The sequence below is a fragment of the Ctenopharyngodon idella genome, chromosome 22 (genome assembly GCF_019924925.1).
Source record: "Ctenopharyngodon idella isolate HZGC_01 chromosome 22, HZGC01, whole genome shotgun sequence".
NCBI classification, from domain to species: Eukaryota; Metazoa; Chordata; class Actinopteri; order Cypriniformes; family Xenocyprididae; genus Ctenopharyngodon; species Ctenopharyngodon idella.
The window spans coordinates 16,032,534-16,172,020 of NC_067241.1; the positions used below are offsets into that span (position 1 = coordinate 16,032,534).

Sequence of the window (139,487 nt, forward strand, 5' to 3'; positions counted from 1 at the left end):
TCAAGCATGGGTATGGGGCAATGCCTAAGGAGGAAGAGGTGCTTGCAGACTATCGCTCCCCTTCATATGCATCATCGTGGAGGAAACCCACCTTACCCCCAAAGCCATGCAGAGTTTCATCCAATCTACTGGATAAGGCATATGCGGCAGCAGGTCAGGCTGGAGTGTCCCTGCGTTGGATCACGTTAAGGGGTTGGGTCTCAAGGCGGTTCAAGAGCTTCACCAGGCCACAGATCTTGTCCTCAATGCGACCAAGCAGATGGCTCGTGCCATTGGTTGTTCATTGGCTGCTTTGGTCCCCACGCACCTTTTGGCCTAGCTGTGTCCCCACACACCTTTCGTCCTAGCCTTGTTGCCATGCACCCTTCGGCCTAGCTTTGTCCCCACACACCTTTCGTCCTAGCCTTGTTGCCATGCACCCTTCGGCCTAGCTTTGTCCCCACGCACTTTTCTGCCTAACTTTGTCCCCATGCACCTTTCGTCCTAGCCTTGTTGCCATGCACCCTTCGGCCTAGCTTTGTCCCCACACACCTTTCGTCCTAGCCTTGTTGCCATGCACCCTTCGGCCTAGCTTTGTCCCCACGCACTTTTCTGCCTAGCTTTGTCCCCACGCACTTTTCTGCCTAACTTTGTCCCCATGCACCTTTCGTCCTAGCCTTGTTGCCATGCACCCTTCGGCCTAGCTTTGTCCCCACACACCTTTCGTCCTAGCCTTGTTGCCATGCACCCTTCGGCCTAGCTTTGTCCCCACGCACTTTTCTGCCTAACTTTGTCCCCATGCACCTTTCGTCCTAGCCTTGTTGCCATGCACCCTTCGGCCTAGCTTTGTCCCCACACACCTTTCGTCCTAGCCTTGTTGCCATGCACCCTTCGGCCTAGCTTTGTCCCCACGCACTTTTCTGCCTAGCTTTGTCCCCATGCACCTTCACCAAGTACATGGAAGCTGCTCTGGCTCCTCTGCAACTCCAGGGCATTCGTGTACTCAACTATATTGAGGACTGGTTGATATTAGCCCAGTCAGAAGAGTCAACAGCATGACATTGAGATCACAACATTGCTCATATGAAGTGTCTGGGACTCAGGTTAAACCTCAAGAAGAGTGAGCTTTCTCCCAGTCAGAGAACCACTTTTCTAGGGTTAGTGTGGGACTCGACCACGATGCAGGCACATCTGTCTCCTGTATGTGTAGATTCGATCCTAAACACTGTGACCAAGCAGAGATTGCTAGGTCTTGTGGCGCCAGCGGCCAATGGTATTCCAATGGGCCTACTGCACATAAAACCGTTCCAGTTTTGGCTCAAGAGCAGGGGTTTTCATCCTCTGCATCATCCTTTATGGGTTATAAGGATCATGCGCTGTGGGTTATGTGCTCTTCAGCTCTGGAAGAGGCCTTGGTTCCTGAATAGGGGCATGTGTTGCCATCGCAAGTCTCTCATGACAGACACCGCTCTTAGGATTGTGATGAGGTTCTTGATGGCTAAACAGCCCGTGGACTTTGCAGGGACCCTCATCTTTCTTGGCACATAAATTTCCTTGAGATGAGGGCAGTGTTTCTGGCACACTTCTGAAACACTTCTTCCCACAGCTGAGGGGCTACCATGTGTTGGTCCACAACATTACGGTAGTCTCTTACATAAATCACCAGGGTGGCCTGCGGTTGCACCCCCTTTTTCCAGACAGATGCAGCAGAACTTTCTTTGGGCAGAAGGCAGGCTGCTTGCTTTGAGGGCAATTTAATGTAGGAGCAGAATTTTGTCAAGGCAGGGGCTGAGGTCGGGGAATGGCGACTCCACCCTCAAGTGGTGGAGTCCATGTGGCAGAGGCATGCCGGGCGGAAGTGGACTTGTTTGCCTCCAAGAAGACAACCCACTAACCCACTATTCACCCTCACTCCTCCAGCTCCCCTGGGGCTGGACTCCATGGTACAGATGTGGCTGAGTCTTCATCTGTGCGCCTTTCCTCCAAAAGCCGGGAGTTCTAGCAAGGGTTCACCTCCTTCTAGTGGTTCCACTCTAGCTAGCCCAAGTTTGGTTTGTGGACCTAGTGTCTCTCCTGGACGGCATTCCTTGGGAGTCCGGAGAGATCTTCTATTCCAAGTTCAAAAAATATATCATCCCCTGCCAGAGATCTGGAATCTTTGTGTCTGGCCCCTGAGGGGCACCAGCTCATAGATTCTGGTCTTTCGGCTGAGGTTGCTGAGTCAACCTTGATTTCTAAAGCTCCATCCACTAGGGCACTGGATGCCCTGAAATGGCAAATTTTTGTATGATGGTGTAAACAACATCACTTAAACCCAGTTAACTGCCCTGTTGTTCCAGTGCTGGAGTTTCTTCAAGAACGTCTTTCAGCAGGGTTGGCCCTTGCTACTTTAAAGGTTTATGTGGTCGCTATTTCTGCTTGTGACACACCCTTAGAAGGAGCTTCTGTTGGTGGCCTTAGCAGAAGCCCCATTTGAGCCCTTGCTAGGGGTGCACCCTTACATGATGCATGTGCTGCAGCAGGTTGGTCCTCCCTGCACACGTTCATCAGGTTTTACAGTTTGCCATTCAAGTCCAGGGTCTCAAGTCCTTCATGGTTGATCCAGGGCCCAGTCTGCGCTCAACAACTGTCTATGCAGATCACACAGCCTTGTGGGGAAGGATCTGTTCCGTTAGTGTGGTGGCACTGGAATTCAAGTTCCCATGTAATTCAAGTTCTCCAGTAAATCCATCTTGATTTAAGAATGTTTAAATATTTGTGCTGGAAAACAAGACAAAAAATACCGAGGAAGAACATCACTGTCTGCTGTGTAACACACACACACACACACACACACACACACGCACTGATCATATTTATATATGTTGCGTGTTGTGGATTGAGTTTATTCTAGTGTGATGTGAGTTTCCTTTGATCTCTGATGGTCTCTGACACTCATGAAGGGTCGGTCCAGTGAGCACTTCCTGTGGCTGATCTTCACTTCCTGTATGTGTGTCTGTGTGTGTGTGTGGTTTATTCTGTCAGTCCTCTGATCCGTCACTGCCCACATCTGGCAGGAATTTGTGCTGGAATGAAGAGATTTGAGAAAACCAGAGAGAGAGAGAGTGAGGGAGGAAAAGACAGATGAGTGAAAAATGAGACTTCTGATAGAAACCAGACAGGCATCTACCCACAACCCCCCTCTCCACCCACAATGCTCTCTGGCCAAAACCCGCTTCTGAAATTAAAACAACATCACTGGAATGAAAACACGAGCCGAGCTGAATTCTTATCTGCCGCGTATGTGTGTGAGCGTGTGTGTGTGTGCGTTTGTATGAGTGTGTGTGTGTGTGTGTGTGTGTGTGTGTCATATGAATATTGCTGTACACCAAAAAATTTTAATTAGAATCAATATTCACTCATAAATTGCTAGTAAATTCCACAAATAATTACAAAATGGCAATTAATACATTGAATAAAACATGAAATTTTGAAGTAAAAAGACTGAAATAGTATTTTCTTGTAAAACATACTCCAATAATCTTTGCTTTATGTACAACTTTGAAATGCTTTTTTTTAAGTGTGTGTTTTAGTCACCAGTTTTTCATCATTTTAAGTAGTTCCAGCAGTGTCAGTGACAAATTACATTTTTAAAAGTATAAACAAATGATGTAGTCTCTCGATTCACATGAGCTCACCACACAAGTACAGCTGTAGCAAACACACTGTAAACAATCATGTTCTTCCTCAGTGTGTCTGTCTTGTTTTCCAGCACAAATATCTAAACATTCTTCAATCAAGATACATTTACTGGAGAAGAGAAATGACTGAAGATATTGAGTCTTGTTTCAGATATTTGTACTGGAAAACAAGACAAAACTACTGAGGAAGAACTTCATTGTTTCAGTCTAGACGGAGATTAGAAACACTGAAGTATTTCATGCTGTTTTAGCTTGTTTGCCATCACAGTATCAGTCAGACCATCGTCTGTCTCATATTTACACGATCTCTCTGTCTGTTTCTGTGTGTTTGTCTCTCGCTCATCCTGCTCTGGTTCTGCTGTAATCAGAGTGTTTTTCTCCATTAATTCTCCCTCCGAGGAGTCTTTTAAGAGCAGATATGTCTCAAACATCAGAGCGTGTGTGTCCGTGGATCTTATGACCTTTGACCCATGTCGTCTGAAGAGTGTCAGCGAGGTGTTTTGATAGTCGGAGCTCATCTCCACATGCTTCATGTGATCAACAAACAGCTCACGGCGGCTTTACACTCGTTTACTGCAGTAGATCTGTGCTTTATTCTGCTCTCTACAGTCTCCATTCAGTGATTCAAGTGTGTTTTCATCACCATAATGAATGAAGGCCTGTGGCGCAGCGTTATGAGTCTGACCCCTGCTGGACAAACACCATACAATCATAAACTTTTATTGATCAAGGACACATTCAATTGATCAAAAGTGACAGTAAAGATATTTATAATGTTACAAAAGATTCTATTTCAAATAAATGCTGAACTTTTGAACTTTCTATTCATCAAAGAATCCTGAAAAATAAAATGTATGACAGTTTCCACTAAAATATGAAGCTGTTTTCAACATTGATAATAATCATAAATGTTTCTTGAGCATCAAATCATCATATCAGAATGATTTCTGAAGGATCATGTGACACTGAAGACTGGAGTAATGATGCTGAAAATTCAGCTTTGATCACAGGAATAACTTACACTTTACTATATATTCACATAGAAAACAGCTGATTTACACTGGAATAATATTTCTCTGTTTTTACTGTATTTTTGATCAAATAAACGCATCTTTTGTGAGCAGAAGAGACTCTCTCTTGCTCTGAAACTGAAGCGCTCACATGAGTCTGTTTTCTCAGCTGCCGTCTGTCAGTCTGTTGACTCACATGGACGAAAGTTTGTTTTCCCTGCAAACCAGGATTAAAAGCTTCCGCAGAGCGAGGAAGAGCGAGGAAGGTGTGTGTGTGTGTCCAAAATCTGAAACTGTAGACGTGTTTGACCTTTGACCTCCAAACAATAAACACCAGATCTGTGTCCGTCTCCCTAGTTTGAGCTTTAATCACACCGTTGTTAGTTAATAAAGTCACACACACACTGCAGATCACACGTGTAGAGCAGATGAAATGAGTCTCATCCGTCACTATCAGCACAATGACCTCAACAACAATACAGGTCACACATACAGGAAATCAACAGCAGCGGCCCAGCGACACTTCCTGTTTCCACACACACACACACACACACTGATGTTTTGTGAGTAATAATAATGCTGACAGGACAGTTCATTGAACATTCAAAATGTCCATTTAAAAAAAAAAATGTTTTAAAAACCTTTTTCTTGGTTAGACAAACGTTAATACAAACGAATTTTATCATTCTTCAAATATTACGGGGATGTTACTTTTGAATGTTGTCTGAACGTTCTGAAACAACATTTAAAAAACGTTAGATGAACGTCCAACTGAAATATTTCTGGAAAAAAAACTGTGCTAACGTTTGGAGAACATTATTAAAGACCTGATAACTTTGAACAAACGTTCTATTAACGTTACTGGAATAACGTTTGTTCATAACTTTGAGAAGAACGTTAGCTAAAGTTCTCTGTTTAGATGTTTCGCTAGCTAGCTTCGGTAAAACGCGATTCGTCTAATTTTGTTTGTTCTCTCTCGGATCCCGTATGATTTCCGCACATGCGCAGTGGGACTGTTGGCTTCAGTGTAGCATGTTGTTGAGTTTGTTCTCTGCTATTTGAATTAAAGACTATAGTATCTGGTTGTATTATATTATTATTGTTATCATAAATATCATAACGCGATATATAGAAGCGTTTACAGGAAGAAGAAGGAAGAACGACAAAGCGGAATGAATCAGTTTGACCAGTAAGTTAGCAGCTAACGGCTAATTGACCATTTCACATGAACAGCTACATTCATAGGCTCACGAGTTTATTGACATTAAAAACATCATATGAATATTAATTAATAATGTAAACAGATTTAGTTTATAAAATAATAATAGTAAAAAAGTAAGCAAATGATGAACGTGTTTTATATATACATAGATATGCTTATATATGTTTATGTATTTGTGTATATGTTTATATATATATATATATATATATATAATCATATTTACATATAATATACAAATAAATATGTTATTCATTAAAACGCATCACCAAATCATAAGTTGGAACTGGCCTATAAACATTATTTAATATTGTTGTTTATTATTATTCAACTATTATGTTAATTAATATAATTTATTACCATTATCCAATAATGATTTCAGTCATAAAATGATGAGTTTATTAACAGTAGATGTTTTATTTGTAGTTTGAAGGAGGAAGACTGTGGTGAGCAGGAGGAGATGAAGGACAGTAATGAGACGGACGGGGGATCGATAAACAACAACAACAATAACATCAGACGCAAGGTGAGACTGAGAGAATCACACACACACACACGTGGAGTGAGTGTGAGATTAACGCGGTGTGTGTGTGTGTTTAGACGGTGACTCCGGCTCCAGGCGAACACCCGCTGCAGTACAATTACACCTTCTGGTACTCGCGCCGGACGCCCAGCAGACCCGCCAACACTCAAAGCTACGAACAGAACATCCGGCAGATGGGGACCGTGGCGTCGGTCAGTCGTCACACACTTCACTGCTGATTATTATCCTGTGTGTTTGTCGTGTCCTGACCGTGTTTTGTGTTCGCTCTCGCTCGGTTCAGGTGGAGCAGTTCTGGAAGTTCTACAGCCATCTTGTGAGACCCGGAGACCTGACGGGACACAGCGACTTCCACCTGTTCAAGGAGGGGATCAAACCCATGTGGGAGGTGTGAGTGAGTGAGTGAGTGAGTGAGTGAGTGAGTGTGTGTGTGTGTGTGTGTGTGTGTGTGTGTGTGTGAGTGAGAGCGAGAGTGCGTCTGTAAGAGTCAAGTCACCTTTATTTATATAGCACTTTTTACAATGCAGATTGTGTCAAAGCAGCTTTACAGTGATAACTGGTATATAATTTTGGCTGCACAGCAGCTCTTAAAGAAAATGGTGTCATTATCTTAAGTAAATTCAGTATTGATTCATTCCAGTGTAAGAATCAATAGTTATTAATTTACTTAATTTATCTATATCAGCACTGGAGTAAACAGTGATGTCATCCAGCTCAGTTCAGTTCACATACAATGGTGTCAATCAGGCAGATCAAAACACTGTTGAATATCAAATGTCAAGAGTGTGCGTGAGTGCGCCTGCGAGAGTACGTATGCATGAGTGCTCGTGTGAGAGAGCATATGCGAGAGTGTCTGCGAGAGTGCACCTGCGAGAGTGTCTGCGAGAGTGCACCTGCGAGAGTGTCTGCGAGAGTGCACCTGCGAGAGTGTCTGCGAGAGTGTCTGCGAGAGTGCGCCTGCGAGAGTGTCTGCGAGAGTGCACCTGCGAGAGTGTCTGCGAGAGTGTCTGCGAGAGTGCGCCTGCGAGAGTGCGCCTGCGAGTGTCTGCGAGAGTGCACGTGTGAGAGTGCTCGTGTGAGAGAGCGTATGCGAGAGTGCGCCTGCGAGAGTGCACGTGTGAGAGTGCGCCTGCGAGAGTGCGCCTGCGAGAGTGCGTCTGCGAGAGTGCGTCTGCGAGAGTACGTCTGCGAGAGTACGTATGCACGAGTGCTCGTGTGAGAGAGCGTATGCGAGAATGCGCCTGCGAGAGTGTCTGCGAGAGTGCGCCTGCGAGAGTGCGCCTGCGAGAGTGCGTCTGCGAGTGTCTGCGAGAGTGCGCCTGCGAGAGTGTCTGCGAGAGTGCACGTGTGAGAGTGCGCCTGCGAGAGTGCGTCTGCGAGAGTACGTATGCACGAGTGCTCGTGTGAGAGAGCGTATGCGAGAGTGCCCCTGCGAGAGTGTCTGTGAGAGTGCACGTGTGAGAGTGCGCCTGCGAGAGTGCGTCTGCGAGAGTACGTATGCACGAGTGCTCGTGTGAGAGAGCGTATGCGAGAGTGCCCCTGCGAGAGTGTCTGTGAGAGTGCACGTGTGAGAGTGCGCCTGCGAGAGTGCGTCTGCGAGAGTACGTATGCACGAGTGCTCGTGTGAGAGAGCGTATGCGAGAGTGCGCCTGCGAGAGTGTCTGCGAGAGTGCACCTGCGAGAATGTCTGTGAGAGTGCGCCTGCGAGAGTGCGCCTGCGAGTGTCTGCGAGAGTGCGCCTGCGAGAGTGCGCCTGCGAGTGTCTGCGAGAGTGGGCCTGCGAGAGTGCACGTGCGAGAGTGCGTCTGTGAGAGTGTGTATGCACGAGTGCTCGTGTGAGAGAGCGTATGCGAGAGTGCGCCTGCGAGAGTGCTCGTGTGAGAGTGTGTGTGTGTGTGTGTGAGTGAGAGCTTTACATCAGTGCTGACTCTGTTTCTGACGTGTGTGTGTGTGAATCAGGACGAGGCCAATAAAAATGGAGGGAAGTGGATCATCCGGCTGAGGAAGGGTCTGGCGTCTCGTTTCTGGGAGAACATCATCTTGGCCATGCTGGGCGAACAGTTCATGGTGGGAGAGGAGATCTGCGGTGTGGTCGTGTCCATCCGCTTCCAGGTACTGCTGCATTCTGGGAATCGAGACTCTTGATAGCAGTCGTTCACCAGACATGACATCATTTCCTCCAAACCTGCATGACTTTGTTTCTTCAGTGAAGATATTTTGCGGTTAGAAATACCGATTTCTGTGCTGATGTTTGATTTGACATCACACCTGTACAAACTGAAGTTTGTGTTTCTCGTGTGAATGTGTGTGTGTGCAGGAGGACATTCTGTCAATCTGGAATAAAACGGCCCATGATCAGGTGACCACGTCACGGATACGAGACACACTGCGGCGCGTGCTGAACCTCCCGCCAAACACCATCATGGAGTACAAAACACACAACGACAGTCTCAAGTACGTCTCAGACACTCCGTGACACTGATCTCACCATCTACATCCATTACAGTAACGCTGTCGACTATACTGGAACCTGTGGTGCTTTATTGACAGAATTTGAAAAACTGAGACACACAATCACACACACACACACACACACACACTAAAACACTAGATTTAAATAGTCTCTGAGTCTCCTGTTCTTCTTGTTTTCTCAGGGATAACTCCAGCTTCCGGAATACGAAGATCACTTTGTGAAAACCTGGAAATAATTTTCATATGGACACTTTATCTTTTACACCACGAGCGAGCAGCGCTTCAGACGGACCGAATGAACCCTGAGCAAACTGTGTGTGTGTGTGTGTGTGTGTGTGTGTGTGTGTGTGTGTGTGTGTGTGTTAGTGATGACATTGACATTGTTCTGAATCATTCCATCAGCCTCATTGAGTCGGTTCAGTAACACGTTACATCAGATTCAGTGTGTTTGAGACGATTAAAGGCATTCTCTTCAGTTCAGTTCATGTTTCTCATGTTTCACAGTACAGATTCAGAGCAGCTTTACAGTCAAATCACTTTTCAATGAAACTGTGTCGTTTGGACCCAATGAACACTCTAGTTGAAATATAGTTTTAAATAAAGACATTTGGTGGTGAACTGTTGCAAAAAAAATGATGTTCTTCCTCAGTGTTTCTGTCTTGTTTTCCAGTACAAATATCTAAACATTCTTAAATCAAGATACATTTACTGGAGAAGCAAAATCACACCCTCATTATGTCTAACTTATTATTTATCCAAATGAATGATGTTTTAAACACGTTTTTTTTTTTTTTTTTTTGCTTTTCTTCTGCAAGGGAATATAAAAATCATATCTAAATAACAATAATTGAAATGTTTCCCCTCAGGAAGAGGAAACTATTCCTCATGTTTTCCTTTAATAAAGAGTTTTGCTCACATTTTTTGCTTCGTTAATGTTATGCGTTTTATAGCCTTGTAAACATTTGTGTCCTTTCCATAATTACTAATACAGACAGATGTCAGAATTACAATTTACTATTTGTATGATGGACAAATATCATATTCATTGGATTTAGATAAATTGACCAATAAACATGGCGTTGAATATTGTTGTTCGTCGACGAATTGCTGTTATAAGCCGCTTTGGGAAATTTTACATTAATGTGAATTTGTGTTTATTTACTTTATATTTATATTAATTGTGTAATTAAAATTTTTTGTGTGAATTCTTGTATTTTGTTGTGATGACGAAAAGAACGTAGCCGTTTGATGACGTGTTTCCGCTTTTGGCGCGATTTGAAGCGGGGGAAGCAGCGCGAGACACACGAACGGTAAACAAACTCTAATCAAACTTTCCTCAAACTCTAGAAACTGTCGAGTTCTTCAACTCCAGGAGCTTCTGCAGATGTTCAGTGTGTCGCGCAGATAAACTCTCTTCTGTCCGCGAGATCGGCGCGTTTGTTCGGGTTGATTTGCGCGTCTGTCAGTCAAATGCATTGTTTTATTCTGTCAGATCAAATTAAACATCACGATTTAATAATTTAACACGAGCAGCATATTGACAAAATACTTCATTCATGCCGTTTACTCGGTGTCAGTCATATTTCAGCATAGAAACATGATTCAAGCGCGTCTGCTGCTGTTGCCATGGAAACAGAGGATTTTATTGGTCTTTCAAATTAAATCAATTACATGAAGTAATGATAATCTTGTTCATATGTGATGTGTGTTTATGTTGGGGTATGTGTGTTCCTATTAATATATGTTATATATTTTCTTTATTTTTTTATTTATTTCGAGTTAAAGGAAATCCACTCATAAAAAGTTTTTGAAGTATAAGTTAGTATAGCAGCAGCGGTCCTAGTACTGAGCCTTGCGGTACTCCATACTGAACTCGTGATCGGTGTGATCTCTCTTCGTTTATAAGTTTTCGGTACGTGATAATGATGAATTAATGATATTAAGAAGAGGATCTATGACCTCTGGAGCTCAGTCGGTATAGGGTCTAACATACATGTTGTTGATTTTGATGATTTAACGAGTTTAGACAATTCTTCCTCTCCTAAAGCAGTGAATGAATTGAATTTTTCCTCAGGGACACTACAGTGCACTATCTGACGCGATACTGTAGTAGACGGTTGCATGGTTATAATTTTCTCTCTAATATTGTCAATCTTGAAAGTAAAGAAGTTCATAAAGTCATTACTGCTGTGCTGTTTGGAAACATCAGAAGTTGAAGCTTTATTTCTCGTTAATTTAGCCACTGTATCAAATAAATACCTAGGGTTGTGCTTATTTTCTTTTTAAGAGTTTTTAAAAATAAGCAGATCTAGCCATTATATAATATAATTTTATAATATAAATTGATAATGTGTTGTGTGTATGCCTAGTTAAAGAGATGTGATTTGAGTCTAGATTTAAACTTAAAGAGTGTGTCTGCAGACTGTTCCAAAACTCTGTGTGTGTGTGTGTGTGTGTGTGTGTGTGTGTGCAGTGAGATGTCTGTGAGCCGAGCTGCTGCTGCTGATGATGATGATGCTCCTCCTCTTCATCACTCCTCTCTTCCGGCTCTCACTCGCTCATGGCCGTCTTCTCCTCTTTCGGCGCTCTCGTCGTCTCGTCAGGTCACCGCCCGCCTCTACAGCTCATTACAGCACAGCCGAGAGCAGGAGGTCAAAGGTCACGCTGCCAGGTAGGCAATTTTTAGGCAATACTGAGATCATGAGTATTTAACTCCATTACTCACAGTCTGTCGTCTGTCTGTCTGTTCGTCCGTCCGTCTGTCTGTCCATCTGACTGTCTGTCTGTCCGTCTGTCTGTCTGTCCGTCTGTCTGTCGTCTGTCTGTCCATCCGTCTGTCTGTCCATCCGTCTGTCTGTGTCAATCTGACTGTCGTCCATCCATCTGTTCGTCTGACTGTTGTCTGTCCGTCTGTCTGTCTGTCATCTGACTGTCGTCCGTCCGTCCGTCCGTCTGTCTGTCTGTCCGTCTGTTGTCTGTCTGTCCATCTGACTGTCTGTCTGTCTGTCCATCCGTCTGTCTGTCCGTCCGTCTGTCTGTCGTCTGTCTGTCTGTCCATCCGTCTGTCTGTCCGTCTGTCCGTCCGTCTGTCTGTCGTCTGTCTGTCTGTCTGTCCATCCGTCTGTCTGTCTGTCCGTCCGTCCGTCTGTCTGTCGTCTGTCTGTCTGTCGTCTGTCTGTCATCTGACTGTCGTCCGTCCGTCTGTCTGTCCGTCTGTTGTCTGTCTGTCTGTCCATCTGACTGTCTGTCTGTCTGTCCATCCGTCTGTCTGTCCGTCCGTCTGTCTGTCGTCTGTCTGTCGTCTGTCTGTCTGTCCGTCCGTCCGTCTGTCTGTCCGTCCGTCCGTCCGTCCGTCTGTCTGTCGTCTGTCCATCTGACTGTCTGTCTGTCTGTCCGTCTGTCTGTCTGTCCGTCCGTCTGTCTGTCGTCTGTCTGTCGTCTGTCTGTCTGTCGTCTGTCTGTCTGTCCATCCGTCTGTCTGTCTGTCCGTCTGTCTGTCGTCTGTCTGTCTGTCTGTCTGTCGTCTGTCTGTCCATCTGACTGTCTGTCTGTCTGTCCGTCTGTCTGTCTGTCCATCTGACTGTCTGTCGTCTGTCTGTCTGTCCATCCGTCTGTCTGTCTGTCCGTCTGTCTGTCGTCTGTCTGTCTGTCTGTCTGTCGTCTGTCTGTCCATCTGACTGTCTGTCTGTCTGTCCGTCTGTCTGTCTGTCCATCTGACTGTCTGTCGTCTGTCTGTCTGTCCATCTGACTGTCTGTCTGTCTGTCCATCCGTCTGTCTGTCTGTCCATCTGACTGTCGTCCGTCCATCTGTTCGTCTGACTGTCGTCCGTCCGTCTGTCTGTCCGTCTGTCTGTCTGTCAGGCAGGTGTCGTTCGCTCTGTCTTCTCCTGACCTCACTGCTGTCAGGGTGACCGCAGCCACGCCCCCTCTCCTCTCTCATAGGCTGGAGGACTGCAGTCTGGACTCCGCCTCCACCCGGGATGTGATTGGCTCAGGAGAGGAGGGGGTGGAGTCAGAGGTGGATGAACTGTCTGGAGAGATGGACCTTCATCTGCAGAACAGCCTGAGCAAATCAACACAGCTGTCGGTGAGCATGTGAGATCTGCAGAACTATGACATCATCACGTCATTTCAGAGGTACATTTGAATCAGCCCTAATTTATTTTCACTTGTGTGTGTGTGTATGTGTGTGTGTGTGTGTCTAGAGCGGCAGGAGGCACATAGAGGAGATGGAGAGTGTGAGGACACACTTACAGTCCATACTGAGACCAACACAGACCGCTGCGGACAGACACGGTGAGAACACACACAATATAACTGTATTTAGTGCTGATCAGATCACCTGACCTTTCACCTTTGACCCTTTAGATTTTCTGACCCCTGCATCGCAGCACTTCCTGGATGATTCACACGAGAGTGACGCCACGTCACACCTGCTCAGGTGAAACAGCCACACAAATACAGCAGCTATACACAGCTGTGTGTGTGTGTGTGTGTGTGTGTGTGTGTGTGTGTGTGTGCGCGTCTCTAACTCTGTGTGTGTGTCAGTGCTGTCTGTCTGGGCGGTGTGGAGGAGCTGTTCCCGCGGTATTCCCGTCTTCACGTGGACTCGAGCGGCGCGGCTTCAGAGCTGCAGGTGTTGAGGGAGAGTCTGCAGAGAGAGCGAGAGCGCCGCAAGGTACAGCGTTCACTAAGACAATCTTTAATGTCTCTCTGTGGTCTCCCAACAAAGAATCTTGATGGTTTAATGTTTAAATGTTTATCAACTGTACATCCACATTTCTGTCACCTTTTTCACCCTGATGAAGTCTGTGTGTGTTTCAGGTGTGTGAGCAGCAGGTGGCGTCTCTCCACAGTAAAGTTCTTCAGTTTCAGCAGCAGTTAACGCTCGCTGTGGCCGCCGACCGCAAGAAAGACATCATGATTGAACAACTCGACAAGGTACACACACACACACACAAAACCACATAGCACCACCTAGCGTCCATCCAGTGTTAATACCAGTTTAAGCAAAATTATGAATTATGATATACCATATTGATAGTCAACAGTATAATGTATGAATATTTACAGGTGGTTTATGGGTCATATTTTATCCAGATGTTTTACTCTGGAGTTTTCATTAAGTGACTGGGATCATCCTATCTGGAAACTACTATTACTATTTGTAATTAATTGTTTTTAAAACATTTGTTAATCCATGTTAATTACTGGCAGTACAACAGCACTATACTGTCATGATGTGTAAATACTGTATCTGTCTGTCCGTCAGACGCTGGTGAAGGTGGTCGAGGGCTGGAAGAGACACGATCAGGAGCAAAACGAGGAGATGAAACGCCTGCAGGAGGAGAAGGAGATGGCAGAGAGAACACACAACAAACACAGACAGGTACACACACACACACACGTGTTCTACATGCTGTCACGTGTGATAATGCTGTTAAACACTTAGGTGTGTGTGTGTGTCTCAGGCTCTGTCTCGTGTCGAGCAGAATCTCTCTCAGGCAGAAGAAACTCTAAACGAGGAGCAGAAACACAACCAGGAGCTGCAGAAGACCAACAAACAACTGGTAACTAACGCGCACACACACACACACACACAGCAGTTATTCAACAGCTCTGTGTTCAAAACAGTGGCATGATGATGATGATGGTGATGATGATGATTGTGGTGGTGATTGTGGTGATGATGGTGGTGTGATGATGATGGTGATGAAGGTGGTGTTGGTGATGATGATAGTGATGATATTGATGATGATGATGTATGTGTTCAGGAGCAGCAGGTGTCTGATCTGCGGGTGCGTGTGGAGGATCTCCAGCAGGAGGAGCAGAAGCTGCGCAGAGATGGAGACAGAGGCAGAGAGCAGCTCCACAAACTCCAGACGGAGTCACACAACACCCGCACACAACTACAGCAACACATACAGGAACTACAGCAACAACTGCAGGAACTACAGCAGCAGCTGCACACACACACGGTGACGCACACACACACACACACACACACACACAGCTTAAATCTTAATGTTTCTAGTGCAGCAATTTTTAAACCTTGTTGAATAATAGACAAGCTTACATTTAGTTCAAATGTAAATTAAATGACTTCACACAGAAGTTGTGCTCGTCTTTTCTTCTCTATTGTGTGTCGTATATCTGAGTGAAACAGCTTCAGTAACAAGAACAAATGTAGGGCGGGGCTTGATTTTGTCTGTGGAGAATTGATTGGATGGTTGTGGTTTGCTATTGGTGGATCTCATGTGAGTGACAGGTTGCCCCGCCCTCATCATCAGAGAAGAGATGCTGCAAGAGGAAGTTATTCTGATTCAAGATATAGAGGCACATGAGATCCACCAATAGCAAACCACAACCATCCAGCCATCCAATCAATTCCCCACGGACAAAATCAAGCCCCGCCCTACATTTGTTCTTGTTCTAGAAGCGTTTCACTCAGATATACGACACAAATATGGAAGAAAAAATGATCGCAAATTCCCTTTCATGTTGACTTTAAGTGTTGCAACACAACTCAAATTAAACTTAAACATAGATCAACAAATCCTTGAGTGGCTCTGAACTTTGCTTAATTCAGTCTTTATTGGTGCAACACACACACACGCACACACAGAACGCCCACTCTATCCATGACATTTACGTTTTAACACACAGGATCAGGTGAAACAGGAAGTGGCTGCACGTGAGGAGGCTGAGAGCAGGACGCAGCAGCTACAGGAAGAGCTGGAGACGTGTAGGAGAGAGAGAGACGCACAGAGAGTGGAGCGAGCCATGGAGCAGGTCACACACACACACACACACACCTAATCTTCTGTCAGGTCAATGATCTCTTATGACCTCTGACCTCACAGAAACCTGCACATCATTAGATACACACACAAACATCAATTTATGAGCCTTTTCAACTAGTGACGACACTTCTGTTTATCGATCGTCATGATATTTCAGCACATTACACCAGTGATCGTTACAGTGTTTCATAACTGCTGTACGGTTACTGTAAAACGCTTTAATAATCATACGAAACAGCAACAACAAAACTGCAGCGCAGAACATTATTTTCTGTTGGTGTGGACGCTAGTATAGTTATTGCTAATGTTACTGTTATAGTTATTATATTTACAGTTATAGTTATTGTTATCATTGTAGTTAATGTTATAGTTATTGTTTTTATAGTTACTGTTATAGTTATACCATTATAGTTTTTAAAGTTATCATAGTTATTGTTATAGTTATCATTGCTGTTATAGTTTTTTTTAGTTATTGTTATGGTTTTATAGTTAATTACATTATAGTTTTATATAAAATCAACTGAAAGAAACAATAAAAACTAACGATTATAGTTTTTATAGTTATCATTAGTTTTAAGTTAATGTCATCTTTATAGTTTGTGTAGTTATCGTTATTGTTACGTTATAGTTTTTATAGTTATTGTTATAGTTAGTGTGTGTGTGTTGCAGACGCGGTTCGAGGCGCAGAAGTCTCAGATGGAGGCGGAGTTTCGTCTGTCGTTGGAGCAGCAGCTCACTGAGAGACTGACGGCTGTACAGGAAGAGAACGCGGCACACAACACACAACTACGACAACAACACAGGTACACACACCACTGAGAGAAAACATCATCAGCTCAGCGTAAACACTGTCACGCCTGCAGAAAGTCCTCGTAACGATCGGAGTGTGTGTGTGTGTGTGTGTGTGTGTGTGTGTGTTGCAGGAAGCAGTTGTTGGATCTGAGTGCGCGGCACGAGCGAGAGCAGGCGGCTCAGCTGGATCTCTTCAGAACACAGTTACAGGAGAGAGACGACAAACTGCAGCATCTCACACACTCTTACCAACACAAGTACGACTCTCTGCTTGTGTGTGTGTGTGTGACGTAATAATAATGTGTATGATGTCATTTATGTGTTTGTGTGTGTAGACTGACAGAGATGCAGGAGGAGCTGCTTTCCATGGCAGCATCTAAAAGGAAGCTGGAGACGCAGAGGGAGGAGCTTGTGTCCCGCCTGCAGGGAATGATGCGCTCCCATTGGGCAGAGGCGTTAAGGCTGTTGACCAATCAGGAGCAGGTACAGCAGTCATTATAGTGCCAGTCTTCACAATCCCGCCGGTCATTATAGATCATGTGACACACTGATAAATGTGTGTGTGTGTAGATGGAGAGTGTTTTGTCGCCCGTCCATCGGTGGGAAACGGCCAAATCGTCCTCTTCTCCTCCTAAGAGTGACACACGCATGTCAGGTGATCAGTCTCTCTCTTACAGACACATTTGTAGGTTTATTTATGCATCAGTCACACACAGCTCTAGTTCAGTTTTGGATTGGAAGCAGAAGGAAGGAGTTTGTTTCCAATTCTTCATAACTTGATCAAGTGTTGATCGTTTTGGTTTTGTGATGAAGCAGCTCCGCAGGCCGTGGTTCTGCATCTGTCCCGAGAGAAGGAGCGAGGGATGAGAGCCGAGGAGCCGGAGACGAGATCTCACAGAGAGACGAGCTCAAACACTGAGTTCAGCACTTCATTCTGTCCTCTGGAGCCGCAGCTGGATCACACGGATCTGACTGGTACACACACTCACACACACACATACATGTACACCACTACATATAAAATACATAATAAAATGAATTTAATTTTTATATATATATTATATATATTTGCTCTCTGTAGAATCTCCACAGAGAAACTTTAGGTCCCTCTAGTGGCAGAAATCATAAGATGCAGGTTAATGTCATTTTCTTCCACAAGAGGTCAGCAGAGACACTCAGTGACTGAACACATGATGTTTTCACTAGAATTGGACTGGAAGGAATATTTTATTTTCAAATAAAATAATAAAATTCAAGAATTTAGTGGTAAATAAAATAAAAATCACCAGCATAGTATGTATGATATATAATTAAAGTAATATATATTAAAAAAGAACCTATAAAGGGGCATTTTTTGATTAATTTTGATGGCATTTGGTTCCCCATCTCTCCTCTGTGTGTGTTTGTGTTGTAGCGCTCAGTGACTGCAGTGGATTGTGGGTCAGGCCTGTGTTCGCAGGGGATGAAACAATGAAAGACAGGAAGGAGGAGACGAGAGAAACGCAAACCAACCTGAACCTGAAGCAGATTCTGAATCACAGTCAATGTGAACCGAAGCAGAAGCTGAGCCACACCCCCACAGACACATGGACCAATCACAGCTCCGCTGCAGAGAGTGGGCTGGACAAGGGTGGAGCTTCTGGACGGTTGTACTGTACTGATGCAGAGAAGGCTCCGCCCACCAGAGATGAAGCTCCGCCCGGTAGGACTAGAGTTTCCTCTCTTAATGAAGACAGACAGAGTGAGCTGCAGTATTACGTGTCAAAGGTACAGCACACACACACACACACACGACTCTACACACACACTCTCACACACTCACACACTCTTCCTGTCTGTGGTGTCAGCTGCTGGAACGTTCCCCCGGTGACCCCGTGGACGAGCCAATCAGAGAGCAGCGGTGCGCCGAATCAGCTGACAAGCTGCGTCACATGAGCGAGCTGAGATCAAACCTGGAGCAGAAACCGGATCAGCACGACAAACAAGAGGTGCTCTGATTCGCTGAGAGATATTTAAAGCATTTGATGTTTGGAGGCTCTCTGCTGTCTGTGACATCACTAGTGAAGCTTTGAGAGCATCAGTGCTCTCATGACATCATCAGTCACATGTTTGCGGCTCAGAGCGTCCTGTGGATTGTGTCCGTCTGAGCAGATCAGTGTGTTCAGAAGTGTGTGTTTGTGTGTTTCAGGCGCGCGTCTCGTCTCGTGTCGTTCAGAGCAGAAGATCCGCCGGCCGCAGAGGAGGATCTCACAGAGTCTGGAGATGATCCATTACTCTTTTATTTATGTGCGTTATGATATCTGAAATAAAAACTCAAACGTCTTCAAGGACTGTGAGTTTTCCTTTCAAGTGTGAGTGAGAGTGTGTGTGTGAGAAAGAGAGTGTGTGTGTGTGTGTGCGTATGAGTGTGTGTGAGAGGGTTTGTGTGTGTGTGTGTGTGTGTGAGTGAGAGTGTGAGTGAGAGTGTGTGTGAGAGTGTGTGTGTGTGAGAGAGTTTGTGTGAGCGTGTATGAGTGTGTGAGAGTGTGTGTTTGTTTGAGTGTGTGTGAGAGAGTTTGTGTGTGTGCGTATGAGTGTGTGTGTGTGTGTGAGAAAGAGTGTGTGAGAGTGTGAGTGAGAGCGTGTGTGAGTGTGTGTGTGTATGAGTGTGTGTGAGAGTTTGTGTGAGCGAGTATGAGTGTGTGAGAGTGTGTGTTTGTTTGAGTGTGTGTGAGTGTGTGTGAGAGAGTTTGTGTGAGCGTGTGTGTGCGTATGAGTGTGTGTTTGTGTGTGAGAGAGAGTGTGTGTGTGTGCGTATGAGTGTGTGTGAGAGGGTTTGTGTGTGTGCGTATGAGTGTGTATGTGTGTGTGTGTGTGTATGAGTGTGTGTGAGAGAGAGTGTGTGTTTGTTTGTGTGAGCGTGTGTGTGTGTGCATATGAGTGTGTGTTTGTGTGTGAGAGAGAGAGTGTGTGTGTGCATTTGAGGGTCACGTATTTTATTTATTTTTAATACATGATCAATGTGCGTGTCATCCCGACCGAATCTCAAACGTATCAAGGCATTGAAATAAACAAAAAAATGATTTAATCCAAATATTGTATTATTTTATAAGGTTTAATCTTGATTCTGATATGCAAAACAACAACTCAAACATGTCTGCAATACAAAAAAAATCAAAATAAGTTCAAATAAACATATTAATAAATATTTAAATTATTAAAATAAAATATAAATTAGTGGTAAAGAAGAGTGTGATCAAAGGTCTTGCTGCACTTCCTCTGCAGTGTCCAGTAGGAGGCGCTGTAGAGCCGGTGGGAGCGCCAGAGTCCGGCTCCGGTCCGATCCGAGGGCCCGACGCGCGGATAAACGACTCAGAGCCTGTAGAGCAGGAGCGTCACCTGACGAACACAAAACAATGAGTATAAAAATATTCAATCAATTCATTCCTCCAATATGTCTTTGTAGTTAACACATTCAGAAATTAGTAATTATTATGTTCAGTAATTTGTGTTGGATTTGATTATCTTTTCTACATTCGATAGTTCAATCAGACTTTAAATTAGAATTTGACTAGATTCGTTCGTTTCAGAGACGCACACTGATAAAGAAACACTATTTGTATTGACGTGTGATGATGTCACACTCACGTGTCATGCCACACAGGTAGCGTATGCAAATTTCAGCTCCTCCCCACACGCAGCTCACGGCAGGGAAAAGCTCCGCTCCTTTGGGGAGGTCCTGGAAGGCCACGCCCAAATAGCAGTTGTCCACCACGTATCCCAGCGTCCCCGCGTCTGCGTCCAACACCACTAATATGCGATCCGGAACGCTCAAGACGTCCGTGGCTCCGCCCCCGGGGTACCGCCTCTTTCTCTGCCCGTCATGCCAAAGCTGATTGGTCGAGAGCTCCCAGCCCCAGGAACACGAGTCTCCGCCTATCAACACCGTGTACCCCGAGGCCTGCAGGGGGCATTTGTGTGTGGACACCCCCAGTAGGGCGTGGCTTCCTCTCTGTTGCTCCTCCCACAGCACCTCCCATATGTGAAGCCCCGCCACCACGCCGACCGCGCCACAGACCGCATCACTGCTCTGCTCCACGCAGGCGCGACGCACACGCCCACCCGACGGACACACCTGCATGTTGGGCGACAGGTGCGTCGGGCTCCACTGTGATCGGGGGTTTCCAGGGGCGACGGGGGGCGTGTCTAAAAGCACAGCGAGCCGAATGGGCGGGGTCACAGAAAACGGACAGAAAGTTGATGAGGATCTCTGGTGTTTTTTAAGATGGCCGTCCCGCAGCCAGCAGCACAGTGTGAGACCCATCCAATCAGATCACAGCAATCACAAAATAAAGATCAACTTCCTGTTCAGAGACACAAATCATCCCTCAGGTCACTATAATACAACATTATTCAAACTACAGTGAGTCCATACTGTTATAATATTATTAAAAGCCTACTATAATATTTTGTAACAATATTTTATTGGTCAAACATTATGAAGATAGCAGTAATTATATAATATTTTAATATATATATATATTGTTTTTCATAAGTAATGTTTTCCAAGGCATGAGGTCATTCCAATTTTTCATAGCACACTATAATATTAATTAATCTTAAAGAGGTAGTTCTCCCAAAATTTTAGATGGTAGAAATGAGGCTTATATATGATGACAGAATGATAATTTTTGAGTGAACTACAGTAATAAATAACCTGTGTCATTTAATGTGTTGTAATGCTCTAGTTAAAGACATTTAAATCTCAACATGTTTGAATAGTGTTTTAATTATAAATGGTTATTAATGCTGTTAATATTCATATATTGTACTTTATTTTCTGCTCTTTAAACTCACATAAACGAAATACCAATGAAATTTGCTTGTTTATAAGACAGAAACGGGCTCTTACCGTGAGTGCGCGCGGTGACTCCGCTCCGCTCGTTCATTTATCCCGCATTTAAACGTCACTTATCTTCTGTGCGCGCTCCCGCGACGTCAACACCGGCCGTCACATCAAGGCCGGTACCGATCAGTGACGCTTCCGCGGACGCGCTGACGTCTGCGCTTTCCCTGGTGACGTATTTCATTTCTATCCTCATAACATTTTTGGTGATATTATAATATCAGGGTGAACTATTCACTCCACTGAACTCACAACAAGCTTTAAATAATTCATTTCTCAGCGTATTAAACTATTAAAATATTAAACACATAATATGTATACTGTAATATTAGTATAAATACTGTATAAAATTTATTTTTCTATTTTTATAACATTTGTATGTATATTATACGCTCCATAAGTATAATACAGTGTGTGTGTGTGTGAGACACGTTTTCTACATGAATGAAGCTTTCTGAACAGATCAAGTCATTTCTCAGTTTATTGAGTTACTGTAAATACTGTATCCAGTGAGTTTGTACAGAATCATAATTCAGCAGTTTAGGGTGATGCATGTGCTATACGAAATACTGTGTGTGTGTGTGTGTGTTTGTGTGTGTGTGAGTGTGAGTGTTTGTGTGTGTGTGTTTGTGAGAGAGAGTGTGTTTGTGTGTATGACTGTGCGTATGTGTGTGTGTGTTTCAGGGGCATTTTCTCTCCACGCTCTGTTTTCCTCCCTCATCATACTCCTGCTTTGAGATCCACATCTGCTGGAAGGTTCCCTGTGGACGGACACACATGCGGTCAGTGCAGATCTACAGTCGAACTCATCAAGATTAAATCAAACATTTCTCCCTGACGCTGTTTGACAGGTCTGTCTCTGTAGATGTATGTGTGTGTATCTCAGTGCTCGAAGTGGATCTGTGATCTGTTTCCAGTGGATTTACAGACATCCATGCATGCTTTTTGAACTAATGATTTAGTTCAAATGATTTACTACCACAACAAAATGAACACACTTTTCAAAACCTTTATCTCTTCTTAGTCCTTCTTCCTCAACTCTAACAGCTGATGACTTTGCCACGTTCTTCATAAACAAAACAACAACCATCAGCGGCCCATTCTTCACAAACTGTCTGGAGTGCCTCAGGGCTCGGTGCTGGGACCGCTTCTCTTCTCCATCTACATGTCATCACTGGGATCTGTCATTCAGAAACATGTTTTTTCCCATCACTGCTGTGCTGATGACACACACTCTACCTCTCACTCCAGCCAGATGATCTGACGGTAGCTACTCGCGTCTCAGCCTGCCTGACAGACATTTCTTGCTGGATGAAGGACCATCACCTTCAACTCAACCTTGCGGAGATGGAGCTGCTTGTGGTCTCAGCCAACCCAACACTTCATCACTTCATCATGGTTCATCATCCGTAACTCCATCCAGAAACCTTGGAGTCATGATTGATGATCAGTTAAACTTCACAGATCACAGTGCTGGAACTGCCGGTCCTGCAGATTTCCTTATACATCAGGCCAACTCCTTTTCTAAGCTCTTGTTCTATCCAGACTGGACTATTGTAATGTAATGTTGATATCACAAAAATTGAGCCACTAAAAGCAGCATTTTGGTGGCAATGCGATGTCTGATTTCAAAAGTTTTCATAGGATGAATTTTGAGTGTTTACGCTTTCCAATGATGATTACTAAAATATGTGATGGGGAAAAGGCAATAAAAATCAGGACACTGAGAGTGTCTAAATCAGCCTGAATCTCCACTAACTGAGACTCCGAGTCTCACCAGCGACGCCAGAATCGATCCTCCGATCCAGGAGCTGAACCTCCTCTCGATGGAGCTGTTACAGGCCATGAGCTTCAGTCTCATGCTCTGCAAACACAGACAGCCGTGAGTTTGAGAAGATGAGATCAGACTGAGACAGACTGAGCGCAGGAACGCACCGGCGGCGCTTTCTGAGACAGTTCTCTGTTGAGTCTCTCGGTGAAGCCCTGCAGGAGCGTGTTTCCCCCCGTCACGATCACGCTGCCGTACAGACCCTAAACACACACACACACACACACACACTTTCGTATCAAACGCTTGAGAACACCAGTGCTGCTACTGTTGAACATTCAGGAACCGAAGCGTTCGCTCTCTTACCGGCCTGATGTCGATGTCGCACATGCCGATGCTGGTGGTGACGACGTGTCCGACGCCCAACATGGTGTTTCCAGACAGACCCTGAGAAGAGCAGCACACGCAGGTCAGCGTCACACACCATACCTCTGCTCCTGCTGCGACTGGCCATATATTCAGATACTTCAGTTCCTTGATTACAGACGTTCTTCAGAGTTCACACTGTTTATGAATGAATTTATTCATAAACGTTTGTGATTACAGGGTTCTTTTTTTTAATTTCTACTCTATAAAATTTATTTCATTGTTTGGTGTAATTTGAAATTTTATATTCATTGGATTTTCGAGATTTAATTAATTTCAATGATTTTTCAAGATTTTATTAATTTCAGTGATTTTTTAAAAAATTTATTAATTTCAACGACTTTTCACGATTTTATTTATTTCCATGATTTTTCAAGATTTTATTAATTTAAGTGATTTTTCAAGATATTAATTTCCATGATTTTTAAACTTTTTTTATTAATTTCAGCGACTTTTCAAGATTTTTCAAAATTTTATTAAATTCCATGATTTTTCAAGATTTTATTAATTTCAGTGATTTTTTAAAAAATTTATTAATTTCAACGACTTTTCACGATTTTATTTATTTCCATGATTTTTCAAGATTTTATTAATTTAAGTGATTTTTCAAGATATTAATTTCCATGATTTTTAAACTTTTTTTTATTAATTTCCATGATTTTTAAGGATTTTATTAATTTCCATGATTTTTAAGGATTTTATTAATTTCAATGATTTTTCAAGATGATATTAATTTCCATGATTTTCTAACATTTTTTATTAATTTCAGCGACTTTTCAAGATTTTTCAAAATTTTATTAAATTCCATGATTTTTCAAGATTTTATTAATTTCCATGATTTTTCACGATTTTATTTATTTCCATGATTTTTCAAGATTTTATTAATTTCAGTGACTTTTCAAGATTTTTCAAAATTTGATTAATTTCAATGATTTTTCAAAATTTTATTAAATTCCATGATTTTTCAAGATTTTATGAATTTTCATGATTTTTCACGATTTTCTTTATTTCCATGATTTTTCAAGATTTTATGAATTTTCATGAATTTTCAAAATATTATTAAATTCCATGATTTTTCAAGATTTTATTAATTTCCATGATTTTGATTTTTCAAGATTTTATTAATTTCCATGATTTTGATTTTTCAAAATTTGATTAATGTCAATGACTTTTTAAGATTTTATTAATTTCAATGATTTCTCAAGATTTTATGAATTTTCATGATTTTGCAAGATTTTGAGTTTCAATGACTTTTCAAGATCTTTTTCCTAGTCTAGAAATCACACTTTTGAATGTACACTTCCTCGTAGTTTTCCGAGGCTATGGGAATCTTGGATGTTAATTAAAATTACATTCGTTGAGGGAATAAATTGAAATAAGAAATATTTCAAATGAAGCTGTTTTAGCTGATTTTAATTTGAAATCAGCCCTGACTGATCTACACAGTGTTCGGTTCACCTTCACGTTGGAGGGATCAAACAGGCCCTCTGGGATCCGTAACCTCTCGGCTCCGTAATCTGTGCTGTAGCCGCTCGGCATCTCGTAGTGCAGCGTCGGCATCTGTGCGGCCACCCTGAACACACACGGACACGGAGATCAGATGTGTGTGTGAGCGTGTGTGATGTGTGTGTGTGTGCTCCACTCACTGCTCATCATACGGAGAGTCCGACACCTGCAGCACAGACGCCTGGAAATCCTGAATCACCTCCTGAAAGAGTCACATTCAGCGATCACACCGACACTCACTTCACATGCGGATTCATTCGTGTGCTCTTCCAGATTCTTACGTTACACATGTACGTGTGCCAGGACTTGGTGACCGGAGGGAGTTTGTCTTTCTTGGTCCAGAGCGGCGGAGCTCCTTCCCTCACGGGCTCCTGACGGACACACACAGGCTCAGAGGTCACGCAGAGGTCAGAGGCGTTGTGTTTAGTCACAGAAGTGTTGCCATATCCTCTTATTATAAGTGTTTTTGGAGAACGGCGGCAGGAGACACGCTACCTTTGATGCGATCATGTACGGAGGAACCGTGTCGATGTTCATCTCCTGAAACAGCTCACGGCACTGCATGGTAATGAAGTCACCGGCCAGAGGAGACTTCACGATCCCTGAACACAAGAGCACACGGCATGTCAGAACAAGTAATAGCCCTCAAGTAATAGCCAGAAAAATCGAATCCACGCTCTTCTATTTACCTTGCTGCAGGACGTACCCATCATGCACTGGGATGGCGGTGGTGTGCGTCGCTCCGCTGTCCAGCACGAGGCCGGTGGCTCGACCGTTAGCGAAGCTGCAGTCGATCAGGTTAAGGTGACGTGCGGCTACAAACATCATTAATACATGAGGCAACTCAAGCGCTCTACCACTCTGGATTCTGATTGGCTGATGTTCCTGAGCGGCGGCTGCTGATTGGATACGCGGTGAGCACGGCGGTCTTGCACAGGAAGAAGGCGGGAATGTTGTAATGCTCGAATATGAGTTCAGTGAGTTTTTCTCTCTTCGCCCGTGAGTTCCACTGTCACGAGAGAAAACATCACTTCTGTTGAACTGAAACAAGCTTTAAAAAGATTCTGCAGTTTTAAGATGGTTTACATTTCATCAGTTCATGCATTCACTGGGAATCGAACCCATGACTTTGGTGTAGGGAGCGCCATGATCTACTGAGTGCTGGTGTACTTACGGGAGCTTCGGACATCAGAACCGGGTGTAAACTGGGCTCAGATTTGATGTGTTTGCTGTAGATGTGGTCGATTATGGCTTGAAAAGCGTTCCAGTCCTCAACTATCAGGGATCAATCGAGAACACAGTAGAAACATTTTGTAGAAAATACTTTAGCAGTTCATGGTAGATCATTAAAATGTGTCATACTCATGCCGTTCTTGAGCGGAGAGATGAGCTCTACTCCGGCCCGCGGCACATGCAGGGCTGTGGTGTCGATGTAGTAACTCCGCCCAATGTTGACCTCTTGCTCCGCCCCCATGTCAGCTTGCCCCTCCTCCTCAGTGTGCACTCCTATAGTGGTGGGGAAATCTGCCTGAAATAATCAATGATAATCATGTTCTAGTTACTCCTCTCCTTCAGGATGATTCTCAAATCTTTGTGTTTTGTGGGCAGATGATGTTCAGTCAGGTCACCTGTATTTCTACAGCGCTTTATACAGTTCAGGTTTTTCAAAGCAGCTTCACAGGAATAAACAGGAAAATAACAGTGTTGCAAAAATCAATTTTCCAGCACTGTTATTTTCCTGTTTATTCCTGTGAAGCTGCTTTGAAAAACCTGAACTGTTTATGAAATTATGAAACGGCTTCAATTTCAGCTGTAAAGAAGCTCTAAACAGACAGTAGTGTCATTATTCAGATTAATTCAGTTCAACAACAGAGTTGATGTTGCAAAGTTCAGTCTTTTTAACCCCAACTGAGCAAACATGGATATATGGATGGATGCGCGGTTTGATGGTTGGATGGATGGATGGATAGATAGGTGGAAGGTTGAATGGATGGATGCATGGAAGGATGGATGGATAGATGCGTGGTTGGATGGATAGATGGATGGATGATGGATGGATGGATGATTACCTTGGGACAGTCCTCTCCAGCGTATCCTGCTCTAGTGGAGAAAGAGCCGATGTCAAACACTAAAGCTCCCACTTCATCTGACACACAGAGAGCAGAATCATCATCTCAGAATTAATATTGTGTTTTTCAAGTCAGATTATTTGAATCTCTTTTCACACACATTGATTCAAAGCAGATTTACAGAAATCCATAATGTCGATGTTTATAATATCTGAATATCTTCTGGTCACATTGATCAGTTTGGATCTGCCGGCAGGAGAGTTTACATCTGGAGACGATATAAACCATCAGCCGGATCAGATCTGATATTAATTTATAGATCTGATATTAATTTATATGTCTGATATTAATTTATAGATCTGATATTAATTTATATGTCTTTATGTCAATATATGAATGCGGCTGAAGTTGGATTTATAAAGTCACAGAATAGTTCAGCTGAAGTTAGTGATTGGGTTTGAGCTGATATTGAGGATTATGAATCTGTAAAGTTTTGGTGACAAACATAATTAATGATGCATATCTGAGTTTAATATTTCGCACAGCAGTTTAACCAGTGACGTCACTGAGAGTCGTGCATTAATACACTGAAATAAATGGTGTAGGATTTACTTTCAAACTGTTTTCACTCAGAAATTGCTAGTATGAAATGAAAAACTCTAAAATAAAAATCTACATGTTTTTGCGCATGTGCACAACAACACATGGTGAGCTTTGACGTGTCTTCGAGAGCTATTTAAGTATACAGTGATGATCACCGCAGCACTGAGGCGGGACGCTGGCGGATGCGGTTGTCATGGTGATGATGATGATGATGATGATGTGCGATCACTCATCTTACCTCCGCCGTACACGCCGCCGCTCATCGCGCGTGGATTGATCAGGATTCCGCCGCTCTTACCGGGTGTGTTCCGTTCGGTAAGGGTGATGATGGGGAAATAACGGCACCGAATATTCCAGCACGCGCACGCGCGTCCCGCCGCTGTCACCGGTCACGCGCTGCTGACGGTAACCGGAGAGTGTCCGGTAGACCCTCGTGCTGTCACGTGCTGCTATGAACGTTTATTTCGTTAATTACAAATAATAAATATGATGGAACGTTTACATTATTTCACGTTTCAAATTAATCATTTCCATTCATGCGAAAATGTAAATCAAATATCCATTTTCCAGCGATTTCATTTCATAAAGCATCTTTTTTTCATGATAAACAGGAATAGGAACTTAATTGTCTATCAGCCAAAAAAAAAAAAAAAATCACATTCTACAGTAAAACTGCTATAAATCAAACACAAATACATTCATATTCATTCACTATTGTTCATCTGTACCTGCAGTGGAAACAATGATCAGTGTCGTGAGATTATGTAAGTGTGTGTGTTTTCAGGAAACACCTGCATCCAGATTCTCCCTAAACCAACACACTCTCACACACACACACACACACACACTCACACACACACACACACTTACACACACACTTACACACACACACTCACACACACACACTCTCACACACACACTCTCTCACACACACACTCACACGGTGTGATGAAGCATGTGACTGTCACGCGCCTCTACACTAAAATCATTATCATAAACACACACTCTGTAAAACACCACAGAAATACTGTGAATTATATTCAGAGCAAAACTCAAATAAATCCGCGACATTCTGTGAATGAATCCTGTCAGTGCGCGTGCGTGCGTGCGCGCTACCGGTGATAAATTTGAATACATTTGACTGGATTTGTTTCTCTTTGATCTAAAGATCTAAAATGCGTGTGAATTTCTTTACATTTATATACACAATAACTTAACTGTTTTTCACATTTTTTTCACCTCCAATTTTTGATTTATTTTCAGAAAGTTTTGGAATATTTTTCCTCTCCCCAAATTTGTCACTACCGAAACACAATAATACATATTTTAATAAGAAGGGTCACATTGACCTATTAAGATTTTGATTACATCTACCTTGGAAATATAGTTTTTGCTGTTTAAAAAAAAAAAAAAAAAAGTTTTCACAGGTAAATCAATAACAATTACAATTTTATCAATATTTCAAGTGTAATTTATGAGATTTGTTGTATTTTGAATCCAATCTTTCTTTGTAAAAGTCATAAAGTTTATCAAACTGATTTCAAAGTGAAGGATTCATTAGTTTGAATAAACATTGAACCAAACACTATAATAACATCTTAGTTGATCATTCAATATACTTTATTTTTGACAAAACATCCCATGTTTCGGTCGTGACTGCACATTTCTGGTAGTGACAGTAATGTGTCGGTAGTGACCACATCACATGACAGGATTTTAGGTCGCATAATAAAACACTAATGATTTGCATAACTGTACTAAAATGTTGTTTATTTCCCCCAAATAAATGATCATGTGTTCCCCTTTGTCACTACCGAAACAATGATGTCACTACTGAAACAGTCACGACCGAAACATGTGGTGAAGTTTCGGTAGTGACAATTTTAGATATTTTTGAGCTGCTCAAAGATGCTAATCAGCACATGATTAGCTAGCACAGTTCTGAACAGTTTTACACACATAAACACTAAATTTTATGGAATAACACCCAAAAAAGTTTGCTTAATTGCAGAAAAAGGTGTTTGTTAGTGACGTTCCTTAAAGTTCCACACAGATTTTCAGACGTTTGAACACATTTAACTCAGAATGATGGATCTATCTACTGTGAAAGAGGCTATGAGAGGGAGGAACAGGAATATTTCCTGGTCAGAAATGTGGAAGTGTGTTTAAATCAGTCTCAGACAATGAAAAACACACACTGTTTCGGTAGTGACATCAACACGAGGGACACTTTTTTACATAAAGTTTCATGATTTAAAAATAAAATATATATATATTTTTAAACTTAAGTTTAAAAGAAAAAATCAAAAATATATTTTTAAAAACAACAATGGAAAATAAATGACAAATTATTTCAATATCATATTAAGTTGTAGTTTAGGGGTTATGATTCGGGACAGACACCTCCCAATTGAAAGTACCCAATAAATGATGATTTTATATATATTAATCTTACTGATATTTTAAATATTATTGTGGGATTCAGATAATAGAAGGATCTAAACATCTAAAATTGGAATACTTAAGTGCTTTTTAAACGTGTGTTTGGTTGTGGGACAGCAGCAGAATGGCCCGTATATTTGTGCTGATCATTCAGTATGTTGTTACATGACTGTATCTGTGTGTCTCAAAGTGTAAATATCTTTGTGTGTGTTTAAGGTTCCGCCCCGGTGTCCGGTTCGCTTTCGTGACGTCACTCGCTGGACTCTCGGCTGCGCGAGGAGAGGACAGGACGGGGTGGGGGGCGCGCGCACACTCCGCGGCCAGCGGCGACTTTTTCCTCTATATTTTTAATTTTCTTCTCCCTAAAAACATCCTCATCGGCCCCGAAACACGCCGGACGGGCGTTCCAGCGGCTGGAGAGCAGCGTCACCGACGGGATTGCGGGCGATCAGCCGCGCGCGGCCTCCGCTGGAAAGTTTCTCACCGGCGCTCGTGACAGCAGCTAAAGGACACCGGCGGGAATCTCGCGCGGCTCCGGGATTTAACGAGAGGGAGACTCGCCCGTCAGCCGCACAAAGAGTAGAGAAAAGACGTGTAAAACTGTCAAAGTTTGTGTGTAAATATAAATAGAGTGAAAGTCAGAAACTGAGAGTCGCAGCGCCCCCGCCCGCGTCCTCCGGTAAACTCACGGTGAAGCCTCTCATCCGGATCTCAACGGTTCTCGGTGAAGGTGAGTCATTTTCCCTCAAAGCTCAATACACTCATCTGTCAATCATCATGTACAGATTAACCCTGTGAAGTCTGACACATAAAATAATAGTCAAAAAAATCTAATGTTGAGTGTCATATTTGATCCATCAGTCTGTTATGGCTCATATTAATCTGATATAGTGAGAATATGGAGGAAAAAACAGCTCAGTTTAATTCAGAGGCTCAAACTGAGCAAAAATATGCAGTTTGGTGCACATGCTCATATTTATATGATGAAATTCTGATGCTTGTAATGATGTGTTTATTACAGTACAGCAGATACTGACATAAAATGCATATAAAATCAATATCTGCCAATAATGTTTTAGTAAGATGATATTTAAATGCTTAGTTTTATGATCAAAGCTTATGATGATTGAGAGATGAACACATAAACCTTCCTCAGAAGCCTGATGATCATATTCATGATTTTAAATAATAATAAATAAATAATAATGGATAATCAAGTAAAGCTGCTTCAGTCCAGTTGAAATATGACTAACAATATCAAAGTTATTCTTACGTTTACTTGATAAAACAGTCTAAACCATCAATCAGAAGGACTGCAGGAGATTGTGAGCGACGGGTTTATCAGCAAAGCTTTGATCATTTAGAGCTGTTTGTGTATCAAATATGATAAAGAAGCGTTATAGGGTATGAGTATATATGAATTAATTGAGTTTTAATGATTAAAGCATTTACTCCTGCATTTATTAAATCATCCTATAATGAGTAATCACAGTATAATTATGAGCAACAGAGAGACACAAACATGTCTGAACAGATTAGAGCTGTGTGTGTGTGTGTGTGTGTGTGTGTGTTCATTGTGACAGCTGGAGCAGCTAAACAGCAAACACACATGACATTCCTCCCTGCCCTTTAAACACCCTCTGACTGCGTGTGTGTGTGTGTGTGTGTGTGTGTGTGTGTGTGTGTGTGTGTGAGTGAGTGAGTGTGTGTGTGTGTGTGTGTGTGTGTGTGTGTGTAACAGTGAATAACTGAAGTGTTTGAGTTGATGTGAAGAATTCAAAGTCTGATTGATCCAGTGCTCTTCTATTGATCTGACAGTGTAATCTTTAAAGGATTAGTTCACTTCTGAACTAAAATTTCCTGATAATTTACTCACCCCCATGTCATCCAAGATGTTCATGTCTTTCTTTCTTCAGTGGAAAAGAAATGAAGGTTTTTTGAGGAAAACATTCCAGGATTATTCTCCATATAGTGGACTTCACTGGGGTTCAACGGGTTGAAGGTCCAAATGTCAGTTTCAGTGCAGCTTCAAAGAGCTCTACACGATCCCAGACGAGGAATAAGAGTCTTATCTAGAGAAACCATCGGACATTTTCAAAAAAAAAAAACATTATATACTTTTGAACCACAAATGCTCGTCTTGCACTGCTCTGTGATGCTCCACGCATTACGTAATCATGTTGGAAAGGTCACGCGTGACGTAGGCGGAAGTACTGCAGTAGAGCGAAAAACTTAATCTCATTTTCTCCTCCAACTTCAAAATCGTCGAACATCGTTGTTTTACCTTTTTTTTGTAAAGGCTCTTTGACTTAGTCTTTACACGTTCACTTTGTAAACACTGGATCGGTACTTCCTCCTACGTCACGCATGACCTTTCTAACATGATTACGTAATGCGTGGAGCATCACAGAGCAGTGCAAGACGAGCATTTGTGGTTCAAAAGTATATAAATTTAATTTTTTTTAGTAAATGTCCGATGGTTTCTCTAGATAAGACTCTTATTCCTCGTCTGGGATCATGTAGAGCTCTTTGAAGCTGCACTGAAACTGACATTTGGACCTTCAACCCGTTGAACCCCAGTGAAGTCCACTATATGGAGAAAAATCCTGGAATGTTTTCCTCAAAAACCTTCATTTCTTTTCCACTGAAGAAAGAAAGACATGAACATCTTGGATGACATGGAGGAGAGTAAATTATCAGGAAATTTGAATTCTGAAGTGAACTAATCCTTTAAATACTCAAAGTGTAATAAATATATATCAGGAGTCACATGACGCTAACAGAACAGATTCGGTCTGTTCTTCTGCTCATTCAGAGAGTCATGTGAGATCTGAACGAAATCTCAGGCCTGTGAACGTTTTTTTTTTAAATAATCAGTGTGTGATTTATGTGACTGACATGTACAAGAGTTTAAAACAGCACTGTTGGCATGGCAACACACACAGCTGGAATGCGTTAAAGCGCACACACACACACACACAAACAGAGGGAAGTGAGCGGAGAACACACAACTGGAAAGAGTTTCTCGCTCTCCTGTCTTTCTGTCTTTGTGGATTTATATACGTATGGATATAAAAACACGGCGTACACAATAAACAAACTGTCGGTAATGAACATTGTATTTACTGTACAGTACACTAGTCTTCCATTCTCAGAGGAACATTTCTCAACCCTGACATCTGATTGGTCTGGAGAAACTTTGTGTACTGTGTCTGATCTCTGATTGGCTGTTGTTTTGTCTTTCAGCATGGCCGCCTCAGTGAAGGTAGCAGTGAGAGTTCGTCCCTTCAGTTCCCGCGAAAACAACCGAGATGCTAAATGTGTCATACAGATGCAGGGAAACACCACCTGTGAGCACACACACACGCACACACATACCCACAATACAGTTATTATTATTTATTATTATTAATGTACAGTTGTAAGCACATATGTGTTGCTCCTCTCAGGCATCTGGAACCCCAAACAGCCCAAAGAAGCCGCCAAGAACTTCAGCTTTGACTATTCCTACTGGTCTCACAGCACGGTACGATCCTGCGCTGCGTTTGCTGCTGTCGCCTGTGCTCCGCGGCTCTGAACTCACTGTTGTGTGTGTGTGTGTGCAGGAGGATGACCCAGCGTTCGCGTCCCAGCGGCAGGTGTATCTGGACATCGGGGAGGAGATGCTTCTTCACGCCTTCGAGGGCTACAACGTCTGTATATTCGCCTACGGTCAGACCGGAGCGGGAAAATCCTACACAATGATGGGGAAACAAGAGCCTGGACAACAAGGCATCATCCCTCAGGTACACACACATTCACACACACACACACACAGACAAGTCTTCTCATACGTGTGTTTAATGATCATGTGTCCATCTCTCTGCAGATGTGTGAAGATCTGTTCAAACGCACCAGTGAGAATGCCGACCCAGAGCTGTCCTACTCTGTAGAGGTGCTGCTTTACGATATGAGTTTTTGACGGCTGATGCTGATATCTGAGAGCAGGATGGCCGATATAAAGCCAATATATTTGATATCACAATATATAGCCTGTTAACTGAATGTGATGTTGACACTGCAGTGTGTTGATGTGTGTGTTCAGGTGTCCTTTATGGAGATCTACTGTGAGCGAGTGCGAGATCTGCTGAACCCTAAGAGTAAAGGTGCGCTGCGAGTCCGAGAGCATCCCATCATGGGGCCGTACGTCGAGGACCTGTCCAAACTCGCTGTGACCTCCTACGAGGACATCAGAGACCTCATGGACTCGGGGAACAAGGCCCGGTACGTTATCCATATTAACATCCGTGTTACTCTTGTATTCTGATTAAATGTTCCTCATCGTGACTTTGATTGATTGATCAGGACGGTGGCAGCGACGAACATGAATGAGACGAGCAGTCGATCACACGCCGTCTTCACTATCGTCTTCACTCAGCGCCGCCGAGATCAGCTGACCAGCCTCGACACTGAGAAGGTGTGTGTTTGTTTCAGTAAAGTGTGTGTTGGTGCATTTAGGTCATGTCAGAAAGATCACTTTTATTATTATTATTAATACTTTGTTGACAGTACAAAATATGATATTATTGTATATTTATGATAGAAAAGATTTAGTTTACAGTGGCTTCAAGTTTCTGTATATTTAATTTAATATAATGTTCATTTTATTTCAGTTGACGAACATGTTTTTTGTGGTTTTAGTTAACTATAATAATACACCTGACGGTGTGATTGCGTGTGATTTCTGTGCGTCACGTTCTCTGGCATGTGCGCGTGATTTCTGTGCATCACGTGTTCTCTGGCGTGTAATTTCTGTGCGTCACGTGTTCTCTGGCGTGTGAGTGTGATTTCTGTGTGTCACGTGTTCTCTGGCGTGTGAGTGTGATTTCTGTGCGTCATGTGTTCTCTGGCGTGTGAGTGTGATTTCTGTGTGTCACGTGTTCTCTGGCGTGTGAGTGTGATTTCTGTGCATCACATGTTCTCTGGCGTGTGACTGATTTCTGTGCATCACGTGTTCTCTGGCGTGTAATTTCTGTGTGTCACGTGTTCTCTGCAGTGTGTGTGAGATTTCTGTGTGCCACGTGTTCTCTGGTGTGTGTGTGTAATTTCTCTGCGTCACATGTTCTCTGGCATGTGCGTGTGATTTTCTGTGTGTCACGTGTTCTCTGACGTGTGATTTCTGTGTGTCACGTGTTCTCTGGCGTGTGATTTTTGTGCGTCACGTGTTCTCTGACGTGTGATTTCTGTGCGTCATATGTTCTCTGGCGTGTGAGTGATTTCTGTGCGTCATGTGTTCTCTGGCATGTGAGTGTGATTTCTGTGTATCACATGTTCTCTGGCGTGTGAGTGATTTCTGTGCATCACGTGTTCTCTGCCATGTGTGTGAGATTTCTGTGTGTCACGTGTTCTCTGGCGTGTGAGTGATTTCTGTGTGTCACGTGTTCTCTGGCGTGTGAGTGTGATTTCTGTGCATCACGTGTTCTCTGCCGTGTGTGTGAGATTTCTGTGTCACGTGTTCTCTGGTGTGTGATTTCTGTGCGCCACGTGTTCTCTGGTGTGTGATTTCTGTGCGTCACATGTTCTCTGGCATGTGCGTGTGATTTCTGTGTGTCACGTGTTCTCTGATGTGTGATTTCTGTGTGTCACGTGTTCTCTGCCGTGTGATTTTTGTGCGTGACGTGTTCTCTGGTGTGTGATTTCTGTGTATCACGTGTTCTCTGGCGTGTGATTTCTGTGCGTCATGTGTTCTCTGGCGTGTGATTTCTGTGTGTCACGTGTTCTCTGGCATGTGATTTTTGTGCGTGACGTGTACTCTGGCGTGTGATTTCTGTGTGTCATGTGTTTTCTGCTGTGTGTGTGATTTCTGTGCACCACGTGTTCTCTGGCGTATGATTTTTGTGCGTCATGTGTTCTCTGGCGTGTGATTTCTGTGCGTCACGTGTTCTCTGGCGTGTGATTTCTGTGTGTCACGTGTTCTCTGGCATGTGATTTTTGTGCGTGACGTGTACTCTGGCGTGTGATTTCTGTGCGTAATGTGTTCTCTGGTGTGTGATTTCTGTGTATCACGTGTTCTCTGGCGTGTGATTTCTGTGTGTCATGTGTTTTCTGCTGTGTGTGTGATTTCTGTGCACCACGTGTTCTCTGGCGTGTGATTTTTTTGCGTCACGTGTTCTCTGGCGTGTGATTTCTGTGTATCACGTGTTCTCTGGCGTGTGATTTCTGTGTGTCATGTGTTTTCTGCTGTGTGTGTGATTTCTGTGCACCACGTGTTCTCTGGCGTGTGATTTTTTTGCGTCACGTGTTCTCTGGCGTGTGATTTCTGTGTGTCACGTGTTCTCTGGCGTGTGATTTCTGTGCATCACATGTTCTCTGGCGTGTGATTTCTGTGCGTCATGTGTTTTCTGCCGTGTGCAGGTCAGTAAGGTGAGTCTGGTGGATTTGGCGGGAAGCGAGCGGGCAGATTCATCCGGAGCCAAAGGCCTGAGATTAAAGGTACCGCACTGATGTTTCCATCCGTAATGAAGAGGCAGTGTCTCCTTTGCTCACTCACACAAACTCTGTCTGTCCTTCAGGAAGGCGCTAACATTAATAAATCTCTCACCACTCTGGGGAAGGTCATCTCCGCCCTGGCTGAAATGGTGAGTTGATTCATATAATGATTCATCTGTCATCATCTACTGCTGCTAACCTGTATGAATGCCTGAGAAATATAGAAGTGCTCCATCTTCAGCAAAATGTTCACGCTGCTGTTAATAAAAACAATGAAAGTACATGGGATCAAAGCACATGAAATGACTTTTTTGTTTTGTCATTCATTGTCATTGTGTGGTAAAGGGCAGCGTGAACTTCCTGCTGAACATCTCCAGAAAAAAGAAACTCATACGGGCTTGTAATGAGAAGAATGTTGTGTCATAGAGAAGCTACTGATGTATTTCTGTACCATTTGAAGTCTTAGTCTCTTAAATGACTGTGAGTGTGTGTGTGTTTATATGTGACAAACAGCAAACCAGCAAAAGAAAGAAAAGTGAGTTCATTCCATACAGAGACTCAGTGCTCACCTGGATCCTGAAGGAGAACCTGGGTAAGACACACATACACACACACACACACACACACAAACACACACACTCACCAACAAAGAAACAGTACTGGTTATGAAACGTGTGTGTGTGTGTTTCAGGTGGTAATTCTCGTACTGCTATGATCGCTGCTCTCAGTCCTGCAGATATTAACTATGAGGAAACGCTCAGCACACTCAGGTACATCAATCAATCAGCCAATCATTTAATGGATGAACCACCCATCACTGCGACTGTCACAGCTTGCGTGTGTGTGTGTGTGTGTGTGTGTGAAGATATGCTGACCGTGCAAAGCAGATCCGCTGTAATGCTGTAATTAATGAAGATCCAAACGCTCGTCTGATCCGAGAGCTAAAGGAGGAAGTGAACAGACTCAGAGACCTGCTGCTGTCACAAGGGCTGAGCCGACTGATGGCCGCTCCAGGTACACACACACTCTCACAACACACACACACACACGCACAAACATGTTTAAAATGTCTCTCTGTCTTTCAGCTGCTGAAGTCAATAATAACGGTGTTGGCGTCACACTTATGCCTGCTGATCCTGCCTCTAATGGAGCCCCGCCCACCTCTGCACCTGTCACAGGAGAAGGCCCCGCCTCTGAGAGTGACCCCGCCCCACTGGATGGCCACAGCCAATTAGAAGAGTTTCAAGGCGAGATGATTACCAATGAGGAAGCAGTGGAGAGACTGAAGGTATGAGAGGGCGGGGTTATGATGGTGGGCGGAGCATGAATTGATCACCCTGACCAGTCAGCATCCTGCGCTTACTAAACCATTAATGTGTGTGTGTGTGTGTGTGTGTGTGTGTGCAGGAAACAGAGAAGATCATCGCTGAGCTGAATGAGACATGGGAGGAGAAACTGAGGAAGACAGAGTCTATACGACTGGAAAGGTAAAGCGCACTGGTCTTACTGTGTCAGGTGAGTGTGAGCAGTGATACTGGACACACACAGTAACGTGATCATGTGATCCGTGTGTTTCCATGTGCAGGGAGTCGATTCTGGCAGAGATGGGTGTGTCCATTAAAGAGGATGGAGGAACTGTTGGAGTGTTTTCACCTAAAGGGGTCAGTACACACACACACACACACACACACAACTGTATAATACGTAAACACACAGTGTACAGATACTCACGTGTGTGTGTTTCAGACTCCTCATCTGGTGAATCTAAACGAGGATCCGCTGATGTCCGAGTGTCTGCTGTACTACATCAAAGAGGGTGTGACCAGGTGACTGAATCAAAACCATCATGATCTGGTTCAGACTGAATCAAAACCATCATGATCTGGTTCAGACTGAATCAAAACCATCATCATCTGGTTCAGACGGAGCTGTAGGAGTTTGTGAGATTGTAACAAACACCAGATCACTTTGAAAATAAATTGTGTAAAACTAAAAAATGTTTTCTAATTTAAATTCTCTGATCTGATGATTGATTGTTTATGGATCATCTGTGCTGATATATTCATCAGTGTGTGTGTGTGTGTGTGTGTGTGTGTCTTTCTAGGGTTGGTCAGAAGGACGTGGACATTAAGCTCAGTGGTCAGTTTATTAAAGAGCAGCACTGTGTGTTTTACAGCTACATCAACCACAACGGAGAAGGTAAGAGTGTGAGTGTGTGAGTGTGTGTGTGTGTGAGTGTGTGTGAGTGTGTGAGTGAGTGAGTGAGTGTGTGAGTGAGTGAGTGAGTGTGTGAGTGAGTGAGTGTGTGTGAGTGTGTGAGTGAGTGAGTGAGTGTGTGAGTGTGAGTGAGTGAGTGAGTGTGTGTGAGTGTGTGAGTGAGTGAGTGAGTGTGTGTGTGTGTGAGTGTGTGAGTGAGTGTGTATGAGTGTGTGAGTGTGTGAGTGAGTGAGTGAGTGTGTGTGAGTGTGTGTGCGTGTGTGAGTGTGTGTGTGTGTGTGAGTGAGTGAGTGAGTGTGTGTGAGTGTGTGAGTGTGTGAGTGAGTGAGTGAGTGTGTGTGAGTGTGTGTGCGTGTGTGAGTGTGTGTGTGTGTGTGTGTGGTATGTAGGGCTGCACAGTAAGCTGGTGGTATCAGCACCTGCAATAGTGACTCATCCACACCATAACAGAGGAAAGGCGATACTGTAAATTCCATTTTTATTGGATTTAATTGGATTCTGTGATTTCATCCGCGTTTTCAGCATCATGAAATCACACTGAAGGCAGAATATATAGATGTGTGTGCGCGTGTTTGTGTATTTGTGTCAGTAACACACACTCATGTACTGTGCTGGTTTTCTCTCTGACGGTGGAACAGTCGCTGGGATTTGACACAGGTATCATCTGAACGATCATCATTCATGAGCTCCTCCCATCTGTCCTTCCTCCTCATGCTCCTCCTGTTATAAATGTCACTTCTGCTCGTCTTTCACTCGTACAAACGGTCTTTCTGTGTGTCAGTCGCGTTTCTCTGTGCTGTTTATGTGCTTCATTGGCATGATGTGAAACCAAACCACTGGAGCGCTCCGACATCCACTGTGACTCATTTCAAATGATGTTATTTGCATGTGAATGAATCCTTGACCAATGAAAGCTGCTCGACCTCATTTGATCATTTCCCTTATTTTAACTCATGTTGTGTTTGGGTCATTTTGACCCAGAAAGTATGCTCTTTTTTTAGTGCTAGTAGGATAATATAATATAATATATGTTTATAAATGTTTGGTGATAATATAGCGTAATGAGAGATTTATAAGCATTTAAAAAGGCGAGTCATTTTTGACCCTGGAACATGAAATTAGGTAGTGAAAGTGTTAAACTTGATGGACACTTTGATAACAAGTGCGGCCTAACATGATCTGGGGTCTCCTTCGGTCAGCTGTGAGCCCCGCCCCTCTTAGGGAGGAGCCCCGCTCTCCTCATTAGCATACTGTATCCACCATCACACTGTGCTCATGCAGATCCCTCACTTCCTGTGTGTCTGTAGTGGACGTGACTCTGGAGCCGCTGGAGGGAGCGGAGACGTACGTGAACGGCAAGCAGATCAGCGAGTGTGTGCGGCTCAGACAGGGTGAGTGTGTTTGCTTGAACGTGAGCCCGCCGTCCTCGTGATCACATGACCCTGAGCTCAACCTCTCGTGTCGCAGGCAACCGCATCGTGATGGGCAAGAACCACGTGTTCCGATTCAACCACCCGGAGCAGGCGCGTCTGGAGCGAGAGCGCAGCAGCTGTCTGGAGCAGCAGGGGGAGCCGGCGGACTGGAACTACGCTCAGAGAGAACTGCTGGAGAAGCAGGGCATCGACATCAAACTGGAGATGGAGAGGAGGTCAGACACTTTTCTTCTCTATTGTGACGCATATCTGAGTAAAACAGCTTCCCAAACAAGAACAAATGTAGGGCGGGGCTTGATTTTGTCTGTGGGGAATTGATTGGATGGTTGTGGTTTGCTATTGGTGGATCTCATGTGAGTGACAGGTTGCCCCGCCCTCGTCATCAGAGAAGAGAAGAGATGCTGCAAGAGGGAGGAGAAGATATTCTGATTCAGGATTACCAGAAACATGAATTTAACACAATAATGATGATGTGCAGCGATAAATCATTTATGATAAACACTGCAATATTCCATAAAAATACAAGAATTTAGATCTCATGGTGACTAACAGAACACTACATTTTTACAATATTTAAAAAAACAACAACTGCATTCTGTTTATTATTATGAGATTTTTTTTTTACAATTTTCCGTTTGTTAACTTAATTATATCAGTTAACATGAATTAACAATGTGCAAAACTTCTAAAGCATTTATTAAACAACATTTAACCCTCTGCCGCTGCTCACATGGCGGTCAAAACTCTTATTTCAGTTAAATGAATCTACTATATTTTAGTTTGATCATGTTTTTTATTTAATATTTTGCTACTAAATTATATTATGGAATAATTACGATCCATTTATTACCCGTTAACTCTTTCCCCACTAGAGTATTTTTTTCAAAAGTTGCCAGCCACTGCCAGCTTTTTTGTTAATTTTCACAAAACTTCCATGGCCTCCAGAATATTTTGTTATATGAATATATGAATGTGCAATATATTAAAAGAAAGAACAGAAGAAAAAAAAACTTTTTATTCCTTCTTCATGCATTTTTTTTTTATCAGCATATGAATGTGGGTGTTTCATTGAAAAAGCAACTTTTTTGACAAAAAGCTGAGAATTTTTTTCATAGACTGCACCGTGCGTCAGCAATGCTTCTATCGCTTCTTTGTCTGTGAAGATGCGCAATAGCGCCCCCTAACGTATAACAATGAAAATGCGGAAAGCTGGAAAATTCCGTCAATGGCAGGGAAAGATTTAACCACTTTTTAAGCATAGACCTTAAACTGTCATAAATCTAAAATGTTTTGGAGCACAGGCTGAAGTTTGGTCTCTTTTTAAAGAAGACAGATTATTGTTGAAGTGAAGAAAGTTTTTTTTTTTTTTCAAGACTATAACTGAAAAAAAAGGCACAAAAATACTATTTTTCAAAACATGTTTTACTCTAAAACTGTGAAAATCAAAGCCATACATCTAAACAAGTTACACTCCAAATTTGAGGTTAATATCTCAAAAAATGAGCTTTCAGTCAGAGTTTGTTTGGGTGCAGTACCAAACGCTCCCACTAGATGAGATTCGCTTCCCATTCGTTTTCAATGCAGTTCATTTTTGATGGCGAACAATACAAGTGTGACCTTTTCGAATCATGTCCATGATTTTTTTTGTGTTCACACATCAAGTGCCAAAATCTTTACCAAGTTTCGTACCATTCTAATGAAGTTAAAAAAACAAAGCGTAAAATGTTTCAGTCAAAAATGACCGAACAGCACCAGAGGGTTAATAAAGGGTTAGGTTAGTGTTTTACTGGTTTTACTATGTCAGAAGTTAGTTCAGTAGGTGGACGTGTGCTGACTCCATCTGTGTTTGTCTCAGGCTACAGGATGTGGAGACTCAGTATCGGCGCGAGAAAGAGGAAGCAGATCTACTGCTGGAGCAACAGAGACTGGTGAGAGACACAATCACCTTTAACCCGCTGTGATGGTCAGCTACTGCTGGCTCTAAACCACCAGACACGATTCATTTGTGTGTGTGTGTGTGTGTGTGTGTGTGTTCAGTACGCAGATTCAGACAGTGGCGATGATTCTGATAAACGCTCATGTGAAGAGAGCTGGAGACTCATTTCCTCCCTGAGAGAGAAACTACCAGCTAACAAGGTATCACACACACACAAACTCATACTCACACTAACCTAAGCCTAAAATATAAAAATAAAAACTTAACGAATGTTCCTGCACAGACGTCACATGTTCATCATTCATGTTTCCTAACCGTGTGACTGTTTCAGGTTCAGTCCATCGTGAAGCGCTGTGGTTTACCCAGCAGCGGCAAACGGCGCGAGCCGCTCCGCGTCTACCAGATCCCGCAGCGCAGGAGGATCAGCAAAGACCCCGAGCAGGTGACCATGAGCGACCTGAAGCTGCAGGCGGTGAAGGAGATCTGCTACGAGGTGGCGCTCGGAGACTTCAGACACTCGCGCCGCGAGATGGAGGCGCTGGCCATCGTGAAGATGAAGGAGCTGAGCCGCATGTATGGCAAACGGGACGCGGCGGAGAAGGACGCGTGGAGGGAGGTGGCGCAGGACGTGTGGGACACGGTGGGCATCGGAGATGGGCGGCCGCAGGAGACGGACGCCTGCGCAGATGGAGAGAACGGAAGGAGCGGCGTGTACGACCTGAAAGCACACATCGACAAACTGACGGACATTTTACAAGAGGTCAAAGAGCAGAACAACATGAAGGACGAGGAGATCAAAGCCCTCAGAGACCGAATGATGAAGATGGAGAGCATCATACCAGGAGTGCAGGTACACACACACACACACACACTGACTCACACACACTCTCTCACATACACTCACACACACAAACGCTCACATACACACAAAGTGTTCAGTAATTGTGTTTGTGTTCGTGTAGGACGATGATGAATCAGAGGATCTGAGCACAGACGGCGATCAGGGGCGGGGCGATGAGGAGGATGGGCGTGGCTCTCTGGAGCTCCTCCCCAAAGAAGAGCGCGTGTCACGGCTGATGGAAGAAGACCCCGCCTTCCGGAGGGGCCGCCTTCGCTGGCTCAAACAGGAGCAGACACGCCTGCACAACCTGCAGCAGCAGCAGATCACCAAGCGGCTGCGCAGAGGGGGCGGGGCCATGGGTGGGGAGGGCGTGGTCCACCTTCCCGGAACGGGACGCTTCATTCCCCCGCAGGACTGCAAGCTGAAATTCCCCTTCAAGAGCAACCCGCAGCACCGGCTCTCCTGGGGACCGAACATGTCCGTCGTGGCAGACGAGCGCAACGAGGACCGAGGCCCCGTCCCCGGCATGCCCTTACTTCCTCTACCGTTCCAAATGCCGGTCGTCATGCGCGCGCCCTCCCCCAGTCGGCCCTGGCAACCTCGCCACTACAGCAATGGTAACTATGGAAACGGCAATCACGTTCCCCAGCAACAGCATTGGCGCTACAGGCGAAACTCGCTGGACGGCTCCACCATGCCAAGCAACCAGGGTTACTACAGCAACGGGCACCACAACAACAACGGCTCGCAGCAGACAGGTCGCGGTCGCTATCGGCAACAGTCGCCGGGCCCTTGCGTACGTGGGGAGGGGGCGTACGCGCAAACGTACGTCAATCACCAACGACCCGCTGCCCAGACCTACCAGACTCTACCGCACGCGTTCACTGATCAACAGCACGGCAAACACCAAAAACCGCAGGGCTACGTCACCCCGCCGCGCATGAGACGGCAGTACAGCGCCCCCGACCTGAAGAGTAAAGAAACGCCCGTCTGACGTCTGCGCGTTCGTTCTGTTCTTGTGATGTCATGAAATACAAGCAGTGTTGTTTTGATGGGTTAGTAGGTTAGTTAACAGTCTTATAGAACGAGTTCATTCTGCCCAAGAACCGCCCACTTCAGACAGGAAGAGAGCGTCAGGAACGCAACCGGAACCATCACTATAACGATAAAGTATTAATAAAAAAGTTTTAATCAGTTCCAATTCTTCAAGAATAGCAAAGTCCACAGCACAACTATACAAATAACAACATAAATGAACAATATCACTTTCAGAATGATTATTTCCCGATAAAACATTGACAGCCAATCAGAATCCATCCTTAAGAACTCGAGCATTTAAAGCAGCAGTCGACAAAACTTATAATCACAGAACATTATGGTGTGAACGCTGATATATATCGTTATGGTTATCGATCTAGGTATCATCAGGCCTCGAGTTTTATTCTCACTGACTCTTGATCATCCAATCAGATTAAAGCTTGTGATTTCTGGAAAGCTCTCGTGATTTTAAGTGCAATATGCATGTGTGGGCGGTCCGAGACTAGTTAACCCAAACTGACCCAAACTCTGGTAACGCACAGTCTCCACGTCACTACTCAACTGTTTTTGGTGTTGTTCAGTATCACGTACCTCTCAGAAATGACTCTGCCCCGGATTGGTTGTGCATCAGATTTGCACTAGTTTTGGGTGTTTGTATGTTTAGCCTCAATGTGCCTTAAGAGACGCCAATAACCTCAGAGATCACTGACAGAAACGCCGTGAGAGTGTGTGTGTGTGTGTGTTTGTGTGTTTGTCTGAGATCTGAGATGCAGCAGGAGGAACTTCTGATTCATGGTTCTTTTGAACCGGTTCTTGTTAATGATTCATCTGACTGATTCACACCAGAACAGCTCAAACACCTTGAAGGAACGTTCTGGCTTCATATAGATGCTGTCCATCACCAGCTTGAATCATTTTGACTCACACTACAGTTTTTCATTTATTTTATATTTTCAATTTATGTTTTTTTAAAGCCAAACTTTAGTGGAATAAACTGAGCCAGATGATAATTGTTAAACAACACAAGACTTCATCACATCACACTCATCCACCTGCAGCAGTAGATCCACCTCATTTAGACACTTTACAGCTCAAATAATGAACATTTAACCAGAAATGATTAAACTGAAAAGCAAACAAACTTCTGGGAAAATCACAGAATGACTCAAATCAAGAACCGGTTTATTGAAACGAACCAGCCTAACAAACTGATTCATTGAATTGATTCAGATTAGTGGAAAGAAATGAGAAGAGCAGCAGTGAGGAAAGCAATAGTGTGTAGGGCTGGAATGAGTTTACACTGATGATTGACAGCTGTCAATCACTGATGATGATGATGATGATGATGAGGAAAGTGATGTTTAGAGTTCAAAGGTCAATGAAATGGACATGTGGAGTGATGTAAGTTGTGTGAGTTTTTAGAGTTGATGTTTTTCAGGATTTCTGTGGATTATTTTTAAAGTTGCGAGTGAACATGCTGGTGACGGATGTTTTAAACTCAATCAGATGGCAGAAATATTTTTTGCTATTTATTTGGATTATGATTCCTGTGCCTTTGTGCCACAGACAGACGTTTGATCCGATTTGACATTATTTTGAGTGGCAAATCTGAATCGGTCCCGGCTTCAGTGGCGCATCATGCTGGATGCTCACTGGAGATTCCCACTGCAGGTTCCCACTGGAGAGTTTTACTGGAGATTCCCACTGGAGATTCTCTCTGGAGAGTGCCTCTGGAGATTCCCACTGGAGATTCTCACTAGAGATTCCCACTGGAGATTCCCTCTGGAGATTCCCACTGGAGAGTCTTACTTGAGATTCTCACTGGAGATTCCCTCTGGAGATTCTCACTAGAGATTCCCACTGGAGATTCTCTCTGGAGATTCCCTCTGGAGATTCTCTCTGGAGATTCTCTGGAGATTCCCACTGGAGAGTCTTACTTGAGGTTCCCACTAAGATTCTCTCTGGAGATTCTCTCTGGAGATTCCCTCTGGAGATTCCCACTGGAGATTCCCACTGTAGAGTCTTACTTGAGATTCCCACTGGAGATTCCCTCTGGAGATTCCCTCTGGAGATTCCCTCTGGAGATTTCCTCTGGAGATTCCCACTGTAGAGTCTTACTTGAGATTCCCACTGGAGATTCCCTCTGGAGATTCCCACTGGAGATTCTCTCTGGAGATTCCCTCTGGAGATTCCTCTGGAGATTCCCACTGGAGATTCTCACTGAAGATTCCCCCTGGAGATTCCCACAGGATATTCTTTCTGGAGATTCCCTCTGGAGATTCCCACTGGAGATTCTCTCTGGAGATTCCCACTGGAGATTCTCACTGAAGATTCCCCCTGGAGATTCCCACTGGATATTCTTATTGGAGATTCCCACTGGAGAGTCTTACTGGAGATTTCCTCTGGAGATTCCCACTGAAGATTCCCCCTGGAGATTCTCTCTGAAGATTCCCCCTGGAGATTCCCACTGGATATTCTTATTGGAGATTCCCACTGGAGAGTCTTACTGGAGATTCTCACTTTAGATTCCCTCTGGATATTTCCACTTTAGATTCCCACTGGAAATTCTCACTTGAGATTCCCACTGGAGAGTCTCACTGGAGATTCCCACTTTATATTACCACTTAAGATTTTCATTGCAGATTCCCACTGGATATTCCCACTTTAGATTACCACTGGAGATTCCTATTTGAGATACTCACTGGTGATTTCCACTCACTGGAGATTCCCACTGTATCCCGTCAGACAGAGCAAACGAGACGCGGGGGGCTGTTCTTGTTTTCGGTGATGTCATGGTAACTGCGTCGCAGGTGGGCGGGGTTATGCGAGATTACCTTTAGACATGACATCACTCAAGTAGCACAGGAGCATTTCTGACCGTGACCTTTAACACTTCAGGACAATCTTCTGACTGTGTGTGTGTTTTGATGATGATGATGATGATGATGATGTCTCTTATTTACCCTCGCAGACTGTTTCCTGCCGTAATATGATGTTTGTTTAGTTTCATCATGCCTTCTTTGGTTTGATTATGATTTAATTGATTAATGTGTGTTTGTGCCGTCACGTATGTTTATGGAGGAAATCCGCTGAGTTTATTTGCACAAACACACACATGCATTCTTCACTTGCGTGTGTTTTGTTTTTGTTTTTTTTGTTTTTTTTGAGGTTAACGTTCTGTTTCTGACATGATGAACCTCACGTGTCATTGGACACAAGCTGCCGCTTCTGTTTCTGCTCTTCTGTTGCTCTTTTATTCTGGATTTTGAGTTACTTTTTGAGTTTTAAAAATGTCTGTTTAAAAACTGCAAAATGTCATTAAAGGAAAATGTATAAAAATAACGTTGTTTCTGGTGTTCTTGTAGTTGTATCTCTTCAATGTCTGATTGAAGAAACTGCAGAATAATTCTGCTGTTGTTTATCATTATTTGGTGTTTCTTTAAGACGGGTATTTTTCTGAGCAATCTAGCTTAAAACAGTAAAAAAGATTAAACAATATCCATGACCACAGTGACATAAAGCTATCGAACAAGCACCTACAACACCAACATCATTTTGCAAAAGGTTTCACATGGGCAGCGCTCACATTTTCTTCAGAACATACAGATGCATTTTACAATAATAATAATTGCTTTAGATTTCAGTTGTTACAGAAATTAAAGTCTTTCCTAGAAAACGTGTTTTTGTACCCAAGGAAGAATAAGAGGCCAGGAGTTGATGTGGAAAAACATTGTGTACAAGTCATTGCATACATGCTCATATATGGAGAAGTGCTTGTGGTTTGTGTTTGATACTGAGGAAGAGAGATAGAGCTGTGAATCCAGCAGAACATATGATGCTCTCCATCCAGACGAGAGGAAACCGGCTTCATACGGACATCAGTGCTCAGAGGTACAGACTCAATAAACAATCATATATTCATTTATTATTTATTCTGAATCACATTTGTGTGGTGTGGTGAAGACAATACTATTGTTTGCTATCACTATTATTACTGTTTTTTACTCTTACATTTGAGTATCTTGCAAAGATGTCAATTATATTTTGCATAAAATACATGGAGCCTATTTTAGGGACCGTTAAGATATTTCTGTGTTGTGACATTATTCTCAAGAACATTCAAGTACTAATTCTAATTCTGTAGTAAATCTTCCTGTCATGATGTGTATTTAAAATTCTGCTTTACAAATGTACACTGATTCAAAAGTTTAGGGTAGGTAAGATTTTTTATGCTTTTGAAAGTTTCTTCTGCTCACCAAGACTGCATTTATTTGATCAAAAATCCAGTAAAAATTTTGAAGTATTTTTACAATGTAAATCAGCTGTTTTCTATGTGAATATATAGTAAAGTGTAATTTATTCCTGTGATCAAAGCTGAATTTTCAGCATCATTACTCCAGTCTTCAGTCACATGATCCTTCAGAAATCATTCTGATATGATGATTTGCTGCTCAAGAAACATTTATGATTATTATCAATGTTGAAAACAGTTGTGCTGCTTCATATTTTTGTAGAAACCATTATGAATAGAAAGTTCAAAAGATCTTAGAAAGATCTTTTGTAACACTATAAATGTCTTTACTGTCACTTTTTTTAAGTTATATTTATGGGCTTTTTGTGCCTTTATTTGGAGAGGACAGACAGGAAAGCATTGGGCAGGGGGGTGGGGGGCAGGATCAGCAAAGGACCTCGAGACGGGTCGCCGTGAACACATTTGTGCCATATGTCGCGCTAACCACTAGGCTATCGGTGCCGACTTTACTGTCACTTTTGATAAATTCAATGTGTCCTTGATGGATAGAAACGTTCATTTTCTTACTGACCCCAAACTTTTGAACAACAGTGTACTTCACATTAAAATAAAATAAAGATGACAATATAATCCATCTTTTTTATGTTACATTAATGAGAGTTTGGGGAGAAAATAAGGTCACTGAAAAAAATAGTGTCTTTAGTTTCTTTAAATAAAATATTTCTCTTTTGATTTTGTAGTGAAATTTACAGTGAAGTTCTTAAGCTGTTTTGTGAGATTGTCCCACAGTTCTGCTCAAAAATGCCTTGGCTTCTTCCAGTCTTCATCATGCGGCGCTTCATCTTCCTCATGATGCAGTGCGGAGTCGTCATGAGCGCCAGCTGTCCGAGAGACATGAACAAGGACCACCGGCCCCGCGTGAGCTGTGTGGGTCAGAACCTGATGGCTGTTCCTGACGGGATCCAGCCAGACACACAGGTTCTGGTTCTCACACAAAACCACTTCAGTTCTCTGTCCTGGTCCTCGTATTCTGGATTCACACAGCTGCACGAGCTGGACCTGAGCCACAATCACATCACCACGCTGGAACCGCCAGGTAAACAGAAGCACTGCAGTCATCTCACATGAGTCTCAGAGAAGATCTCAAACTCTATTTGTGTTTCTTTCAGGTCCAGTGCTTGAGAACCTGAGCGTGTTACGTTTGTCTGGTAACAGGTTAACTGGTTTGGGGGGATTGGCATTCCGCTGCGCTCCCAACCTGATGGAGATCTACTTGAACGGCAACCAGATTCGTTCCCTTCATGACGCCACCTTCGGCGAACTGCCACATCTGGAGGTCATTAATCTGTCTGAGAATAAGCTTCCCGCCCTGCCGTCTCGCCTCCTGGAGCGAGTGTCTTCCAGCGGCCTGAAGACATTCGATTTGGAGAATAACAGCGTCTCGCTGATGCCCGATGGGTTCTTCTCGTCTAAACCTGAGTTACCTTACGTTTACCTGTCCAACAACCGCTGGCTTTGCAGCTGCGCTGTAGGTTACCTCCACAGCTACCTGAATGACCAGGAACACAACGTATACAAGCATGACGGACCGAACGACATCATTCCCGCTGCCGAAACCGTTGTGTGTTCTGGACCGCCTCACCTATTCCAACGGCCCATCATTGAACTGGAGGAGAATGACTTCTGCCCTCCAGATCCACCCCTCTACCCCAGCGGAGACTGGGATTTCCAATCCCCCTCTACCAGAATCTTAGTAAAACCAAGTTCCACCCCTCAATCGCCGAATGCTCCACACGACACCACCACCATCACCCGTCTACACACTTCCACCAAAACCTGGACCTCCGCTGGGTCCTGGGTCACAGTTAAGGATGAAAAATGGTTTGATTTCTGGACCACTCCCTCGTTCAGTCTAGTCACTTTTCCAAAACTTGTAACAGATATTCCCACTCGAGACACCACCGAATCACTTGCCGACACACAACACACAACTTCTGAGTCGCCAACCACTGGACCCAGTACTGCCAGATCCCATGGTCAAAGTACTGGCCAGCTGGACCCGCACACCTCCAGGACAACGATCACGATCCACACCAAACCACCAACTGTTGGACCCGTTACTACCAGATCTCAACTTCAAAGTACCACCCGACCTGAACCACATACCTGGATCATGGTCCAAACTGAACTTCCAACCGCTGAACGGATCACTGCCCGAACAGAACCACCAACCAGCATTGGTCCGCACTGGGCAGATGCTCTTGATGCGGATGGAAGGATGCTTCCATGGTGCTGGTGGTTATTTGCTGGCTTCGTGTTGCTGTGTGTGCTGTCGGCGCTCACGTCCTGTTTTCTGTTTCTTTGGCTCCTGAGAAACTACCTTACCATCTACCGGCAGCTCAAGCGTCACGGCTTGGCTCGCGCGGCCAGCGATGGGGTCATCCTACGGGCGTACAGATGCACTGAAAACACCCAGACAAGGGAGAATGAGGGTGAGAGCGTGAGCTTTTTAGCCCTAGAACAGATCAAAGACGTCCAAGCCGTATTCCGGAGCGTTCTCTTTATCAACCAGAGGGAGGAGCAAGACGGAGCGAGTGAGACTGAAGGGAAAGATGTTTCTTCTAAAATAGAAGCGGTTTCTGTAGCAGACGAAGCGAGAGATAAGGAACAAGAGCCGATGATGAGCGGGGAAGTGTTCAGGAAGACGCTGTACAGGGTGATTAGCCGAGAAGAGGAAGCAGATGGATGGAGAGAGGAAGAGGAACGCTGGGTGCAGAGCAGAGAGGGAACGACTGCTCGCTACAGTCTGATCCTGAGGGAGGAGAGAGGACAACAGCAGTGGGTGGTTGGGGAATGGGAGCTGGCGGATGGGGGCGTGGCCTATCAGAGGTCCTGCTCTCTGATTGGCCAGCCCTCCACCGTCGCTCTGGAGTGAACCGCCATTGGACATCGTTTGGTCTCGTCCATTAACTCTAAAATATTGATTCCAAGCCAATAAATTGTCATGTTTTATTTGTGTAGAAACACATTGTTTCAGTGCAGCTACAGAAAAAAAATAAAGATTTTTGTTTTTAGCATAAAGTCACTTAATTTTGAAGCATTTTTCAGAAAGTAAGTCTTAATATCTCCAGGCATTTTGCTTCTCCAGTAAATGTATCTTGATTTAAGGATGTTTAGATATTTGTGCTGGAAAACAAGAAATCAGGCACTTTTATTAAATAGTTCATGTCCTGTAGCTTCATGTCATTGATGAATTTGCTGGAAAATTCCACAGAAATAGTTTATTATTAACGTCAGTTCAATAATTAAGCCTGTTAATGAAGCACAAACTACCCTGTTATTAATAATATCGCCTGAGCTAGTGTACGTGTATATAAATTACCTTCAAAACTCTTTATTTTTTTTAAAGAAAAATCTCATGCCTTTTTTCAGCATTCCATTGTCAAACATTCATACTGTTTTTAGGACATCTTTGGGCCAATTCCCAGTTTCATTTAGAGGTTTGGAATGAGCTCCCTCTTATATATATATAGCGCTTCAGCTGTCTCCATAAGTTTCATGCAGTAGGGAGTATTCACAGTAATAATCAATGAAGCAAACTTCATTAAATATGAGAAACTCAACTCTGCTGTAAAGCAGCTCTAAAAAGAGAATAGTGTGATTATCTATTTAACAATTTTTTTTTTTTTACCTTTTTCACTTGGTTCAGTTTCACACAGATCATTTTAAAGGTGGCATATGTATATCTGTAACAGTTTTGTAATATGATTGAAACGTATCCTGTCTGTCATTGGTCAGTCAAACATAGTCCCGCCCCCAAAACACATCTTACTAAATGAGCAAATGTAGAAGTGAAAACACTTCCACTGAAACATTTGGGATCTTTGAATAAAACAGTAACACATGAAACGCTTTGAAAGAAGTCATGTTTATTGGAACTTTGTATGACAAACATCTACAGAAACACCTTGAGGTTTTCATAACTGACAGATCGGTGAGAGATTCAGACAGTGGAGAACTGTGGTAACTGGTTCCCGAGGATGACCTGTCTCTCCACTCCCTGCTCCGTGATGACAGCCAGTCTCACCACTCCTCCGCTGGAGCCGTCTCTCTCCATGGCCAGAGCCAGCGCTGCACATGATGATAATAAGATGTTATGATAATAACATTTGTATGATTGGAATGACATGATGGTGTGTAATTAATGACAGAATTTTAATTTCTGGTTGAACTAACACTTTAACAGAGAAATTAATGGTTTTATTTATCAAGGACGCATTAAACTGATCAAAAGTGACAGTAAAGATTTATAATGTTACAAAAGATTCCGTTTCAAATAAATGCTGTTCTTTTGAACTTTCTATTCATCAAAGAATCCTGAAAAATAAAATTGATCAGATTTCACAAAATATGAACTGTTGATTCCAACACTGATAATCATAAATGTTTCTTGATCATCAAATCATCATCGTAGAATGATTTCTGAAGGATCATGTGACACTGAAGACTGGAGTAACAGAAAACTACGGAAGCCCGTTTCCACCACAGTTGAGTAAAAAATATAATTCTGTAAGTCATAATGAGAAACTTAGTATCTCATTATATTGAGAAAGTTCCTCATAATAAATGACGTATGACATATGTAATGTACGTCATAATAATGAGAAATGTTCTTGTAATTATGACTTAGTGTCTCATGAGTTATTGTGTTAAAATATTTGGGGGGAAAAAAATTTCATAATGAGAAATTCTCATTATGAGAAACTAAATCATCATTACAAGAAAGTTTCTCAATATTAAGAGAAAGTTTCTTGTTATTATGACACAGTAAGTCATTATTAGGAGACATTTTCTCAATATAATTAGATATTAAGTCATAATTATGAGAAAGTTTCTCAATATTTTGACTTAAAGAATCATTTTTTACTTCATTGTGGCAGAAAGGGCTTCCATCGAAAACAACCGTTTTACATTGGAGTAATATTTCACTGTTTTACTGTATTTTTGACCAAATAAATGCAGCCTTGATGAGCAGAAGAGACTCTTTCAGAAACATGCAAATGATTTCAAACTTATGACCGATAGCGTGTGTGTGTATGCGAGCGTGTGTGTGTGTGTGTGTGTGAGTGTGTGTCTGACCTCCTGCAGTGAATTTGAGACACTCTTCTTTGCTCATTTCGGCTTTGTAGTTTGAATCCACATATCCGTAGATGTAGCTGCTGCCGGATCCACCGACCGACACCGGCTGCCTGGTCATCATCCCGCCAACCGGCACTGTGTACACCTGAACACACACACACACACACACACACACTCAGATGAGCACATCTCCTTCTCCTCCTGCTGTTGTGAGTGCTGCTCTTGCTGAAGCCGTACCTGTCCGCCTCTCCGTTTGTCCCAGCCGGCCACGATGATCCCGGCCATCAGCTCCTCTCTGTACCTGTAGCACATGTCCCGGAACAGACTGGCCGCCGTCTGGACCAGAGGAGCTTCGTCCAGCTCGATACTGAAGCCCAAAGAGAAGATCAGAGTTAATGTCCATCAAACGTAGAGCTTCGACGGTAATGAAAACTTCGCTTCGCATGTTGAAATTTCCAGCCAAATATACTTGAATACAGATCTCTAATGTGAAACACATGACTCATATAAGGTTCTGGTCATATTACCCGTGATTACAATAGTGACCCAAATAAAGGTGATGGTCTCTGTACCTGTGGAAACCCAGCTGGTAGGTGACGGCGTCAGCGATGGCCTGCGTATCGGCCGCCGAGCCCGAGCGACAGCAGAAGATCCGATCGTGGATGGGCGTGAGTTTATCCGTCACGCGGTTGGCGATGTAAGCACTGCACAGATCACATGTCTGTTAGACACAATCATCAAACTCATAACCAACTCATAAGCAGCCTCTCTCTCTCTCTTACCCGGTGGTCGTGCGGGAGTCGGCGCCGATCACAACTCCACCATCGAACTCCACCGCCATGATGGTGGTCTGAACAAATGATCACAGTTAGATATTACTTTAAAATGAAGAACAGAAAACTGAGAATATGATTTAATATTAATTATTCAAAATGATTTAATTAAATTTTAAAAGACTTTTTTTTTAATTATTTAAAATAATTTAAATGTAACTGATTTCTTTATTTTTTGAAATTATTTAATTTTTAAAAATAATTTAAGTACACTATTAAAATGATTTAATTTAATTATTTAAAATAATTTAAATGTAAAGAAATTATTTTTTTTAAATTACTACACTATTTAAAATTATTTAATTTAACTGTTAAAAGTTATTTAAACTATTTAAAATTTAATTAAATTATGTAAAATTAATTATTTGAAATATTTTTTAAAAAACGAATTTATTTAAAATTAATTTAAATATTAATTAAAATCAAGATTATTCATTAAAATAAAATTCATCATAAATCTAGATATCACTGAAATATTTTTTTTCTGCTAAATGAATAAATAAATATTTTATAGAGATAAACATTAAATTTAATGTTTAGTTCTGTTGTTTTATCCGCTTGCACAGTTTGGATTGATCTATAAATTATAACAAAACCTATTAAGTACAATAAATGTTATTTATTATAGTAGCAGGTTACTAATTAATTACAAAAAAATATTATACAAATTACTTAAACTATAAGTCAAGTCGCATTTATTACTACATCAAAGCAGCTTCACAGTAATAAACAGGAAAATAACAGATAGAAATATGAGACAAATTCAGATTTCGGGTAAATGTTATTGTGTAATGAGACTCGTTCAGTTCTGCTGCATCATTCACCGAGTTTCATCCGTCTAAACGCGTTTCTCTACACCACAACTCGATTAATTGAGATTATTATTATAATTAAGACTACTTCTCACCCCTGTGCTGACTTCCCTCTGCGTCCAGTCAGGAAATAAGTCATTATAAGTATTAAAAGATGAAACACTAGCTGGATACCGGAGAGCTGCAGCCATCTTCTCTAAACAGCGTTACTGAAGGACCCCGCGGCAGGAGCCCGCACATATGCCTGGTTTAAACGATCACGCCTGTCTGATAGATTAGGAAACACAGCTGCGGGAATGCATTACATAATTTAAACAAAACAAGCAAACACATTTTTAAAATAATGTTCGTTTGAAGCATATTAGATTGGTATACTGTTTCAGAGGATACTTATTCAGGCAGGTGTCGGGTCAGTCTGAGGGCGGACGCCGCGCGGAAGGTAAATAATGAAATCCATCAGCGTTTACTGTAATGAATGTGAATTAAACACAACACAGATAATCAACACAGTATTTATCTTGTGTTTAATTGAATTCTTGTGTTATACTGATAATGTGTTCGTGTGTGTGACTGATATTATACGCTCATCATCTCAGTAATCTTGTGATCTGCCTCATTTCTTTCAGATGACCGTTCATAACTTATACATATTTGACCGCAATGGCTCTTGCCTTCATTACAGCGAGTGGAACCGCAAGAAACAGGCCGGAATCTCCAAAGATGAGGTACAAACACGCAGTTGTTTTGCTTTTATTTCCTGTATATTGTTTATGCTCTTTCTCTTTTGTCCTTTCTGATATCGTGTTCTTTCCTATGTTCATTTAAATCTCTGTAGAGAGAGTTGCATATATGATATACTGCTCATATTCTTCCAGTTGTAAATATCTGTTGTCATTTTGACTGACAGTAAAGTGAGAGTGAAGTCATTGTCATATTCCCTCTGTTGTCAGGAGTTTAAGCTGATGTATGGGATGCTGTTCTCCATCCGATCCTTCGTCAGCAAGATGAGTCCGCTGGACATGTATCCTTCCTCTGATGAGTGTGTGTGTGTGTGTGTGAGAGAGAGAGTGTGTGTCTTCCTTATCTAAACACTTCAGGAAAGATGGGTTTCTGGCGTTCCAGACCAGCCGTTATAAGCTGCATTATTATGAAACACCGACTGGCATCAAACTGGTGATGAACACGGACCTCGGCGTGCCGAACTGCAGAGACACACTGCAGCAGATCTACAGCACCGTAAGACCCTCACTGTACTCTAGTACTGCTCTCTGTTTTACCGCGGTAACTGTGCTTCTGTCTGACCGCAGCTGTACGTGGAGTACATCGTGAAGAACCCGCTGTGTGTGCTGGGAGAGACTCTTCAGAGCGATCTGTTCAACACCAAACTGGACTCTTTCATCAGAGCGCTGCCGTTCTTCAGCGTCCGCGCGGCCTGAGCCTGATAACACACCATCATCTGTTCATACTGAACGTCTGCTTCCTCGGTTCCTTTTGTTAAATATCATTGTAAAAAGATTTTTTCTCACAAAACTGATCAAAATAAACTATTCATTTTTGACACCTTTCCGAGAATTATGTTTGTGTGTGTGTGATGAAAACGGATGTATTTGTGTCAGTCCAAAACTGAAGAAAATGAAGAATATGAAGAAAAACAAAGCATAATCAGTATGAAGATTTTGGTCCCTCTGTCTTTAACTAGTGAAAAATAACTGTCAGTGTACAATGAGTTGACAGAATCAGAGATACAAAATACTGAATGAGCGAGTGAATGAATAATGATGTTTCTAGAATGTCACAGTTATGAACATAAACATGAGTGCAACTTTGACCCTGCTGGTGAAGCGTATAAAACCCTCCCTGACTCTCAGGTTGCAAAAATCATATTGATCCTAAAAACCTTGATGTTTTCTTCATGCAGTATCATTTTTTTGTTTTTGTTTTGATTTTGAACCACGAGTTTAACCTGGAAGCTGTATGTTTAGCCAGAAGCTAGATATTTTACTTTATAAAGTTTAAATATGGATATTTTTCTTACAAAAACCCATCGCTTCGTTTCAGAAGGCCTTTTTTAACCCCCTGGAGCCGTATGTATTATTTTTTATGATGGCTGGATGTGTTTATTTTGGGCTTCATAACAGGCCCAGGTTCACTACCATTATAAATCTATGGAGAAAAATGATATTTTTAAATATATCTCCGATTGAGTTTGTCTGAAAGAAGACAGTCATATACACCTGGGATGGATTGAAGGAGAGTAAATCGTGGGATAATTTTTGGGTGAACTATCCCTTTAATCAGCTGCACAAATGCACTTGCAGTGTTTGTGTGTGGGAACTGAAAGGATGATATATAAAGTACTTTCAAACTGAAAACATTATTGATAATAAATGATCATTTTATTAATGTTAGTAGTTTACTGTAATTTAATGGTAGGTTGAGAGGAGCAACATTGCAGACACCAAAATTAAAAATTTAAAGTTCCATGATACTTAATGTAAGTGAATTTACTTTTTTCCTTATCTCGTCAGCAGTCGTTCAGTTGAAAACCATGCTAAACATTTGCTTGCTCTACCGTAGCGGCATGAATTTATTAGATATTTGCACAACGAATATTGGTTTTGCATTCAGTGTGAATAGACTTGTGCTTTATAGATGCATGCTTTATCTTTATCTCCTCTCCTGATGTTTTTAACATCACAGGACGATGTTGTGAAGCAGTAATTTTCCTTTTTTTTTTTTTTTTTGGTATAATAATACTTGTTGGATTTGTTCTGGTCAGACAAAGTCTGAGCATTGAAACATACGCAACTAAGGTTATTCAATAAACTCATTGCTTTGTCTCCTGCTTCTGTTCTCTCCAGGCTTTTTCAGTCAAACTTTTAGGTTAATACAAGACTGTTAATAGAGTTTTGGGTGCCAGACAAGACTCGCTGTTGACGGGTTTTACTAGTTTTGGACACCAGACAAAACGCATATCTCTTGACAGGATCCAGTGTCTGGGCTCGGATCTGATATTTCTGATGTGGGGATTCCATCTGATTTAACATTTTGGTGTAGTCGGCAGGATAGCAGCACAATCTAACAAAACCCATTGGCTACACCTATTCGAACATTGCTGATCCAGACCCAGTGACTCCTAACATCTTGATGATGGTGCAGCGAGACGCCTCCCCAGACAGCAACATATCCGGCCCACATCTGGCCCGCGTGGAATCCACATGTACTAGATGTAGGCCGGATCTGGGCCAACACTATGTTGCTGTCTGGGTCATTAGAAGACTCTGAACTCCTGAGTTGTAGGAGACAGGACATACTTATTTCCGCACTACCTGCCCAATCTCAGATTAGACAGAAATGGAAGATGGAAGAAGCCGACCTGCAGGTCAGTGACAGTCATGATCGTGCTTTTTAGCCTGTAGGTTAAATTGTTCAAGTCTTACCTGGGTCACTTGCACCACGACTCACTTGAGACTTTCCTGAGGACTTGCTGACTGGATATCCTATAGTGGCTTTGTTTAAATTGTTTGATGACCCAAGCCTAAGCCTGAAAGTCTCTTTTTCTCAAAGAAAGTGATTTGGATTACAATTTGGAGACATTATTGTTCTGACCAGACAACCTCTAGCCCTCATTCAACCCGGACTAGCAAATAGAGTGAAGATTTGAAAGAACAAAAGGATTTATATGAGCAGTAACAATTATTAAATGGTGAGTTCACCCAAAAATTAAAATTGTCATTAACTACTCACCCTCATGTTGTTCCAAACCCTTAAGACTTTCATTCTTCTTCGAAACACAAATCAAGATCTTTCTGATGAAATCTGAGAGCTTTCTGTCCTTTCATTGACAGCTACGCAACTACCATTTTGACGCTTTAAACGGTTCATACAGTGAACATAAAACTAATCCATATGAATCTAGCGGTTTAGTCCAAATTTTCTGAAGAGACTCAATCACTTAATATGATGAACGGATTCAATTTAGGATTTTATTCACATATAAACATTCATCAACTCACATCAGTTATGGTAAATGAAAGCTCAAGCATGTTTGCTTGATGTGTGAGAACCAATGAGGTTCAGTCTCGTGTGTTAAGCAGCACATTTGAGATTCAGCAAGAACCAATGAGGTTTATTCTCATGTCATGGAAGCTCAAACGTGCTGCATAAGAACCAGTGAGGTTCATTCTATGTTGTATTAAATTGTGCTACAAAAATAAAGTAAAATAAATCTGTTCATCATATAAATTGATCATGTCTCTTCAGAAAATTTGGACTAAACTACTCAATTTATAGGGACTATTTTTACTAGCCATTAATGAACTTTTTGAAGCATCAAAATTGTTGTTGCTGCATAGCTATGCTCTCAGATTCCATCAAAAAGACCTTGATTTGTGTTCCAAAGATGAAGAAAGTGACTAGACAAGTGATTACATTGTTTTCCCTGGTACACATCACAGTGGAGTGTGATTTAATTCATAGAGTACAAGGAACTGTACTAAACCCGCAAGGGAAAAAAAAAAAAAAAAAAAAAAAAAAAAAAGGCACCTGTTACCCACCATGTCAAGAGAAGCATAGGATAACCAAATTGCTGTGAGTAACTCTGAAAGTAACTTTGAAAAACTGAACAGATAAAAAGTCAAAACCAGGTTTATTCAGTTACAAAGCTTTGCTGATCTTAGCAAATAAACAAGGCCTGAAACTTTCATCAGAAGTTCCGTCCTGGCTGAAGGTGGTGTTCACAGAACCGGACCCCTCAGCAACGTCCTGGCTGAAGGTGGCGTTGACAGAACCGGACCCCTCAGCAACGTCCTGGCTGAAGGTGGCGTTGACAGAACCGGACCCCTCAGCAACGTCCTGGCTGAAGGTGCCATTGACAGAACCGGACCCCTCAGCAACGTCCTGGCTGAAGGTGGCGTTGACAGAACCGGACCCCTCAGCAACGTCCTGGCTGAAGGTGGCGTTGACAGAACCGGACCCCTCAGCAACGTCCTGGCTGAAGGTGCCATTGACAGAACCGGACCCCTCAGCAACGTCCTGGCTGAAGGTGGCGTTGACAGAACCGGACCCCTCAGCAACGTCCTGGCTGAAGGTGGCGTTGACAGAACCGGACCCCTCAGCAACGTCCTGGCTGAAGGTGCCATTGACAGAACCGGACCCCTCAGCAACGTCCTGGCTGAAGGTGGCGTTGACAGAACCGGACCCCTCAGCAACGTCCTGGCTGAAGGTGGCGTTGACAGAACCGGACCCCTCAGCAACGTCCTGGCTGAAGGTGCCATTGACAGAACCGGACCCCTCAGCAACGTCCTGGCTGAAGGTGGCGTTGACAGAACCGGACCCCTCAGCATCATCCTGGCTGAAGGTGGCATTGACAGAACCGGACCCCTCAGCATCATCCTGGCTGAAGGTGGCATTGACAGAACCGGACCCCTCAGCCTCAGCATCATCCTGGCTGAAGGTGGCATTGACAGAACCGGACCCCTCAGCCTCAGCATCATCCTGGCTGAAGGTGGCATTGACAGAACCGGACCCCTCAGCCTCAGTGGCATCCTGGCTGAAGGTGGCGTTGACAGAACCGGACCCCTCAGCGGCATCCTGGCTGAAGGTGGCGTTGACAGAACCGGACCCCTCAGCAACGTCCTGGCTGAAGGTGGCGTTGACAGAACCGGACCCCTCAGCAACATCCTGGCTGAAGGTGGCGTTGACAGAACCGGACCCCTCAGCCTCAGCATCATCCTGGCTGAAGGTGGCATTGACAGAACCGGACCCCTCAGCCTCAGTGGCATCCTGGCTGAAGGTGGCGTTGACAGAACCGGACCCCTCAGCGACATCCTGGCTGAAAGTGGCATTGACAGAACCGGACCCCTCTGCGGCATCCTGGCTGAAGGTGGTATTGACAGAACCGGACCCCTCAGCGACATCCTGGCTGAAAGTGGCGTTGACAGAACCGGACCCCTCAGCGGCATCCTGGCTGAAGGTGGCGTTGACGGAACCGGATCCCTCAGCGGCATCCTGGCTGAAAGTGGCATTGACGGAACCGGACCCCTCAGCATCATCCTGGCTGAAGGTGGTGTTGACAGAACCGGATCCCTCAGCTTCTGCGGCATCCTGGCTGAAGGTGGCGTTCACAGAACCGGACCCCTCAGCGACATCCTGGCTGAAGGTGGTGTTGACAGAACCGGTTCCCTCAGCCTCTGCGGCATCCTGGCTGAAGGTGGCGTTCACCGAACCGGACCCCTCAGCATCATCCTGGCTGAAGGTGGCGTTCACAGAACCGGATCCCTCAGCATCATCCTGGCTGAAGGTGGCGTTCACAGAACCAGAGCCCTCAGCCTCTGCGGCATCCTGGCTGAAAGTGGCGTTGACAGAACCGGACCCCTCAGAGACATCCTGGCTGAAAGTGGCGTTGACAGAACCGGACCCCTCAGCGACATCCTGGCTGAAGGTGGTATTGACAGAACCGGTTCCCTCAGCCTCTGCGGCATCCTGGCTGAAGGTGGCGTTCACCGAACCGGACCCCTCAGCATCATCCTGGCTGAAGGTGGCGTTCACAGAACCGGATCCCTCAGCATCATCCTGGCTGAAGGTGGCATTGACAGAACCGGACCCCTCAGCATCAAGCTGATTGTCTACACAGAGACAGAGACAGAGAGAGAGAATAATAAATTAGTATGAACTCCTATTACTTTAATACAACATGAGTATGTTAGATTAAGAAACACAAAGAGCTCTAAAAACCTTTTTCTCCGTCTCCTTTTCCAAAATCACTCCAGGAAAAATGTAAGGATCCATCTTCAACTGGAGAGCTGAACACTGAGAAACAGACATTAAAATAAAAAAAAAAAAAAAAAAAAAAAAAAAAAAAAAGACACAAACAAGTAAGTTTACTGAAAGCAAACAAAAAGGTAAACTCACCATGCCATACCAATTGGTGATAAAGAAGCACCAAAACAGCAATTTTAATCAAACCCATTCTATCACACAAACTAAGCCACTAAGAAAGCCAACCTAACCAAGCAAACAAAAGTTCAAAACCAACCAGGTCTTTTAAAGCCAAACGGAAAACCATTTGTACCACCTGGATGACTCGTTAACTCATTACTGGGGCAAATCTTCTAATTATTGAAATCAGTAATTAATTAATCACTCAACACAGAAGCCGATGTTATATCCCATAGAACTAAAGTTTAAATGTTTATCTCTTATGATTCATTGACCTCCACTGAATGAAGACCTACAACACACAATGTTTTATTCCTAAGTCACCTAATAAAGAGGACAGAAAAATCAAAGTTGTCTCAAAAAATTAGCAAATATATATATAAAATTATAGATTTTACATGGTATGATTTCTCCAGAAACACCGTCTAAGCCTACACATCGCCAGACATACAGCTAACTTCCTACTGTAGCTACAGTTAGCTCTATATATCAGTGTAAAGAAGGGCTCAGAAACTTCAGACTGTTTCACACGCACTAAACTTGAATTAATGAACAAATGAATCACAGACTACTTATGGATCATTATCATTTAATGTGCTTTTTGGAGATTGACAGTTACAGACACATACCTCTCCTTCTGTCTTGTGCTTCATGGATGAAAACGTTAGGCTAGGATATTCATGGTGAGCAAACTAGATTAACGTTGGGCAAACTATTCCTTCATGCTGGTCCTGCAGAGCAGTAGGACCTTAATCACTCATTTGTCTTGAAATATTGCAATATCTGCGAAATATTGCAGTCACTTTCCCCATCATAGTCTTTTAACAAAATTAAACTGGGAAGAAGTTTTCCTTGCCTGTATCACCTCTAGCTTGCTTAATTGGGGACACTTGGGCCCGGTTTTACAGACAGGGCTTAGACTAAGCCAGGATTAGGCTTTAGTTCAATAAGAGAATTTAAGTATCTTTTATAAATGTACACTAGGAAAAAAAAAAAAAAAAAAATTACTGGTGTGCATCTTGAGACAAAACACTGGCACTGATATATTTTAAGATGTCAGTACAAGTTCCTTTCAGCTCAAACATGCATTTTAGTCTTGGACTAGCTTAAGCCTTGTCTGTGAAACCAGGAGCATATTCAGTGTTTTTGATCTGCATTGACACCATTGTATGAGAACTGAACGATGATGTCACAGTTTACTCCAGAGCTGCTATATAGATAAAACTAAATAACTAATGGTTTTTACAACACAATGAATCAGTACTGAGCTTAATCTGGACAGTGATACCATTTTCTTCTAGAGCTGCTGTACAGCCAAAATTATGTTCCCATTATCACTGTAAAGCTGCTTTAACAATCTGCATTGTAAAAAGCACTATATAAAATAAAAGGTGACTTGACTTTATTGAACTTCACAGCTTAAGATTTGTTGGGCAAATTCTGACCTCAAAAGACAGGTTTCATGTTACCCACATCTTAAAGTCATTACAAACTAACCCAAGTGGCTGTAAAATCTTTTAGCAAACGTAAGAGTAAGATGGAGTTAACAAAAACCAAGCAACCCATTCAAAAGGACATCATTTTATTTTGTTACGAGGAATCTTGACTTGTGTTAACAGTTAAGTGGATGGGGTCCAAAATAGAACTGGACCCCTCAGCGGCATCCTGGCTGAAGGTGGCGTTCACAGAACCGGACCCCTCAGCGGCATCCTGGCTGAAGGTGGTGTTGACAGAAACGGACCCCTCAGCCTCTGCGGCATCCTGGCTGAAGGTGGCATTGACAGAACCGGACCCCTCAGCCTCTGCGGCATCCTGGCTGAAGGTGGCGTTCACAGAACTGGACCCCTCAGCGGCATCCTGGCTGAAGGTGGCGTTGACGGAACCGGATCCCTCAGCGGCATCCTGGCTGAAGGTGGCATTGACGGAACCGGACCCCTCAGCATCATCCTGGCTGAAGGTGGCGTTCACAGAACCGGACCCCTCAGCGGCATCCTGGCTGAAGGTGGCGTTGACGGAACCGGATCCCTCAGCGGCATCCTGGCTGAAGGTGGCATTGACGGAACCGGACCCCTCAGCATCATCCTGGCTGAAGGTGGCGTTCACAGAACCGGACCCCTCAGCATCATCCTGGCTGAAGGTGGCGTTGACAGAACCGGACCCCTCAGCAACGTCCTGGCTGAAGGTGGCGTTGACAGAACCGGACCCCTCAGCAACATCCTGGCTGAAGGTGGCGTTGACAGAACCGGACCCCTCAGCCTCAGCATCATCCTGGCTGAAGGTGGCATTGACAGAACCGGACCCCTCAGCCTCAGTGGCATCCTGGCTGAAGGTGGCGTTGACAGAACCGGACCCCTCAGCGACATCCTGGCTGAAAGTGGCATTGACAGAACCGGACCCCTCTGCGGCATCCTGGCTGAAGGTGGTATTGACAGAACCGGACCCCTCAGCGACATCCTGGCTGAAAGTGGCGTTGACAGAACCGGACCCCTCAGCGGCATCCTGGCTGAAGGTGGCGTTGACGGAACCGGATCCCTCAGCGGCATCCTGGCTGAAAGTGGCATTGACGGAACCGGACCCCTCAGCATCATCCTGGCTGAAGGTGGTGTTGACAGAACCGGATCCCTCAGCTTCTGCGGCATCCTGGCTGAAGGTGGCGTTCACAGAACCGGACCCCTCAGCGACATCCTGGCTGAAGGTGGTGTTGACAGAACCGGTTCCCTCAGCCTCTGCGGCATCCTGGCTGAAGGTGGCGTTCACCGAACCGGACCCCTCAGCATCATCCTGGCTGAAGGTGGCGTTCACAGAACCGGATCCCTCAGCATCATCCTGGCTGAAGGTGGCGTTCACAGAACCAGAGCCCTCAGCCTCTGCGGCATCCTGGCTGAAAGTGGCGTTGACAGAACCGGACCCCTCAGAGACATCCTGGCTGAAAGTGGCGTTGACAGAACCGGACCCCTCAGCGACATCCTGGCTGAAGGTGGTATTGACAGAACCGGTTCCCTCAGCCTCTGCGGCATCCTGGCTGAAGGTGGCGTTCACCGAACCGGACCCCTCAGCATCATCCTGGCTGAAGGTGGCGTTCACAGAACCGGATCCCTCAGCATCATCCTGGCTGAAGGTGGCATTGACAGAACCGGACCCCTCAGCATCAAGCTGATTGTCTACACAGAGACAGAGACAGAGAGAGAGAATAATAAATTAGTATGAACTCCTATTACTTTAATACAACATGAGTATGTTAGATTAAGAAACACAAAGAGCTCTAAAAACCTTTTTCTCCGTCTCCTTTTCCAAAATCACTCCAGGAAAAATGTAAGGATCCATCTTCAACTGGAGAGCTGAACACTGAGAAACAGACATTAAAATAAAAAAAAAAAAAAAAAAAAAAAAAAAAAAAAAGACACAAACAAGTAAGTTTACTGAAAGCAAACAAAAAGGTAAACTCACCATGCCATACCAATTGGTGATAAAGAAGCACCAAAACAGCAATTTTAATCAAACCCATTCTATCACACAAACTAAGCCACTAAGAAAGCCAACCTAACCAAGCAAACAAAAGTTCAAAACCAACCAGGTCTTTTAAAGCCAAACGGAAAACCATTTGTACCACCTGGATGACTCGTTAACTCATTACTGGGGCAAATCTTCTAATTATTGAAATCAGTAATTAATTAATCACTCAACACAGAAGCCGATGTTATATCCCATAGAACTAAAGTTTAAATGTTTATCTCTTATGATTCATTGACCTCCACTGAATGAAGACCTACAACACACAATGTTTTATTCCTAAGTCACCTAATAAAGAGGACAGAAAAATCAAAGTTGTCTCAAAAAATTAGCAAATATATATATAAAATTATAGATTTTACATGGTATGATTTCTCCAGAAACACCGTCTAAGCCTACACATCGCCAGACATACAGCTAACTTCCTACTGTAGCTACAGTTAGCTCTATATATCAGTGTAAAGAAGGGCTCAGAAACTTCAGACTGTTTCACACGCACTAAACTTGAATTAATGAACAAATGAATCACAGACTACTTATGGATCATTATCATTTAATGTGCTTTTTGGAGATTGACAGTTACAGACACATACCTCTCCTTCTGTCTTGTGCTTCATGGATGAAAACGTTAGGCTAGGATATTCATGGTGAGCAAACTAGATTAACGTTGGGCAAACTATTCCTTCATGCTGGTCCTGCAGAGCAGTAGGACCTTAATCACTCATTTGTCTTGAAATATTGCAATATCTGCGAAATATTGCAGTCACTTTCCCCATCATAGTCTTTTAACAAAATTAAACTGGGAAGAAGTTTTCCTTGCCTGTATCACCTCTAGCTTGCTTAATTGGGGACACTTGGGCCCGGTTTTACAGACAGGGCTTAGACTAAGCCAGGATTAGGCTTTAGTTCAATAAGAGAATTTAAGTATCTTTTATAAATGTACACTAGGAAAAAAAAAAAAAAAAAAATTACTGGTGTGCATCTTGAGACAAAACACTGGCACTGATATATTTTAAGATGTCAGTACAAGTTCCTTTCAGCTCAAACATGCATTTTAGTCTTGGACTAGCTTAAGCCTTGTCTGTGAAACCAGGAGCATATTCAGTGTTTTTGATCTGCATTGACACCATTGTATGAGAACTGAACGATGATGTCACAGTTTACTCCAGAGCTGCTATATAGATAAAACTAAATAACTAATGGTTTTTACAACACAATGAATCAGTACTGAGCTTAATCTGGACAGTGATACCATTTTCTTCTAGAGCTGCTGTACAGCCAAAATTATGTTCCCATTATCACTGTAAAGCTGCTTTAACAATCTGCATTGTAAAAAGCACTATATAAAATAAAAGGTGACTTGACTTTATTGAACTTCACAGCTTAAGATTTGTTGGGCAAATTCTGACCTCAAAAGACAGGTTTCATGTTACCCACATCTTAAAGTCATTACAAACTAACCCAAGTGGCTGTAAAATCTTTTAGCAAACGTAAGAGTAAGATGGAGTTAACAAAAACCAAGCAACCCATTCAAAAGGACATCATTTTATTTTGTTACGAGGAATCTTGACTTGTGTTAACAGTTAAGTGGATGGGGTCCAAAATAGAACTGGACCCCTCAGCGGCATCCTGGCTGAAGGTGGCGTTCACAGAACCGGACCCCTCAGCGGCATCCTGGCTGAAGGTGGTGTTGACAGAAACGGACCCCTCAGCCTCTGCGGCATCCTGGCTGAAGGTGGCATTGACAGAACCGGACCCCTCAGCCTCTGCGGCATCCTGGCTGAAGGTGGCGTTCACAGAACTGGACCCCTCAGCGGCATCCTGGCTGAAGGTGGCGTTGACGGAACCGGATCCCTCAGCGGCATCCTGGCTGAAGGTGGCATTGACGGAACCGGACCCCTCAGCATCATCCTGGCTGAAGGTGGCGTTCACAGAACCGGACCCCTCAGCGGCATCCTGGCTGAAGGTGGCGTTGACGGAACCGGATCCCTCAGCGGCATCCTGGCTGAAGGTGGCATTGACGGAACCGGACCCCTCAGCATCATCCTGGCTGAAGGTGGCGTTCACAGAACCGGACCCCTCAGCGGCATCCTGGCTGAAGGTGGCGTTGACGGAACCGGATCCCTCAGCGGCATCCTGGCTGAAAGTGGCATTGACGGAACCGGACCCCTCAGCATCATCCTGGCTGAAGGTGGTGTTGACGGAACCGGATCCCTCAGCTTCTGCGGCATCCTGGCTGAAGGTGGCGTTCACAGAACCGGACCCCTCAGCGACATCCTGGCTGAAAGTGGCGTTGACAGAACCGGACCCCTCAGCGGCATCCTGGCTGAAGGTGGCATTGACAGAACCGGACCCCTCAGCGGCATCCTGGCTGAAGGTGGTGTTCACAGAACCGGACCCCTCAGCGGCATCCTGGCTGAAGGTGGCATTGACGGAACCGGACCCCTCAGCGGCATCCTGGCTGAAGGTAGCATTGACGGAACCGGACCCCTCAGCGGCATCCTGGCTGAAGGTGGCGTTGACGGAACCGGATCCCTCAGCGGCATCCTGGCTGAAAGTGGCATTGACGGAACCGGACCCCTCAGCATCATCCTGGCTGAAGGTGGTGTTGACGGAACCGGATCCCTCAGCTTCTGCTGCATCCTGGCTGAAGGTGGCGTTCACAGAACCGGACCCCTCAGCGACATCCTGGCTGAAAGTGGCGTTGACAGAACCGGACCCCTCAGCGGCATCCTGGCTGAAGGTGGCATTGACAGAACCGGACCCCTCAGCGGCATCCTGGCTGAAGGTGGTGTTGACAGAACCGGTTCCCTCAGCCTCTGCGGCATCCTGGCTGAAGGTGGCGTTCACCGAACCGGACCCCTCAGCATCATCCTGGCTGAAGGTGGCGTTCACAGAACCGGATCCCTCAGCATCATCCTGGCTGAAGGTGGCGTTCACAGAACCAGAGCCCTCAGCCTCTGCGGCATCCTGGCTGAAAGTGGCGTTGACAGAACCGGACCCCTCAGAGACATCCTGGCTGAAAGTGGCGTTGACAGAACCGGACCCCTCAGCGACATCCTGGCTGAAGGTGGTATTGACAGAACCGGTTCCCTCAGCCTCTGCGGCATCCTGGCTGAAGGTGGCGTTCACCGAACCGGACCCCTCAGCATCATCCTGGCTGAAGGTGGCGTTCACAGAACCGGATCCCTCAGCATCATCCTGGCTGAAGGTGGCGTTCACAGAACCGGATCCCTCAGCATCATCCTGGCTGAAGGTGGCATTGACAGAACCGGACCCCTCAGCATCAAGCTGATTGTCTACACAGAGACAGAGACAGAGAGAGAGAATAATAAATTAGTATGAACTCCTATTACTTTAATACAACATGAGTATGTTAGATTAAGAAACACAAAGAGCTCTAAAAACCTTTTTCTCCATCTCCTTTTCCAAAATCACTCCAGGAAAAATGTAAGGATCCATCTTCAACTGGAGAGCTGAACACTGAGAAACAGACATTAAAATAAAAAAAAAAAAAAAAAAAAAAAAAAAAAAAAAAAAAAATAAAAAATAAAAAAGACACAAACAAGTAAGTTTACTGAAAGCAAACAAAAAGGTAAACTCACCATGCCATACCAATTGGTGATAAAGAAGCACCAAAACAGCAATTTTAATCAAACCCATTCTATCACACAAACTAAGCCACTAAGAAAGCCAACCTAACCAAGCAAACAAAAGTTCAAAACCAACCAGGTCTTTTAAAGCCAAACGGAAAACCATTTGTACCACCTGGATGACTCGTTAACTCATTACTGGGGCAAATCTTCTAATTATTGAAATCAGTAATTAATTAATCACTCAACACAGAAGCCGATGTTATATCCCATAGAACTAAAGTTTAAATGTTTATCTCTTATGATTCATTGACCTCCACTGAATGAAGACCTACAACACACAATGTTTTATTCCTAAGTCACCTAATAAAGAGGACAGAAAAATCAAAGTTGTCTCAAAAAATTAGCAAATATATATATAAAATTATAGATTTTACATGGTATGATTTCTCCAGAAACACCGTCTAAGCCTACACATCGCCAGACATACAGCTAACTTCCTACTGTAGCTACAGTTAGCTCTATATATCAGTGTAAAGAAGGGCTCAGAAACTTCAGACTGTTTCACACGCACTAAACTTGAATTAATGAACAAATGAATCACAGACTACTTATGGATCATTATCATTTAATGTGCTTTTTGGAGATTGACAGTTACGGACACATACCTCTCCTTCTGTCTTGTGCTTCACGGATGAAAACATTAGGCTTTAAAGCCATGATATTCATGGTGAGCAAACTATAGTAGTCAACATTTGAAGTGGATCAAAACCTTTCATCAAAGTTGTCCTAAAACCTTCTTCTTAGGACAATGTAGTTCTTAGGACAACTTTGATTAACCTTTTTGATCCACTTCAAATGTTGACTACTGTAGATTAACGTTGGGCAAACTATTCCTTCATGCTGGTCCTGCAGAGCAGTAGGACCTTAATCACACATTTGTCTTGAAATATTGCAATATCTGCAAAATATTGCAGTCACTTTCCCCATCATAGTCTTCAATTAAATTAAACTGATGAGAAGTTTTCACTGAACTTCACAGCTAAAGATTTGTTGGGCAAATTCTGACCTCAAAAGACAGGCCTCCTGTTACCCACATCTTAAAGTCATTGCAAACTAACCCAAGTGGCTGTAAAATCTTATAGCATAACTAAAAGCAAGATGGAGTTAACAAAAACCAAGCAACCCATTCAAAAGGACATAAAAATGTATTTTGTTACAAAAAAAAAAACCCTGACTTGTGTTAACAATTAAATAGATGGGGCCAAAATAGAACCGGACCCCTCAGCTGCGTGTTAGAGAGAATAATAATAATAGGATAGTGTAAACTCATATTACTTTAGTACGACAAGAGTTCAATTAAGAAACACAAAAAGGTCTACAAACCTTTTTCTCCATCTCTTACAAAATCACTCCATGACAAATCTAAGAATCCAACTTCAACTGGGGAGCTGAATACTGAGAAACACAGACATTAAAAAACACAGATAAGTAAATTTACTGCAAGCAAACAAAAAGGTAAACTCACCATGCCATACCAACTGGTGATAAAGAAGCACCAAAACAGTAATTTTAATCAAACCCATTCTCTAACAAACTAAGTCACTAAGAAAGCCAACCTAACCAAGCAAACTAACATGCCAAACCAACCAGGGCCCGTATTTATCAAGTCTCTGAGAATTACTCACAAGAACACTGCTAAGAATTGACTTAAGAGTAAAAAACTTTCTTGGCTCAAAGATGCGCTTAAAAATTAGTTATCAAGCATCTCAGTTGTAATTTAAGTGAAGTGTAGGGCAAATTCTTAAGTGTTAGTCTTAAGCCCAGGATACACTGCATGATTTTAGCAATCCTATAAGATCATTACTTAATCACTCTGTGCGGCATGGATCTACTAAACTTGGGTACGACATGCATGTAGTCTGTACGATGAAGACACCTGTTGACTCGTAGGCTACGATGCAAGTTTCTATAGAAAAATAAAACGTCATCAGCATGCGCTAGTGGTAAACAAAAAGACCATGTTGAATCACACTTTGGCAGTTGTAGTTTTTATGTGTGCTGAAAAAAAAAGGAAGCGGCGAAAGAAGAAGGGAAAAGAGCTTGAGGTAAGCAGTTTTAAGTTTTAGCGCCATGTCGCGTTCATTTCATGTCGCATTTTTATTGGCTGGTCAGTAGACGTAGGTCGTAGCAGCAAACACACTGTGCGATGATCATGCTGAATTTCTGACACTGTCAGAAAATGATCGTAGGCTATCTTTGGTCACAAGACCGGGAAAACGGCCGTCTTTGAACCTCTCTCACTGTACAACATAGGACCACCGATTAAGAACCACAATCACAGAAATCGCCACGATTGTTTCGCGATGGCAATCTTTCATTTGGGATAGCTAAAAATCGTGCAGTGTATCCCGGGCTTCAGAGATGATTCCCGACACAAACAGGATTTTGGATGACAACACAGGCATGGACCAATCACTGAATAGATTTCCTTATTTAAGAATATTCTCAGATAAATTCACATTGAATTGAGGAGTTTACATTCAACACACATTTGACAATAAAGAATTTTCAAGAGAATACATTATGATATACAATGTGTAAAATGAAATGAAAGATGAACACGTTTTCCACATGTCTTAACTGCAAATTTTAAACCGATGTGCTGTTAATTGACCTGCCTATTTGTAGCTTAGATTTTATGATATAATCAGCCACCACAGATTCCAAAAGAACACTGAACTGGCAGGGAGGAAGACTTGTAAAAACCAGTGGACGCTTTTCTATTCATTGAGCATCCAGGCTTACTATTAAATTTTCAGATTTTGTTAGTTAAAGACCAACACCATCATGTCAAATGTAGTAAATTTAAGAATGTACTGTATATTTATATTACATCGGCAAAAAAATATGTAAAAACATTTTTCCAATTTATATATGAGAAATATTTTTAGGTGCATAGATTTAGTTTATGATACATGGAAAAACAGAAAAAGGAATCTGCACACCAAACAAATGCAAAGTTCAAACTACTTTACTGAAGATTAACATAGAAAGTGACAACAAAATACCAAAGTAAACTAACAAAAATGTGATTTTACACAAAAAAAGGAAAAGAGGACAAAGTGCAAATGTTTAAATCCATTTTGGACTATCTTCAGTGCTAAAAGACTCACTATAACAAGCATGGCATTTACATGCTGACACCTGATGGATTTTGTGGGGTTTACCAGGGTGCTTTAATATAACTTCCAAAACACAATGACAAATGACAAAAACAACATAAAACTACATATTCATCAATGACACCCCAAAATAGCTTGAAGGAATTGTTCAAAACAGGACCCTTCTGAATAGTCACACCCATCTGAAAAACATACACTCGTAACTTAACACTTATTTAGATTCCTTTTAATCTTGTATGTCTGTCAAAACTGTTTTTCTAAGCAGAATATCACAAGCGGTAAACAGAGTAAAGCAAAATCCATCAGCTGCATAAGTTTAAACTGGGTGTTAATGATTAAACAACATCATAATTGTTCGTTAATGGGGAGCCCAGGTGATGCAAATCTGTGCCAATGCTCGTCTTTAAAATGCCTGGTTAGACTGGCAAACTGAATGGTTGAATCTGTGGTCAAAATGGTTTCTTTTAAACTCATTATTTTGTTGTATCTGTATCATTCATGTAGTGAAGGTAGTTTAATATGTTTAACATAACATTTTAATATATAGGTATTAAAATTAGTTTCTCTTGTTAATATCAAGTTTTTTTTTTTTTTTTTTTTTCCTCAGTGTTCTGTTCCCCAGTCGAACGTGATTTGCAAGTGTCTGACCGGAGTGATGCTGGGCATGTACTACAAGAAAACAAAGGTTTGGTTGCAAATTATTTATATTAATTAGCATAAAGATGTATGCACTTGCATGATAATGTTTTTAACTACCATGTTGTATTGAAATTAAAGACAATCTACTTCCACAGTAATATGTTGCCATCTGTGTAATTTAAGACCATTCAAATGCTCTTTTTAGGACAGACTGAACATGATGACAACTCAAACCATTTTGAGAAGTCTAATTCTGAAATGGAGAAACCAAGTTTTAGGTCATCTGGGGAGTCTACCTTTAAACCTGAGAAGCTGAATGTTTTTGTGGAACCTAGTTTTTCCCTTCAATCTGAGAAGTTCAGTTCTCTATTCAGTTCTAAGACAAGTCCTCATTTTCCTGAGAAATCAAGTATTTACTTCTCAAAGACTGGTTCTAAACCTGAGAAACCTAGTGCTCCCATAGAAACCAATTTCTCTCCATCTGAGAAGTCTATCCCTCATTCTTCTGAGAAGCCAAGTTCTAAACTGGAGACCTCAAGTTCCCCTCTCCCAGTAAAATCAAGTGTTTTCTTCTCAAAGCCCAATTCTAAACCTGAGAAACCAAGTGCTCCCATGGAACCCATTTCCTCTCCATCTGAGAAATCTAGCTCTTTTCCTTTTGAGAAACTCAGTTCTAATCCTGAGAAACCTAGTGCTCCCATGGAACACGGTTCCTCTTCATATGAGCTGTCCAGTGTTAAACCTGAGACCTCAAGTTCTCTTCCAGTGAAAACAAGTATTTTCTTCTCAAAGCCTGAGAAACCTAGTGTTGCTATGGAACCCAGTTCGTCCCTCTCTTCTGAGAAACCCAGTTCTAAACCTGAGAAACCTAGTGCTCCCATGGAACCCAGTTCTAAACTGGAGAAACCAACTGCTCCCATGGAACCCAGCTCCTCTCCATCTGACAAGTCTAGCTCTAGTCCTTCAGAGAAACCCAGTTCTAAACCTGAGAAACCTAGTGCTCCCATGGAACCCAGTTCTAAACTGGAGAAACCAACTGCTCCCATGGAACCCAGCTCCTCTCCATCTGACAAGTCTAGCTCTAGTCCTTCAGAGAAACCCAGTTCTAAACCTGAGAAACCTAGTGCTCCCATGGAACCCAGTTCTAAACTGGAGAAACCAACTGCTCCCATGGAACCCAGCTCCTCTCCATCTGACAAGTCTAGCTCTAGTCCTTCAGAGAAACCCAGTTCTAAACCTGAGAAACCTAGTGCTCCCATGGAACCCAGTTCTAAACTGGAGAAACCAACTGCTCCCATGGAACCCAGCTCCTCTCCATCTGACAAGTCTAGCTCTAGTCCTTCAGAGAAACCCAGTTCTAAACCTGAGAAACCTAGTGCTCCCATGGAACCTGATTCTTTGCCATCTGAGAAGTCCAGTGTTAAACCTGGGATCTCAAGTTCTCCTCTTCCAGTAAAAACAAGTATCTTTTTGAAGCCAAGTTCTAACCCTGAGAAACCTAGTGCTCCCATGGAACCCAGCTCCTCTCGCCCATCTGAAAAGTCTAGCACTCTCTCCTCTGAGAAGTCCAGTGTTAAACCGGAGACCTCAAGTTCTCCTCTTCCAGTGAAAAGTATCTTTTCAAAGCCAAGTTCTAACTCTGAGAAACCTAGTGTTCCTATGGAACCTAGTTCGTCCCTCCCTTCTGAGAAACCCAGTTCTAACCCTGAGAAACCTAGTGTCCCCATGGAACCCAATTCCTCTCCATCTGAGAAGTCCAGTGTTAAACCTGGGACCTCAAGTTCTCTCCCAGTAAAAACAAGTGTTTTCTTCTCAAAGCCAAGTTCTAACCCTGTGAAACCTAGTGCGCCCATTGAGCCCAGCTCTTCTCTATCTGAGAGGTCTAGCTCTTATCCTTCTGAGAAACACCGTTCTAAACCTGAGAAACCTATTTCTCCCATGGAACCTAGTTCCTCTCCATCTGAGGTGTCTAGCTCGCATCCCTCTGAGAAACCTATTGTGCCCATGGAACCCAGTTTATCTCTCCCATCTGAGTCTGGCTCTCATCCTTCTGAGAAACCCAGCTCTGAACCTGAGAAACCTAGTGCTCCCATGGAACCCAGTTCTAAACCTGAGAAACCTAGTGCTCCCATGGAACCCAGTTCTAAACCTGAGAAACCTAGTGCTCCCATGGAACCTGGTTCCTTTCCATCTGAGGAGTCTAGCTCTCATCCTTCTGAGAAACCCAGCTCTGAACCTGAGAAACCTAGTGCTCCCATGGAACCCAGTTCTAAACCTGAGAAACCTAGTGCTCCCATGGAATCTGGTTCCTTTCCATCTGAGGAGTCTAGCTCTTATCCATCTGAGAAACCCAGCTCTGAACCTGAGAAACCTAGTGCTCCCATGGAACCCAGTTCTAAACCTGAGAAACCTAGTGCTCCCATGGAACCCAGTTCTAAACCTGAGAAACCTAGTGCTCCCATGGAACCTGGTTCCTTTCCATCTGAGGAGTCTAGCTCTCATCCTTCTGAGAAACCCAGCTCTGAACCTGAGAAACCTAGTGCTCCCATGGAACCCAGTTCTAAACCTGAGAAACCTAGTGCTCCCATGGAATCTGGTTCCTTTCCATCTGAGGAGTCTAGCTCTTATCCATCTGAGAAACCCAGCTCTGAACCTGAGAAACCTAGTGCTCCCATGGAACCCAGTTCTAAACCTGAGAAACCTAGTGCTCCCATGGAACCTGGTTCCTTTCCATCTGAGGTGTATAGCTCTCATTCCTCTGAGAAACCTATTGTGCCCGTGGAACCCAGCTCCTCTCCATCTGACAAGTCTAGCTCTAAACCTGAGAAACCTAGTGCTCCCATGGAACCCAGTTCCTCTCCATCGGAAAAGTCCAGTGTTAAACCTGGGACCTCAAGTTCTCCTCTCCCAGTCAAAACAAGTGTTTTATTCTCAAAGCCAAGTTCTAAACCTGAGAAACCTAGTGTTCCCATTGAACCTGATTCCTCTCCATCTGAGAAGTCCAGTGTTAAACCTGGGATCTCAAGTTCTCCTCTTCCAGTAAAAAGTATATTCTTGAAGCCAAGTTCTAACCCTGAGAAACCTAGTGCTCTAATGGAACCCAGCTCCTCTCGCCCATCGGAAAAGTCTAGCACTCTCTCCTCTGAGAAGTCCAGTGTTAAACCGGAGACCTCAAGTTCTCCTCCAGTAAAAAGTATCTTCTTGAAGCCAAGTTCTAACTCTGAGAAACCTAGTGTTCCCATGGAACCCAGTTCCTCTCCATCAGAGAAGTCCAGTGTTAAACCTGGGACCTCGAGTTCTCTCCCAGTAAAAACAAGTGTTTTATTCTCAAAACCAAATTCTAACCCTGTGAAACCTAGTGTGCCCATTGAGCCCAGCTCCTCTCTATCTGAGAGGTCTAGCTCTCATCCTTCTGAGAAACCAGGTTCTAAACCTGAGAAACCAACTGCTCCCATGGAACTCAGCTCCTCTCCATCTGACAAGTCTAGCTCTTATCCATCTGAGAAACCCAGCTCTGAACCTGAGAAACCTAGTGCTCCCATGGAACCTGGTTCCTCTCCATCTGAGGAGTCTAGCTCTCATCCTTCTGAGAAACCAGGTTCTAAACCTGAGAAACCTAGTGCTCCCATGGAACCCAGTTCTAAACCTGAGAAACCTAGTGCTCCCATGGAACCAGGTTCTAAACCTGAGAAACCTAGTGTCCCCATGGAACCCAGTTCTAAACCTGAGAAACCGAGTGCTCCCATGGAACCCAGTTCTAAACCTGAGAAACCGAGTGCTCCCATGGAACCCAGTTCTAAACCTGAGAAACCTAGTGTCCCCATGGAACCCAGTTCTAAACCTGAGAAACCGAGTGCTCCCATGGAACCCAGTTCTAAACCTGAGAAACCGAGTGCTCCCATGGAACCCAGTTCTAAACCTGAGAAACCTAGTGTCCCCATGGAACCCAGTTCTAAACCTGAGAAACCAACTGCTCCCATGGAACTCAGCTCCTCTCCATCTGACAAGTCTAGCTCTTATCCATCTGAGAAACCCAGCTCTGAACCTGAGAAACCTAGTGCTCCCATGGAGCCCAGTTCTAAACCTGAGAAACCTAGTGCTCCCATGGAACCAGGTTCTAAACCTGAGAAACCTAGTGTCCCCATGGAACCCAGTTCTAAACCTGAGAAACCGAGTGCTCCCATGGAACCAGGTTCTAAACCTGAGAAACCTAGTGTCCCCATGGAACCCAGTTCTAAACCTGAGAAACCTAGTGTCCCCATGGAACCCAGTTCTAAACCTGAGAAACCGAGTGCTCCCATGGAACCCAGTTCTAAACCTGAGAAACCGAGTGCTCCCATGGAACCCGGTTCTAAACCTGAGAAACCTAGTGCTCCCATGGAACCCGGTTCTAAATCTGAGAAACCGAGTGCTCCCATGGAACCCGGTTCTAAATCTGAGAAACCTAGTGTCCCCATGGAACCCAGTTCTAAACCTGAGAAACCGAGTGCTCCCATGGAACCCAGTTCTAAACCTGAGAAACCGAGTGCTCCCATGGAACCCAGTTCTAAACCTGAGAAACCTAGTGTCCCCATGGAACCCAGTTCTAAACCTGAGAAACCTAGTGTCCCCATGGAACCCAGTTCTAAACCTGAGAAACCAACTGCTCCCATGGAACTCAGCTCCTCTCCATCTGACAAGTCTAGCTCTTATCCATCTGAGAAACCCAGCTCTGAACCTGAGAAACCGAGTGCTCCCATGGAGCCCAGTTCTAAACCTGAGAAACCGAGTGCTCCCATGGAACCCAGTTCTAAACCTGAGAAACCGAGTGCTCCCATGGAACCCAGTTCTAAACCTGAGAAACCTAGTGTCCCCATGGAACCCAGTTCTAAACCTGAGAAACCTAGTGTCCCCATGGAACCCAGTTCTAAACCTGAGAAACCAACTGCTCCCATGGAACTCCGCTCCTCTCCATCTGACAAGTCTAGCTCTTATCCATCTGAGAAACCCAGCTCTGAACCTGAGAAACCTAGTGTCCCCATGGAACCCAGTTCTAAACCTGAGAAACCGAGTGCTCCCATGGAACCTGGTTCCTCTCCATCTAAGGAGTCTAGTGCTCATCCTTCTGAGAAACCAGGTTCTAAACCTGAGAAACCTAGCGCTCCCATGGAACCTAGTTCCTCACCATCTGAGGTGTCTAGTTCTCATTCCTCTGAGAAACCTAGTGCTCCCATGGAACCCAGCTCTAAACCTGAAAAACCAGGTGCTGCTATGAAACTCAGTTCTTCCCTCCCATCTGACAAATCTAGTTCTCTACCCTCTAAGAAACTGACTTCTAAGTTGGAGATACCCAAGTCTATTGCCACAGTGAAATCCAGTGTTCTTGATAAACGCAACACTTCTGTGAATGCCAGGTCTTTCTTTCCCTCTGAGAAGTCTAGGTCTCTTCCAAAAAGTTCAGTGAACTTCAGTTGTAAACATAAGAAACCGTCTGGGCTAATGGAATGCAACTCTTCCATCCTCTCTAAAAAGCCAAGCTTAAAACATGAGAAACCTAGTGCTTCTCCTTGTGAGAAGTCCTATCTTGAACCTGAGTTGTCATCTGTGAAATCCAACTTTAAACCTGAGAAACCCTCTGGTAAACTTGTTTTTAGATCAAGGCCCTCTGAGGAGTTCAGTTCGAGCAGGAAATCTTTTTTACCCTCTGAGAATCCTAGGTTGTATTTTGAATCCAGTTCTCTCTTCTCCAAAATCTCAAGTTCTGTTCTCTCTGGGGAAGTCAGATCTTCCAAGTTACCTGGATCTTTGCCCTCTAAAAGTGCTTTACTACTGGAGGAATCCAATTCTCTTATCTCTAAGGTACATGGCACTCTCTTTCGTGAAGAAACCAAATCTCCTTGTGGTTCAAGACCATCTGCAAAATCCAGTTCTCCCTGTTGACCCAAGTGATTCTGGAAGAGCAAACCACTCATCTGTTGGTCATCAAATCTGACTTTGCCCAATTTTTAAATGCCACCATAAATAAAACTGGTTTTTGGAAAGCTGCATTGTGATCCTTTTGTGTTCAAGACAGGGCTGGAAAATTTATAGTTTTATAATTAAAAAAAAAAAAAAAAAAATGTAGCAGAGTATTCTATGGTCTGTTGCACAATTGTCTTGATTGGCCATAATATCTGCAGGTTGCTGCCAATGAAGTGTGCATCCTTAAACTGATCATCAGAGCATACCACTTCAGGTAAATTAAGTAGGATGAACTGATTTTGGCTGAAAATCTGAACAGAAACCACTATTTAAAAGATGTGAATCTTTCTAAAATTATCCGGGATATTTTTTGAATTCATGTAACCTGAAAAAAGACTGCATTTCCATTAAGACAAATATATCCTATTGTAGAGCTGCATGAATAATCATTAAAAGATTGTGATCTCAATTCAAAATGAAAGCATTTTACTGAAATTTACTCAAAGATCATTTAATTGCTTACTGCTCTCAGTTCCGAAACTTGCCTGAAAACAAAAGAGGATTGTGCATTTTTGGTTGCTGGCCCAAAACTGGAATACCCTTCCACCTGACATCAGATCTGCACCCTCAGTTGATGTTTTTAAATCTCATGTGAAAACATACTTGTTTTCTATGGCTTTTAACTGTTGACTTTTGGATGCTGTATATTGTTTTAAATGTTTTTCTGTTATTTTTGTTGTGTTGCTGTACAGTCCTTTGGTCTACTTTGTAGTGGAAAGGGCTATATAAATGAAGTAGATTTGAGACTTGAAATGAAAGCAATTTGTCTGTCTAGTAAATTTGGATTGCATTGGCGCTTCACAAATATTCCAAAGTACTGGGGGAAAAAGTTCATAGCTCAGATCAAAATAGAGTAAATCACCTTTTGAAAGTAACTTGATCCTTCAAATAAAGAATTACATCTTTACCCCAGAAGGTGGCAATCAGTGACTGCTAAAAATGTATGTCATTGAATAATTCATTCAAGAAATTCATTCAAAATCACTGATTCATCCAGTAATGAAACAAGTGAAGTCTTTAGTCATTGAATCATTTATTCAAACTGATTTTTTTTTTAAAAATTCATTCAAATTAAATAATTTTTAAATAGACTGCAGCAACATCTTGTCAGAACCTTTAGTAAATTACATATACGTTTTTGTTTATCATGAATCGTGGGAAGATTGTGATTTCTGTATAAAAAAAAAATATATATATATATATATATATATGTGTGTTTTGTTTTGTTTTTGCGCACAAAAAGTATTCTCGTCTCTTCATAACATTAAGGTTGAACCACTGCAGTCACATGACTGTTTTAACGATGTCTGTAGTTCCTTTCTGGACCTTGAAAGTGTTGATTATATTGCTGTCTATGGACGAGTCATACACCTATCAGATTTCATCAAAAATATCTTAATTTGTGTTCTGAAGATGAACGAAGGTCTTTCAGGTGTGGAACGACATGAGGGGGAGTAATTAATGACAGAAGACCCGTAAGACCTTTGTTCATCTTCAAAACACAAATGAAGATATTTTAATGAAATCTGAGAGATTTCTGTCCCTCCATTGACAATCAAAACTTTCATTGTAAAACTAATCCATACAAATGAAGCGGTTTAGTTCAAATTTTTTGAAGAGACAAGATCACTTCATATAATGAACAGATTGAATTTAGGCTTTTATTCATATATAAACATTCCTCAACACACACATCAGATAAGGTAAATGGAAGCTCAAGCATGAGAACCACTGAGGTTCATTCTCGTGTTGCGCAGCACGCTTGAGCTTCTGGAAGAGGTTTGTTCTCACGCTTCAAGCAGGTTCAGCTGAGCTTCTGTTTCTGTTTGCTGATCAAAGTTTATATGTGAATAAAAGCCTAAATTCAATCAGTTCATCATATAAAGTGATTGTGTTTCTTCAGAAAATTTGGACTAAACCACTCAATTTATATGGATTAGATTTACGATCTCTTTATGAACTTTTTGAAGCGACAAAGTGGATGGACTGTCAATGGAGGGACAGAAATCTCTGTCAAGTCACCTTTATTTATATAGCGCTTTATACAATGCAGATAGTTTCAACGCAGCTTTATAGTGATAACAGGAAAATGATGCATTTCAGCTGATTCAGTTCTGTAGTAAAGATCATCAATTATTAAATTAGTTTAATCTATAAGCAGTAGGCTTATAGGCTTGAAGTGTTTTTTTCTTTTCTTTTTTCTTTCAAGTTTCCAAGCATTCGGTTAAACACATTTGCATTGGCAAGAAAATGACAGAATCCAGTTTTTGCAAATCAAAACATCTATATGTAGTTTCAAATTTGATTTGGAAATTCACCTCAGAAATGCAACAAAACATTTAGTTTCTCAAAAACGCACCAAACTACAAAACACATGGAAACAAAGAGACAGGACTGAGATTTTAAATCACCTGATAAATGTGTAATCAGCATTTTAATAGCAACAACAAACAAGTTCAGAAGCACATATAGTAACATCAATCGGCAAATGTTAACCAGTTCATTTTACTGGTTATATTTGGTTACAGCCGCCCAGCCTGTGTGGAAGCGGATCCAGTCGAAATAATGTGCCACTTTAGTGTAGACGCCAGGATAATTGGCTTGGCCACATTTATCACCCCAGCTCACTATTCCCCACACATACGACACGCCAGACGCGTCCTTACACACCAGCGGCCCTCCGGAGTCACCCTGACACGAGTCCACCTTCCCCTCCAGGTCACCTGACACGAAACACAGCCAATGAGAGCACAGGAATGGGTGAAAGAAGAGTCACTAAGTACATGCTACAAGGTTTAAACATTAATTACAGAAATACAGGCCAGCAGTACAGGCTGTATGTTATATCTTTACGAAATGCTTTGCTACTTATCTGCTCATTACTTTGCAACATTTTCATTCAGAAATTGCTAGCAAATTTGACATAAAATTACAAAGAAATGGCAAGTAACACATCGAATTGAATGTGAAATTTTGAAGTAGAAAGAAGTTTGTCAAGTTTCCTGATGAGGAAACTTGTATTTTCATGATGATTCTGATAGTATGTGAAGGCAGAATTATATGTTGCGTATGATCACACATTTTAGACGCACACACACACACACACACACATACCTGCACACTCCATTCCAGGGAGGAAACGGTCCTTGTAATAATTCTTGCAGTCACCAATAATCGTCACATTTGCCCATTTTAGAGTTGCCTGTGACATCCCCTCTTCAAACAAACAGACATAGAGACAATAAAACCCCAACCGTAACCCCACTGGAGTAAAAGAACTCAATCTAAAAGCCTGTTCACACCAATAACGATAAATATATAGGCATCAACATGAGCAGACGACACCATTCTGTTTATTCTAAGCATGGTGCAGTTTTGTCGTCTGCTGCTTTAAATGCCCAAGCTCTTTAAAGCAGAATGGATTCTGATTGGCCGTCAGTGTTTTTATCAGCCATAAGCTGGAAATAATCGTTATTGTTGTAGTAGTGGTGTGGACTCTGCTATGCTTTTATATTTAGAACGATTTTTAGAACTATTATCATTATTGTCCTTGGTGTGAACAGGCCTTAAAGTCACCATGAAATCAAAACTATTCTTATTTTTTTATGAAACACAGCAGTGCTTGCAAAAAACGTGACTTGCATATGAAATCAACATTTTTTCTCTCTCTCTCTTTGATCAGATATGTGTGAGTATAGGAATGTGAATCAGGTGCTGGAAAGAAACAAAATCATTTTATTAAAACTAAATCTATAAAATGATCCCGTGATGGAACCCATTAAGGGTTTTATACACTGCTCAAAAAAATTAAAGGAACACTTTGAAAACACATCAGCTCTCAGTCGGGAAAAATATCATGCTGGTTATCTATACTGATATGGACAGGGTAATGTGTTAGGAATGAAAGGATGCCACGTCGTTTGATGGAAATGAAAATGATCAACCTACAGAGGACTGAATTCAAAGACAACCTGAAAATCAAAGTGAAAAAATTATGCAGCAGGCTAGTCCATTTTGCTGAAATTTCATTGCAGCAACTCAAAATGGTACTCAGTAGTTTGTATGGCCCCCACGTGCTTGCCTGACATCGGGGCTCCTAATGAGACGACAGATGGTGTCCTGGAGTATCTGGACCAGGGCATCACTGAGCTCCTGGACAGTCTGAGGTGCAACCTGGCGGCGTCGGATGGACTGAAACATAATGTCCCAGAGGTGTTCTATCGGATTTAGGTCAGGCGAGTGTGGGGGCCATTCAATCAATTTCTTCATCCTCCAGAAACTGCCTGCATACTCTCGCCACATGAGGCCGGGCATTGTCGTGCACCAGGAGGAACCCAGGACCCACTGCACCAGCGTAGGGTCTGACAATGGGTCCAAGAATTTCATCCCGATACCTAATGGCAGTCTGTAGAGGTCTGTGCCTCCCTCCATGGATATGCCTCCCCAGACCATCACTGACCCACCATCAAACCGGTCATGCTGAATGACGTTACAGGCAGCATAATGTTCTCCATGGCTTCTCCAGACCCTTTCACCTCTGTCACATGTGCTCAGGGTGAACCTACTCTCATCTGAAAAGCACAGGGCACCAGTGGCGGACCTGCCCATTCTGGTGTTCAATGGCAAATGCCAATCGAGCTCCACGGTGCCGGGCAGTGAGCACAGGGCCCACTAGAGGATGTCAGGCCCTCAGGCCATCCTCATGAAGTCTGTTTCTGATTGTTTGGTCAGAGACATTCACACCAGTGGCCTGCTGGAGGTCATTTTGTAGGGCTCTGGCAGTGTTCCTCCTGTTCCTCCTTGCACAAAGGAGCAGACACCGGTCCTGCTGATGGGTTAAGGGAGACACAACAAACCTTTGGGCAATGGCACGTATTGATGTGCCATCCTGGAGGAGTTGGACTGCATGTGCAACCTCTGTAGGGTCCAGGTATCGCCTCATGCTCCCAGTAGTGACACTGACCCTAGCCAAATGCAAAACTAGTGAAAAAAGATGAGAACTAGTCAGAAAAGATGAGTAGGGGCCTCCACCTGTGAAACCATTCCTGTTTTGGGGGTTGTCTCATTGTTGCCCACCTAGTGCACCTGTTGTTAATTTCATTAACACCAAAGCAGCTGAAACTGATTAATAACCCCCTCTGCTACTGAACTGACCAGATCAACATCCCAGGAGTTTAACTGACTTGATGCTATTTTCTGATTAAAAAGTGTTCCTTTAATTTTTTTGAGCAGTGTATATGAAGCACCTGATGGAGCCCTATAAGGTAGGGATGCACTGATGTATCAGCCAATAAAAGCAATTTTTTTCACTATTAGCCACTATAGCCGATTTTCCTGTCAATCAAAAGGTGGAAAAATGCGTCAGACTGCGACTCATACTGTGTGTGAAGAAAATCTCTTGTGTGTTGAATTTAGGGCTGTCAAAGTTAATTATATATAGAGTAGAGTAATAATAGAGTAATTGGCTATTGGAGAAATGTAGTATCGGTGCATCTCTAACTTTAAGGTACCGTATAGAAGCTTAGAGCCAAACCTCTGTTGCGGCCCCAGCCGGAGATGGTGCAGGTGTCGTTGGGCTGGAACTGTTGGGTGGACCAGGGCACGCAGACGGCTCGGACCGCGGGGTTGTCCTGCATGCACTTGTCCGAAAGATTCAGCTCCTCTAGCTGCACCAAAGCAATGTCGTTGGCGTAGGTTTGTGCGTCATATTCATGATGGATGATGATGTTCTTCACTGGGATGCTGTCTGTCGTCGACTGCTTGCGATGCTTCTTCCAGAGGGAGATCTTGATTCGGTAGGACTTTGGTTTGGGCCTACAGACATGCATATTCACAACTGTTTCTCAGTAGCTGTTCTGTACAGGTTTATCCAAATGTGTGCTGATTGGTTGTACCTGACGCAGTGGGCGGCGGTCAAAACCCAGCAGCCACCCAGATACGCCCCTCCACAGTGGATCGAGCCTTCGTCCTGTATGGCCACCTGCCACTGTATCTGAGTCTGCAGGGGCAAAGGTCACACACAGAGGTCAAACCAAAACAAAGAGGCATTTTACATTTCATTATGTGCTGCCTAGTGAAATTTTGTCAGTTTACTACATTGTTGACATTGTACCAGCTAGCAGGGGACATTCTCAGAGCGTTCTGACAAACATTCTCCTAGAATTTGTTTAAAGATCAGGCATAACATTATGACCACCTTCCTAATATTGCGTTAGTCCGCCTTTTGCTACCAAAACAGCCCTGACCCGTTGAGGCATGGACTCCACTAGACCCCTGAAGGTGTGCTGTGGTATCTGACACCAAGATGTTAGCAGCAGATCCTTTAAGTCCTGTAAGTTGTGAGGTGGAGCCTCCATGGATCGGACTTGTTTGTTCAGAACATCCCACAGATGCTCGATTGGATTGAGATCTGGGGAATTTGGAGGCCAAGTCAACACCTCAAACTCATTGTTGTGCTCCTCAAACCATTCCTGAACCATTTTTGCTTTGTGGCAGGAGCATTATCCTGCTGAAAGAAGCCACAGCCACCAGGGAATACCGTTTCCATGAAAGGGTGTACATGGTCTCAACAATGCTTAGGTAGGTGGTACGTGTCAAAGTAACATCCACATGGATGGCAGGACCCAAGGTTTCCCAGCAGAACATTGCCCAAAGCATCACACTGCCTCCGCTGGCTTGCCTTCTTCCCATAGTGCATCCTGGTGCCATGTGTTCCCCAGGTAAGAGACGCACACGCACCCGGCCATCCACGTGAAAACGTGATTCATCAGACCAGGCCACCTTCTTCCATTGCTCCGTGGTCCAGTTCTGATGCTCACGTGTCCACTGTTGGCTCTTTCGGTGGTGGACAGGGGTCAGCATGGGCACCCTGACTGGTCTGCAGCTATGCAGCTCCATACGCAACAAACTGATGCACTGTGTATTCTGACACCTTTCTATCAGAACCAGCATTAACTTCTGGAGCAATTTGAGCTACAGTAGCTCGTCTGTAGGATCGGACCACACGGGCCAGCCTTCGCTCCCCACGTGCATCAATGAGTCTTGGCCGCCCATGACCCTGTCGCCGGTTCACCACTGTTCCTTCCTTGGAGCACTTTTGATAGATACTGACCACTGCAGACCGGGAACACCCCACAAGAGCTGCAGTTCTGGAGATGCTCTGACCCAGTCGTCTAGCCATCACAGTTTGGTCCTTGTCAAACTCACTTAAATCCTTACACTTGCCCATTTTTCCTGCTTCTAACACATCAACTTTGAGGACAAAATGTTCACTTGCTGCCTAATATATCCACCCACTAACAGGTGCCGTGATGAAGAGACGATCAGTGTTATTCACTTCACCTGTCAGTGCTCATAATGTTATGCCTGATCGGTGTATGAGTCATGAATTGTATTTTTGTGTTTTTATTTTTTTTGTTATTAAAAATAAGACCAAATTACAAACAATAGGACAAACTAAATAAATCGTTTTAAGTTTTTTAGTTAGGTCCATCTATAGCATAGAAGTATGAAATACTACAGAAAATGAATAATCAAATGTAAAATAAAACCTCAGAGTCTTAACTGTATGAATATAATATTGATAATACATTGATTCTTATTAAAGCTACTAAAGTTATTCAGCCAAGAGGAGTGAGCACTTTTGTTTTTGGATTAACATTAAAGGGTGCATGTTTTTACGCAAATAATTGCTATGGCATTTTAACATAATTTTTTGCATATTTGACTCGGATTTAAATTCGGATTTGTGCGCGCTTCAGCTGTATTTCCCAATCTTTATATTCATGCATGTTTCTTTATCACTCTAACGTGTCAAAAACTTAAAGCAGCTCTGCACTGTGCAGTTACTTACATTTCACAATATTCACAACACAAAATCTCTGATTTGTACAAAGTTCTCTAGGCTACACAACTTGGCCAGTAGGTGGCAGTATTGGGTTGGATGTAACTGAGTAGGACGTAGTGTATATGCACCTTACAGTGTTACTGTCATCTTGTTTAGATTGCTCTTCATGATCGCTATTTTCTTGTGCAATCTTGTTGTTAAAAGAACATTCCATGAACGATATGTAAAGAATGTTTTAGTGCTTATGTTTTGAGAGCATTATTAAAGACCAGATAAGTTTGAACGAATGTTATATTAATGTTACTGGAAGAACGTTTGTTCATAACTTTGAGAGAACCTTGCCAAGGAGAACATTAGTTGGGTCAATATGCGTTCAGTTGTAAAACCATTTTGAAACAGATTTGTGTCACTTAAAACAGATTGTATGTATCTTTATATGTGGATAGTTACGTGTTTGCATAGTATATAAAACACTCCTCAATCATGATCAGAAGTTTGTATGCTTTATCAACCAGATTAAAGTTTAGGTTCTTTGGCAGTCTGGAGCCTTGCATCTCTTTTTAAAGGAAGAGATTGGCCAGAAGGCAGAAACCACAATATATATCATCATTCTGCCCTGCCCTGGTGTTTCTGAAGTTTGCTTTTTCAAGACTGACCGGTAAGGCCTCTTCTCCTCCTACTAAACGTTTCCTGCGTAGATGGGAAGTCGCATCGTCCTCTTGTTTGTACTCATACTCCATATTGGGAATGCCACACTCCAGCTGGCTCTCGGCAGACGAACGTATTCTTCTGATCTCTGGAACAATGTGACATAGCAGATGTGTTGATTCAGCCGTATGAATCCTGTGGAGATACTCCAGACACAACTACAACTGCTAAACATTTAACATGTGCCCAGCTAACAAAAATATGTTCTAATAACGTTTCCATTAAGTTACAAAAAAATGTTATTTCTGAATGTTCCCTTAACTTTCAAAATGTCCAGTTTTTTAAATGTTTTAAATTCTTTTTTTTTTTCTTTTCTTGATGATGCGAACGTTAAGGGAACATTCCATTGTATCATTCTTCAAACATTGTTACTTTTGAATGTTCTATGAACGTTCTGAAACAAGTATTAACATTTAAAAAAAACGTTAGATGAACATCCAACTAAAACATTTCAGGAAAAAATGCTCAATGAATGATTTATAAATAATGTTTTGTGCTAATGTTTTGAGAGCATTATTTAAGACCAGACAACTTTGAACAAACGTTCTATTAACGTTACCGGAAGAACGTTTGTTCATAACTTTGAGAGAACCTTGCCAGAACGTTCCCTGTTATCTGTGTTACCAGATCAAGAAGAGTCTCTTCTAGAGGTTTTTGTTTGCTGAAGTGTCAGACATTGGATGTTCAGTTTCATTTGAGTTTGTTCTCACCAGACATTGGATCAGAAAACAATTCTTGCAGATTATTCTCTACTGGTTTGTCTTTTTCTGAAACACAAAGAAAAGAACAGGCAGTTATTCTGTTGCAAAAATGCTTCTAACATGTTTGAAGTGTGAAGTATGACTGACTGAACCTTCTTACAGTTATTGACTTTAATTATCATTGACCTCTCATTTATTTATTTTGTTTCATTTTTACATTGGTTGGGATTCCTACGGAAGCTTGTTTCGGCCACGGAATAAAAAATAAAAAAGGTGAGATATAAACTCGCAATTGCAAGAAGAAAGTCTGAATTGTGAGATAAAAAGTCTTAATTACCTTTTTTTATTTTTTTTATTCCGTTTCCATAAGATTCCAGCAACACAGAACCACATGAACCAATTTGCAAATTGCTGAATTCATAACACCAGACAGCGCAAAGAGAAATTAGTTGAGGTGTTCAATGAAGGTCAATTAAGTAGTTTTTGATTTAGGGTTTTGATTTCTCAGAGGATGGCAGGGCTGAAAAACAGTAAGTCACTTGAACCATAATTGCTCATATATTACTTATAAATCGAATTGTGTGAAGAAAACACAGATGTGGTTTGAATGTTTTGAAATGTTGCAATTGAATTCACAAAGTGTTCTCTCCTCAGGCAATCTAGTGCTGTCTGAGTAGGACTTTTGATGACTCTGAAGATGAAAATGAGACGCTGTTTCTGGAACTGATTCCTGAAGCAGATTTTAAGCAGTAATGAAATAAATTCACTGACCATCCAGTTCATCTTCTCCTCCCAGACAGTCCCTGATTCCATCTCGGACGGCGTGACGGGGAATACAGACGTCCGACTTACAGTGGAACGCTTCGCTTTCTTTATCACATCCTTCACACAACAGAAACGGTAATATTAGGATAGTCATGAGTTTGATACTGTGTTTTAAGGCAATACATAAGATATTCTTAGATTTTGATTATTATGAACACAATTACAAGTGTAATGCACTTCATTAAAAAATAAATAGTACTTTATTTAGAAACGGCAAACAACAGACGGGATTGTGGAAAACAGGAAGAGGAATGATGATGTCACAGACAGAAGCAGGAAGTAGAGACTCACTTTGGCAGCACATCTCGTCACTGTTGTCTCCACAGTCATCAACACCATCGCAGGGTTTTCCTTTATTTAAACACTTCCCGTTCACACAGAGGAACTTCTTACATTCGCCTACACAGAGAGTGTGTGCAGATTATAACTCAACGTGAATTTACATTAAACCATACCTTTTGTTCTATTGGGGTAAATCATGCAGTAACATGGTTGCACAGAAAATAATGCTCACCTTTTCAATAAAAAAAACTCTGCTGAAGATGCATATTAAGTCACTTTTATGTTAAATAATAGTTAGATAATAACTATGGAAGCTTGTTTTCACCATGGAATAAAAAAATTAAAAAGGTAAATGCAACTTTTTTGCAATTCGAACTTTATAACTTACAATTGCAAGTTTAGATCTCAAAATTCTGAGAAAAAAAGTGGCTTTATTTTTTGCACTTCTGAGTTTATAACTTGCAGCTGTAACTGAAATTGTGAGAAAACCTTTTTTTCTGTGTTGGAAACAAGCTTCCATATAGATAACGTTTCCGTTACTAACGTAACTTTGCTTCCCTGAGATAATGGGAATGAACATTGCGCCAGTTTTTGCTGACGCTATGGGGGAAACTCTGTTTCTCTAAATACTGAAGCCTGATTGGATCACGTCTGTGCACCTGCACTGACAAATGGCATTTCAGGCCACACAACCGGGCAGGGCCGACTGCCTATATAAGTTGCGCTGCCATATCCTCAGAATCTTTCAACTGAGGAGCAGCAAGCGTCGACTCATGTGTGAGCATAGTAGCACGGCCAGCTACGCAATGCTCGTTCCCATTATCTCAGGGAACTGAGGTTACATTAGTGTAACCGGTCCTACTCGAGTCCCGCTCCAAGCGCCATCTCCAGGGTGGGAGGTGGGTACGCTAATAAGGACACTAAAGACCGCAGCCATTAGCATCAGTCGCTAGCATACTGCTTGAGTCCAGGGGAGTGAGGTTTACATGCACAGCTCTTACTGGCCTACATCCATTACACTCACCCCCCTAAACCTCACTCCCATCCGGGTCACGGCACCAAATGTAACTGGTCCTACTCAAACCGGCATCTCCAGGGTGGGAGGTGGGCGCGCTAACAATGACGCTAAAGACCGCAGCCACTAGCGTGCCTCTTGAGGCCAGGGGAGTGAGGTTTACACGAACAGCTCTTATTGGTCTAAGTCCGTTACACTAGTAACCGGAACATTCCCTTTCAATATGGTTCTCTCGCATTGCGCTATGGGGAACAAATCAAATGGTGCCATGCTACGAGTGCAGAATGAAGACTCGGGACTTCAAGGCCGGAAATCTGAGGCATGGTACTCTAATCGGACAGGACCCTTCAGGGGCCAGGGACTAGTTTTAAACAGTCAAAAGCCGTACTTGAAGAGCAGGGATGTCTAGGTTATAAAACCTGGCAAAGGTGGACGGTGAGGACCAGTCGGCTGCTGCACAGATGTCACCAATGGACACCCCACTTGACCATGCCCAGGAGGAGGCTATTCCCCTGGTGGAGTGGGCCTTCACTCCTACAGGACACTGCAAGCCTATGGAACTATAGGCCAGTGCTATTGCGTCCACTATCCAATGTGATAGTCTCTGCTCCTTAGAGCGGCCTCCGAAGCACACAAACAGCTGCTCTGATTGAACTGGCTAGATCGCTCGATATGTACTCGATATGTAGACCGGGCAGAGATGTAACGACTGCTTACCCTCAGAAGCAGGAAGAGCAGAGAGCGTTATGACCTGAGCTCTGAGCAGTGTGGAGAGTTCCTTGGGTCTGTAGCCTCACCTTGGTTTAAAGACGACTTCACTGTCATTGGGTACAAACTCAAGACAAGACGCGCTCACTGAGAGTGTCGCCGACTAGCCTGACTGATCCTAGTGCTAGCAGCAGGGCAGTTTTAAGCTAAAGACTTTTGGTCCTATTAGGTCGCCGGATGGCCGAAGGGGAGAAGCACTGAGCAGCTGCTGAAGTGCCACTAATCCGCTGCTGGGGCTTGTTCTGACGGCGAGCAGGAAGGCTTCTTTTCTTCTTTTGAGTCAGCGAGGAGATGATCTTTGCACTTGAAGGAGAAAGATTCTGATGATATGGCATCCAGTGCGAATTTTATAGGCAGTCGCCTCCACCCGTTTTGGCAGGCTGAAATTCCATTTGTCTGTTCAGGTGCACAGATGTGATCCAGTCAGGCTTCAGCATTCGGAGAAACTGAACTGAACATGTGCCTCTGATTCTTCTAAAAACTATGGGACACCAAAGTGGCAACAGTCTTCATTTTCTTTAAGCAAAATATCTTATTTTGTACAATTTCAAGAAAATGAAAAGAATAAAAGATATTATAGTTTGCATGAAGAAAACAAAGAACACTATTGTGAAATATTTGTGTGAAGTGCCAAATGCACTCATTAAGTAGGATGTTAATTTTCTTCAGATAAAACGATGAGTACATCTAGAGGAAAAAGCACCTTTGGGTTCGTTATAACACTTTGCGGTGGCCACAGTGTTTTCTGTGATTGGCTGGGGATTATAGATGGTGCATTCTGCCAATGAGAGCTCAGATCCCGTGCAGCGAACACTCATACACTTCGTTGGCCATTCAGTATCTTTGTTAAGAATCCTGTACTTGGTTTTACTCACTGCCGCCGCTCCTCTGAGACACATACAGAACAAGAAAAGTAAATCAGTACATGTTGAGACGAGAGGAAGGCTTGTGTGTAGTGACGTGTTGGGTGTGTTTACCTGTCGACATTCAGAGGGTTTCGACAAACAACATTAGCTGCAGCCATATTCCAGTCACTGCCACATACAAACATTTTTCCCAACCTTGTGTTTATCATGACCACTTTATGAGAGCCAGAGTCCTGCACAGTCACTTCCACCTTCTCTTCCGCTGGACACAAACATGTGCAAACAAACAGATGAGGACTGTATAATCACACACCAAATCATCTGACTTTTTTTTTTTTAGTTGTCAGAAATACTGTGCTAGGAAATTATGTGATTATTTGTCATTTAGGGTCATGAACAAGCCTGCAAAGTTTCAACTCTCTGTGACTGTGTAATGTGCAAACAAAATTTCTATTATTATTGTGATGTTAGCAGGTCAGTTTGACCCATAAATTTAACATATAAAGGCAGCTGCAAAGACATAAAATAAAAATAAATGCTTTTATTTAAAGTAATGTATGCTGCATTAGAGGCATACATTTTTATCAGTTTATGTATATAAATTTTGCTGGGAATAAACCCATGATCTTGGTGTTGCGAGCGCCATGCTCTACTTACAAATCATGTTCTCATGTTAATGTTTTGGGTAATGTGTGAGAAGTATTAATGTTAGGTTTACTGTTTACATGATTTTTTTGTTGTTGTTTTTCATAGTATCATTTTTGGGGAATGGTATTAAATCCAATTAGGGTCAGTTTGACCCGGAAAATACCAATTGTACCCACAAGTTTAACATAATACAAGTGTTTAAAAATAATTATCCCATTTAGACCTGAACAAGCTGTTTTACTCTCCATTCTAGTTCTTGAAAGCATTTAGGCTTTGATACAGTAAATGCTTTTCTAAAGAACCTAGAAACCAATGGATTGATCTGAAGAACCTATGAAGAAACTTTTGTTTAACTCCAAAGAACAAGCAACTACACAGTAAAAACGGTTCTTCATCCATTCTGTTCAGTCACACTAATGTACATTGATGATGTTGACCCAGCTAACAGGGAGCATTCTCAGAACTTTGGCAAACGTTCTGGTGAGGTTCTCTCAAAGTTATGAACAAACGTTCTTCCAGTAACATTCAAGTTATCTGGTCTTTAATAATGTTCTCAAAAAGCACAAAAACGTTATTTTTGCACATTCAAAAAACATTCAGAAATAATTCCTCACCTCTGCAGGTTGTGCTGATGTGAGAGAACACGGGCTTGTTGGATCTGCAGGAGATGGCTTTGGCCTGACACATGGAGTAATACTCGGATCTGTCCAGCGTACACGCGTGGTAATCCTGCCGTGGACACTTGTACGGCATCTTACAGACACACTGTCCCGCGATACATCGCCTCCATGGTGGACAGAACACTTTCGAGCAAGACAGCCGTGTGTAATTCTGATGCCGACATTGAGTGATGACCAAGGAATCATCATCAGATGATTCTGATGTTCTTTTGGTAGGTTTGGGTTTTGATGTTGCCAATAGTACGTTATGTGACTCTAGTTCAGGCTTTGATGGTTCCTTTGTTGGCTGTGGATCCGAGTCTGAGTCTGGATCTGAATTTGTTTCCCCATCCAAAATGGCACCAGTTTGTTTATCCGTCTTTTTATCTGTGTGTTTTTCTAAGATTGGATCCGGTATGTCTTTTGAGTGTGAATTTTCCACCAAAGAAAAAAAACATATTTTTTGCACCGAATCTGCACCTGGATTTTGCTCTGGGTTTGAGGGTAACAGAAGTTGTTGTATGTTTTGTTGTTGGTGTGCGTTGAGCTCTGATAGTTCCTTCAGAGTCTAATAAGATAAAATAAACTTTAATTAAGTGTCAAATGTACATCAACCCATTAACTATGGAAGCTTGTTTTCGCCACAGAAGAAAAAATAAAAAAGGTAATTGTGACTTTTTATATCACAATTGTAATTTATAAAAAAAACTCATAATTTCAAATTCACATATCACAGTTGTGACATTTTCTCAGAATCGGAAGAAAAAAGTGAGAATTGAGAGATAAAGAGTGGCATTTACCTTTTTTTATTCTGTTAACATATTAATGTAGTTGAATAAATAATAACAGTAATGTGCCATCAATCTGAATGATGTTAACACTATTAATACTGTAGGAAAATGAACATGACAGAAAAGATTAAAATGATTAAAAGAAGAGTAAAAACAGCATGAGATTAATTTGTCTGCTAGTAGTTTGATAAACTGGTAAATCACATTTGAAACAAACAGCAGAAGTAAAGAAAAAAGCAGATGAAATATGAACATAAGAAGGTGAGCTGAATTTCATCAGAGAGAGAGTTGCAAAACACAACATATTTTTCAACAATTTAGCAACATGTTGATGAAACAGATGAAGACGTCCACCCTGAAAACAAAACTCTGATGCTGAATGTTTTATTACAAACGTGAATCACACCATCACATACAATTAAAAATAACATGAAATTACTTTTATCTTTTGTTAATATTTCTATTATACAAAAACATTTTTATCATTATTATAATATAAAGAGTGTCATTTCTGCTCTAGGGTTAGGGTTTGCAACACCAAATACATTTTTGGAAAAATAATGACTGTTTTCGCACAGGTTTCCAAGACATTACAGAAGCACACTTGATTGAATTCTCATTATTTTTTTATTTAAAATTGATTTCATATGATGAGATGAAAGAAACAGAAACTCACAGCGGTCTGGAAGAGAAGACACGTGAAGATAAAAACACCGAGGACCCTCATGACTCCTGCAGCTGTTTCTCTGTTCTGCTCTTTGTCCCGTCAGCTCAGCAGACGCACTTCCATCAAATCATTAACCGCTGTCAATACAAGCCTGACATCAGACTGAATCAGACAGTGAAGGAGGAGAAAAACACCAGTGGGAGGAGAAACACAGCTGCTTCTGCCCAGAAAGGTCACAGCTGTTGGTTTATTGACACTTCAGTGATGTGTAAATGTTATATGGGTCAATGCCATGACATGCATATTTTTGTCAAAGTGCATTATTTCCTTTTAAAAGAATTTGATAAATTCATGATGTATCACTTCATTCTTTAAAACCTATTTAGGTTAAATTCATTTTTAGTACATTAAAAAAAAAATATATATATATATTTTATGTTTTGGTATCTTAAACCCTCAAAATGTCAGGTGGCACAACCATCTGCACAAATGAACAGACTAAGAAAACTACTTAAAATGGGGTTTTAATAATAAGAAATTCAAAATAAATAAAATGGCATCATTTTATGCTAGAAACCTTTCATATAACAAAATTCTATAAATATCAATTGTTTTAAAGCTGATGAGATAATTGAAAAACATTTGTTTGGGAATTTGTATTTTCTCAAATGTCAGGTGGCACAACTGCAAACATGGGTCTTTTATTATGAATTGACAAGGTAATAATAACAGTAAGTATTATAATGCAGCATCCAGAGGACCTTAATTGATACTTGTGGTAGAGAGACATATTAATATTAATAAAAACAGCTACTTTCATGTATGGGTAGTTTGGTGCACTTTCATGTCAGGTGGTGCAACCGATGTAAAACTAAGAAAATACTATTTTATCATAAACTTCTTTATTGTATTTAAAAATTCTATGTATGAACTTGCTAGCATAGGCAAACGCTAATACAGGCATCCAAATAGAAGCCAGTTTGATGTAAAATTAGTTGCAAAAGTCAGGTGGTTCAGCTGCACTGAATGTCCCTATTTGAAATAAAAAACATTATTTAAGCTAAATAAATAATACATTAAAGCTAGGAATATCTATTATTATCATCCTATTTTTTAATTATTGTTCTAAAATGTTGGTTTTAATTTGACAATGTTTTACACTTTCCATTATTTTCATGATAATTTTTACACTTTAGATGCCACTATTGTATTAAGTTAAGAAAAATCGGTCACTCTTTATATTATGTGTCTTTACTATGTACTCACAGAAAAAAATGTTAGGTACGATGTACTTGTTAATGTTGTTTTGTGAAACTGCTATTGAGGTGAATACGTGTACGTTTAGGACAGGTTTGCTGGTATGGGTAGGCTTAAGGGTGGGTTAAGGGGTAAGGGAAGGGTCAACCGTGTAATTATAGATGTCATTACAGAAATAGTAGAAAGTACAATGTAAAACGTATATGTACACAAAGAGTCTAAAACACTTGATTTTTATTTTATTTATACGTAATTTAAATGAAAAAATCCAATATTCAGCATATTCCTTGTCATTATTAATGTTGTCAGGTGGCACAACTGATATTCATCAGGTGGTGCAACCATATAAATTCTTGATTTAAACCAACAAATAATAGGTCAACATGAATAAATGTCTGAAAACTAGATTGTGAATAGTTAATGAATTGAATGCATTTACAGTTATTCATAAATGATTATTTTCAGAAACCATTCTAATATGCTGATTTGCTGCTCAAGAAACATTTCTGGTTTTGGTAACATTTTGGTATTTACAGACACACTGTCTCGCAATACATCGCCTCCATGGTGGACAGAACACTTTGCCGTGTCATGTGCACGTCACTGAATATATCATGTTGAATGAGGAACATTCATCGATTGCACAATGATATTATTTGCACATAAATGCAATAGTATTTCTCAATCTAAACCACCAGAAGTAACAGAGGTAAGCATGTATTTTAGTTTCATAAAAAAACGCGCAGAACTTATCAGAAACCTGAGGTTTATTAGGACAGTAAATAAACATTCATTGAGTTTGTTTAATTATTAACTCAACTATTATTATTAACTAGAGTCTCAAACAAAACATATACCTCTGGACTGAGCAGATATCAAAGTACATTAAGAATTTAAACCATATTAAAACAGCTAAATTGTGTATTCAAAGAGTCATAAATAACATGAAACTTCGATTTATAATCAGATGTTTGTTAATGACATGAACGTTAATTTCAGATAGTGTTTCCCAAAATTAACATCAGCCTCAATCCAGCGAATTTCTTTAACAAAGTTTTACACATCAGATCTTCATAATGAATAATATACACTTTTAATGAATCTTACATATGCTAATTGAATACATAAATGTTTCCAACCACTACAATGGAAACGAGCTTAATATAAAACTAACCCACCAAAATTGGTGATTATTTTACTGATTTTCCAAACTACAAAAAAGAAAAAAGAAAAAAAATTGTCCCAAACCACTAAATATTTTGTAGTGCATTTTTATAATAATTAAATTTAATAATATCAAGTTTTTACTTATATTGTGAGGATCTACTTTTCTGACAGCAGCTTCATAAAGGTATTAACTAAAGGTTTATTCCACATGTAAAAATGCTAAAACTTTGTAAGCAATGATAATGTCAAATTCTTATATTTAAGTTGTGCAAATGACCAGAAAAAAAGAAAGCTGAACACACTGTTGCAGAAAAATGTTTCTTTTGAAATTAAACATTAAAAACTCTGTAAACAGCAGGAACTGAAGACATTGGAGAGGAATCACCCTAAAAAGATCAGACCAAATACAGCTTAAAAGAGCAAATAAAACTCTAAGAGAAACAAATAACAGCATTCTAATCCTGCCAGAATGATCCCATCTGTCCAAACACAACCATGATCGCAAGTCATGTGAGCTGAAACCACAAACAGACCTACAAATGATCCGACGCCAATAAACAGATTATATATTTATAAATCTATACCGTTTGATTAGAATGATTGATTGTGTAAGTGTAAATATGTAGTTATGTTAGCTCTATGGTAATTAAGGTTCCCATCTAACAAAATAATAACGTTTTGCTGACGTTCCCATTAAGTTATGAAAACATTTCTGAATGTTCCCTTTTTTTCTCTGTATGTGAACGTTAAGGGAAATGTTCCATTTTATATTTTTTAGAAAATTCCTCATTCTCTGGGTCCCAAGAGAGCGAGGCTGACAGTGAGAGACGCTATGCCTTGCCACTCTCAGCCCTCTCTCTCTCAGTGCCAGCATGCAGCCGGGTGCAGTCTGAGGACCCGACACCTTCTCACGCACCCCCTAGTCAAACTGTGGAGCCAGGTAAGGGTTGCACTGCACACTCAGACCCTACTCCGGGATGCTCTGCCTTCCGGGTTGGCCCCTGCCCTCCACCTTGCTGCCCCACCACGGGTAAGTCTGTGGTCCCATTGGTTCGGTCTCGGGGAGCCTGGTTAGCACTTCCCAGCCCATCACGCAAATCAGTTCACTCAGCATCCCTTCAGGTTCAGCGGCACCTGTATCACCTCAGTGGCGAACATAGAAGCCCCTGTCATGCGTGCGGAAATTGCAGTCCTCCTGGAGCCGGTCCCTCCAGCCGACATGAAGTCAGGGTTCTACAGCCCCTACTTCATTGTCCCTGAGAAGAGAGGCGGGTTACAACCAATCCTGAATCTGCATGTTTTGAATCGGGCCCTTCACATGCTTCCGTTAAATATGTTAATGCAGAAACGCCTTTTCGAATGCTTTTGCCACCAGGTTTGCTTTGCAGCAATTCTCCCTCGACTCAGACCGTTCCTATGTTTTGCATTCGAGGGACAGGCATACCAGTACAAGGTCCTCCCCTCCAGGCTATCCCTGTCTCCCCGTGTCTTTACGAAGGTCATGGAGGCTGCCCAGGCTAAGGGAAGTGGGTGTTCACATCAACTATCTTGATGACTGGCTCATTCTGGCCAACTCAAGATCAGTTGTTCGAACACAGGGACCTGGTGCTCAGACACCTCAGCCATCTGGGGCTTCAGGTCAACTGGGAAATGACTCTCCCCCATGCAGAGGATCTCTTTTCTCGGTATGGAGTTACGATTTCAGAGGCTCCTGGAGCATATGGCATCCGCAGCCGCAGTCACGCCGCTTGTATTGCTTCAGCACCAGCTACACGACCAAGTCCCGAGATATGCATGGCACTGTGGCATGCTCCACGTGACCATCACTCTGGCTTGCTGCCAAGCTTTCAGCTCATGGTCAGACCTTGCTATTCTATGGGCTGGGGTGCCTATAGAACAAGTGTCCAGGCATGTTGTTGTTGCTGGTTTCGACTGTTGCCACTCGACACGTCCCACTGACAGTTGTTCTACTCCCTGACTGAGGGGACCCTCAGCACGGACGGACTGGCACACAGCTGGCCCCGGGCCTACACAAGTATGCGTTTCCCCCAGTGAGCCTACTCGCACAGACCTGTGCAAGGTCAGGGAGGATGAAGAGCTGGTCTTGCTGGTTGCGCCGTATTGGCCTACCCAGACCTGGTTGCCAGAACTCATGCTCTTCACAACAACCCCTCCCTGGCAGATTCCCTTAAGGAAATACCTTCTTTCTCAGGGATGGGGCACCTTATGGCACCCACCTCCAGATCTCTGGAACCTCCACGTGTGGTCTCTGGATGGGATCACTTGGTGGACATGATCACTTTAGCTAGAGTCCCCTCTTTGAGGCATGCTTATACTTTGAAGTGGGACCTGTTTGTTGAATGGTGTTCTTCCCATCAAGAAGAACCCTGTCAATGCCCAATCAGAGTTATTCTTTACTTCCTTCAAGATGGGTTGGAGCAAAGGCTTTCCCCCTCCACCCTGAAAGTGTATGTTGCCGCTATCACCACACATCCCAACATAAACACGATCTGATCATCAGATTCCTGAGAGGTGTGAGGAGGGTTTGCCTTATTCCCTCTTGGGACCTCTCTCTGGTCCTGACGGCCCTTCAGAGTGCCCCCTTTGAGCCTTTGCAGTCAGTTGAGGTTAAGATCCTGTCTCTCAAGACAGCGTTCCTGACTGCACTCACTTCTATCAAGAGAGTCGGGGACCTGCAAGCATTTTCGGTCAAACGTGCCTGACTCTCATTTAATCCTGAGACCCCAGCCTGGATATGTGCCCAAAGTTCCGACCATTCTCCTTAGTGATCAGGTGGTGAACTTGCAAGCACTGCAGTGATTGACTTTTCTGTGTAAACTCTGTCTTACACACATGTAAAATAACATGGTCATTAGACATTACACAGTATACAAATCAAAACCGCCTAACTTTACTGATTGAAATGTTGAACTCATGAAAAGGAAACGACTGTGAAGCTTTGGGGGTGTTGATGGACTCGATCTACTCCATCTATGTGATCTACTCCATCTGTGTTTTGCAGACAGTAGTACAACATTGTTTCCATGAAGACAACATAAAAACCTAAAACAATCATAAAAATGGCTAGAACATATCTGCAGGTCAAATAACACATGTTTGATTTTCTAAAACTAAGCATGGTAACTAATGTCAATCTGAGTGGGCATAAAAACAGCTACTACAACTTGAGCTAAGTAACGTTCCCTGCAAATGGTTCAATGGACATGAAAATGGAATGAAGGAATGAATGAATAAAGGTATGAAAGTACTTCGAAGTACCATTATCAATATGATAGCATTAGCAGCATACATTATTAATATAGCAGACTAGCAAGCTTTACTATGTATACACGCTTAAAATAATAAACTAAATTAGACTAAAATCAATAACAAAAAATCAAAATAGATTTACCAATTGACCCAGGTAACACGCCTTGTCTCTATTTCTCCAAGTAAACTCTTGAGGCACAATTCATTTCTGTCCTCTATTCTCGCTGGTTAGAATTGTTTTTTACTGATTTCAGTTGACGCCACTGTAACGTAACGTATTAAAGTATCACAAGATCAATAGCTGTCTTTCTGGAGTCAAAGGCAAACAGCGCGAACACATTCTTTGTTGCCCATAAAGTGGATGAGTTTGAAACACTGTGTCACAGTCACAAGCACAGTTACCAGCTCAGTACCCATCTGCACTACATTTCCCAGCATCCCTCCTGATCCACACCTGCACCCAGTCAGCCATCATCACATCTGTCACAGATCATCACCTGTAACTGTGCACCCTCATCAACACTGCCTTCATATGCCACCGTTCCCTTCTCCTCACTAGCTGTGTCTCATTTTATTTCATCTGTCCGGGCTACATCAGCAAGGCCAAGAAGGCACCTGCACCGCCATGGCTTCCTGAACTGCCAGCTCCGCCCTGGCCCCCTGAACTTTCGGCGCTGCCCTGGTTCTCTGAACTACCAGTACCGTCCTGGAGATGACCTGCCCTCATCACCCTGGTTACCTGTCACAACTCCAGGATGCCCTCCTTCCCTCCTTGGTTGAGCTATCTACAGCACGAGGACACGCCTACCGGGAGGGGGGCGTACTGTCACAGTCAACAGCCAGTCACCAGCTCAGTACCCATCTGCACTTCATTTCCCAGCATCCCTCCTGATCCACACCTGCACCCAGTCAGCCATTATCACATCTGTCACAGATCATCACCTGCACCTGCGCACCCTCATCAACACTGCCTTTATATGCCACCATTCCCTTCTCCTCACTGTCTGGTCTCGTCAACGATAAGCTCCACGACCATACCCGTTAGACTCACCTGAGTAACCTACCTGCTGTTCCTTATCAGTCATCTGTTCCCTTCGTCATCTCCCTGGATCCTCTGCTCAGCCACACCACCACCACAGCACCTGCACAAGAGACACTGTATTCACCAGCTAAGTCTTCAATCAACATTCATCCAAGTCTCATATCCTTACCTGTTTGCATTCTCACTCTGCTTAATCCATTACCCACAATAAAGCCTTGTTGTTTGCATCACCTCGTCTGTCCTCTTCTAACTCACTGCTACTTTTACACATATAATGATGACAAGAACATATTCCAGTCTATAATTAAATTCAGCCAAAATCTTTATATCTTCTGTATCTGATTTTTACAATGACATGAAGGCGAGTAGTTTTTATTTTTGAGAGAACAATCCCATTAAATTTATTGAAGACAAGTCACATAGGTTGCAGATGAGATTAATAATACTATATAAAATAATATTAGAATACTGTAAAATGTATTGTGGCCATCTGATCATCAAATGGATGAACAGCACCTAGCAAACTTCTGTGCCTGGGTGTGCAACTGATTCTTCTTGAAAATTTTATTTTATTTTCATAGAATTCTCAAAGTTTGAAATATGTAGAAAGAGTAAACTGCTACAAAACACTAATTTGATCAGTGTATAAGAAATTTGGCTTGAAGTGTTTTTTTTCCAAGCAGTCGGTTATAAAACAGGTCTTTTTATGTGATTACAGGATATATATAAACACATGTTTGCATTGGCAAGAAAAAAAAATGACAGAATCCAGTTTTTTCAAATCTAAACAACATTTCTATGTGGTTTAAAATCTGATTTGGAAATTCACATCAGAAATGCAACATAAAACATTTAATTTCTCAAAAACGCACCAAACTACAAAACGCATGGAAACAAAGAGACAGGACTGAGCTTTTAAATCACCTGATAAATGTATAATCAGCATTTTAACAGCAACAACAAACAAGTTCAGAAGCACATATAGTAACATCAATCGGCAAATGTTAACCAGTTCATTTTACTGGTTATATTTGGCTACAGCCGCCCAGCCTGTGTGGAAGCGGATCCAGTCGAAATAATGTGCCACTTTAGTGTAGATGCCAGGATAATTGGGTTCACCACATTTATCATCCCAGCTCACAATTCCCCACACATACGACACGCCAGACGCGTCCTTACACACCAGCGGCCCTCCGGAGTCACCCTGACACGAGTCCACCTTCCCCTCCAGGTCACCTGACACGAAACACAGCCAATGAGAGCACAGGAACGGGTGAAAGAAGAGTCACTAAGTACATGCTACTGTTTCGTTAATTAAACAAAGGCTTAAACATTAATTACAAAAGTACTGCTTATCTGCTCATTTACACAGAAAAAAAACTAGCTTTCACTCAGAAATTGCTAGTAAATTTCACATACAATAACAAAGAAATGGCAAGTAACACATTGAATTAAATGTGAAATTGCGAAGAAAAAAGAGTTTAAGGACTCTATTATGTCAGAAATTATCTCAGTGTTTCCCAGTCGTAAATGCGATTTGAAAAGTCATTCGCATCCAGTTTCTTGAAGAGCAAACTTGTATTTATGATGATTCTAAAAGCATGTGAAGGCAGCATTATATGTTGCGCATGATCACATATTTTAGTGTTTATCAAACACACACACACACACACACACACACACACACACATACCTGCACACTCCATTCCAGGGAGGAAACGGTCCTTGTAATAATTCTTGCAGTCACCAATAATCGTCACATTTGCCCATTTTAGAGTCTCTGATGATACTCCCGCTTCAGACAAACAAACAGAGACAATATGTTTTTATGTCTTTCAATGTTTTTATCATTCATCAACTAAAAAAAAAAAATGCTCTGAAAGTGATTCCAATGATTATGCTTCTGCCGTTATCATTATAATTGTGGTGTGGACTCTGATATTCTTTTTTATTTAAAACGATTTTTAGAACAGGCCTGTGTGAACGGGCCTTAAAGTCACCATGAAATTATTTTTATTATTTTTTTTTTTTTTTTTTAATAGAATATAGCAGTTTTTTTTTCTATTGATAAAGTGTGTTTATGACCTGATTAAATTTAAATAAAATTAAAAATGAATTAAAACAAAATCCATAAAATGATCCCATGATGGGAATCCCTGAAAGGTTCTATATATGAAGCGCCTGACAGAACCTTTTAAGGTTCCGTATAGAAGCTTAGAGCCGAACCTCTGTCGTGGCCCCAGCCGGATATGGTGCAGGTGTCGTTGGGCTGGAACTGTTGGGTGGACCAGGGCACGCAGACGGCTCGGACCGCAGGGTTGTCCTGCATGCACTTGTCCGAAAGACTCAGCTTCTCTAGCTGCACCAAAGCAATGTCGTTGGCGTAGGTTTGTGGGTTATATTCATGATGGATGATGATGTTCTTCACTTGGATGCTGTCTGTCGTCGACTGCTTGCGGTGCTTCTTCCAGAGGGAGATCTTGATTCGGTAGGACTTTGGTTTGGGCCTACAGACACGCAAATGCACAGCTGGTTCTTAGTAGCTGTTCTGTACAGGTTTATCCAAATGTGTGCTGATTGGTTGTACCTGACGCAGTGGGCGGCGGTCAAAACCCAGCAGCCACCCAGATACGCCCCTCCACAGTGGATCGAGCCTTCGTACTGAATGGCCACCTGCCACTGTATCTGAGTCTGCAGGGGCAAAGGTCACACACAGAGGTCAAACCAAAACAAAGAGGTATTTTTCATTTTCATTATGTGCTGCCTAGTGAAACTGTTGAACTACATTGTTGACATTGTACCAGCTAACAGGGAACGTTCTCAGAACATTCTGGAAAGGTTCTCTCAAAGTTATGAACAAACTTTCTCCCAGCAAAATTTGTTCAAAGCTATCTGGTCTGTAATGATGTTCTCAAAACATGTCAAACATTATTTATACATTTTTCAAGGATTGTTTTTTTTGTTGTAATGTTTATAATTGTTACTTTTAAATGTTCTCTGAACATTTAAATGTTTTAAAAACAGACAGTTTTAAAACATTTAAAAAAACTGGACATTTTAAACCTTTAGAGAGGCTTCGAAAACAATGAATTGCATACTACAAAAACCTGTTTCCAGCATTGTTTGTCCATCACCAATAAATCTGTCCCAAACACTCCAAAACCAGCAACTGGTACAATGACGCAATAAATAATCCACAGAAAGTTTGTATATAATCCACAGGTTTGAACAGTTCCAGGCAAGGAAAGTTAATCCAATGGCATTTCCCACATGCATTACGTGGTTGACTGCAAACAGTCCGTTAGAGCAACTTATCTCAAGACCTCATTTGGCACACACTTAATTAAAAAAATAAGGCTCAGAGGTACAGCAGAAAAACACAATTTCCCCATCTAGCCTAGTAATGGATGAAAACAGTAGGCTCAACTCAAACAGCCTCATTTCGTATAACCCCTTTCCGTAATTTCACTTCCTTTCTGCTTATATCGGCGTCCTCACCCTCATACCTGAAGACGTTGCTCCATAGTGTTGAGGAAAAGAACTATGGTAACAATAAATTAAACCTAGAACTGTCTCTATATAACCGGCCTGCTCAAGCTCAGGAATTCCAGCCAGAAGATTGGGTCTAATTCTAAATTCCTGACATCCTGGCCAGGACACTACACCATAGTTGAGCAGGTTGGGCCAGGGATGTATAGAGTCCACCAGCCGGGATGGAGGAGAGCAGAACAAATGTACCATATCAACCTGCTGAAAAATTGGACAGCACCTCGAGAACATCTGGCTGCTTTCTGGCAAACTGAGGAACCAGTGGTTGATTTGGGACCACAATTGTCAGGCACTCAGAGGACAGAGCTTGAATCCCTGGTTTGGAGATGTGTTTTCAGAATTACCCGAGTGGACCAACTTAATTTAGCAGGAAATCCACACTCCCCCTGGAATAATTGTCCGGCAGTGGCCCTACAGAGTCCCAGAGGCTCGTCGGCAGGGTATTGAGGAAGAAGTCCAGTGAATGTTGAAATTGGGGGTCATTTAAGCATCACAGAGCCTATGGTCAGTCCCACTCTGATGGCCCCAAAGCCCGATGGAACCTTCCTTTTCTGCAATGATTTTCGGAAAGTCAATGAAGTCAACTTCGACAGCTACCCCATGCTCCGAGTGTCTGGGTAGAGCCCGATATAGTTCCACCTTGGACCTGACAAAAGGATATTGGCAGCTACCTCTCACAGCTGCATCCCAGGAGAAAATGGTCTTTAGCACCCCTAGTGGCCACTGGCAGTACCGGGGTTTACCCTTCGGGGTGCATGGGGCTCCAGCAACTTTCCAGCGTATGATGGACATCCTGTTGATACCCTATCAGGCCTACGCTGCCGCATACCTGGACGATGTGGTCATTCACTCGGAGCCATGGGAGGACCACCTGGAACACCTCCGGAAAGTTCTGTCAGAGCTGTGACAACCTGGGCTCACCGCCAATCCCAAAAAGTATCATCTCGGGCTATCCGGAGGCACGGTACCTGGGCTTTTGGATTGGATGCGGTCTGATTATGCCCCAGGAACAAAAGGTGAAGGCCAGTCGCTCATATGTCCAGCCCACAACCAAGTCCCAGGTATGTGCCTTCCTGGGTTTGGCAGGCTACTACCGATGTTTCATCCCTAACTTTTCAATAGCTTGCCCCTTGACAGACCTGACCAAGAAGGTGCAGCCCAAGAGACTGGAATGGAGATTGGATGCTGAAGCAGCCTTCCAAGCATTAAAGTCAGCGTTGGCCTCTTCTCCGGTCCTTCATGCCCCTGATTTTAACTGCCCTTTCACACTCTAGACAGATGCTTCCGACTCTGGGCTGGAAGCTGTCCTGTCCCAGATACAGCACAGAGAAGAACACCCGGTTGTGTAAGCTTACTCCTGCCGAAACCAAGTATGCCACAATGGAAAAAGAAGCCCTGGCTACCAAGTGGGCAGTTCTGGAATTGCGGTATGACCCGTAGGGACGGAGATTTACTTTGGTGACTGACCATGCTCTGTTGCAATTGATGGCCTGGGCAAAGGATACGAATGCCAGGGTGACATGTGGAAATGCAGATGGATTGTCAAGGATGTGGGTATCTTAAAAGAATGTGGGCACCTTAAGATATTCTTTTATGTTCAATAAACACATTGGATCATTCAAAACAGTCAATGAATTGCATACTACAAAAAAACTGTTTCCAGCATTGTTTGTCCGTCAACAATAAATCTGTCCCAAACACTCCTAAACCAGCAACCGGCACAATGACTCAGTCAATAAATAATCCACAGAAAGTTTGTATATAATCCACGGGTTTGAACAGTTCCAGGCAAGGAAAATTCTGACTAAATAATCCAATGGCATTTCCCACATGCATTACGCAGTTGAACTCAGATAGAGCAACTTGTCGCAAGACCTCATTTGGTACACACTCAATTAAAACATAAGGCTCAGAGGCACAACAGAAAAATGAAAACAGCTACAACTTAAACATCCGCATTTCGTATAACTCTGCTTCCATAATTTCACTTCCTCTCTGCTTATATTGGCGTCCTCACCTTCATACTTGAGGACATGATGAATATATAAGCTAATGTAGTGCATATATAGAGTGAAATGCTCCCCTCTAGAGTTCATTTCTTTAGTAAACACTAAATGACTTGCCTGAGGTAAATGTAATGCTATGTGAGATATTATTCTCAAGCTGAAGTCTTTCCGTGGTTGAAACACTGGTTGAGAGATTACATGTAAACATATGTATGCATACATCATCTGTTCTTCTTCTTCTAGATTGGAGAGTGGATCGCTTGTGATTGATGGTATTCATCTTCTGACTGTATGCACCAAACCGTGACGTCCGTACCGTAAACAGTATAAATGTATTTTTATAAATATATATCGCCTGTGGAAGGTGTAGGACCATAAAATGTCCATCCATTCTTTATATTCTGTCCGCATGAGATAATACGATGTCCTACCTGCCTGTCAACGTATGTTTTCACATACCCTCACACACCCTATTTGCGCAAACATCAAATGTCATCAGCGCGTATCATGCTATGCAGAGTTTATATAGACAGACCTCAGTCACGGAGCACCGCAAACAAACAGCAGCCACCTTTTACAATTCCTACCAAATCAAAACAACAAGCTTATGCTGCGTTCACGCCATAACTACAGTAATTAAGAGATTTCAACTCGACTTTCTAACCGGAGCCGTTCACGTCTTCAGACTCAGAATTATGCGTTTCCATGTCAACAGTAAATTAATCTGCAGCAGTCAGGTACAAGATCTCTGAGTTGTTTACGTTCATTATTATTGTAATGTTATGTACTTTGAGACATGAGGTAGTTTAACGCCGTCTCTTGTGACGCTTTGCCAAGAGCAGCTGTGTGTGTGTGGATTATGCTGCGTCACGGAGGAGGCGTGGCTTTGGATGGCGATTTGCAGGGAAGGTGGGATCATATGCTTTCAATGCTAGCAGGCTAATGTTAGCATTTCCCAGATCACCTACTGCACTTTTCAGTTATGAAAACGTTATTTCTCAATGTTCAAATGTCCAGTTTTTTAAAAATGTTTTTAAAAACATTTGTATTGGTTATGTGAACATTAAGAGATCATTCCACTTTGTAAACATTATGGGAACGTTACTTTTGAATGTTTTCTGAACATTCTAATCAATAGTACTAGAATCTTACCGTAACTGCATCTTATATTTACACTTATAATGTACATTAAACTGTCAAGTGTATTTTAAATCTATATAAGAAATGTGACATATTTGCAGACATGCATATTAGAATTCAGCAACTTTATATTTAAATATTTTATTTTCTGTATTTCTTTCTAGAAAACCATAACACTCCTCAATCATGATCAGAAGTTTGTATGCTTTATCAACCAGATTAAAGTTTAGGTTCTTTGGCAGTCTGGAGCCTTGCATCTCTTTTTAAAGGAAGAGATTGGCCAGAAGGCAGAAACCACAATATATATCATCATTCTGCCCTGCCCTGGTGTTTCTGAAGTTTGCTTTTTCAAGACTGACCGGTAAGGCCTCTTCTCCTCCTACTATGCGTTTCCTGCGTAGATGGGAAGTCGCATCGTCCTCTTGTTTGTACTCATACTCCATATTGGGAATGCCACACTCTAGCTGGCTCTCGGCAGACGAACGAATTCTTCTGATCTCTGGAACAATGTGACATAGCAGATGTGTTGATTCAGCCGTATGAATCCAAACTAAACATCCAACTAAAACATTTAAGAAAATAATGCTCAATGAACGATTTATAAATAATGTTTTGTGCTAATGTTTTGAGAGCATTATTTAAGACCAGACAACTTTGAACAAACGTTCTATTAACGTTACCGGAAGAACGTTTGTTCATAACTTTGAGAGAACCTTGCCAGAACGTTCCCTGTTATCTGTGTGACCAGATCAAGAAGAGTCTCTTCTAGAGGTTTTTGTTTGCTGAAGTGTCAGACATTGGATGTTCAGTTTCATTTGAGTTTGTTCTCACCAGACATTGGATCAGAAAACAAATCTTGCAGATTATTCTCTACTGGTTTGTCATTTTCTGAAAAACAAAGAAAAGAACAGGCAGTAAATTTGTAATGAAGGACCACCAGACAGCGCAAAGAGAAATTAGTTGAGGTGTTCAATGAAGGTCAAGTAAGTAGAAGCATTTTGCAAAATATTTCTCAATCACAGACACATTCAGATGGGTTTTGATTTCTCAGAGGATGGCAGGGCTGAAAAACAGTAAGTCACTTGAACCATAATTGCTCATATATTACTTATAAATCGAATTGTGTGAAGAAAACACAGATGTGGTTTGAATGTTTTGAAATGTTGCAATTGAATTCACAAAGTGTTCGCTCCTCAGGCAATCTAGTGCTGTCTGAGTAGGACTTTTGATGACTCTGAAGATGAAAATGAGACGCTGTTTCTGGAACTGATTCCTGAAGCAGATTTTAAGCAGTAATGAAATAAATTCACTGACCATCCAGTTCATCTTCTCCTCCCAGACAGTCCCTGATTCCATCTCGGACGGCGTGACGGGGAATACAGACGTCCGACTTACAGTGGAACGCTTCGCTTTCTTTATCACATCCTTCACACAACAGAAACGGTAATATTAGGATAGTCATGAGTTTGATACTGTGTTTTAAGGCAATACATAAGATATTCTTAGATTTAGATTATTATGAACACAATTACAAGTGTAATGCACTTCATTAAAAAATAAATAGTACTTTATTTAGAAACGGCAAACAACAGACGGGATTGTGGAAAACAGGAAGAGGAATGATGATGTCACAGACAGAAGCAGGAAGTAGAGACTCACTTTGGCAGCACATCTCGTCACTGTTGTCTCCACAGTCATCAACACCATCGCAGGGTTTTCCTTTATTTAAACACTTCCCGTTCACACAGAGGAACTTCTTACATTCGCCTACACAGAGAGTGTGTGCAGATTATAACTCAACGTGAATTTACATTAAACCATACCTTTTGTTCTATTGGGGTAAATCGTGCAGTAACATGGTTGCACAGAAAATAATGCTCACCTTTTCAATAAAAAACTCTGCTGAAGATGCATATTAAGTCACTTTAATGTTAGATAATAGTAAGATAACTACCGAAGCCTATGGTTTCCGCCACAGAAAAAAAATTAAAAAGGTAATTGCAACTTTTTGTCTCGCAACTTGTACTTTATAACTTGATATCTCAATATTCTGAGAAAAAAAATGTAGTTTTTGCAATTCCAAGTTTATAACTGGCAATTATGCCTGAAATTGTGAGATTTAAACATCGCAATTGCGAGAAAAATGTTTACCTGCAATTACCTTTTTTATTCTGTGTTGGAAACAAGCTTCCATATAGAATGACGTTCCAGTTACTAATGTAACCTCGTTTCCCTGAGATAATGGGAATGAACATTGCGCCTGTTTTTGCTGACGCTATGGGGGAAACTCTGTTTCTCCAAATACTGAAATCTGATTGGATCACGTCTGTGCACCTGCACTGACAAATGGCATTTCAGGCCACACAACCGTGCAGGGCCGACTGCCTATATAAGTTGCGCTGCCATATCCTCAGAATCTTTCAACTGAGGAGCAGCAAGCGTCGACTCATGCGTGAGCATAGTAGCACGGCCAGCTACGCAATGCTCGTTCCCGTTATCTCAGGGAACTGAGGTTACATTAGTGCAACCGGTCCTGCTCGACCTGCTCCGAGCGGGACTCGAACCGGCATCTCCAGGGTGGGAGGTGGGCGTTCTAACAAGAACTCTAAAGACTGCAGCCCCTAGCACACCTCTTGAGGCCAGGGGAGTGAGGTTTTACCTGCACAGCTCTTACTGGCCTATGTCTGTTACACTCAGCCCCCTAAAACTCACTCTCATCCGGGTCACGGCACCAATGTAACTGGTCCTACTTGACCCGCTCAGAGCGGGACTTTGAACCAGCATCTCTGGCGTCGGGGGCGGGCATGCTAACAAGGACACAAAAGACCGCAGCCACTAGTGTCAGTCGCTAGAGCGCATCTTAAGGCCAGGGGAGTGAGTTTTACACGCACAGCTCTTACTGGCCTCCGTCCGTTACACTAGTAGTCGGAACGTTCCCTTTCGATACGGTTCACTCGCATTACTTCAGTTGCTGACACGACGGGGAACGCAATCCAATAGCGCGTCCTACGAGTGCAGAATGAAGACCGTCCTCCAGTCTAAGGGCTCTTGGGGCCAGGGCCATTCTTTGGCTTCTAGTACTAGCAGCAGGGCAGTTTTAAGCAAAAGACATTTTGGTCTTATTAGGTTGCTGGATGGCCGCAGGGGAGAAGCACCGTTAATCCACTGCTGAGGCTTGTTCTCACGGTGAGCAGGGAGACTGACAACATCCAGCATGACTTATAGACAGTCGTTATATATTTCTTCATATAAAAAGAGGAAAAAGCACCTTTGGGTTCGTTATAACACTTTGCGGTGGCCACAGTGTTTTCTGTGATTGGCTGGGGATTATAGATGGTGCATTCTGCCAATGAGAGCTCAGATCCCGTGCAGCGAACACTCATACACTTCGTTGGCCATTCAGTATCTTTGTCAAGAATCCTGTACTTGGTTTTACTCACTGCCGCCGCTCCTCTGAGACACATACAGAACAAGAAAAGTAAATCAGTACATGTTGAGACGAGAGGAAGGCTTGTGTGTAGTGACGTGTTGGGTGTGTTTACCTGTCGACATTCAGAGGGTTTCGACAAACAACATTAGCTGCAGCCATATTCCAGTCACTGCCACATACAAACATTTTTCCCAACCTTGTGTTTATCATGACCACTTTATGAGAGCCAGAGTCCTGCACAGTCACTTCCACCTTCTCTTCCGCTGGACACAAACATGTGCAAACAAACAGGTGAGGACTGTATAATCACACACCAAATCATCTGACACTTACGTTATGACACGTCTGACATATTTTTGAGTTGTCAGAAATACTGTTAGGATGTTTTTTCTTGAAATTGTGTGATTATTTGTCATTTAGGGTCATGAACAAGCCTGCAAAGTTTCAACTATGATGTGACTAATGTGTACGATATTCATATCATGATTGTGATGTTGGCAGGTCAATTCGACCCGTATATTTAATATTTAAAGACAGCTGTACAGACCCAAAATAAAAAACCTAAAATATGTATTTTGTCATGTCAGTTTCTAAACTGGCCTCTGAGGGCATTTATATTTACATTTATGCACTTGGCAGATGCTTTTATTTGAAGTAAAATATGCTGCGTTAAAGGCATCAGTTTATGCACGTAAATTTTGTTGGGAATCAGTTGGATGTTCATCTAACGTTTTTAAATGCTGCTACTTGTTTTAGAACATTCAGACGTTTTCTTAACGTTCACATAACCAAGAAAAAAAAGCGTTTTTAAAGCATTTAAAAAACTGGACGTTTTGAGCATTCAAAGAACATTCAGAAATAATGTATTCATAACTTTCATAAATATGTTCTTAGAATATATTTTGTTAGCTGGGTTTTTTTTGGCATTGCTAATGTCTTGTTTTCGTGCACATTAATCAAGGATGATGTCCTCACCTCTGCAGGTTGTGCTGATGTGAGAGAACACGGGCTTGTTGGATCTGCAGGAGATGGCTTTGGCCTGACACATGGAGTAATACTCGGATCTGTCCAGCGTACACGCGTGGTAATCCTGCCGTGGACACTTGTACGGCATCTTACAGACACACTGTCCCGCGATACATCGCCTCCATGGTGGACAGAACACTTTCGCGCAAGACAGCCGTGTGTAATTCTGATGCCGACATTGAGTGATGACCAAGGAATCATCATCACATTCCTTTGACGAAGAGTAAAAACAGCATGAGATTAATTTGTCTGCTAGTAGTTTGATAAACTGGTAAATCACATTTGAAACAAACAGCAGAAGTAAAGAAAAAAGCAGATGAAATATGAACATAAGAAGGTGAGCTGAATTTCATCAGAGAGAGAGTTGCAAAACACAACATATTTTTCAACAATTTAGCAACATGTTGATGAAACAGATGAAGACGTCCACCCTGAAAACAAAACTCTGATGCTGAATGTTTTATTACAAACGTGAATCACACCATCACATACAATTAAAAATAACATGAAATTACTTTTAACTTTTGTTAATATTTCTATTATACAAAAACATTTTTATCATTATTATAATATAAAGAGTGTCATTTCTGCTCTAGGGTTAGGGTTTGCAACACCAAATACATTTTTGGAAAAATAATGACTGTTTTCGCACAGGTTTCCAAGACATTACAGAAGCACACTTGATTGAACTGTCAAACTCACAGCGGTCTGGAAGAGAAGACACGTGAAGATAAAAACACCGAGGACCCTCATGACTCCTGCAGCTGTTTCTCTGTTCTGCTCTTTGTCCCGTCAGCTCAGCAGACGCACTTCCATCAAATCATTAACCGCTGTCAATACAAGCCTGACATCAGACTGAATCAAATCCCGGAAAGGTCTATTGGTTTATTGACACTTCTAATCTATATTACCATTTTAGTTGTATCTGACTTTTGGTGATACTATGACCATCTCTCACCATACGCGAGAGACCGTCCCATGTATTTTCTTGGCCTGGTTGCCAGCTCTTTCCCCAATCCTCCTTATTACATGGCTTGGGACTCACACACAAACACACTTACAGCCAATTTGGCATGTCCAATCCACCTAACCTGAATGTCTTTGGACTGTGTAGAGGAAACCCACTCTGACACAGGGAGAATATGCAAACTCCACACAGAAAGGAGTCCTGGCTCAGACGGGGAGTTTCTCGTGAGGTGACAGTGCTGCCCACTGAGCCACCTTATTAATACTTCAATGTGCAAATGTGAGCGATTATATGTTATATATACATACACACACACACTACCGTAAAGTTATGTTTTTGAAAGAAGTCTCTTCTGCTCACGAAGGCTGCAATTATATGATCAAAAATACAGTAAAAAATATGAAATATTTTTTAAATTTAAAATAGCTGTGAATATTAGTCAAATGTAATTTATTCCAGTGATCAAAGCTGAATTTTCAGCATCATTACTCCAGAAATCATTCTAATATGCTGATTTGCTGCTCAAGAAACACTTGTGGTTTTGGTAACATTTTGGTATTTACAGTAACCTGTCATGTGCACGTCACTGTGAATGTCTTGTGTTGAATGAGGAACATTCATCGACTGCACAATGACGTCAATCTAAACCACCAGAAGTAACAGAGGTAAGCATGTATTTTACAGTTTAATAAAAATAAGCGCAAAACTTATCAGAAACCTGAGGTTTAGTAGGACAGTAAATAAACATTCATCGAGTTTGTTTAATTATTAACTTGCATTTCAATCAGAGTCTCAAACAAAATGTACACCTCTGGACTGAGCGGATATCAAAGTATAGTAAGAATTTAAACCGTATTAAAACAGCTAAATTGTGTATTCAAAGAGTCAGAAATAACTTCGATTCATATTCAGATGTTGCAGTCCGTAACGTTTTTTGGCTAAAAATTACCCAAAATCAATTTTTGAGCAAGTACATAACCAGCCAGTGTTCAAAACGATCTCCTTACCTTAGCCCGATTCACAACGGTAAGCTTGTAATAATGTTTTATAATAGGAGTGGGTTTCCGCGGGAAATTCGAGCATATTGCCATTCGTCTTTTTTGCTTTATTATGTCACGTCTGTTTACATAAAGAACAAGTCCCAGCTAGTAGGGCTATATCATGTGAGGATGGTGCATCATTTATAGCCTTTTCTCACAGCAGCTGCGATAATTAAACTTATTATTTTGATGGCGGATTATATGGTATGACAATTAACGTTAGATTAGACTGCACAGAAACTGTGGTAACGCTAATACACACTAAATACACAGTCACGCAATGCTGATGTTGTTAACATTAACAATTTGAGAACAACATAATAATAATTTGCATGGTTTGATGTTATATGAGCTAAGCGATCCTTAGATTTTCCAGTGAAAATTCTTATTTTGTTCATACTTCCAAGACGTAGAATCAGTGATTCTGAAGAACAGTATCCACACCGATGTGGTGACTGACAGCAAACATCTGATTCATCCGCGCCGATGCACAACCCACGTAAAGATGATAATTCCGCAAATAACTGTAATTGCAGGTTTCAAACAGAGATGGCGACAAAGAGGCAAAACTTACAGACTGCAGCTTTAATGACGTTAATGATTGAATTTCAGATGTTTCCCAAAATTAACATCAGCCTCAATCTTTAACAAAGTTCTACACATCAGATCTTCATAATGAATAATATACACTTTTAATGAATCTTACATATGCTAAATTAATACACAAATGTTTCCAACCACTACAATGGAAACGAGCTTGATATAAAACTAACCCACCAAAATTGGTGATTATTTTACTGATTTTCCAAACTACAAAAAAAAAAAAAAAAAAAAAACTTGTCCCAAACCACTAAATATTTTGTAGTGCATTTTTATAATAATTAAATTTAATAATATCAAGTTTTTACTTATATTGTGAGGATCTACTTTTCTGACAGCAGCTTCATAAAGGTATTAACTAAAGGTTTATTCCACATGTAAAAATGCTAAAACTCTGTCATTTGTAAGCAATGACAAATGTAAGAATTTGACATTAAGTTGTGCAAATGACCAGAAAAAAAGAAAGCTGAACACACTGTTGCAGAAAAACGTTTCTTTTGAAATTAAACATTAAAAACTCTGTAAACAGCAGGAACTGAAGACATTGGAGAGGAATCACCCTAAAAAGATCAGACCAAATACAGCTTAAAAGAGCAAATAAAACTCTAAGAGAAACAAATAACAGCATTCTAATCCTGCCAGAATGATCCCATCTGTCCAAACACAACCATGATCGCAAGTCATGTGAGCTGAAACCACAAACAGACCTACAAATGATCCGACGCCAATAAACAGATTATATATTTATAAATCTATACCGTTTGATTAGAATGATTGATTGTGTAAGTGTAAATATGTAGTTATGTTAGCTCTATGGTAATTAACATGCAGGTTTTTTCTGGTTATGTGAACGTTAAGGGAAACGTTCCATTTTTTATTTTTTGCAAACATTACAGGAATGTTACTTTTGAACATTCTCTAAATGTTCTGAAACAAATATTAAAATTTAAAAAATGTTTTTAAATGTTCTACAACTAAAACATTTAAGGAGAAGAAGAAAAAAAAAACGCTCAATCAATGATGTCTAAATAATGTTTTTGTGCTAACTTTTTGAAAACATGAAAACAACATTTTGAAAACATTATTAAAGACCAGATAACTTGACATTTCTGGAAGAACGTTCGTTCATAACTTTGAAAGAACATTGCCAGAACGTTCCCTGTTCGCTGAATTCTTACTTATTTCGTTGAATCAATGTGGTCAAGCGGCTAAAGATTTAGTGACTTTGGAGTCCAAATCTAGTGGAATTTTGCAATAAACGTTATATATGTTTGTACATTATAGATTTATTAAATAATGTTATGTCACCTATTGTTGATTCAAGATATATTCTCTGAAAATGTTTGCAATTTAGCTTCCCAAGTAAATGTTTAAAGATGTTTAGATATTGTCAGATATCAGGAAAACAAGACTTTATTGCAGTGTTAAGCAGTTTCTCTCTTGACAAGTTCTTGTTTAATAAGAATTCACGAGCACTAATGATTTTAAACAATAAGGCAGAGAAACAGCCATAGAATGTTAAAGTTTTACTTTTACTAATCAAAAGTACTAATCAATCTACTTTTAAGATTCACACGGCCGCAGGAAGATGATGCCACATGAAAAAATACTATAGTATTTACTACAGTAAATAGTATACTGTTTTTTTTATAATATTTACAACACTTTGTTAATGAATGCTACAGCATACTGTAGTATTAACTATAGTGAACTGATGAACTGTAATAAATAGTATACAGTTAGTTTTTTTTACTAAAGTAAACTGTAGTGTATTGTACTATAATATATCATATAGAAAACTTAGTACAGTATTGGGTAAAGTAATTTGTTTATTACTATATTAGCACAATATAGTACTTTACTATGTGTTTCAAAAACACTATAATATTAGCTATAAATTACTATAGTATTTTTTTCATGTCTGATTTGAGGCAGAAGATGCAGACGGGTACGGTCACATTTATGAAAATTTACTTCAGAATTAAGGCTGTGCGATGCGGAAAAATAGGTAAATAAAACGATGTTTTAATCAACAATGATTTCAATTTTAATCACAATTTTGAAGCAATATTTCCACACACACACACACACACACACACACACACAGAGACGATATTTTCGGGCACCACATAAGATGGTGTCGGCTGAACTACTTTAACCGCACAAACGGGTTCTGCATGAATGAACGGCCATTTTGTTTTTTCCACAACTATAGTTTGCCTTGCAAATTACCTGCTCTGCGATACATCATCTCTCCTGTATCCAAAACATTCCCAAACCACGATTGTTGTTTATTCAAATCGGTATCCTGCCCTGAATTCATCTCGCCTGTTTTTGCGTCTTCTTCCCGTGTTGTAACAGTAAACTAGATTTGGATTTTGGCGCGCTACATTCTGATTGGCTCTGAGGGGGAAGATCTTTCAGCGCTTTGGAAATCGCGCATGCTCACATCGAGATTTTATTACGATTCCGATAAATCGCACAGCCCTGTGAATTATAAAAGAAACAAAAAAAAAACAATTATGCTTGTAAAATGGGATAAACTGTATTTGATTTTTATACAACTTATTTGGTATTAAACATTAAAACAAGAACATGCATGCACAAAACAAAAACCGCTACATCTGATCAACCCCTAAAAACATGAAGAAATAAAACTAGACTTAGAATTACATCAGTTTAAAGTAAACAACAAAACCCCTTTCTAGAAAAAATTCCAATAATTATTGTACAATATATTTCTCAGCATGATTGTTGGCTGTTTATTATTGCTTTCAAATGAATTTCTTGAATTGCTTGGAGCATCAAACAAATCTAAACATGTAATCAACTCAATAATATATTAGAGTCTTATTGCAGCGCTCTGTGAACGATAGGCGACAGTCGACAGGCCATGCAGAAACACACCAGAAATACACTGCTAAAGACACATGGTGAAACACACAAACAGAGGCACACACTGTAAGACACACAAGCGGACACAAACATATTTGGTCTTTAAAGTAAACCGTTACATTCATTAAAGCAGCTGTTTTCTGATTGTTCAACCGTACGATTGGCTGAATAAACGTACGCCTCTGTATTTAAAAGGATGAGACACACTATATGCTCAGGTTTGAGGTACACGTATGGTAGTTTGATTGATAGATGACAGAACAGTGACTTTGGTTTGAAATGGTCAGTGAAAGCGTTTCTAGATGTCGCTACGGCCGCGCTGCAGGTGCTCGGATACTTTGGTGCTTCAATGACGGTCGTGATGTGCTTGTCGCTTTCATGTCACGCTGGTGTTGAATGTTGTCCTTCATCATGGCGAGTTTGTCGGAGAACCCTTCAGACTGCTGAGAGCCGCGTGGATGCGGAAGTGAAGTCGAGACTCCATAGAATAGTCTTTATAGTTCAACCTACAAACACAAACACTATCAGCTCCTCCGACATTCATTTATTTACTAATTATCAATTAAATCATTACATGACAAAACCTTTACCATGATATAAGTAATTTTCCACCACGGTAAGGACGGCATCATGATATAGTAATTCTGCCTCAGACACTACTATTCAAATAATTTATTTTGCTTAATTTACTATTAATTAAATTTGTTTAACTCACATCAGACTCTTTGACAAGCAGCTTTTTTCACTTATGACAAACTATCATTTAAATCTCGTAACAGAACGAAACTGAGCGACATTTAAATCTCGTAATAGAACGAAACCGAGCAACAATTAAATCTCTTAACGGAACAAAACCGAGCAACATTTAAATCTCATAATAGATTGAAACTGAGCGACATTTAAATCTTGTAATAGAACAAAACCGAGCGACATTTAATTTTTGTTATAGAATGAAACTGAGCGACATTTAAATCTCGTAATAGAACGAAACCGAGCGACATTTAAATCTCTTAACGGAACAAAACCGAGCGACCTTTAAATCTTATAATAGAACAAAACTGAGCGACATTTAAATCTCGTAATAGAACGAAACTGAGCGACATTTAAACCTCGTAATAGAACGAAACTGAGCGACATTTAAATCTCGTAATAGAACGAAACTGAGCGACATTTAAACCTCGTAATAGAACGAAACTGAGCGACATTTAAATCTCGTAATAGATTGAAACCGAGTGTCATTTAAATCTCGTAATAGATTGAAACTGAGCGACATTTAAATCTCTTAACGGAACAAAACCGAGCGACATTTAAATCTCGTAATAGATTGAAACCGAGTGACATTTAAATCTCGTAATAGATTGAAACTGAGCGACATTTAAATCTCTTAACGGAACGAAACTTAGCGACATATTAACCAACATTTAAATCTCGTAACAGAACAAAACCGACCGACATTTAATTTTTGTTATAGAACGAAACTGAGCGACATTTAAATCTCGTAACAGAACGAAACTGAGCGACATTTAAATCTCGTAACAGAACAAAACCGACCAACATTTAATTTTTGTTATAGAACGAAACTGAGCGACATTTAAATCTCGTAATAGAACAAAACCGAGCGACATTTAAATCTCTTAACGGAACAAAACTGAGCAACATTTAAATCTCGTAACAGAACGAAACTGAGCGACATTTAAATCTCGTAATAAAACAAAACCGAGCAACAATTAAATCTCTTAACGGAACAAAACCGAGCGACATTTAAATCTCGTAAATAGAACGAAACTGAGCGACATTTAAATCTCTTAACGGAACAAAACCGACCGACATTTAATTTTTGTTATAAAACGAAACTGAGCGACATTTAAATCTCGTAATAGAACAAAACTGAGCGACATTTAAATCTCGTAATAGAACGAAACTGAGTGACATTTAAATCTCGTAATAAATTGAAACCGAGCGACCTTTAAATCTTGTAATAGAACGAAACTGAGCGACATTTAAATCTTGAAGTAGAACAAAACTGAGCGACATTTAAATTTCGTAAAAGAACAAAACCGAGCGATATTTAAATCTCGTAATAGAACAAAACCGACCAACATTTAATTTTTGTTATAGAACGAAACTGAGCGACATTTAAATCTCGTAATAGAACAAAACCGAGCGACATTTAAATCTCTTAACGGAACAAAACTGAGCAACATTTAAATCTCGTAACAGAACGAAACTGAGCGACATTTAAATCTCGTAATAGAACAAAACTGAGCGACATTTAAATCTCGTAATAGAACGAAACTGAGTGACATTTAAATCTCGTAATAAATTGAAACCGAGCGACCTTTAAATCTTGTAATAGAACGAAACTGAGCGACATTTAAATCTTGAAGTAGAACAAAACTGAGCGACATTTACATTTCGTAAAAGAACAAAACCGAGCGACATTTAAATCTCGTAATAGAACGAAACCGAACAAGATTTAATTCTTGTAATAGAACGAAACTTAGCGACATTTAAATCTCACAATAGATTGAAACCGAGTGATATTTAAATCTCGTAATAGAACGAAACTGAGCGACCTTCAAATCTTGTAATAGAACGAAACTGAGCGACATTTAAATCTTGTAATAGAACGAAACTGTCCGACATTTAAATCTCTTAAAGGAAAAAAAAAAAAAAAAATCGAATGACATTTAATTCTTGTAACAGAACGAAACTGAGCAACATTTAAATCTCGTAATAGAAAAGTTGTTAAATCTTTAACCCTCAAGTTGTCATTTACTTCAGAGGAGATACACACACACAGTGCGGCCACAGCCCTGCTCCAACACACAGACCTGTAGTTCACAAATAAACTTGAGGGACTTGATTGGCTTAATCAGGTGTGTTTAATTAGGGCTGAAGCTAAACTCTGCAGGACTGTGGCCCTCCAGGAACTGAGGTTTGCACCCCTGCAGCACGGCATATGAAACCCAACTCACTTGGCATCCTCGATGAAGCGCGTGGCTTTGATGTAATCGCCCTGCTGCTTGTAGAGTAAACCCAGTTCATACAGGGTGAAGGGAATCAGATAGTGATCGTAACGGATGCGCTTCTCACTGCAAACACAGTTACCACGAGTCATCTTCAAAACACTGCAAATGCTCTTCCTCATTATATATATATATATATATATATATATATATATATGTGTGTGTGTGATCAGTTATAAGAAAGTGAAATAATATGTGTGTGTGATTGTGTGTTTACCTGCTGATCACCTGTGTGAAGCACAGTTCGGCCTGCATTAATCTGCCCAAATTCTTTAAACACAAACCCTTCAACATCTGCACCAGACACTGATCATCAGGGTGAAACTCAGACGGGTCTGAAACACACACACACACACACACACACACACACACACACACCTGTTTCTCGTGGGCACTTTGCATTAAGGGCGTAGGTTTGATGTTGACATTGGTGGGGACATAAAAGGACTTTTGACCGCAATTTCATGTCATCTAAAGCTTTCATTTACAGATATAGTACCCAACCCACTCATAACATAGGTTAATTTTGATTATGTAAACCAACAACATTACATAAACAATCATACATACAGCAACTACAATTTTTATCATGAAAATAAATTGCAATTAGATTTTTTCGCAGTAACGCAGTAAGAGTTCTCACTCGAGAAGGTTCATAAACAGCTCAAATAATGTCTCACTGGGATCGTTGCGCAGCTGCTCTTCCGCTCTCTCGATGGTGACCAGTAAGCTCTCAGTGTAATCCGCACGTTTCCCAACTATTGTGAAGCCGTTCCACACGTACATCATTTCCTGTGTGAAGAACCACAGACGCATGACTTCCTTCTCTCTTTATTTACATGTTTTTTGTAGCGTGTGTGTGTGTGAGAGACGCACCAGCGCAGGAATCACCAGTTTGACAGGCACGGCTGACGAGTATCTCCGGGATTTCCTCACGGCAAACTTCTCCGTAGGGATGGACTTCCCGGCCAGACGCTGCTTCAGTCCCTCCACCTGCCTGCGGCACACCAGAGAGAGCCACAGAGCGTCAGCCTCAGCAAACGCATGAGGAATCTCACGAGAGACGCGCCAGACTCACCTGAACAACTCCACGATACTCTCTCCGGTCGCCTTCACGTCCTGCTCGGACATCATGCTCAGGATAGCAGCTTTCTGATACACGTAGATGGCCTGAGACAGGAGAAAACAGCTGCTCATCATACTGTATGTACAGTACGTGCTCAAAATATCTTCGAAATCTCACTTGAGAAGGTTCAGATCAAAACAGCATTATGAAAATTACAAAATTTATAAAAACACATTACAAACATGGAAGACACATGATAAATAAAACTGGATTTAACAAGTTGAATTTTTAGGGCCCTATGAACTTTGTTTTATTTTCTCCCAAATTCTGTTTTATTTTTCTCAATTTCATAACTTTAATTTTTACTTTTAAAGGTTTAATTAAATTGTAATAATCAAGTCTGTCTAATCATAAAACTTCAATAATTTAACTAGATAAAAATGTTAGTCAAGACGAACTTTGATGTTGGCTTGAGAAAGCCTGACCAGAAATTTGAAAAACTTTTAAAAGCTTGAAGTTTGAAGATTTTATTTTATTTTTTATTTTAGTTTGAAGGTTTACTTAAATTTTAATAATCAAAGAGCATGTCTAATCAATAAAACTTCAACAATTTAATAATTTATTAAAATTTTACAATAATGTGTCCCTATGAAATGTTTTATTTTTATTCAGAAATTCGGTGTTGTGTGTTTTAATTTTTCTGGATTTATGATTTAATGCAAATTTATTATCATAAACTGTGGTAATCAAATGAATGCATAAATAAATAATTGAATTAATCTTTTAAAATGTAATCAAACAATTCATTTTGTTTTTTGGCATACAAAGCGTCGCACAAGAGAAGTTTACTGGTAAAATAAACATATGAAAAAACATGTTTTCCGCGTCACAGAAATCTTGATATTTCATCCAGAAATGAACATCCTCATCATTTACTCAAGTTAAGCTGTATTTAACAAATATTTTAGCATTTTCTAATTGTATTTAATTATTTATCTAGTTTTCATTTTCACAAAATGTGAATATTCTGTATACACTAATTACAACTGTTGTGTTATTTTATGTTAGTGCTTTTGGAAATTGATCTTTATATCCATAATTAGGCTTATTATTTTATTTGCATTCTAGAATCATTTTGAGACAAAGTACTGTATGTACTTCCTGCTAATTGTTTATTTATTAATTCATATCGAGGTGTAGTTATAGTTGAGATGTGTGTGTGGGAATTACTGCGAAACTTTGGAAGTGTTTAAAAATTGTGTGTAAAAATCTGGAAATGTCTGGTCACCAAACTTTATACAATACAGATCTTTTTGAAGCAGATTCATAGTAATAAATGGAAAATAACAGCGTAGATGTTCCAAAGTTCATCATTTATGAAACAATTTCCGTTTCAGCTGTAATGCAGTCATTATTCAGATCAATTCAGCTCAAGTTTTGTTCTCGTCTGATAATATCAGTGCAGTCAGATCAATAATATTACAGCATATGAAGTGTCGTGTGTGTGTGTTACTTTAGACCAGCGGCTCTCTCGGCACAGCAGGTCAGCGTATCGGTACGCGTCCGTCCACTGCTGCTGGAACGAGTGACACCACATCAGCTCCCAGTAGCACAGATGATGGACCTGACGCCACTGCTGCTGGGTCGCGATACACTCCTGAAACTTCACCGCCGCCTGAGAGATTCACAGCCGTTACAACACAAGACACGGCTACACACACGTGCGGACCGCATCAAAACCCCCTCACCTTCTCAAAGTTTCCCCTCAGTAAGGCGATCCGAGCCGAGTAAAACAGGATGATGGAGCCCTGGGAACAAAAACATTGAGCTTGCATTAAAATCAGGACTGCCCATCATTAAAGTCACCATGTGACAGTGTGTAACAAGTGTGTGTGTGTGTGTGTGTGTGTGTGTCTCACCCGAGGAAATCTCTCTATGTACGGCTCCAGCAGAGCCTCGGCCTCCACCAGGTTCCCCTCTCCAGTGCCTGAAACACACAATAAACACTCAGTATTACGACACAAACAGCAGGAGCTTCACAATAAACACAAACACAACGTGAAACAGAACTGATTCAAGATTCAAGTGAAGTCTGCTCTGATTTACAGTCTGGTTGTGTCAAAAGCAGGGTTATTATAGTTAACTAAAACTAAGACCATAAAAAAAATGATCATTACTTGAAATAAAATAAACATTAACTGAAATAAATATATATATATTATAAAAAACTTGCCAATGCATCATTTCTCATTTTCATTTAGTTTAACAATGTATTAAGATAACTAAAACTAAAATTGAAATAAAAATTAACAAAAACTACATATCTAAAAAAAAAAAAAAAAAAAAAAAAAAAAAGCTTGATGGTTTATTAAGACAATACTAAAGCCATAAATATTAGTATTGTAATTTGATTTACAGTTGTACTGTTATCATATTATTTCTCAATAATAAACTGAAATAAGCAATAATAAATTAATTATTTAAAATATATATAAATCAGGGTTATTAAATAAATTTAATCTTAATAGCAATATTTAAAAAAAAAAAAGCACAAAAAGCAACTAATCACTAAAAATTAAACTAAAATTATCATTTAACTAAAAATATACAAATAAAAATATTAAAACTATAATAAAATTAAAATAGCACAGATATAAATATATATTTTTTGTCAAAGTTTTAGTAATTTTGCTGTATGTTTTTGTTATATAACAAAAAATATAATAAAAACATTGGTCAAAAGCAGTGTTGCCAAATGCTTTCAGCTGAAAGTAGCTAAAACTGGTCACTAAATGTCGTCATACTGGAGAGTCCACTGATCCATATTAATAGAAATATACATCAGTGGACGAGTCCCAGAATCTAGATAAGGTTTGTCCAAGAAGTTGCTAGATTTGTCACTAGGCTTTTGAAAAAAAGTCTCAAAAGGGGCGGGGAAGTCGTTAAATCTAACGACAAAATCGCTAAATTGGCAGCACTGGTCAAAAGTCAAAGCCAGTGTGCAGATGTTGGCCATTCGACTTCAAAGTCTATGATTCCATCCAGTTAGAAGATTTCAAACATGTCTGACATTCCGATATTTTTATATTTCAGATCCCATCTGACGCCCAGACTGGTCAGGTGTGTTTGTGCAGTGGTTACCCAGTATGAGGGAGACGTAAGTGTGGTAGAAGAGCAGCGTCAGGACACACAGGATTGATCTGAGACTGTGACTGCCGGCGCCGTCCCGCAGCTGCGACAGACCGAACTCCTGCAGGACAGACACCGTTAGTTCAACTCATTCAGAGTCTGAAAAGCTTAATTCTCCCATCAGCAGTTACTCACTCGATTCCCTGAGAAGCCGATGAACTCCAGCAGTCGAAGGATTCGTGCAGGTAGTAAAGACAGCATCTGACACACAACACAGTTCAAGCTTCAGCTCAAGATCCATTCATCTGCTGCATTTTCACTTTTTAAATGATGTGAACATGGTTCCTCTCAATTAGTTTCTATCAGTTATTACATCAGTCTAATTTAACCACATGCACAGTGACTCTCAGGGTAATTTTCCAGTCATCCTGCACTTCCTGTCTCATTCACTGACCAGGTTGAAGGAGCCAATCCCCAGCTTGACTCCGCCCTCAAACTGTCTGAAGGCCTCGCTGTCTCCGCCCACTCCCTGAGACATGTTCAACACACTCTGGCAGTCCCTAAACACACACACACACACACTTCAGCTAGAGAACAATAAAAATAATAATATCCATATATAATGTATATGTTCAAACATATTTTATCTCGATTATTACTAAATTGATTTTTTGTAGTTCACAAAACATAATATAAAAAATATAATTATATAATAATCATTAAACTATATTACTATATATTAGTATAATTATATTTTTATAAATTATAAAATATTATTTTATATAATATATTATATTAAAATATTATAATATATAATTTTCAGCTGTCAAGTTATTTATATTATAAATACAATATTTTTTACAGATATTATACAGTAGATTAAATCATATTTTTTGAATATGAATTCTTGATTTCAGACTCACTTGTAGATTTGATAACTTGTGCGTACTTTGATTCCTCCTTTAATAAAACTGATCATGTTTTCATCCTGAAATAAACACAAAGCAGTGATGAATGAGAATTTGTCTTATATTTCATATTTATCTTTCATAATTAGCATTATGAAAAAAAAAAAATACTGATTATTTCCCCCTCAAAATTGCAAGATTATAACTTGCAATTCTGCCTTTTTTTCTCAGAATTGTGAGATTTAAACTATTTAGATTATATTTTTTATTTGTATTTGGGTCAATGACGTGACGGGTCATTTTTTTTGTCCAAAGGCCTTAATAATAATAATAAAAAACACAGATATGACATCCAGAGTATGTAAGGTAGTACAACTAGATCTCTTTTACTGAATCCAAAAGATTTTAATTATATTTTCTACATATAAAGGTATTTTAAAGATTTTGAAGTGTCAAAAGGTCATTCGGTTTAACCGTCCAAAGGCCATTTCATTTGTGATTAAAATATCTTAAAATGTATTAAATGTATATATTTTTTATTCTGGCATGATTTTATAACATCATATATCAACATAGTGCAAAATGACATTAACATTATGTGTAGAAGTCGTTGCTTTGTTATGAGAAAGAATGTCTAGAAAAATGAATTTCATTGATGTCATTCGGAGTAACCAATATAAAGGGACCATTTTGGATCAAGTCATGCGGTCAATATCATGTGACAGGATGTGACATCATTCAGACAACATGGTCGTGAAGCAAAGAAACTAACTCTCTCTGAACTATTTGATAAATTCATGTTTTCACTTGATCATACGCATGTCCCGAAACATCAGGTCATTCGGTACAACCGCTATAAAACATGGAAAATGTTGGAATATTTAAAAACTTGAACTAAATATAAAATGTTTGATTGTCCTTTTGCTAGTTAGCTAGATATCAGCCTGTTAGCATTGTGTGAAAATATCGTCATTCGGTAAAACCAAAAGTGTCATTCGGTAAAACTGAAATTTTGGTTAAACTTTTTTTGGTGACAAATTTTGTCCATCTTGTAAAAAAATGACAAAAAGAGTGTTAATTGATTATAAAAACCACATAATCTCATTATTAACACTTAATAAAACTTTACAAAATTAATTACATCATCATTATGTTTTTTTACACTTTTAAAAACCTTATTCATCAATGACCCATTTTATTGGTTTGTGTGCGAGTCTGTGTTTTTGCTGCTGTAACGTGTTCATTTCCCTTCAGGCATTACTAATGTAATATATCGTATCGTATCATGTAAATAACACTGTTGCCAAGTTATTAGTCAAGCCGGTGTAGACGCACTGGACTGGAGTGAAACGGTTCACTGACCTGTACAAATGTTAGTGTGGCTTTCTGCAGCAAACATTCAGCGTAGCAGATCTCCGCATGCATCTCCTCTGCACACACACACATGAGTAAGAACTCTACACAAACACATTCAGACATGTTACTAAGCGCTCAGTGTCTCAAACACACGTTACCCTCTTTCAGGCTGTCTGACGGCTGTTTGGACATCAGGCTGGATATGGAGCCCACCATTGAGTTTCGTTTCCTGAACCTGCAGACAGACGGGAACAAGTCAGAACCGTCCAGAAGTGTCAGCTTCAGTGATGATGAACTCATGTTTGAGCCGCACCTCTGGCAGGTCTGTAAGGCCTCTTTGATGGTCGCCATACCAGTCTGGATGTCTTTGTGCTCGAACGTCATCGTGGCCTGCATCGCCAGAATACTGCTGTAGCCCAACGCGTGATACATGCTGTCCTTAGACCTACAAACACACCGTCACACAGTTAACAAGTGAAAGACTTTCAGCTTGAGGTTCATGTGTCTTTTTGCTCTGAAATCTTCACGGAGAGTCAGTGGTGTACCAGGGTTTGAGGAGGTCCAGGGCTTCAGAGAACTTGTTGTTGAGGACGAGGTTGAGGGCCATGCTGCACTCCTCTATAGACGTACGCAGGTCCATCTTAGACGCCCTGAACACACAAACACACACAAATTTTATTCTGATACATAAATCTGAGCGATGATCCTGACTGTGAGGGATGACCTGATGTGATACTCACACTGGGATCCGATCGAAAGCATCTTCAAAACAGTCCTGAAACAAACAGAACAGATAATGAACAGAAACACCTCAGAAATACGACACGTGTGTGTTTGATCATGAACAGCAGCTGCAGTGCAGAAACAACATACATGAGCTTCTCTCTCTGCTCAGATCAGATGTTCCACTAACACGACTGTCTCTATTTATAGATGTCCAGTTATGTAACTCAATTTGGACCGTCGCTGTCTGACACACAGACCTGATGCCTTCATCACTATATCTTCATTTATAGTTGCATTTTGTGTGGATAAATCCATCTTCATTACTGTATTCAGATAAAATAACACTTGTGTTTGTGTATTTCTAGAAACAACAGCATGCCTTTTTGCATGAAAGGCTTCATAATGCATTAGGCCTCATGTTAAAGTGTGTGTGGAACAGTGACATTTACTGTCATAAATATTTAACTAAATCTGTCAAAGTGCAAAGGAAATAGACAGCACTGAAAAACAAACATTCATTAATAAAAGAACCGGAAACACTCTACATTAGCTAAATGAACTAACAATGAAAAATACTTTTAAAGGGCACCTATTATGCCCCTTTCATATAAGTCTCTGGTGTCCCCAGAATGTGTGTGTGAAGTTTCAGCTCAAAATACCCCACAGATCATTTATTATAGCTTGTCAAATTTGCCCCTATTTGGGTGTGAGCAAAAACACGCCGTTTTTGTGTGTGTCCCTTTAAATGCAAATGAGCTGCTGCTCCCGCCCCCTTTCCAGAAGAGGGCGGAGCTTTAACAGCTCATGCTTCGGTTGCTCAACAACAACAAAGCTGGAGAATCTCACGCAGACAAAATGAGGATTGTCAGTAACGGTGTTCAGCCTTACATTGTTCAAACCGGAGTCGACACTGATGGAGAGACTCAGGAAGAAGTTACAACTTTTAGACGTTTCTGAATGGTTAGTGGATAAATTTATGTAGTTGCTGTGGAGTTGATTCAACTCATCCACTAGCATGTGCCGTCATGTTAATCTTTTGTGTTGAATTGACCCTCGTTTGTGAAGCAGTCCGGCGTAAAATGACGGCATGACAACAACACTCTGCTACAACAACTCTTCCTCTTCTCTAAAGCAGTCCAACATGGCCCCGCCCCCTTTGTTGAGTGTTCTCGGGGGCGGGGTTTATGTTAATTTTAGGGTTAGTGATGTCACCAACCCGGGATAAAGCTCGTTGTAGTCCTTACCAGCCGTGTTTTTTTGAGTGTCGTAACTTTGCAGATGTTGTTTATGATCAAACAGCAACATTACACACTAACTAATGTTAAAAAAGTCAAATCATAATCAAGGACACCTTTGATGCAGTGTGAACTAACATGAACTTTTTTATAAAAGAGCACCTGTTCTCCATCTTCATCTTTCTTTAGTGTGTAATGTTGCTGTTTAATCATGAAAAAGGCGGGAGTTCTTCTCTATATCAGTGTCAGTGTTTCTGAAACGCCTCTATCTTGAGTTTTCTTCACAATATTCCTCATTTAAATAATTAATGCGCAGAATAAAGGGGCGGGGCCTGGTTGAGTTAGTTAGTAGTGTGTTGAAACTGGCGGTTATGGTAAGGGGCGGGACATTTCCCAAACACCAATCACAACACACTGCTCCAGCCGACCAATCAGAGCACATTGTGCTTTTCAGAAGGAGGGGCTTCATATTTAGTTAGTTCAAATTCGTTATTCATAATCGGCAACAACTCCTTTAAGGCTTTCTGTAATGATCTCGCTCTGTTAATGAAGCCACTGAAGGCTGTGAAAATGTAAAAGTTACATATATCCAAACGAATCAATTTCGAATCGAATCAAGAGCTTGCGAACTGGAATTAAATCAGATTGTGAAGTGTGTGTGTGTGTGTGTGTGTGTGAGAACACCCAGCCCTGGTTACTACAATATATAAGAGCGTTACACACTTCAAGAGCCTCCAAATCAAACACTGAGAAAACACATACTAGAACATCAGGAAATATTATGAGCAATTATATAAGAATTTCAAATCAATAATACCCGAAACAGATGACCATCCATCCTCACGGGGTTGTGTATATGTCTGTCTATTCCTCTGTTTTATGAAATATAAAGTTCAATATACTTTATTTTTGACAAAACTTCCCATGTTTCGGTCGTGACTGCACATTTCCGGTAGTGACAGTAATGTGTCGGTAGTGACCACATCACATGACAGGATTTAACTCACATAATAAAACACTAATGATTTGCATAACTGTACTAAAATGTTGTTTATTTCCCTCAAATAAATGATCATGTGTTCCCTTTTGTCACTACCAAAACAATGATGTCACTACTGAAACAGTCATGACCGAAACATGTGGTGAAGTTTCGGTAGTGACAATTTTAGATATTTTTGAGCCGCTCAAAGATGCTAATCAGCACATGGTTAGCTAGCACAGTTCTGAACAGTTTTACACACATAAACACTAAATTTAATGGAATAACACCCAAAAAAGTTTGCTTAATTGCAGAAAAAGGTGTTTGTTAGTGACGTTCCTTAAAGTTCCACACAGATTTTCAGACTTTTGAACATATTTAACTCAGAATGATGGATCTATCTACTGTGAAAGAGGCTATGAGAGGGAGGGAACAGGAATATTTCCTGGTCAGAAATGTGGAAGTGTGTTTAAATCAGTCTCAGACAATGAAAAACACACACTGTTTCGGTAGTGACATCAACATGAGGGACACTTTTTTACATAAAGTTTCATGATTTAAAAATAAAATATATATTTTTAAATTTCACTTTATATAATTTTTTTATATATATATATATATATATACACACACACACACACACACACTTTTAAAAACAACAATGGAAAAAAAAAAATGTACAAATTATTTCAATATCATTTTTCACAAGTGTAAATTTAGGGGTTAGGGTTCGGGACAGACACCTCCCAACTGAAAGTACCCAATAAATGATGATTTTATATATATTAATCTTACTGATATTTTAAATATTATTGTGGGATTCAATAGATAATAGAAGGATCTAAACATCTAAAATTTGAATACTGAAATGCTTTTTAAATGTGTGTTTTGGGTTGTGGGACAGCAGTTTGCACCAATTCTGTGGAACGGCCCATAAATGCTCTTAGTTGCGTTTAGTGTGTGTGTGTGTTGTAATAGTATAAGTGGATTACATTTATTAGGCTACAGATCACCAGCTCTCTCTCTCTCTCACACACACACACACACACATTTCTCAATCAGCACGCAGTAATATCTGTGTTTCCGATCAAGCTCACAATCTGCAGTGGAAAAAACACAGTGACAGTAACTGGATCTGCTGCTGGAAGAGCAACACACACACACACACTGCTTAGGGTGTTTATCAATAAATAAACATCACACACACACACAGCACGCTTTAAAAGCCTTTCAACAGATGATCTCAAGCCTACAGAGCAGTTATGTGTGTGTGTGTGTGTGTGTGTGTGTCAGGATAAGTGGCTACCCTGCAGTCTGAAGCACCTGGTTGCCATGGAAACGTTTCCATCAGGTGACAATATTTAATATGAAATGACATGCTGCGACATGTATTACACATGTTATTGTGATCACGTGACTGCTCATAAACATACAATTATCATGGTAACCATGGTACTGCCTTGAACACATATCATGGAAACGAGGCTCATAAAAAGGGTTCACGTGAACGTACTGCATGCGTAACCTTCATGACGTCACCGCCGTTGCATAATTATGCCAATGAAAGACGTTTACCTGAACAAACACGCATTTGTTATTGACACCGAGTCAGAGCGTGTTTAAATCAGAGACTGATGACTTTAGGAGGATATTTCGACACAATGACTTTCGCGTCTGAGGGGGAAGAAAGAGCCCTATGTAGGGTGTCAGTGTCTCAACACTACTGAGTTCCCTAAATAGCGCGTTCGAGGCCACGACAGAAGCGTTTTCATCGCCTAGTCTGCACAAAACGTTGTCTACCGGGTCTGGAGACACAGCCGGTGTCTGCGGTCAGATATCTGACACTCACCTCCTCCGGTTCCGCGCCGTCTGCTCCGGTACCGACCCGAGCCATGGCGCTTTAATTCCCTGAGATCTGCGCGGAACGTTTGATCACATTAACAGTCAGACATCTGGATCCGTCCGTGTGACTCGGTCGGTTCAGCCTCTCGGTACGGACGCCGAATATCGTCGGAGGTATGACGTTTGGTTCACCGGACACACCCACCGAGCGATGCGTGCGTCACGCAGGGCAGTTAATTACAAACCTGTAAAAAATCACCGGGGTAACGATCGTAAAAATACCATAGTTACTACAGTTATTGTTTCCGTAAAATGTCGTGGTTTTGTTTTATCCAACGGTCTCCTCAAAGTTCGTTGAAGCGGACCGGTCCTACTATGAGGAAACCGTAGCTTATGAATATTAATAGAGTCCTGGTAACCTAATATTCATGAGCCGCGTCTCGTGCACAGCAGGCTTCGCTCATTGGCCAGCAGACTGGCGCTCACACTCCACCGCCAAACGCGTCACGTGAAGGATTTATAATTCATGAGCTGATCTTCGCCATAGTGTGATTCCGTATCGGAACTTACACACTCAGTTACCGTAACGCGGGAAGGACTGACAAATTCACTAGTACCCATAAACACACGCAATTAACGTTGATACAAATTATTTATAATTATATATGAGCCATTCTACAGAATTGGTTCAAAGTCAGAGTTGAAAATGTGTCTAATTTTATATGTTTGCAAATTGTATAATATCCAAGGTACACATTTATAGTAATTGTGCAGTTAATTAGGGCCCAAGCCACTAAGGCAGGGGCCTATTGTTCTCCTAAGGATTATTATTATTATTTTCAACCTTCCAGGGCTTTTTGGGGGCCTTAACGTGCTCAAAAACTCTTGAAAATTGGCACACACATTGGCCTCTGTGGCCATTAGGACACCGCAGAGGCTGGGACCCGGGCGTGGCATGGGGGCTCGACAGCGCCCCCTTGAATGGGATCCGAAAACTTGGTCATATATCAAACACGCTTGCATGTATTAGTATGAAACTCAGTACACATAAAGACCTCATCGAGCCGAACAACTTTTGCGCTCTGAGTTATACGCCAGCTCAACAGGAAGTCAGCTATTATGGGTTGTTTGAAAAACACATGCTCTGGAATTTGATATTCTCCTCCTAGGCGATTAATCCGATCACCACCAAACTCGGTCAGCATGAAGACAAGACATTGATTATGAAAAATTGCCAGCGGATTTTTGATATCTCGAACGGTTTGGCAACGAATTTATGGCGAGAAAAGGTAAACAGGAAATGTATTATAATATCTGCATACATTGATTTTGATCAAACTTCAGCTGTGTGTTCGTTGTACAAGGCTGATCACATGGATGTGACTATTGTGAGTCAAAGTTATAGCGCCACCAACTGGCAGCAGGAAGTGTGTGACTTTCAACTTGCTTTGAGGTCACCCTCTTATTTTTATCCGATTTGCTTCAAACTTCATCACAATAATGTCAAAACATGGCAGATGTAGACCTGTGAATGTATTTGTGATATCTTAAATATTGTTGCCATGGCAACATGTCAAACTTTAATAATATTCTTGAGTGTTTTTGAGGCTTTTAACATGCATCAAATTGCATGAAACTCAACACACACATCAATATTGTCGACCAGTAGACATGGACAAAGCCTTAGAAACGGGCGTGGTGGAGGGGCTCAGTAGCGCCACCTTTTGACAAAAGTGGGGGGGTTATTTTTACCTACAGTCACCAAACTCAGTACACATATTGGTCTCATTAATCCAGACAACTTTCTAATTTACAGTCATTAGCTCCGACCAACAGGAAGTCAGATATTTTGGTTTGGATGTGGATTTTTCACACACACTCTCTCTCTCTGTCCCCCCCCCCACTCAGTCTCACTCTTTCTCTCTCTCTCTCTGTGTGTGTGTGTGTAATCATATGTGTATTTTCAGAAAGTTTTGGAATATTTTTCCTTTCCCCACTACCGAAACACAATAATAAATATTTTAATAAGAAGGGTCACACTGACCTATTAAGATTTTGTTTACATCTACCTTGGAAATATAGTTTTTGCTATTTTTTAAAAAAAAAAAAAAGTTTTCACAGGTAAATCAATAACAATTACAATTTTAACAATATTTCAAGTGTAATTTAAGAGATTTGTTGTATTTTGAATCCAAACTTTCTTTGTAAAAGTCATAAAGTTTATCAAACTGATTTCAAAGTGAAGGATTCATTAGTTTGAATAAACATTGAACCAAACACTATAATAACATCTTAGTTGATCATTCAATATACTTTATTTTTGACAGAACATCCCATGTTTCGGTCGTGACTGCACATTTCCGGTAGTGACAGTAATGTGTCGGTAGTGACCACATCACATGACAGGATTTTAAGTTGCATACTAAAACACTAATGATTTGCATAAATGCTAATAATTTGCATAACTGTACTAAAATTTTATTTCCCCCAAACAAATGATCATGTGTTCCCTTTTGTCACTACCAAAACAATGACGACACTACTGAAACTTCACCATGTTTCGGTCGTGACAATTTTAGTTTTGACTACATTTTTGAGCCGCTCAAAGATGCTAATCAGCACATGGTTAGCTAGCACAGTTCTGAACAGTTTTACACACATAAAAACTACATTTTATCAAATAACACAAAAAAAACAAAACAATGATGTCACAACCGAAACTTCACATTTCAGTCGTGACTATTTCGGTAGTGACATGAAAATGCAGGACTTTTTTTTTTTTACATAAAGTTTTATGATTAAAAAATAGAAATATAAAATAAATATTTTTTTAACTTCACTTTAAAAAAAAAAAAAAAAAAAAAGAATCTAAAATATATTTTTAAAAACAACAATGGAAAAAATTGCAAAAATTATTTCAATATCATTTTCACAAGTGTAAATTTAGGGGTTAGGGTTCGGGACAGACACTTTCCCACCTGAAAGTACCCAATAAATGATGATTTTATATATATTAATTTTACTGATATTTTGAATATTATTGTGGGATTCAATAGATAATAGAAGGATCTAAACATCTAAAATTTGAATACTTAAATGCTTTTTAAACGTGTTTGGGGTTGTGGGACAGCAGTTTGCATCAATTCTGTAACGGCCCATAAACATATTGGAAATGAATTATCGCACTTTAGATGTTCCGATCAAATCCGAACACAACAAATCAGACGAAATCACAACACAAGAAGCACCAAAAAGTATTGAAGATCAGTTTAATGTGATCAAGATCATATTGACTGTAACATCAACACAGGAAGCACATGCAAGTGCTTTATAATACAAATCTAGGGGCGTGAGCAGGACAGATAATGCTAGAATGTGTTATGGCTAAATGTTTTCAGGACACAGACAGCGTCTGTTAGCACCGGATTCGGATCAGATCGTGTGTGAACGAGTCCAGATCAGACTCAAATGTTACTGTACACTATATGATGATGATGACGATATAGCTGCCCTGTGTACACACACACACACACACACACCTGAACATTTTAATGCTTGTGTTTAACGTCTTACAAACAGAACAGAGAACAAACGTCCATCTGAAGTGTTTGAGAAACTCTTTAACAGATTATGAGACGTGTCCGACTGAGTTTTCAGACACTGCTCAGTGGTAACGGCAAATCACTTTAATTGTAGTGTCACAATCATTGTAAAACACACAGCTAAAGTCTGACGAAGCTTCATAAATGATTTAATGCTCTGTGATAAAAGAGAAGGCGCATAAATCTGGATCCTGTCAGTCAGCATCAGCATCTCACTACTTTCACACACTTCAGATCAGAGTTCACACAACATCCGACCTCAAAACCAACATCTGAATGTGTGAAATCAAAGCGGAAGGTATTTGTTTGCTGAAGGTGAACTGACAGGATAAACAAACGGGAGGAATATCAGTTTCTCTGCCTTTATTAGTGTGTCTCTCTCTTTTCCTGCAGAACGACACCCGTCTTCATCGCATTAGGATCAATCTATGACATGAAAGTAAAAGTCCTGAAAGCATCAGCGTGAGGATTTCAGACTGAGCTCTTGAAACGGCGAGGGGAACGTGCGATTTACACGAGCTCTTCATCTCAGCGCCAATAAATAACTGCAGCGATCGGATAAAACTCTCTCTCTCTCTCTCTCTCTCTCTCCCGATTCCGGAATAACAACACAAACAAGGTTAAAAACACTCCGGCGGTTTCCTCAGGTCAGCTCCTGTCCTCGGCGGCCTGCGCTGAAAACATGAGAAACAGAAGATGAACAGAAAATAGTTCTAATAAAACTGAAACGAGCAACAGTGAGACTTAAAGTGAGGTTCAGCTCAGGTGCTGTGTGTAATATGATGTCATGATGATGATGTCATACCTGCGAGGCACGTGTTCAGTGGTTTGAGGCGCTTGTTTCGTATCTTGAGTCTCTCCCGTCGGACTGATAACTGAACAGACACAGTTATTACTGTAAACATTCTGCTGTTTTCACATTCATCTTTCTTTAGTGACTATAAATTAATAAAATTAAAATAACTTAATTACAATTCTAAACATCAAATCACGAATACGGCCCTATTATTTGTACAATGTAGAAAACGCAGACAGAACAGAGTCAGAAAAATGGAATTTGCTGTATAACATGGAACATCAACGAAATTGGCAAATTTTGGATGAATGAATCAAAAGAGCTGCACACTTAATAACTTTATTACATTTACAGTAATATGTTTAAGTTGTTAAAGCTTTATGAATTCAATTGATTAGACATGCTTTTTGATTATTAAAATGTAATAAACCACTAAAATAGAATCCAGAAAAATGAAAATGGAAAAAAACAGAATTTGTGATTTTTGAGTGGAATTTGAGCGGAAAAAATAAAATAAATTCATAGTGTCCTAAATTTTTTTTTTTATTATTACATTTTAACTTTTAACTTTTAAATTTTTTTAAATGAAATGAGTGTGCGTAAGGTTTTTGATTATTAAAATTTAATTTAACCATTAAATTGGAGTCCAGAAAATGGAATTTGAAAAAAATAAAACAATAAATTGTGTTAAATTGTACAATTTTTATAATTGATTAATTAGACATGCTTTTTAATTACTAAAATTTAATTTAACCAATAAAATTGAAAAAAAAAAAAAAAAAAATTTTTGAAAAACATTTCATAGAGATCTAATTACACATGCTTTAATTACTAAAATTTAATTTAACCAATAAATTGGAGACCCGAAAAAAAAAAAAAAAAGAAAAAAAAGAGAAAAATGGAATTTGGGGAAAAAATAAAACATTAAAAAGGCTTTAATAACAATACAACATGTTTTTTTGTTATAAAAACTATAATTTTCTAAACTGTTCTTGAAAGTTCTGGAATCACACAATGAATCATGGTTAACTCCCTAACCTGTTGCTTAGCGCTGTTTTTATTTATTGCCTTTTTTCACAATCGCGTATTTCAGCAGTCATCATAAATTAGGTATCATTCAAAAGCTTAAAAACTCAGCATTCATCCTGTGAAAACTGTTTTGAAATCAGAATGTGTTACGATGGAAAGTACTTTAAATCCTTTTAATCCTCCCCCTAGTGGACATTGTCATGTTTCATATTACAAAATTTATTTTAACTACTTTATAGTCAAAACTTTTCTAATCTTGACATATTGTCGGAAAGGTCTGAATCTCAAGCTTTTGATATTTGGTGTCTGTGTTGTGACAGAAGTGATATTTGGACAGAAATGTATTAATCTGTTACAGGAGAATGCATCAAAAAAGTGTCAATGTGGGTGACACCCGGTGGCTTTTTTTGGTACAGCGCCTAAAGAAAATCTCATGGGAACTTTAATTTTTGTGATATCAACTTCAAATTTGGAACACAACTTGGCTAGACATATGTCTTTGAGTAAAAAATTATTTTGTAAAATATATTTTATATAAAAATAAAAACTTTTTAGTATAGCACATTTGATTTACAGTTAATTTAAACTTCTATAACTTTTCATACTTTCAACAATCTGCTGAGTGTCTTCTTTAAAACAAGACCAAACTTAGCTCTATATTCCAAAGCATTTTTAATTGCAATGATTTAAGTTTGGATAGTGCATTTTCATGTCTATGCTCAAAAAGGGGGTTGACAGTTAAAGGGTTAATTTAATATATCAAAATGTTTGAAAACAAGCAGTTTTGAGTTGATATGCTGATGGGGATGAACATGACACATGGATTAGAGAGGAAATGATTGTATTCTGTGAGCAGAGAGATATTAAATCAGGTCCATTATACAGTTACTGACCAAATCACGGTCAAGTATCCCAGAGAGCCGTGTAATAACCAACAGCACGGGGCCTTCCAGGAACAGCGTGTCATTACCTGATCCGCCGTCTGTCTGCCGCTCATCGCTCTCTCTCTCCTGCTGCAGCGAGTCGATGTACTCCTGACTCAGAGTCTCGTCTGCATCTCCGATGAGGTAGATGTTCTTGAAGCGATGATACAACATGGAGGCTTTAAACATGATCGCCTCGCTGCCACGAAACCACCGCATCTGACGGCACAAACACGAGTTATGCCTGCTCTTGTGTTGAGGAGACTGAACTATAGTCAGTAAACAGCGAGTGTTTACCTTTCTGAGCGTGTCGATGAGCTCGCTGTGGTTCTGGATGTTTCGAGACGAGACGGGGACGGTGCTCAACTCGTCCAGAGCCAACAAACACTTACTGACATCCTGAGAGAGACACGGACATTAATGACGGTGAACCCTAGATAAAACGATAATATATAAATGATATGAAACCGGTTCATACTGGATTGTCGAGCGTCATTGAGATTCTGATGTCACCGTGCAGCCGGTAGAGCAAAGAATCTGTGACGGACAGAGAAAGAGCTGAAACACACACACACACACAGTTAGAGATCTACACACACGTGTGTCGATACAGATGTTTCAGTGTGATGTGTGTCTCTCACCTTTGCGCTCTTCCTCTCTGCTGGTGTTGTT

At 41.3% G+C, this 139,487-nt stretch overlaps 13 protein-coding genes and 2 long non-coding RNA genes across 26 annotated transcripts in view; 8 read left to right on the plus strand and 7 right to left on the minus strand.

Moving 5' to 3' along the window:
• Positions 1-5,648: 5,648 nt before the first annotated feature.
• eif4e2rs1 (eukaryotic translation initiation factor 4E family member 2 related sequence 1) lies at positions 5,649-9,519 on the plus strand. Its single transcript, XM_051880251.1, has 7 exons — positions 5,649-5,858; positions 6,315-6,414; positions 6,489-6,623; positions 6,713-6,817; positions 8,389-8,541; positions 8,747-8,883; positions 9,084-9,519. The coding sequence occupies exons 1-7, from the start codon at positions 5,842-5,844 to the stop codon at positions 9,121-9,123; spliced, it is 687 nt and encodes a 228-aa protein (XP_051736211.1). The 5' UTR covers positions 5,649-5,841; the 3' UTR covers positions 9,124-9,519.
• Positions 9,520-10,107: 588 nt separating this feature from the next.
• On the plus strand, positions 10,108-18,818 carry cntrob (centrobin, centrosomal BRCA2 interacting protein). Of its 3 annotated transcripts, none has more exons than XM_051880247.1 (19): positions 10,108-10,211; positions 11,375-11,572; positions 12,763-12,988; positions 13,107-13,197; positions 13,270-13,342; positions 13,450-13,579; positions 13,726-13,842; positions 14,174-14,290; positions 14,373-14,471; positions 14,676-14,879; positions 15,568-15,693; positions 16,374-16,507; positions 16,628-16,753; positions 16,832-16,979; positions 17,067-17,151; positions 17,310-17,471; positions 17,911-18,263; positions 18,344-18,484; positions 18,685-18,818. In XM_051880247.1, the coding sequence occupies exons 1-19, from the start codon at positions 10,150-10,152 to the stop codon at positions 18,760-18,762; spliced, it is 2,670 nt and encodes an 889-aa protein (XP_051736207.1). In that variant the 5' UTR covers positions 10,108-10,149; the 3' UTR covers positions 18,763-18,818. The 3 variants fall into 3 exon arrangements, with proteins under 3 accessions (XP_051736207.1, XP_051736210.1, XP_051736209.1); XM_051880250.1 differs by having other exon boundaries at positions 12,844-12,988; XM_051880249.1 differs by having other exon boundaries at positions 10,109-10,211; positions 17,313-17,471.
• A 787-nt stretch (positions 18,819-19,605) lies between these two features.
• si:ch1073-228j22.2 (SPRY domain-containing SOCS box protein 2) lies at positions 19,606-21,732 on the minus strand. Its single transcript, XM_051879660.1, has 3 exons — positions 21,388-21,732; positions 20,124-20,839; positions 19,606-19,874 (listed from the first exon to the last, which is right to left on the minus strand). Exons 2-3 carry the CDS (start codon positions 20,797-20,799, stop codon positions 19,732-19,734), a joined length of 819 nt encoding a protein of 272 aa, XP_051735620.1. The 5' UTR covers positions 20,800-20,839; positions 21,388-21,732; the 3' UTR covers positions 19,606-19,731.
• A 112-nt stretch (positions 21,733-21,844) lies between these two features.
• Positions 21,845-29,974, minus strand: actl6b (actin-like 6B). 3 transcript variants are annotated; one of them, XM_051879657.1, is made up of 14 exons: positions 27,992-29,974; positions 27,151-27,181; positions 26,444-26,609; positions 26,256-26,356; positions 25,993-26,090; positions 25,771-25,865; positions 25,577-25,683; positions 25,363-25,452; positions 25,222-25,283; positions 25,034-25,148; positions 23,516-23,596; positions 23,317-23,412; positions 23,159-23,245; positions 21,845-22,142 (listed from the first exon to the last, which is right to left on the minus strand). In XM_051879657.1, exons 3-14 carry the CDS (start codon positions 26,553-26,555, stop codon positions 22,062-22,064), a joined length of 1,125 nt encoding a protein of 374 aa, XP_051735617.1. In that variant the 5' UTR covers positions 26,556-26,609; positions 27,151-27,181; positions 27,992-29,974; the 3' UTR covers positions 21,845-22,061. The 3 variants fall into 3 exon arrangements, with proteins under 3 accessions (XP_051735617.1, XP_051735616.1, XP_051735618.1); XM_051879656.1 differs by having other exon boundaries at positions 27,151-27,227; XM_051879658.1 differs by lacking the exon at positions 27,151-27,181.
• A 468-nt stretch (positions 29,975-30,442) lies between these two features.
• Positions 30,443-47,470, plus strand: si:ch73-375g18.1 (kinesin-like protein KIF1C). 2 transcript variants are annotated; one of them, XR_007927433.1, is made up of 24 exons: positions 30,443-30,925; positions 33,442-33,545; positions 33,645-33,721; positions 33,801-33,980; positions 34,064-34,129; positions 34,280-34,458; positions 34,540-34,651; positions 36,589-36,666; positions 36,747-36,812; positions 37,177-37,255; positions 37,355-37,433; positions 37,529-37,677; positions 37,749-37,951; positions 38,071-38,150; positions 38,249-38,324; positions 38,410-38,489; positions 38,768-38,862; positions 40,188-40,271; positions 40,348-40,528; positions 42,169-42,241; positions 42,351-42,449; positions 42,581-43,099; positions 43,212-46,070; positions 46,628-47,470. XR_007927433.1 is itself a non-coding variant. In XM_051879653.1 (23 exons), the coding sequence occupies exons 2-23, from the start codon at positions 33,443-33,445 to the stop codon at positions 44,082-44,084; spliced, it is 3,531 nt and encodes a 1,176-aa protein (XP_051735613.1). In that variant the 5' UTR covers positions 30,443-30,925; position 33,442; the 3' UTR covers positions 44,085-47,470. The 2 variants fall into 2 exon arrangements, 1 of the variants encoding a protein (XP_051735613.1); XM_051879653.1 differs by having other exon boundaries at positions 43,212-47,470.
• A 441-nt stretch (positions 47,471-47,911) lies between these two features.
• LOC127504721 (platelet glycoprotein Ib alpha chain) lies at positions 47,912-51,783 on the plus strand. 2 transcript variants are annotated; one of them, XM_051879655.1, is made up of 3 exons: positions 47,912-48,019; positions 49,201-49,476; positions 49,550-51,783. In XM_051879655.1, exons 2-3 carry the CDS (start codon positions 49,209-49,211, stop codon positions 51,313-51,315), a joined length of 2,034 nt encoding a protein of 677 aa, XP_051735615.1. In that variant the 5' UTR covers positions 47,912-48,019; positions 49,201-49,208; the 3' UTR covers positions 51,316-51,783. The 2 variants fall into 2 exon arrangements, with proteins under 2 accessions (XP_051735615.1, XP_051735614.1); XM_051879654.1 differs by having other exon boundaries at positions 47,941-48,019; positions 49,121-49,476.
• Positions 51,784-52,289: 506 nt separating this feature from the next.
• Positions 52,290-55,422, minus strand: psmb6 (proteasome 20S subunit beta 6). Its single transcript, XM_051879661.1, has 6 exons — positions 55,260-55,422; positions 54,302-54,369; positions 54,092-54,223; positions 53,757-53,886; positions 53,520-53,664; positions 52,290-52,511 (listed from the first exon to the last, which is right to left on the minus strand). Exons 1-6 carry the CDS (start codon positions 55,353-55,355, stop codon positions 52,384-52,386), a joined length of 699 nt encoding a protein of 232 aa, XP_051735621.1. The 5' UTR covers positions 55,356-55,422; the 3' UTR covers positions 52,290-52,383.
• A 21-nt stretch (positions 55,423-55,443) lies between these two features.
• On the plus strand, positions 55,444-56,728 carry trappc1 (trafficking protein particle complex subunit 1). The gene is made up of 5 exons (XM_051879662.1): positions 55,444-55,603; positions 55,791-55,889; positions 56,115-56,185; positions 56,262-56,400; positions 56,472-56,728. The coding sequence occupies exons 2-5, from the start codon at positions 55,791-55,793 to the stop codon at positions 56,598-56,600; spliced, it is 438 nt and encodes a 145-aa protein (XP_051735622.1). The 5' UTR covers positions 55,444-55,603; the 3' UTR covers positions 56,601-56,728.
• A 16,041-nt stretch (positions 56,729-72,769) lies between these two features.
• On the plus strand, positions 72,770-74,859 carry LOC127505310 (zonadhesin-like). The gene is made up of 4 exons (XM_051880773.1): positions 72,770-72,900; positions 72,999-73,076; positions 73,236-74,405; positions 74,849-74,859. Exons 1-4 carry the CDS (start codon positions 72,825-72,827, stop codon positions 74,857-74,859), a joined length of 1,335 nt encoding a protein of 444 aa, XP_051736733.1. The 5' UTR covers positions 72,770-72,824.
• Positions 74,860-75,212: 353 nt separating this feature from the next.
• LOC127505321 (zonadhesin-like) lies at positions 75,213-77,428 on the plus strand (the record flags this gene model as incomplete). The annotated part of the gene is made up of 2 exons (XM_051880788.1): positions 75,213-75,881; positions 76,707-77,428. Coding segments are annotated over exons 1-2 (1,317 nt in total), but the record flags the coding sequence as incomplete, so codon positions are not given.
• LOC127504726 (uncharacterized) lies at positions 77,429-78,377 on the minus strand. The gene is made up of 3 exons (XR_007927434.1): positions 78,030-78,377; positions 77,544-77,747; positions 77,429-77,465 (listed from the first exon to the last, which is right to left on the minus strand). It is a non-coding gene; the product is annotated as an uncharacterized LOC127504726 (long non-coding RNA).
• Positions 78,378-81,425: 3,048 nt separating this feature from the next.
• cfi (complement factor I) lies at positions 81,426-113,610 on the minus strand. 3 transcript variants are annotated; one of them, XM_051879664.1, is made up of 12 exons: positions 113,396-113,573; positions 93,304-93,916; positions 92,153-92,303; positions 91,879-92,063; positions 89,402-89,509; positions 89,057-89,167; positions 88,295-88,351; positions 87,533-87,672; positions 84,925-85,028; positions 84,564-84,844; positions 82,145-82,246; positions 81,426-81,753 (listed from the first exon to the last, which is right to left on the minus strand). In XM_051879664.1, exons 1-12 carry the CDS (start codon positions 113,444-113,446, stop codon positions 81,536-81,538), a joined length of 2,121 nt encoding a protein of 706 aa, XP_051735624.1. In that variant the 5' UTR covers positions 113,447-113,573; the 3' UTR covers positions 81,426-81,535. The 3 variants fall into 3 exon arrangements, with proteins under 3 accessions (XP_051735624.1, XP_051735623.1, XP_051735625.1); XM_051879663.1 differs by lacking the exon at positions 113,396-113,573 and adding an exon at positions 94,816-94,996; XM_051879665.1 differs by lacking the exons at positions 81,426-81,753; positions 82,145-82,246; positions 84,564-84,844; ... (6 more) ...; positions 92,153-92,303; positions 93,304-93,916 and adding exons at positions 101,899-102,778; positions 103,236-103,337; positions 103,769-104,049; ... (6 more) ...; positions 111,780-111,930; positions 112,643-112,904 and having other exon boundaries at positions 113,396-113,610.
• A 3,087-nt stretch (positions 113,611-116,697) lies between these two features.
• Positions 116,698-132,848, minus strand: LOC127504931 (tetratricopeptide repeat protein 39B). The gene is made up of 19 exons (XM_051880091.1): positions 132,473-132,848; positions 128,424-128,458; positions 128,229-128,333; positions 127,997-128,128; positions 127,842-127,918; positions 127,690-127,757; positions 126,343-126,407; positions 125,874-125,979; positions 125,615-125,680; positions 125,432-125,540; positions 124,210-124,277; positions 124,039-124,098; positions 123,804-123,965; positions 122,303-122,394; positions 122,101-122,221; positions 121,905-122,016; positions 121,442-121,559; positions 121,174-121,290; positions 116,698-118,701 (listed from the first exon to the last, which is right to left on the minus strand). The coding sequence occupies exons 1-19, from the start codon at positions 132,515-132,517 to the stop codon at positions 118,605-118,607; spliced, it is 1,755 nt and encodes a 584-aa protein (XP_051736051.1). The 5' UTR covers positions 132,518-132,848; the 3' UTR covers positions 116,698-118,604.
• LOC127504932 (uncharacterized) lies at positions 122,207-126,106 on the plus strand. Of its 2 annotated transcripts, none has more exons than XR_007927517.1 (3): positions 122,207-122,436; positions 125,384-125,664; positions 125,877-126,106. It is a non-coding gene; the product is annotated as an uncharacterized LOC127504932 (long non-coding RNA). The 2 variants fall into 2 exon arrangements; XR_007927518.1 differs by having other exon boundaries at positions 122,215-122,427.
• A 2,872-nt stretch (positions 132,849-135,720) lies between the features above and the next one.
• psip1b (PC4 and SFRS1 interacting protein 1b) overlaps positions 135,721-139,487 on the minus strand; it is a 9,987-nt gene continuing 6,220 nt past the window's right edge. For 2 of the 3 annotated variants that reach the window (XM_051879826.1, XM_051879824.1), the window contains 5 exons: positions 139,457-139,487; positions 139,294-139,373; positions 139,113-139,214; positions 138,863-139,034; positions 135,721-136,942 (listed from right to left, as the gene is read on the minus strand). The exon at positions 139,457-139,487 is cut by the window's right edge and continues 7 nt beyond it. In XM_051879826.1, coding sequence (XP_051735786.1) covers positions 136,824-136,942; positions 138,863-139,034; positions 139,113-139,214; positions 139,294-139,373; positions 139,457-139,487 — 504 coding nt within the window. In that variant the 3' untranslated portion in view covers positions 135,721-136,823. The remainder of the gene's footprint in view (positions 136,943-138,862; positions 139,035-139,112; positions 139,215-139,293; positions 139,374-139,456) is intronic. The other variant, XM_051879825.1, reaches the window with a different exon arrangement.

Excerpts from the sequence above, each read along its gene's own strand:
- eif4e2rs1 (XM_051880251.1), top strand. Across the intron at positions 6,415-6,488 it reads ACAATAACATCAGACGCAAG|ACGGTGACTCCGGCTCCAGG; the intron begins GTGAGACTGAGA and ends GTGTGTGTTTAG. Across the intron at positions 8,542-8,746 it reads TCGTGTCCATCCGCTTCCAG|GAGGACATTCTGTCAATCTG; the intron begins GTACTGCTGCAT and ends GTGTGTGTGCAG.
- cntrob (XM_051880247.1), top strand. The coding sequence starts at position 10,150 with ATGACGTGTTTCCGCTTTTGGCGCGATTTGAAGCGGGGGAAGCAGCGC. Across the intron at positions 13,343-13,449 it reads GCCACGTCACACCTGCTCAG|TGCTGTCTGTCTGGGCGGTG; the intron begins GTGAAACAGCCA and ends TGTGTGTGTCAG. Across the intron at positions 16,508-16,627 it reads CAACTACGACAACAACACAG|GAAGCAGTTGTTGGATCTGA; the intron begins GTACACACACCA and ends TGTGTGTTGCAG.
- si:ch1073-228j22.2 (XM_051879660.1), bottom strand. The coding sequence starts at position 20,799 with ATGGGTCTCACACTGTGCTGCTGGCTGCGGGACGGCCATCTTAAAAAA. Across the intron at positions 19,875-20,123 it reads CTACCTGTGTGGCATGACAC|GTGACGCTCCTGCTCTACAG; the intron begins GTGAGTGTGACA and ends TGTGTTCGTCAG.
- actl6b (XM_051879656.1), bottom strand. The coding sequence starts at position 28,016 with ATGAGCGGCGGCGTGTACGGCGGAG. Across the intron at positions 25,866-25,992 it reads AAGACCGCCGTGCTCACCGC|CTTCGCTAACGGTCGAGCCA; the intron begins GTATCCAATCAG and ends GATCGACTGCAG. Across the intron at positions 22,143-23,158 it reads GATCGATTCTGGCGTCGCTG|GGAACCTTCCAGCAGATGTG; the intron begins GTGAGACTCGGA and ends GTCCGTCCACAG.
- si:ch73-375g18.1 (XM_051879653.1), top strand. The coding sequence starts at position 33,443 with ATGGCCGCCTCAGTGAAGGTAGCAGTGAGAGTTCGTCCCTTCAGTTCC. Across the intron at positions 34,652-36,588 it reads CCAGCCTCGACACTGAGAAG|GTCAGTAAGGTGAGTCTGGT; the intron begins GTGTGTGTTTGT and ends TGCCGTGTGCAG. Across the intron at positions 36,813-37,176 it reads TCTCCGCCCTGGCTGAAATG|CAAACCAGCAAAAGAAAGAA; the intron begins GTGAGTTGATTC and ends TGTGACAAACAG.
- LOC127504721 (XM_051879654.1), top strand. The coding sequence starts at position 47,961 with ATGATGCTCTCCATCCAGACGAGAGGAAACCGGCTTCATACGGACATC. Across the intron at positions 48,020-49,120 it reads ACGGACATCAGTGCTCAGAG|TGAAATTTACAGTGAAGTTC; the intron begins GTACAGACTCAA and ends TTGATTTTGTAG. Across the intron at positions 49,477-49,549 it reads CACCACGCTGGAACCGCCAG|GTCCAGTGCTTGAGAACCTG; the intron begins GTAAACAGAAGC and ends TGTTTCTTTCAG.
- psmb6 (XM_051879661.1), bottom strand. The coding sequence starts at position 55,355 with ATGGCTGCAGCTCTCCGGTATCCAGCTAGTGTTTCATCTTTTAATACT. Across the intron at positions 54,224-54,301 it reads GACTCCCGCACGACCACCGG|TGCTTACATCGCCAACCGCG; the intron begins GTAAGAGAGAGA and ends TGATCTGTGCAG. Across the intron at positions 52,512-53,519 it reads TCTCAAATTCACTGCAGGAG|CGCTGGCTCTGGCCATGGAG; the intron begins GTCAGACACACA and ends CATCATGTGCAG.
- trappc1 (XM_051879662.1), top strand. The coding sequence starts at position 55,791 with ATGACCGTTCATAACTTATACATATTTGACCGCAATGGCTCTTGCCTT. Across the intron at positions 55,890-56,114 it reads CCGGAATCTCCAAAGATGAG|GAGTTTAAGCTGATGTATGG; the intron begins GTACAAACACGC and ends CTCTGTTGTCAG. Across the intron at positions 56,401-56,471 it reads TGCAGCAGATCTACAGCACC|CTGTACGTGGAGTACATCGT; the intron begins GTAAGACCCTCA and ends GTCTGACCGCAG.
- LOC127505310 (XM_051880773.1), top strand. The coding sequence starts at position 72,825 with ATGGTTGAATCTGTGGTCAAAATGGTTTCTTTTAAACTCATTATTTTG. Across the intron at positions 72,901-72,998 it reads GTATCATTCATGTAGTGAAG|TGTTCTGTTCCCCAGTCGAA; the intron begins GTAGTTTAATAT and ends TTTTTTCCTCAG. Across the intron at positions 73,077-73,235 it reads TGTACTACAAGAAAACAAAG|GACAGACTGAACATGATGAC; the intron begins GTTTGGTTGCAA and ends TGCTCTTTTTAG.
- cfi (XM_051879664.1), bottom strand. The coding sequence starts at position 113,446 with ATGAGGGTCCTCGGTGTTTTTATCTTCACGTGTCTTCTCTTCCAGACC. Across the intron at positions 89,168-89,401 it reads TGACGAGATGTGCTGCCAAA|GATGTGATAAAGAAAGCGAA; the intron begins GTGAGTCTCTAC and ends TGTTGTGTGAAG. Across the intron at positions 82,247-84,563 it reads CGGCTGGGGCCGCAACAGAG|AGGGGATGTCACAGGCAACT; the intron begins GTTTGGCTCTAA and ends GTTTGTTTGAAG.
- LOC127504931 (XM_051880091.1), bottom strand. The coding sequence starts at position 132,517 with ATGGCTCGGGTCGGTACCGGAGCAGACGGCGCGGAACCGGAGGAG. Across the intron at positions 127,758-127,841 it reads GTCAGACAGCCTGAAAGAGG|AGGAGATGCATGCGGAGATC; the intron begins GTAACGTGTGTT and ends GTGTGTGTGCAG. Across the intron at positions 122,395-123,803 it reads GAGAGAGCCGCTGGTCTAAA|GCCATCTACGTGTATCAGAA; the intron begins GTAACACACACA and ends CTCCTGTCTCAG.